Below are 144,179 nucleotides of genomic sequence, written 5' to 3'. Positions count from 1 at the left end.
GGTAATTTTGATAAATGTAAAATTTGAGAACCTACTATCCAAAGAACTTGCTTTCCTCATCTTCTATCCAAAATACATAGCACAAAGTAGATAATAAGCAAACGTTTACTGAGCTGAAACTTTAGCTTCCAAATCTTTAATTTAATAGAAACAATCGTCTTCTGGGTGACTTCTCCAGTTAAGATTCTCAAATGTTTAAAAAATAATAATAAAAAGAAGAAAACAGAGACTGGAAGACAGCTATTGACCTAGGCTAATTTATTTTGGCAATGAAACTAGTAAAAAATATGTATATAAAGTTGTGAAGAATGTTTCCAAATAATCTTTTTAAAATGTTTACAGAATAGGTCCAAGAAACATGGAGCCAATACGAGTTTAGTACCAATTTATTTTTCCCCTCAAAATAATTATCTCAAACCACAAATTTAAGTTATGTGAGGGTCATGAAGTTACTGGCAGGAAATATTCTCTCAGTGAAACTTAGGAGAATTGTGTTGTCGTAGTTTGTGAGTTTCTCTTTATACAAGAAATTATGTGCTGGGCTATGAATCTGGAGCATTGTGGAAATTAACAGATGCTGTCTCTCTGGCCCTTTATCTCCAAAATAGCATCCTCTTTTATCAAGAATGATACTCTTAAATGGAAGAAATCAATCCTCATCTGCCTGGAATCACCATTGCCTAATTAACTGATTTCGTGCTCTTTTAAATGAGCCTAAAAAAATTGGAAGCAATCAAAAGTAGAGCCTGGCAGTAAATACTCTCAATCCAATCTCCGGGATTACAGCTATCAAATAACACTAAATAAGAGAATTATTTGGCCCAACAGTAACCTGGTGTTCTTGAACATTCCTCTGGCACTTTCACTATTTAAGATTAGTCCACATACAGATCACTTTAAGCAACTCATTACTGATAACATTCTCATCAATACTTTTAATAAAAAGAGAAAATCAGAGTAGGAGGAAAAAGATCTTTCATACATAGGATGAGCCTCCTCCCTAGAATTCACTATACCTGAGTCCTAGTCAGTCCACCAACACTTCTCCTTTTTGAAAAGAGCTGCTCCTTATTCCATGAAAGTTAAAAATCAATGCAGAAGAGTCTAAAGTTGAAGGAAATTTTCTGAGCTGACAAGAGGGATGTACAGAACCTTCATGTTCTCTTCCTCTGTCCTTTTGCTTATCGACTAAAACAAAATTGTGTAAACTTCAGCCATAGAGAAGTAGTGCAGGAATTCTGAAAAGGGAAGAGTTACAGCCTAATAAGTCTTTGTTCAAAGCATGCAAATCCTTAGAAGTGATTTAAGAAACAAAGTTTTACTCCCTGCATTTGAAACAACAAGATTCCAGAAACTTCTGCATTACCTACTGCTACGGTCTGTTTGCATACCCCAAAATCCATGTTGGAATCCTAATGCCCAATGTGATTATATTGGGAGTGGGGACTTCGGGAGGTGCTTAGGTCCCAAGGGTCTGGCCCTGATGAATGGGATCACCACCTTTATTAAAGAAATGATAGAGCTCCTTAGCACTTTCAATCAGGTGTGGACACAGTGAGAAGCCATCAGCTCTGAACAAACAAAATCCTCACCAGAACATGACCATACAGGCACTCTGACTTGGACTTCCTAACTTTCTAGAACTATATGAAATAAATTTCGTTGTTTACTAGCCTCCCAGTCTGTGGCATTTTTTTACAGCAGCCCAGATGGGCTAAGGCACCTACTATGTACCTGCTACATATAGAGAAAAACTTACAGGTCTCTGCGTATCTGTCCAAATTGCTAAAATCACTGAATATCCTACTGTGAGATCAAGGTCTATGTCGGGGAACCCAACAGAGAGACATAAAAGGTGTTTGGAAGAGCCGAAAAACCAAAGATGGGTCCTTGAGACAACCCAGAAATTAGTAACTGAAGGAATCTGTGACCCCCTTTAGGTCTAGAGGGACTAGAAGAGGAGGAGATGAGGGGACCAATCCTAAAAGCCAAGCTATGCAGTAAGAGTTGGTCTCACGAGTTGACTCCCCATAATTAGCTGGAACAATGGTGGAGGGCCATCCTACAAAACCCTGTAACCATGATGAGACACAAACACTGCCAGAGAGAAGTCTCCCCGACCCAAGCAAATGAGGGGGATGGAAATGCGCGGCCATCTTGTCCTCCAATCTCCCGCCAATATCTTCCATTGGCCCAAAGTAGGCAGAATGTGTCTGCAAGGGGAAAAAAAAAAAGATGGAGTGGGTAAAGTAGAGTTGGGAAAATGGATCGGAGAACATTTTCTGAACAGCTCCTTATTGATAACACTCCTATGGTAGAAGTCATCTCACTTTTCATCCTAGTTTTTGTTTTTAAGGCTTTGGGGGATGTTAAAATGCAATGGGATACATAGACCTGCAGTTTCACTTTTAAAGATTAATGAATGAATCAGCAATTCTTATATATGAAGTATTCCTGTCTTAGAAACAAAAACTGTTTTAAAGCTACTCCCAGAGTATGGTCATGGGAAAATACACCCCAGCATTTTTTAAAATTTATACAGCATCATAAATGTACCCATATGTTATAGCAATTATGCTTCTCTGAAATGAAAACCTTGCATTCCATAATAGCCTGGGAGAACGGGTTGCCTATGAAAGTATAAGGTACTGACTTCATAAAACTCACATGGAAACACATGGGATGAAGTGAGGTTGTACATATCTTGTAGAATGTAGAAAAGACTGATGACTTAGGTAAGAACAACTTCTAAAAAAAAGTAATAATTCTGATGATAATAACTAAAACACATTTAATGAAAATATATTGAATACTAAGTCAAACTTAGTAATCATCTCTTACAAATCTCTACCTACTGTAACCATTGACTATTTCTCCCCCAGATTCTGATTTATCTGAATTCAACCTGGATTACATGCCTCCCATTCCATAGGAAATTGTAAGCCTACAGGGTAAATTGAAAATAGATATCATGTGTTGAGTACTTGCTATCTGCAAAGTATTGTGCTAAACTTGTTAGATATTTCAATACAGATAGTCCTCCACAAAACCCTACAAGACGGGTACTGTCAATACCCCGATTTTACAGATGAAGATATCGAGGCATAGAGAGATTAAGTAATTTGCACAAAGTTATACAGCAGATTACCTAAACTGATTTTTAGTCTGGTGGAGTATGTCTTTGTCACTAAAATATACTGTTTCTCTTAGACAAAAGAAGAGCAAGACTTAATGTTGGAGATAAAGCAAATAGTAATAACAATGACCCAAAAATGAGAAAATAAATGCTACAAGAAAAGGTACAGAGTGTTGGGGTAGGCTCAGACAGGTCTGACCAGATTAGCTCGGTCCATCAAAAGTTCATTCAGCCCCGTACATTCCAGGATTAATGTCAGGTTCTAAGAATGTAAAGATAAAGACATGTGCCTGCCTAGAAGTACACAGAGGCTAGCAGAAAAAAGGGATCTGTGTATATACTAATGGCAATAAGATGCACTATACAAATTATGTACGAAGACAACACATGCAAGGTATAAAATAGGCGCTATCATTTTGAAATTGAGATTGCATATAAAGGTAATGATATATTGTAGATATTTTACTGATCAAGTCCTGAAAAAAATCTCCAAGAATTACAGATTCTAATTCATAACATGACTTCTAGATAGATGTTTTTATTTCTCTATTGCCCAACACTATGCATTCCTTTGCAAAAATTAGTCACTTTTGGATTGGAGAGATCTTCAGAGGTCATTGCCATTGTCCTACACCCTTAGCCCATCTCTGTCTTAACATACCAGACAGATAAGAAAATACTCCACTTTTGGAGGCAGCCAGAAGATGGGATTTCACAACCTCAGTAGCTCACTCCAAAGTTAAACAGTCCACTGGGTCAGCCAGTTTTCTCTCCCATGTTATCTTATGGGCCAGTGTTTTGTTCTTTCTAGAGAAAAAAGTTGAGGCTCTTGGACATCATATGTGTATTGGTTATAAATTGTGGAGATTGAAATATCCTCAGAAACCTCAAAGCTTCAACCAGAACCTTTGGTCCCCAGACATCCTTATCTCTCACTACCATCATCTTTACCTGGAGAACACAGACTAATAGCCTTAAATCCATGTATAAAAAAACAAAAAACAAAAAAAACCCATAATCACACTCCTGGGTATTTATCCCCCAAAATACAAAAACCACTAATTCAGGGGGATGGGGTAACTGGATGAGGGACATTAAGGAGGACACAGGGTGTAATGAACACTGGGTATTACATAAGACTGATGAATCACTGAAGCCTACCTCTGAAACTAATAATATAGTACATGTTAATTCATTGAATTTAAATTTAAGAAATAAAAAAAAAAGATGCTTCTGTGCCAAAAAAACAAGGAACTAAGATAAATAGAGACATAGCTATTTTTAAAAAGTAATTAATTCAAAGGGATGCATACACTCCTATGTTTATTGCAACATTATTTAAATAGCCAAATTATGGAAGCAGTCTAAGTGTCCATCAACAGAAGAATGGATAAAGATGATGTAGTATATGCATACAATGAAACACTATTCAGCCATAAAAAAGAATGAAATCTTGCCATTTGTAATATTGATAGGTCTAGAGGGTATAAGGCTAAGTGAAGTAAGTCAGTCAGAGAAAGATAAATACTATATGATTTCACTCATACATGGAATTTAAAAAACAAAACAAGTGACCAAAGGAAAAAAGAGAGACAAGGAAACCAAGAAACCGACTCTTAACTATGGAGAACAAACTGATAGTCGCCAGAGGGGAGGTGGGTGGGGGGTTGGGTCTAATAGGGTATGGGGATTAAAGAATGCACTTATTGTTGAATCACTGTATTGTGCACCTGAAACTAATATAGCACTGTATGTTAACTGTACTGGAATTAAACTTAAAAATTAAATTAAATTTAGATTAAAATTTAAAATAAAATGAAAACTTAATAAAAAAAAAAAAGCCTTGTACCTACAGAGTGTTGGGACTTACACCAGGCATTTTCACCTAGAGTATCCCACTTAATTCATTCAACCTAATGAGAAAAAAATATTATATATGTTCTTTAGAGGATGTCTTCCTATACCATAAGGGATATCTTTCTCCACAGAATAGGTATAATAATTTATTTTTATGAATAAAAGTAATAACATTATTTTTTACATAACAACTTTATTTTCCCCAATGACAGAAATGTCAGAGATTTGAGTGTCACTATGAAAAATTATACATTGTGACACTGGTGATAAGAAAAGAAACTTAATATTCTCTATTACCCAACTGAGAAATTCTTCCTGGAGCTCATTTTCCCAAGTAAATGCCTGCAAAAACACTTTCTTCTTCTTCCATCAGAGATCATCTATCTTTTTGCTGTTTGAGGCAAAAATAAACCCAGCACTCTATAGCTGGTTCTTGAATAGTCTTGTAGGATGTGCACCATAATTTATCTCTCAGTACTTTATATAATATTTTTAAAGTGTGTATTATTATGTTTAACACTTTAAAATAGAGTCAGACTTTTTCCAACAGAAAGTAAATCCAATTCAGTTAATTAATTTGAACATAAAGATGACTTTAAAAATTAAGATGTTGGCCAATATGCTCTAAAATTAAATGAGCTAAATTTGCAACTTCAATATTTGGGGGAATATATATTTAGGGCAATGTGAAAAGATTAAAATATCTTTCAAGTCCTAAAACCATAAAACTCCTAAAATAAAATATAGGCATTAATGTCTTGGACATCAGCCTTCTCAATATTTTCTAGATACGTCTCATCAGGCAAAGGAAACAAAAGTAAAGATAAAGTATTGGGACTACTTCAAAACAAAAGGCTTTTATACAATGAAGGAACCCATAAACAAAACAGAAAAGCAACCTACTGAATGGGAGAAGATCTTTACAAATCATGTATCTCATAAAGGGTTAATGTCTAAAATATATAAAGAACTTACACAACTCACCGAAAAGACAAATAGTCCAATTAACAAATGAACCCAAATAGGCATTTTTCCAGAGACACATCAATGGCCAAAAGACATGTGAAAAGATACTCCACCTCACTAAGCATGAGGAAAATGCAAATCAAAACCGCAATGAGGGGCACTTGGGTGGCTCAATTGTTGAGCATCTGCCTTCGGCTTGGGCCATGATCCACTGTCCTGGGATCGAGCCCGCATGGGTCTCCCTGCTCGGTGCCGAGCCTGCTTCTCCCTCTCCCACTCCCCTTGCTTGTGTTCCCTCTCTGGCATTTTCTCTCTGTCAAATAAATAAAATTTTTAAAAAACAAACAAACCAAAACCACAATGAGATAACCCCTTCCACCAATCAGAATGGCTAATATCAAAAAGACGAGAAATAACAAATGTTGGCAAGGATGTGGAGAAAAAGGACCCCTCCTGCACTGTTGGTAGAAAAGTAAGTGGGTACAGTCACTGTGAAAAACAGTATGGAGTTTCCTCAAAAAATTAAAAATAGAAATAACATAAGAGCCAGAATGCTACTACTGGGTATTTACCCAAAGAAAATGAAAGCACTGATTCAAAAAGATATATGCACCCCTGTGGTTATTGCAGCAGCATTTACAAGAGCCAAGATGCAGAAGCATTGATGGATGAATAGAGAAACATGATGTGATCATTTTATATACACATAAAATTTTGCCATTTGCAACAACATGGGTGGACCTGGATGGTATGATGCTAAATGAAATAAGTCCCTCAGAAAAAGACAAATACAATGTGATTTCACTCATGTAGAATCCAAAGAACAAACTGATGGTTGCCAGAGGGGAGGGCGACGGGAAGATGGACAAAACGGTGAAAGAGAGAGTAAGGTGTGGGCTTCCCGCCATGGGATGAGTAAGTCATGGGAGTAAAACGTACAGCACAGAATACAGCAGTGGTATTGTGATAGACTTGTATGGTGACAGAGGGTAGCTACGCCTGTGGGTGAGCATAGCCTAATGTAGAAACTTGTTGAATCACTATGTTGTACACCTGAAACTAATACAACATTGTGTGTCAATTACATTTCAATTAAAACGACACAATAAATAAATATCCTCACTTAAATTTAAAAAAAAAAAAGTTGTGACGCATCACACATACAACACACATGGGAATATTGCTCAGCCATTAAAAAGAATTAAGTCTTGCCATTTGTGACAAAATGGGAAGACCTAGAAGATATGCTAAACATAGACTGGATAATTCCACTTACATGTGGATTCTAAAAAATAAAACAAGAACAAAGAAAACAAAAATAGACTCATAAATACAGAGAACAAATGCGTGGTTGCCAGGGGTGGGGGGTGGGGAGAATGAGCTTAATAGGTGAAGGGGACGAAGAGGTACAAACTTCCAGTTATAAAATAAAGAAGGCATGGGGGTGATAAGTACAGCACAGGGAATATACTCAATAAATTGTAATAGCTTTGCGCCGTGACAGATGGTAACCACACGCAGCATGATGAGCATTTTGTAGGGTGTGTAACTGTCAGATCATCATGTTGTACACTTAAACCTAATATAATATAGCCACGTTAACTATCTTTCAATTTTAAAAAATGTTATATTGGCAAAGATGCATAAAATTAACATCCCACATGTCCAATCTTTTTAGTATATAGAATTAAACAAGGAGCTTCTAACTTAAAAAGCAGCATATATTACTGATAATTATTTGGTAAGTCTTGGTAGAGCCTTTTGGGGTAGGACTCCCGGAAACTGAGAAGGTAAATGATTCTAATGACAGGGTAACAAATCCTTTGGCAAGTCAAGTGATTTCTTATTCTTTGCTTTTAATTAGAGTTAAAAGAGATATAAACTAATAAATTATTAAATTTAATTTTTCATGACAGATTTAGGATGTATATTAGTTGTCTATCACTGGTGATAGATCACTTCCCCCAAACATGGTGGCTTGAGACAGCATACGTTAGCTCGAAGTTTCTATGGGTCTGGAGTCCAAGCATGGCCTTGCTGGATCCTCCAGCTGAGGGCATCTCAAGAGGTTGCATCAAGGTATCAGCAATGCTAATGTCATCTCAAGAATCAACAGGGCAGAATCTGCTTTCATGCCCATTTAGTGGGTGTTGGCAGGATTTACTTCTTTGGAGGCTGTTGGAATAAGGGCCTCTGTTCCTCACTGGCTCCCAGCCAGAGGCTGCTGTGGTCCTTTGCCATGTGAGCCTCTCTGGAGGACAGCTCTTAACACGGCAACTGGCTTCATCAGAGGGAACCAACGGGTGAGATAGTGGGAGAGTGCTAGAGGGAAGTCCTTTATGACCTAATCTCAGAGTGATCCACATTACTTTTGTCATTCCATTCATAAGAAGTAAGTCACTGTTGAGCCCGCACTCAAGAGGAAGGGACCACACAAGCTGTGAGTGCTAGGAGGTGGGAGTCCCTGGCGCTGTCTTAAAAGCTGCCTACCACAGATTGGCTTCTGTTGCTTTTAATAACCACAACAACAAAGGCCTAATTTAGTTTGCTGTGGAGTTTTGATGATATTAAGTTGGCGTCATGACCTCACTGAAATGAGGGAATACCAGATTCTAACAGAGCTACCCCTTTCCTGATGTTTCAGATGGAATTGTAAGCTTCAGGGACACTAATAAAAACAACAAAAAGGCAACATAAAATTTTTTTCTTAACCGAACTTGAATTGGAAACCCCTACACACACGCACACATACACACACACTCTAGTAAGTTTAAGCTTATGGTTTTGCCTCAAAATAATTCCAAATTCAAAACCCTAATATTACAAAGAGTTGGCCATGTAGGAAGAAAGAAAAACTGAAGAGATGAAAATACCCATGGGCATGTCCAGATTCATACAATAGTCCCCCTGGTCCATGGGGGACATGTTCCAAGACCCCCAGTGGGTACCCGAAACCATGGAGAGTACCAAACCCAATAAACACTGGGTTTTTTTCTTTCCATATATACCTATGATAAAGTTTAATTTCTAAATTAGGCACAGCAAGACATTAAGAGTAGCTAATGGTAACTAATGTAGTAAAGAGTAAAAAGTAAAGAGTAACTAATGGTACAATAAGAACAATATACTGTAATAAAAGTTATGGAAATGTGGTCTTTCTCAATGTCTATTCTACTGGACTTAGCCTTCTTGTAATGTGAGATGATAAAATGCACATGTGACCAGATAATTTGAGGCAAATGACATAGTTATTGTGACAAAACGTTAGGCCACCATTAATCTTCTAACCGTAAATCAAGGAAGAGCATCGGCTTCTGGACTGTGATAACTAAACAGATAACTGGAAACTAGGACAACAAAGCTGAAACCACAGTTCAGAAGCAAATGATCCTTCTGACAAATAGTCAGAAGGTCAATAGTAGCTTAATGTCAAATCACAATATTTATGTCATTTACCTCATGCTATTTGATCATGTAGGCATTCTCATCATCACAAGAAAAAGGGTGAGTACAATACAACCAGAGAGTTTGTTTGTTTGTTTTTGTTTTCTTTGTTAAAAGATTTTATTTATTTGACAGACAAAGATCACAAGTAGGCAGAGAGGCAGGCTAGGGGAAGCAGGCTCCCCGCATGATGCGGGGCTCGATCCCAGGACCCTGAGATGACTTGAGCTGAAGGCAGACTTTTAACCCACTGAGACACCCAGGCACCCCACAACCAGATAATCTGAAAGAGACCACATTTATATAACTTTTAGTACAGTATATTGTTTCAATTACTCTATTTTATTATTGTTAATCTCTTGCTGTGTCTATATTATAAATTAAACTTTGTCATAGGTACGTATAGGAAAAAACTATATATATATATATGGGGTTCAGTACTCTCCATGTGTTCAGGCATCTGCTGGAGGTCTTGGCTGACCTGTGGATAAGGGGGAACTGCTGTACATGCCTAAGACCAGAAAACAAAAGAGGAAATGAGACTGACAAATAAACAGAGTTTTAAGAGGACATCTGAAAGACAAAGTCCCGTGGGAACAGAAGCCAAACATGTAAATGTCATAATATAACTGCTCGCTGGCCTTGATGGAGACAAAACAGAATCTCCTTCCCGGCAACTTCGAATCATGTATGCGCCATTCTCCGTTTCATCGTAAGGAAATGGAACACCTCATTTATCCAGATGTCATTTATCCAACAAATCGAAGTCATTGAAATGCAACTAAACACAAGACAGAGAAATACAGGGACGCCTGGGTGGCTTTGTTGGTTAAGCAACTGCCTTTAGGTCAAGTCATGGTCCCAGAGTCCTGGGATGCTGAGATGCTGAGTCCCGCATCAGGCTGTCAGCTCCATGGGGAATCTGCTTCTCCCTCTGATCTCCCCTCTCATGCTCTCTCTCATTGTCTCTCTCTCAAATAAATAAATAAAATCTGAAAAAAGAAAACAGAAAGAAATACTACAGAACAGCCTCGGTAAATATACAAGGTCCATATACTCTACTAAGAAAGATTCTTGGGCTCATATTTTAAAATGCTTTACCTAAGTACACAGAAGAAAGAAAAGATGGTGGGGAGCGAGTAAAAGAGAGCACCTCTATGGTACTCCTAAGAAAGAACAGAGGGACACCTGGGTGGCTCATCGGGTAAGTCTCTGATCACAGGTCCTGGGATCAAGTCCCACCTCGGGCTCCTTGCTCAGTGGGGAGCCTAGTTCTCTCTCTGCCTCTGCTGCCACTCTGCTTGCTTATGCTCTCTCTCTCTGACAAATAAATAAAATTTTGAAAAAAAGAAAGAAAGAACAGAGATAGGAAATTAACAATCCATAACTTACAGGGAGATATTTATTGCAGAAAAAGCTCAGTCATCCCTGAGGTCATCACCCTAGTTCATAAGGCGTCATAATTGAGGTCCTCATTTAGCAAATATTTAATGAGAGTCTACCTTGTGTTAGTCGGGGGCACTGTGAACGCAGCAGAGAAGAAAACACGTTCCTACCTTGGAACTCGTCTTCTACCAAAGAGAGATATTACATAAAGAAAGAATATTTCAGAAAGTGCTAAATATGGGTATTATCAAGTGTGGGTATTTCCCTCCACTGTGGCTCTGATGAAATGGAAAAATAAGACAAAAATGAGAGACTGAGAATAGGTCAAATATCACCTTTATTATGGATAAAGACTAAGTTGAGGGATATGGCTGACAAGTTAGTAAGCCAGTAATTCTAAGCCCCCAAATTAGACAGGCTTTCCCCACCCAGCCATAGGCAAGTCTAGACAAGGGAAGACATCCTCTTATGGGGAAACTGCTTTGGCTGACTTAGGGCATGTAGAGCCAGAACAAAGCTGACTGCTTAGTCGGAATCTCTCTCCCAAGAGAGAAGTGGGGGAGCTGAACCCCACGCATGCACAGTGTATTCTTTCCAAATGTTCAAATTAGGTAAGTCATTTCTCCTTCCGTAGCTGTACGCTGAGCAGAGGATTGGAGAGGGACTATTAGCATCACACTAAGTTAACTCCCTCAACATGGAAGGAGACATCAGCATTAAAGAAAAAGCATTTCTACCTTTTTCTCCAACAGTTGCTCACATTTGTCTTTTCATCTCGGGCTTAACCCGAGATGAAGTCTATGGTCAACCAGTAAGTCTATCGTCAACCATGGGTTTTGCTCTCTTTCTCAGAGTATTGGTAAGAAATTTGCTAGAATAATTGCTGTTGCCTTCCTGAGGCCACACCTCCAATACTAGCCAGTTTTTTGGAGGATATTTTTGGGAGGTATAGAATTTTCTTCCAGAAAACCCTAAAATGGGTTAGAACAGCATAATTAAACCAACTCCAAGTCACTCTGTACTAAGGTTGGCTACTCACTCTCTATTCGATTTCTCCTACCCAGTTGTTGATAAACCACATTTTCCAAGAAAGCATATCAGAGATTTTTTAGTAAAAGTAAACAATTTAAGGCACTCTACAATAATACGCCAACACAGAGCTACCCCATAATTAGATATAAACTCTCTTTTTTGTTGTGTAATTTCAGAGAAAAATGGAAAGTTCAGAGATTAAATCCCTGTGATTTAATGTCCAAAAGTACGAAAATCCAATGGAATCAAATACTCTTGCCCATGTAAGTTAAAGGTCAACAAAATTCAGATCCAGATTTTTCCTCCAAAGTGTCTCACACTCAGCTTTGAAGGGGTTCTCGTTGCCTGGGTGAAGTTGGGGGTCCTTTAATCAGCCGCAATGTGCGCTGTCTCTTACGGGAAGAGAGCGGTTGCCTCAGGGCTGCTCAGCGCAATGCCAAGTCTTTGATGTCCTTCCCTTATTATAGAGTCCAAAAAGTTAATTGGACACATAAGTAGATCATGACACCAGGCAGCACCCACTAAACTAGAAAATAAACAAATCCCCTCATCCCCCAAAACTGTTATCTTAAGAAAAATTATGTTTCAGAAAACTAAATATTTAGTGTTGCAAAGACTCAATGTTATCTTTGAAAAATGAAGCTAGTGTTGCCCGAATGTTAGTCAGCTAAACCTGGGACCCAAAGCCCCAGATCTAGAGACCTACCTTAGCTCAGGAGAACTTAAGTTTGGCTCATTTTGGCCTTAAACATTTAGCATGAGGAGGAGAACAGAGGGATTCACTTGTGTGTTTTGTCTCTCTTCTAGGTATGTGGCACTGAGAAGTTACTGTCTTCTTACAAGGCTGAAAGTTTATGCTGGTGAGAGCACCAGACACCAGTTCTTTGTCAAAGACCCTTATATTCCCTTTGTACGTGTCTAATTTCCATTTCCCTCTGAACCCCCAATTCTGGCACCCCATTAGATAGAACCCAGGATCCCCGTGTTCACGGTCCCTTGAAATCGGATATTTTCTCGTCCTAAGCCACAATGGCTGTTTCTTCTACTTCTCATCAAGGGATTGTTAGACCTGGAAAAGGTGTCTCCTGGAGAATATCTCTCTCTCTCTCGGACAAAATTAACCAATCAAGAACCAACCTGAGACCATGGAGTGAGAGGGAACTCTTGACCTATGTATGGAAAGAACATATGCATCCAGACTTACCCTTCCACAAACCTTCCTGAATGGAATTTGGGGCCATGAATGTCCTGCTGCTTGCCGCACCAACCACGGAGGACAGACTCCCTCTGCAACCACCCCCCTCCCCCAGCCCACACAGTAATGCTCTGAGGGCCCATGGGACTTGGTTGCTTTGCTGTTTAAAGGAAATTAATTCCCTTCACCTACTTTCATAAAGGACCACCGCTTGGAAAACCACTTCGGTCTACTGTGGGGCCCTCACTCCGGCGCTGTGCTGAGCAGCTTACCCCGGGGCCCCACCGACGCGCTGAGGTCCTTGCGCTTGCCAAGGCCTGCACCTGGGGGTGGCCCGCACCCCCTGCACTTTTCTTGCCACTTTTGTGAGGGCTGTCCACACAGCCAGCCTGTGCCAAGGCCCAAGAGACGCCGGTGCCCTTGCTGAGGCCCCTTTAGCCCCCCTTTTCAGAGACCTACAGCCCACAGTCTTGATGCTATAGAAAGAGAATGGCTTCTGGAATTAGCGGTCTACCAGGGAATCATCCGCCCAAGGTAAAATATTTCATGGCTTAAGGCTGGAAGCCTCGTGCCTCAGCCAGAGCAGTTAAAAACTGCCCAAGTATAATCCCCTAAAAATAGCGGAAACCATTATACCCTAGCCACACAATAAAATCCCAATCAAAGGCTGTATGCCCTCTGGGGTGCCTGGGTGGCTCAGGCCCTTAAGTGTTGGTTAAGCATCCAGCTCTTGGATTTGGCTCAGGTTATGATCTCATGGGTGGGTGGTGGGGGTAGTGATGCTGCGACTGAACCCCCGCATGGGGCTCGGTGCTCAGCAGGGAGTCAGCTTGAGGATTCGGCCCTCTGCGCCTCCCCAACTCATGCGTGCGCCCTGCGCGCATGTGTGCCCTCTCTCGCAAACAAATCTTTGAAAAACAAAAAAAGCCCGCTTACTCTTACCACACCAGAAACCTCAACTGTTCACATATTACTGGGCTTCCCCCAGTTTCCAATCCTTTCTTTATTTCTCAGCGCATCCAACATGAGGGTCTCCAGGGTTCCGGTAGAGATCTCTCCTTTTCCCTCAATTCCGAACAGATTAACATATATGATGACAAAGCAGACAGAGTCCGAAATAGCACTTTGGTCACTGAAAGGCTAGATATGAGGGTCTGGCTAAAGAGGCTAAAAATTCATCAAACCTCAGATTGAGCCAAACTTACCCGCGTGGTCCCAGGCCGCACTAGAGGGAGCAGGTTCCCTCACTTGCTCTCGGAAAGGAACACACCGGGAGGAAAAAGAAATGAGAGCTGAGCCCCAAACCCCCAGCTTGGTCTGACCAAATCCGCCAATCAGTTCAGTCCTCCCACCTTCCCGGGGGGGCGGGAACGAGGACGACACGAGTTTTGCCCTAATCGTGCTCCCCCCGTATTAGAGGAGACGCCGGGGCAGAGGAAGTGGCTAAAACAAGGCACAGGCAAGCGGAACGAAGGAAGTAAGACCGTGCCGGCTTGGTACGGAATGGGAGCGAGGCGCGCCTGGGCGGCTCGGTCAGTTCAGCGTCTGCCTCTCGATTTCGGCTCAGGTCGTGATCGCAGGGTCCTAACTGGGTCCCGCATTTGCCTCAGTGCCGGGTAGGGAACATGCTTGCGAGTTTCCGTCTCCCTCTGCCCTGCCCCCAAGACGCACGCACGTGCGCGCGCGCGTGCTCTCTCTCTCTCTTAAAAAAAAAGAAAAAGTAGGGGCACCTGGGTGGCTCCGTGGGTTAAGCCTCTGCCTTCGGCTCAGGTCATGATCTCAGGGTCCTGGGATCGAGCCCCGCATTGGGCTTTTTGCTCAGCAGGGAACCTGCTTCCCCCTTTCTCTCTGCCTGCCTCTCTGCTTGTGATCTCTCTTTTTGTCAAATAAATAAATAAAAATCTTAAAAAAAAAAAAAAAAAAAAGGTAAGGCGAGTGGGATGATTAACATGATGCTTGAAGCAGAGACCTGGCCAAGCAGGGGAGCAAGCTATGTGGTATCTGGAAGAAGGCGGAGAATGGACGGTGCAAAGGTCCTGAGCGAGAAGTGTCTGTGACAGGTGAGAGCGGTGGTTCTCCAGCAGGAGCCATTTTTCCCCTAACCTTGGAGACCACTTGGTGATGTCTGCAGATTTTTTTTTTTTTTGGTCACAATGGAGGAATGTTACCGTCATCTACTGAGAGGCCGGGATGTTAGCAAACATCTTACAGTGGACAGGACAGCCCCTCCGGAGCGAGGCACTTGATAATAGGGCCAAGATGGAGAAACTCCATAGGAGAAGCACACAGAGGAAGCCAGTGGAAGAGACAGAAGACGAAGTCAGAGAGGAGGCAGAGGCCAAGGCCCCTCAGACCTTACAGATCACGGCAAGGGCTTTGGATCTGACTCTGCAACAATTATAAAGCCATTGCCGGTTTTTGACCAGAAAGGTGGCATAGTCTGATGACATTTTTAAAGGAACCTTAAAAAAATTTAGGGAACGGGTGCTAGAGAGGCAAGGGAGGCAACAGAGAGAGGTTATTGAACTCCAGCTAAGAGACAATGGTGGTGCTGGTGGAGGTGATGAGAACTGGTGGGCTCCTGAATATATTTTGAGGATAGAATGAAAAGAACTTTCTGATGGCTTAGCTATGTGGGGTGAGAGACACCAGAATGGAGAGAGAATGGAATGTCATTTGCTGAAATAAAGATGACCATAGGAGGAAGAGCTTGAGAAGGAAAAGTGAGGGGCTCCTTTGGAGAGGTCAGGCACGAGATGTTCATTAGGCATCGAGTGAAAGAGTCAACCATGTCATTGAATGTAAGAGGGAAGTTCAGACGGAGGTTCTGACTGGTGGTGTTTAAAGCTTTTAAGACCCAAGAGGTTAGGGAGCTCACCTGAGCCCCAAGAGGAGACAACAGAGAAACACTGAACATTTGAAATTTTAGGACTTGGGGAAGCAAGAAGGAACCCTCAGAAGAGACAGAGAAGCCACTAAACTAGGAGTCAGACTAAGAGAGTGGCATCTTGGAAACCAATGTTACTTATAATCATGACTTTAAGCTATTGATAAAAAGATGGACTATTATTCAGTATGCTTTTTTAAAGAGATAATGGTGCAGTTATTTAAAATACATATACATTTTAACAAGATACCCACCTGGGTGGCTCAGTCTGTTAAGTGTCTGCCTTCAGCTCAGGTCATGATCTTGGGGTCCTAAAACTGCGCCCCATATCAGGATCCCTGCTCTTGGGGAATCTGTATCTCCCTTCCCTGCCCCCAACTCATATACTGTCTCTTTCTCAAATGAGTAAATAAAATCTTAAAATAAAAGATATCCACTAAAATATAATTTAAGTAGGCTTTATAAGTTATCCCAGTTATATTGAAAATTCATAGATGGTGAATACTGGAATTTCCAAATAGTGTCCTGATGTAATATAGGCATCCAGTGCAAAACTCTCTTATTTTTATTTGGCTTTCAACTTAAACACTTTTTCTTTATAGCATGCTTTATTTCATTGATCTTTAAGATTCGTATTTTTAACATTTTGACAGCTGTAGAGTTAGGACGTGTCTCGCAATTGAGGTGTTGGATTGTGTTTCAATTAGCAGTGTTTTGTTTTGTTTTTTCTTTTGTCGTGTGTAAAAAATAAAGGTGCCTCATATAAGCAGAAGATCAAAAATTTGGTAAAATATTTAGATAATATCTTAGGAATGTAACTGAGGATCAGATCTCCATATTCTAAACTGTGGAATGAGGACAAGAAACCAAGTCAACTTTAGCTGACTCACTTTTTATTAAGCAGGCAACCATCACCCCCTACAGGCTCAGAAGATTCTGTCCACCCCGACTAGAATTTGCAGGCACGGAGAGAGGAGGGAGGTTGTTAGCAAACCTTCACGTTCTCAAGGTGCTGTGGCAGCCCAGAAGAAAGCTTAGGGCTCAGGTAGGAAATGAGACAGGTGACTAGTTTTATCAGGTGAAGAGTATCAGGGAACAGCTCTCCGGCGTACCCACACCCTTTTACAACTACACGTAGCCAGGTTTGGCATAAAACCCAAAAGCCAGACCTCAGTCTCAGCCTTCATCACCCCTCATCTGCTTCCTAACCGGCCAGCGCCCTCCCAGACTTTCACCACTTCTGGCCCCACATGCAATCCGTAAACAAATCCATCAACAAGTGTTTACCTTCAGAATATCTCCGGGATCCCACGGTTTCTTACTTTCATGCTACCCCTCTCTGTTGCAATAATCCTCCTACCTGTTTGCCACTTTCTGCCTTTGTTCCCCGCACAGTCTTTTCTCAGCACAGATCCAGAAGGATCCGTTCCATACGCAAGACTGTGTCACCCACCTGCCCTTGAAACCTCTACTAGCATCTTTTGTCTTCAGAGTAGAGCCAAGGCCCCCACCATGCTGGCCTCGGGGATCAGCAAGTCATAATCCACTTTATTTATTTTTTTTACAAAGATTTTATTTATTCATTGGACAGAGAGAGATCACAAGTAGGCAGAGAGGCAGGCAGAGAGAGAGGAGGAAGCAGGCTCCCTGCTGAGCAGAGAGCCCGATGTGGGGCTCGATCCCAGGACCCTGAGATCATGACCCGAGCCAAAGGCAGAGGCTTTAACCCACGGAGCCACTCAGGCGCGCCAGTCCACCTGCTTTTTAATGATAAGCCCCTGCTGTGTTTTGGACACAGCCATAACCTTTCATTCACATATTGTCTAGGGCTCCTTTCATGCTACAATAGCAGAGTCACGCACAGATTATTCATTTAATAATAATGTTATTAGTGCTATGCAATAATATATAACATTTGATTCATTACAATTTCAAGAGAAGTAGCACTTATGAGAAAATAAATCTAAGGAGAGAAAAGCCCTCGTTTCTCAGGGGCTGCCCCTCGTAGGGATGGTCACACTTCAGCGGTGGGGGCAGTGCCTGAGCGTAGGAAGTGTGAGCCGGAGCGTGGCCACATGATGTGGGACGCGGCTCTTCGGGCAAGGGGGAAAGGGGGAAATTGACAGGAAGACAGATTTATCTGAGAGACTGAGATCGGTTCTTAGCAGCTGTCATGAACGGCATGGAATTTGGAGAGACGATGGAACAAATGCCTGCAACTATTCTAGAATATTTCTTAGAAGCTTCTTTACGGGTTAGACCCTCCAAAATCTCTGGGCCTGCTTCTTTCAGAAAATAACACCCACATTCCTACATCATTCATCAAGGCTTCTGGAGTTGGATTTCTACTTCTTTTATTTAATTCCTTGTAAAGACAGAACCACGTGGTACATCCGTTTTTATTTATGTTGCATTTGCCAACATTCTTTGAGAGCTTCCTATGTGCCAGCAATTGCACTAAGAACTTCGCATGAATTATCCCATTAAATCCTCCCCCAAAATAAGCCATTTGGAGAATTTTCATTTCCTCATTTTCACAGATGAGGAAATTGAGGCTTGTGGAGGAACTGTTCAAGGTCACAGTTGGAAAGCTGTAGATCCTAGGGTTTGAGCCATCGGATTGGCTCTCTCACTGGAAGTTCCAAAAGTGTGAATGGGAGGAACTAGTTTCCTGAACAAGGACCTCCCAGCACGGGGTGAGGGATGAGGTGGAGGGGACTGAATGGTAAGCCAGGGGCGCTTAGCACATCCCAACCCGTCGCACAACTCACACCTCTATCTTGGGTGCTTCCTCTCCTCACAGCCCATGCCTTCCTTCCATCTTGCGGACTCAGACCATGCACAGAAGATACGACACCTCCTTTCTAGTAAAATCTTCAGTGGCTCACTGAAGACAAGAGTTTTATTTTATTCCTTTGTTTTCCTGTGACTAGGACAGTCTCTAGGAAAATGGTAGGTTTTATTAAATATGTGTTGGATTAATTCTAAGACCCAAAAGAATATTCTAATCTATCTGCTTCCAAGGGTCAAGGGGTGGTATTTAGAAAAATGAGCCCAAACTGCTTATCAGGGGCTAGAGATGCAGAAAACTACGGTTTAAATTACAGATCTTACGTGGGAGGAACACCCCCATTGAATGATAACCGACGTGGGAGGAACACCCCCATTGAATGATAACCGATCACAGACACTGTACCGAAATAGAATTTTCCGTTTTATCATTGGAGTCTGGAGAGCCTCGGGGGAAATGACCCAGGAAGAGTAATGATGATGAAGGGTGATGCCTCGGGTTAACAGGAAAGGAGAGAAGAGCTTTGTGAAGGAGAAAGCTTAGGAGAATTATTTGATCAATTCGCTATCTTACCTATGATTTTAGTTATTTCTTGCTCCATATAATTATCATTAGGTCTTTCAAAAACAGGGCAGAAAATCTATGCCAAACAAAACTGCAAGCCCTTGCTCCTCGTTCCCCTAAGGTCCAGTCCAACTCTACTAAACGTCAGTCTCTGGCATAAAACAGACCATCCGACCTTCCTCTCTTAGCCCCCACCAAGAAACCAAAGTGGCTCTCAGAGCAGAGCATTCCCATTGGCCCTGGTACTTTGTAGCTGTCTATTTGGGGAAAATAGCAACAATCTCCCCACACTCCACTTTCCTGGATTTCTTTTCCTTATTCTTCACGAGGAATGTAAGGTATGAGCGGGTAGATCCGCCAGACCCTGCCAATCTGTGAGTATAAAGACATTATAAGCTGCGTATTACCCCAAACTGGTTTGCCAAGAAGTCTGACTTGATTGTTGGGAATAACAATGTTACTGTCGGGCAGCCTGTGCTACACATGTGCGTCTCATTCTTCCTCCAGAGACCCCTGTGCTCATACAGACGCTTTCTCACCAGTAGCATCGAGTGCATTGTGATTGCCTTTCGGTTAAATTAAAAGTCACGTTATCCCACCCCAAGACAGTCACATAAATAATGCCTTATGAGAAAGAAAGTCTGCAAGGAATATATTCTGGATTCGGGTACTGGGGTATTTGGCAAAAGCTTGGACTTGCGGTGAAGCTGGGAATGAAATATGAACACTATTTGGCTTTTGGCTACGGGAAGCATAGGAAATTGATCCCAGAATCTCCAGCTATTACAAGCATACCTGAGACGGTAGAAAAGCCCAGACTAGTAGGACTGGTAAAGCTGGAGTTGGGGTTAGTGCCCAAATGATCAGTTTCACTAATACCATTGTCTGGCTGCCTATCAAGGAAGGCACCTACCCAAATTACTTCAAAGGCCAAGATAACAGAAGTCATAGAAAACATGCAATATGTCCCATTTGAGAGCATAATAGATCTAGGGTGTTTTTTTTTTTTCCTGAAATTATTAAAATGTGTCTTTTTCCTTTTCTTTCTAACTCTAAATTTTCTTGAGGCTCAGTCCAAGCAAACATTTTCTGAGGTTTCAGGGAAACATTTTTTCACTTAACCTAGACCATTTTACACATAGGAAAAGAGGTAAAATTCAAAACACTGGGTCTCATCTTTGCTTTATTTGGTTTCATGGCTGCCTAGGGAATAATAAAAGCCATGCTGCGAGTGTTTATTTCCTGCACTGCCAAATCACAGTGCCATGGTGTTAAGTGAACGGTGGGATCCATCTTAATTAATGGTTAAAAGACAAAGTCAAATAAAAAATACTCAGTAATAGAATAATATGCTCAACATTCAACTCCATAAACTGCACAAAAAATATAAGGTGTGATTCTGAAGGGTAGGCTGTCTTATTAAAAGATTGGGTTATTCACTTTTTATATACATACAGATTTCATTTAATCTTGACTTACAATCCTTTCTTCTATTTACCAATATGCTATAAAATGATTTATGCAGTCATATGCTGTTTTTAACACCAAGATGTGTTATTTAGCATAAAAAGCTGAGTTCTGGAATGCCTTGTATTCTTGGTTCAGAATTACTTTTGTTTGTCTGTTTGTTTTTCAGATCTCTACACTAAGTTCAATTTCTTAAGTGTATCTTGCCTTAGCCAGTATGTGGGCCATTTTTCTTCATTCTAATCCTATCAGAATGTATTAGAATGGAAATCATCATTCTTACTACTATTGACACTTGTGTTAGGGTTTTTAAGAGAAACAAAACTGATAGAATACATATATATACACACATATATGTGTATGTTTGTGTGTATATATAAACATGTATATATTACATGTGTAATATATCACATATGTTATACATAATATATGACATATATATTACACATGTAATCTCTTACATATGTATGCCTTATTACATGAAGACACTTATTGTAAGGAAGTGACTCACATGATTATGGAGGCTAAGAAGTCCCAGGACCCGCAGACAGCTACAGACGCATGAGAACTGAAGACGTTACTTCCAGTCTGAAAGCTGGCAGGCTTGAGACCCAAGAAGAGCTTGTTTTTCAGTTTAAGTTCAAAAATAGGAAACAAGACTAATGTTCCAGCTCAACAGTCAGGCACGAGGAGCTCCATATTGTTCTTGGGAAGATCAATCTCTTTGTTCTCTTCAGGACTTCCGATGGGACCACCCACTCGCAGGAAGCAGTCTGCTTTACTCATTCTTGGATTCAGCTGTTCATCTCATCAAAAACACCCTCCTAGACACACCCAGAGTGATGCTGGACCAAGTATCTGGGCACCCGGAGGCTCCATTGAGTTGACAACAGAATTGACTATGACAACATTTGAACACATCCTTTGATTTGGTTCTTCTTCCCAAGAACCAAATTCTGGTTTTCCTGCTCATGAAGGAACATGGCCACACAGGGATAACAACCTAGGATGGTCTCCCTGATCCTTAATCTCCAGAAACCGTGTGAAAACACTTTCTACTGTTTTCCAGAATTCCCAATATCAGTTCTGCTGAGGATTTTTTTCTTAAGATTTTATTTATTTATGTCAGAGAGAGTGAGAGAGGGAACACAAGCAGGGGGGGGGGGCGGGCGCAGGGTGGGCAGGCAGAGGGAGAAGCAGTCTCCTCGCTGAGCAAAGAGCCCGACTTGGAACTCAGTCCCAGGACCCCAGGATCATGACCCGAGCAGAAGGCAGACGCTTAACTGACTGAGCCACCCAAGTGCCCTGAGTTCTGCTGAGCTTTTGTCTTTTCTACAAAATATGAAATGTTTCCTCACCTACCTGTCTATGCCACAATGGCACAGGTACCTGGGGGTTTAGCCCACACAGGCTTCCCCAATATGAATGGGAATTACCTGCTCCTTTTCCCAACCAGATGGAAAAAACTCTGAACAATCCAACCCATTCTGGCCCTCCTAATCATTACAATTTTATGCACACATTCTATCTTTGAGGTCTGTTTTCATTTTTCTTTTTTTCTTAAGCAGGCCTCCAAGTAGTGGGGATCCTGAGGCAGGGCTCAATCCCAGGACCCTGGGATCATGATCTGACCCAAAGGCAGTCGCTTAACCAACTGAGCTACTCAGGTATCTCCGTTTTCATTTTCCAAGGCAAAGATGATGTCTGTTCTTTAATTTGACCCCAAATGAAAGATTCCCTTATAGTGCTGATGCCTAACACAATCAGTCTGATTCAGAGATGAACGGTATTGTATTCTTTTCCAATTGCTTTTCTTGCATTGGGTGAAATGTCTTATATATATCCCAAATAAAGACAAATGGTAATCTATAAGTTACCATTTTGAGAAAGAAAAGGAGTTGGAAAGAATCATTGACAGCCAAAAATCTAAAGTTCTTAACATAAGTTAACATGAAAAAAATGATTTGTTACTTATTTCTATATATTAATGGTACTAAAAAACCATTCTGCCCTCATTGGAACTAAATGATGTAAGTTGTATTAGCAACGTATATCTGAATGGCAGTATGTCACAGTGTGCTGAAATTGACCAACTGAGGGAAGGTATCATCGTCAGCTCCTCTGTGCTGTGGAACTACCTTTCATCTCTCAGGATCAAAGTTATTTCTACCACTCACATCATATGTCCTTGTATCAGCAACTCTTCCAAGGGCTTTACATGCATCAGTTCATTTATCTTCAGAACGATTCCATGAAACAAATACTATTTTTATTCCTCTTGTATAAGGTGAGACAAAAGAAGCACAGAGAGTTAAAGATTTCAGGGAAGGTCCCATAAGTGTTTGCTCTAAAAGATAGGACTAGGGGCACCTGGGTGGCTCAGTAGTTTAAAGCCTCTGCCTTCGCCTCAGGTCATGATCCCAGTGTCCTGGGATCAAGCCCCGCATAGGCCTCGCTGCTCAGCATGGAGCCTGCTACTCTTCCTCTCTCTCTCTCTCTCCCTCTCTCTCTCTGCCTACTTGTGACTCTGTCAAATAAGTAAATAAAGTCTTAAAAAAATAAATAGAATTAATTAATTAATTAATTAATTAATGAAAGATGGGACTAAAACCCAGACATATGGTTGCAGAGTCTGCGATCCTAGCCATGATGACATTACCTTCTACCTCAGGTATCAGACCTCAAGTCCAACATGCAAGCCATGTTAGGCTACCAACCTTGATTTATGTATCAGCAAAGTTTCATTTCTTTCTGAATTTTTTGCTAAAGAATAAGTAGAAATATAAAATAAATGTTTTCTTTCTATATCCCAGCATTTCATCCTTCTTCAAGGTCTGTACCCATTTTGGAGCCTTCTGGCTAAGATACCAGGCTCACTTTCACAACGGTTCCTTTCTTGGAAACTCTGAAGCTTTTTAGTACTCTCTGTTGGGTTGTTTATTTGTTTTGGTGGAGGGTTGTATGGTGGAGGATTTCTTTTTCTTTTCTTTTCTTTTCTTTTTTTTTTTTACTATCCATGTAACGAATAACTTTTGCAGCATGTATGCATCTCCTTTAAGACAAGTCAAGTTAGGGGCACCTGGGTGACTCAGTCCTTAAGCATCTGCCTTTAGCTCAGGTCATGATCCCAGGGTCCTGGGATCGAGCCCCGATTCGGGCTCCCCACTCAGTGGAAAGCCTGCTTCGCCCTCTCCTACTCCCCCTGCTTATTTTCCCTCTCTCACTGTCTCTCTCTCTCTCAAATAAATAAATAAAATCTTTTAAAAAAAAAGGGGGGGGGCTCCTGGGTGGCTCAGTGGGTTAAGCCTCTGCCTTCAGCTCAGGTCATGATCTCAGGATCCTGAGATTGAGCCCCACATTGGGCTCTCTGTTCAGTGGGGAGCCTGCTTCCTCCCAACCCTCTGCCTGCCTCTCTGCCTACTTGTGATGTCTGTGTGCCAAATAAATAAATAAATAAATAAAGTCTTTAAAAAAATGATGCAGAAAAAAAATTAAAAATTAAAAAAAATAAAAGCCAAGTTAGAGGAGTGTGAGAGGAGAAGTAAAACTAAGGAATGCTCCCTCATGACATGCATTTTGCTTCTTCTGGTACATTAAATTAATAAGCATTTAGCCAATGGAAACAAGCCTCTATAAATTAAGCAGAATTTACATTGTATCTCATCCCCTGCTCCTGTATTTAATAACCAATTATTCAATTCCTTTCATTCTTAAATAAACTGTTGCTGATCTTAAGATTTTTCATTTTTTTCTAGATAAACTTTTGGTGAGATTTTCCTACAAACTCCTTGATTTACTCTTGAGACGCCCCCCATATCTCAAATGGATGTAAATAACTTCAGGGTCTCTGATCATGTCACAGTGATTTGATTTCCTTAAGAATTGCTTACTGCACCACACCAACTTTCTGCTACACACACACACACACACACACACACACACTTCTGATCTTATGTTAGCCAATGACACTTTTCTCTTTGCAATAAAGACTCAGACACAGCTAATTAACTTCTGCCATCTGACTAGAACCAAGATAACGCCAACTTGTAGCATAATGAACTGCGGGTAGACATCTACCCCCATGCACACAAAGAAGCAGATGATTCCAGTTAATAAAAGAGAATAAAGTAGAATGGTGAGCAGATCAGAGACCAGAGACTGAAGAGAAAGAGTGTTGCCTGGGTGAGAGACTTATCTTTTCAGCTCCTGCTCCAGTAGGCCCTACATGCAGATGTTCTTAGGTTCTATGAGATAGCGAAATATTTTCCAATACATTCTTTTTCTTGATGTTCATTGTTTGAACTATCTCAAATTGGCTTTATTCATTAAAAACACATGTTATACTGTGTTTCTCATCCTCCCTTATGAACTACTTATGGCAGTTCGTGGCCTCACAAGGCCACTTCTGTATCAGCTAAGAAAAATACACAATTTGATAAAATTTCACCCAGTATAGGCTGACATGCTATAATTACCCCAATCCAATCCATTTAGCACAATCACAGTGACTAACAATTTACAAAAGATGACACTCATTCTCAAAGCTGGCAGGATATGCAGCAGCCTAAGAAGGAAAGAATATTTGACAGATAAAAATCAGAGTGACTGATTGTGATGAAGATGGAGACTGGCAGGTATGTTCAGAATCATTCACTGCTTCATCAGTAATTCAGGACCATGTCCCATAATCAATGAGAATGCAGCATAGGCTGATTATATAGTAACCCCCAAATCCCAGTGGCTTATAGTTCATGTTACCTGCCTATGGTGAGCTTATAGGGACTTTTCCACACAGAGTCCTCAAAATTCTAGGCTAAAGGAAATTTCTATCTCCACCATCTGGAATGCGCAAATGGCCACAGTCCCCACAGCAGAGGAAAAGTATTTGGTGAGTCAGACTCCAGTTTTTCTATACTTCTGCATGAAACCAACACATGCACTTTTGCCCATGGTCAATTGGCCAGAACTGGTCACATGGCCTGCCTTACACAGGGGGCTGGTAAATGTTAGGGAGCAGATGGAAGATTTGGTAAGCATCTCTATCTCTCATATAAATCATGAACAGATTTGAATTTTCTTATTTTAATTGCTTTATTGAGAATATTTCTTAATTTCTTGAAGCTATTATCAGTCAGCATTTTTATCAAAGTAATTGTACTTAACTCAGATAAGACATTGGTGACAAAGGGCCAAAACAATTTTGTGAGATGTTACACATCAATGGGAAGATAATGTCTAGAGTATCTAGAAGCTCAACCGACTATGTTCACACACATGGAAAACCCTGTTGTGATATAGGACTGGACAAGGAGTCAGGAGATCTGAGTTTTTGCCCTGGCCTATTGCTAAACATTTATCACTTTCTCATTGGTCTATCTGAATCTTGTGCTTTTTGGCAAGAAAGCACAAATGACAAAAGGTAGGCATGGCCTGGATCAGTGGCCTCTGACCACAAACCAACAGATTAAAGCTAGCCTAACATAAACTCAACTCATATGACACAATGGGAAAATGAATAATGTAAATTTTTCATGAACTAAATTTACTTAATAGGAGGGATAGAAAGGAATATACTATATACTGAGAATAGATAGTTCTCAAATTGTTGCTGTTAAATAGCCTATCTTCTATGAAATGAGAATGATAGCATAAATTTTCCTTTTGTATTTTTTTTTTAAGAGAGTGAGTGAGGATTGGGAGGGGCAGAGAGAGAATTCTAAGTAGGCTCCACACACAGCATGGAGCCCATCTCTAGCACTATACCCCGAGATCATGACCTGAGCCAAAATCAAGAGCTGGACACTTAACCCACTGAGCCACCCAAGCTCCCTGGTCCTTTTATTTTCTTAAACAGCAAATTAAAAGTCTTTAGTCCTATTACAGCCATCAAATTTTTAAATAATACAGTATATGAATCTCTGGTTTTGGCCATGAAGAAATAACAGGAACTGGATTTACCCTCCCACATTAAATAAGTAGAAAACCAGATGAAATACATCAACAACTACTTTCAGACATTAGACAACAGAAAGTACAGGGCTGTGATCTCTGAAAATATAAAAATGAATGAGATGCACCCTAGCTTCCTGCCTGGAAAATTTCAATGCCTCAAAATATGGAGTGGAGGGGCGCCTGGGTGGCTCAGTGGGTTAAGCCGCTGCCTTCGGCTCAGGTCATGATCTCAGGGTCCTGGGATCGAGTCCTGCATCGGGCTTTCTGCTCAGCAGGTAGCCTGCTTCCCTCTCTCTCTCTCTGCCTGCCTCTCCATCTACTTGTGATTTCTCTCTGTCAAATAAAAAATATATATATATATGGAGTGGAAAAACAAACAGAAAACTGAGTCATCTCACTGAGTTAAGGAAATAGATATCAGAATATGGGAAGGTGAAATCATCAAGAATCAGGGCAGAATACCTTAGAGGTGAGAGTTCCTCTTAAATCTTTTGCTCAATTTTGATCTGTGCTTGCAAGGGTCATATTCCATAAGGTGGTAATCTTAAGAACCACCAAACAGCAGTGTGTCCAACAATTCAGAATTAACTCAGCACTAAGAATTTCTGTCCCACAAGCCAGATTGAAAAGATCTCAATATAGGAGACAGTTGGTAGAGTCCTGAAAAGTATACGTTCATAACCTTAGTCTAAAGAGTACTCCAAACAAAGCTTAAAAGCAAACCTCAACAGGGTTCAAACAAATTCCAAGTAACTTACCTGTCTGCCAGAACAAAGCCCAAAAATATTTAAAAGAATATAACAAAACCCAGCAACAAACAACATGATTCACAATTTCTGGCATCAAAACAAAAATTACCAGGCACAAAAAGAAACAGGAAAATATGACCTATAAGTAAGAAAAACACTAACCAATAGAAACAAATCCGGAAATAACACAGTTAATGGAATCAGGAGACAGGGGCATTAGAGCCAGAATGTGGTCATTCCACAATCCCAAGCTGCCATGCACTTGGCCTTAAAGTTTCCTAGTGAGTAAAATCAACAAGTGCATAAATATAAGTAATATCAGCATAAAACTAACTGCAACAGATATAGAATAAAAAATGGCAATAGGGAAAATGCCGAATTTTGCTAGACCCATCACAGAGGAGGAAACTGTGATCATTTGATTTTGTTATTTTGCCCAAAATTTTTTGAGCACTTAATAATTGCTCTGCTAATGAGGAAATATTAGCTCCTAAGATATGCTTTATTTATAATTATATTATAAGTAATAGCTTTCCTTATTATTAGATAAATGTTAAACATCAAAACAAATACTACTCCTCATAGAACATTTAATGCCAATTCTATGATAAATATAGACCCATTCATTCTATGAGCATTTACCTAGCACATACGTTAAGGTACTATCTACATGGACTAGAGAGATATGATGATGTATGGATCCTTTTTATTGAAATTTACTTATTTGAGAGAGAGAGCGTGTGCACATAAGAGCATGCATTAGCAGGGGAAGAGGAAAAGGGAGAAAGAATCCTGAAGCCGACTTCTCACTGAGCACAAAGCCCACCTACGGGGGTGGGGCTCAACCCCAGGACCCCGAGATCATGACCTGAGCTGAAATCAACAGGTGGCTGCTTAACCAACTGAGCTACTCAGATTCCCCTGATGAGATATGGTTTTTACCCAAAATAAAATTAAAGTTCATCATGTGCCAACTCTGATAAGTTTGCTGGAACCTATAATCACTCTGAAACTTACACATTGTTCTCATAACTTAAGATTTCACATCAGAAGACTAACACATTGTCTCTAAACTTAAGATTTCACATCAAGTTCTGGGAGTTTATTTTCAATTCAGTTCACTTAGGAAAGTATTTCTGTCACTATCTCTTTTCTTAGCTTGCTATTGAAATCATGCCACATAGATTTCAACTCCACTCAATTATTTTAGCTCTAAATTGACTTTATATAAGGAAAAGTTAAAAAAAAAAACTAGCAAAAAGAGAAAAAAAAAATAGTACATCAATTGTAGCCAGGCACTGGGCCAATAGTTGGCATTATAAAGATGAAAAGATGGAGTTTCCCCTGAAGGGATCACAGTTTGACAGAGGGGATAAAAATGGTTGCAGAGAGCTATAATATAGCATCCTGTATGCCATACCAGAAGAGAGTATGATGTTCCACAGGAAAAAATAAATGTGCAATTAACTTGGTCAGAGAGCTACAAACTACCAAAAATAAAATCCACTTGTTTTCAGATTATATAATTTTATTGTTTATGCTATTTCAAAATAGTTACATGGTGCCTAGCATACAGCTGGTACTCAAGAAATGCTTGTTGATGAAAATGTAACCAGAAGGATTTTTCTGTTTTTCATTCTTCAGTTTGACTTAAAAAACAAACAGCTTTTATAATTATCACTTAATGAATAACCCTCCAGACTCCTGTGCTTATTTCTATGGATTTATGAACAGGTGTGTGAATAATGTGTACATGTGTGCATAAAGTAAAGCTCAAGAGCTTGATGTGTTAAAGTTGTGAGCTGCTTCAAAGTCTCACAGTTATGATGACCTGGAAAAATCTTCCTTCTTAGCTGAATCTTTCAGTGGACTATTTTGATCATATGATGTAAAGTAGAAGGCAGAACTAGAGTTTCTAGGTTTGGCCAAGTTATACTCCCTAGTATGCTGAATCTGAGAATATCAGAGAAAAGATGCTTGAATTCACATTAGGAGTTAGAAAGTATCCTGTACGAAAGAGATTGGAACTGATTCCCCATCTCTTAGAATTAAATGTAAGTAGAACATCTCTTCAGGATTAAGGAGGTCCCAGTTTAGACCAGCTCTCTACAAAGTATACCAAGGGCTGTGAAGAAGTCACAGGGAGGCGAGATTTGAGCGCGTCAAATAGCCAAAATTTGAACCCATCCTCCCTATGGCATCAATCACTCTACCACTCTAGGTTGGGTGGACTTTAAGGAAGTTGGTCATACAATTTATTACCCAAATCAAGATATTTTTGAGAGTGAGAAGGAATGCTATTAATAATTTTTGCTTTGTTAAAAATACTGGGGAGGGTATGTGCTTTGGTGAGTGCTGTGAAGTGTGTAAACCTGGCGATTCACAGACCTGTACCCCCGGGGATAAAAATATATGTTTATAAAAAATTAAAAATTAAAAAAAAAATAGCTGTGCGTATCAGTTAAAGAGTTTTGACATTGGGAACCCAATACAACGTGGGTATGTATCACCTTGACTGTTTATAGCACTGACCATGGGTGAGAGGAAGTTTTCCTCCCAACATCTGGAAGAATCACTGAAACCTTTTTTTTTTTTTCCTGTTTGCCCTGGGCATGCATTTTATTTATTTATTTTTATTCTTATTATTTTTTTTGGCCCTGAAAAGCTTAAATTAACTGAAGCTCTAATTTAAGCCACTGGGATTACAGAACAAGTTAGCAACCCTTGAGCTACGCCACTCAGGGTATATAGTAATATTTCTTTACATGAACATTTAACATTTCTTGCTCTTTTGTCTATGTTCCAGTTAGCAGACTCACTGAAGCTGAACGAGAGGCCTGCATGGGTACAAATAGAAGAGGAAGGCAGAGTCAAGCTCAGTGACATCACGTCACCAAATCAGAAAGGGTAGGACCTCAACACAAGAAGAGACAGCAGCAGTAGGTGACAAATGTATTTGGAATGTTGTGTTTCAGATACCTCATGCTCGGTGGCTGACTTAAAAGCCAAGGTAGGCTTTCAGAGCTAATTTCCTATAGAAGTCATTAAGACTTCTGGCCCACACTTATCCTGAAGGTCTCATACTTATCCCGAAGGTCTCTGCACTTATACTCCTCAAAGAGCATTTCCCAAATCTTTCAGTATAAACTAAGTGCCCCACTAGAGTGTTGGCACATAGGGAGAGGTTAAACCAGAGAATAGATTAAATTGCTTAAAAAAGATATGTAAAGTAGGACATGAGAGATAGAAACCCTGGAATACAGCAGCATTTGAAGACATAGAGAGAAGTTACAGATTGGTGGCTAAAACTGTAATAGCTAACATTTTCAAGTGACGGCTATGTGCCATGGATTCTATTGTTTCTGCACATAACATATTGTTACTACTCATGAAATGTGAGGTAAAATACGAAGTCAATGTGAAAAATGTGAGGGAAAACACCACCTGCTGCTTATTCAGTTGTTAATAAGACAGACACTTAGGCTGTCCTGGAGCTCGTACTACCTGGACAGGAAGATACTAAATCACTAGTTAAACAACTGTAACTGGGGGAGAAGTCTGACAGGGAGAGAGTGAGCCCTACGAACACTGAAACAAGGGAGCCTGGCCTGCCTCATAGGTATGGGAAGGACTCAAGTCCAAGTCAGTTTGGTGAGGAAAGGGAACGCCTAGAGTTTCCTTCGAGGCACACAAAGTTGGTGGGTACCTGTGACCACGCATAGTGGATAGATAACTGTGCAACTCAGAGGACAGGCCTAACGAGAAAAATGAGTCGAGGAGTCATCAGGGGAGAGATAAGAACTGAACCGTGGATGTGGATGAAATCACCCGGGGAAAGAATAAAACATGAGAAGAGGCTTCAAGAAATTCCAGCCACTTAAATATGAAATAAAAGAGGATGAGCCAGAAAATGTGACTCAAAGTGGAGGAGGGGAAGAGAGATTAAAAAAGAGAGAGAGAGAGAGAGAGAGAGTACAGTGTCCAGGAAACCAAGAGAAGCAAATATTGTGGAGTTCAAGAAGATGAGAATGAACAATGCCCGGGATTTCTGGACACAGTTTTGCAAAGTGTCCTGAACAAGTCACTGCAGGGAAGCCTGGGTCTGAAGACTTCAGGGCCCTGAACCAGGGTAAAGAGCTTAGCATGTACTCGTCTCTATTTTACTGGCACCTGCCCTGTGAGGAGGACACTGTTACTACCATTATCGTACAAATGGTGAAACGGAGGTTTGGAAAGGTTGAGAATCTCGTGCAAAGTCTCACAGTAAGTAGTAGATGCAGAATGCAAACCTTGGTCTGGAAGGTCCCAGAGACTGCACTGTACAGTAGTGCCATGAAATCCAAGAATGTTAAGGAGTTGGTTAATCTTCTAAGTGATGCAGGGAGGAAAACTGAATGACAATAAAGATTCATTTGGTTTTGTACATAAGAATTCAATGGAGGGCACCTGGGTGGCTCAGTCAGTTCAGTGTCTGACTCTTGATTTCAGCTCAGGTCATGATCTCTGGGTCATGAGATCGGGTCCTGCATCTGGTTCCACCCCAGGCATGGAGCCTGCTGAAGAATTTCTCTCTCTGGTCCCTGGGTGGCTCAGTCGGTTAAGTGTCTGCCTTTGGTTCAGATCGTGATCCCAGTGTCCTGGGATCAAGTCCCACATCAGGCTCCCTGCTCAGCAAGGAGCTTGCTTTTCCTTCTGCTGTTCCCCCTTGCTTGTGCTCTCTCTCTCTCTCTCTTTCTGTCACTCTCTCTCTCTCTCTGTCTCTCTTTTTCTCTGTCAAATAAAGAAATAATACCTTTCAAAAAAAACCTCTGTCAATCTGCCCCACCCTCTCCCTCTCTCTCTCTCTTTCTGTGTGTTCTAAAAACAAACAAACAAACAAACGATGTTAAGCGGTTACTCTCAGGGTGAAACAGCTCCTTCTTTGAAAATAAGAGGAAAGACAGGAAGTAGGCTCATGACTTGAGGCAAAGTAAGACACAGTTGGCTTAATTTTCCTTCTGAAGTAGGAGATTAGATTGTCTTCTGAGACTGAAGGGTACCAGGGTCTGGCTTGAGAGATTCGGGATATTGGTTAAAGGGGAAACATGTTACTAGTGGTGAGGGCTGATGCGTTATTTAAATCAGATGGCGTTTGGGATTCCTCAGGCCGTTAAGGGACCGACTCTTGACCCCCACTCAGGTCACCATCTCAGGGCTGTGGGATCAAGCCCTGTGTTGGGCTCCTCTACTCAGTACAGAGTCTGCTTGAATTCTCTCTCGGCTTCCCTCCACGGTGCTAGCTCTCCTTCTAAAATAAATAAATAAATCTTTAAAAAAAAGAAAGAAAAGAAAACCAGATGGGTCTTGAGGGAACCAACAAATACTCCCCCTTTGTCCACATACATTTGCAAATAACTGAGAGAGTGACACATAAAAGTCAAATAAACTGACATCAGAAGGTTCCCTTTATTGCTTTGGGAGGTGAGCTACCTTACCTGAGCAGAGTTAAAAATAATAATGATAATAAGTGAGGGGGGAGAACCTGCCCCTCAAAACGAACGACCTGCAAGTGTGGTGCCCTCCCTGCAGGGGGGCAAAGAACAAGACCCCAGAGCAGGGGTGTGGGCTGCGGGTGCCCAGCCTCTTGTCCCAGATTCACCAAAGGACAGAACAAAGGGACAATAAGAGACCAAACGTGTTACCTAAATGAACATCCCTCTGCCTGGAAAAAAGAAACCTGGGGAGAAAGTATGTCCGTGAACAAAGCGCTCACTGTAGCCCTCTGGCCTTCCTGAGGGAGAGAGGCCATACCCGAAAGCCTGAGCCTCCCAAGGTGAAGGAAAATCTGTCCTCGCAAAGCCTCTGCGGGGGCTTCATGCTGCGGACAGAGCCCGGAGGCTTTGTTTAGCCAGCTTTTGGATCCGTCTGAGTACCCAAAAGTAGGTCTGGGCTTCAGTCTGCCGTCAGGGCTGCAGAAGGTGGGATGGCTCTGAATGGGAGACTAGGACGAATTTTTGATTTGGGGAGAGTCAGCCGGAGATGGAGTGGAGAAGAGAAAGCGCAGAACCGAGAGGTCCGGAGAGGCAGAGGCAGAGGCAGAGGCAGAGGCAGAGGCAGGCATCCGGAGCCAGAGAGGAAGTCAGGGAAACCATACTCCATACCTCCCAGCCCTGGCACCAAAAAAAACCTATTTTTGGGGGGGGGGGTGTCCAAAATTTTGGGACCAGTCTTGACTTTCCACCAACATGGGATGCAAGATTCCAGAAAGGGAGTTGCATCGGTTTCAGTTAAGTGTGACAGGTAAAATAATCCCAGAAAGCTGGGGTCTTTGGAGAGGGTCCAAGCCCGGGACCCTGCAGCCCTTCCTACTGCTGACCTCGCGTGTGCAGTGGGTTGGCGGGAAGAGCGCGTTATCAGGGATGGTACAAAGTTCTGGAACAAGGGGAGGCTGCAAGATCACTGGGGGGGGGGGGGTGTGGCACAAAGTTTGGTAACTAACAAATTGTTCTTACATTTGGACCTTGAACATCCTTGGGGACCTTGCAAAGCTTGTTCTCCCAGGGGCTGTCAGAAACGGAGTAACCCTGGAGGCCACTGAGCTGGGAGGTGTGCGACTGCCCCTTCCCATCTGTTCCTCCAGGCTCGCAGCCGGTTTCACTTAATTCACACATAACGACTTCCTAATTACTGATTTAAGTGCCTCGCCGGAGAGGTTTCCTTAGAAACTGCTTCAGAAACAGTTTAATGTTACAAAAATCTAAACTTAGCACAGAAAATTGAGTGGAAGATTAAAAGAAAATAAGTTGGTGTCATTATTAGAATAAATGGTGTAATTGGACCTATCAACGGTCGTCGGCGTCACCTCTGAGCCCTGCCTCACGTGGCTGGGATTTTTCCTCACATGGATTCAAAAGGCTTTTCATGGGATAATAAAGATTTCTAAGATTTTTTTTTCCTCCTCTCCCATTTGGAAATATTTGTATTTAAAAAAAAAAAAAAAAAAAGTCTCCTGCCCAAAGCAGAAACTCAGAGCCCTCCTACATCCATTTAACGTCTTTCGGGAACATTCCAGGCAACCATCACTGTGCTGGGACGAGAAAACCACTGGGTCTCAAGGGCACTTTAGCTGCAAATCTTGAACTTCTTCCTTCCTTCTAAAACAGTTCAGGTATTCAGAACTCTGTGGCAAGAGCACGTTAGTGCAGTAGAAGGTTCAAGAATTTTCTTTCAAATTTCAGTCCCACCACTAGTTCTGTTCTGTGACCTTGAGTAAGCCACAAATGCTCACTGGTCTTAAAGTTCTTAGTCTCATTAATAAAAAGGATGAAAGCGGTACCTACTTGAGGGGTTTGAGGATTAAATGAGATAACGCATTGTGTATGTCAATCACAGCATGGACATGATCTTCTTTTCCGATTATTCAAACTAAAGCAGGTATTAAACTCCTGCTGCTGCATACACACCAGGCACCCTACCAGGTGCTAGGAAGACAGTGACAAAGATGAGGCAGACGGCTCTCTCTCTGAGCTCACAGTCATGTCCCCTTCTCCATAACCATTATCAAACCGCTTGGTATCTTGGTAAGAACGAGGCTCTTTAATGGAACACTTAAAAATTTCAGGTCGTAATAATAATCCCACAGATGCCTATTAAATGTGTTCATGTTCTAGAAGCTTTCAGAATACACATTTGAATAACGTTATGGTTATTTAAAGGGGTATACTGAAGACAGAATCAAAATTAAAATATAAGTAATGAGAGGCATTGATTGGGCTTAACTGAGAACTGAGGGTTTGCTCTAAATGTTGGAACTCTGCATCTTCATATTTGAAAAAATAAAAGTAACTGTTATCTTGTGAACTTTTTTCCTGTTTAGTTTATGAATATTTTCAAAAATACATACCTCATTTGCTCTGAAGCTCTGTCCAGAGAGAGAATTCAAAGTACAGAGTACTTCTGGGTAGCCGTAGGAAGAGAGAATTTTGAGACCTGTTCTTTCATCCCTCAGCCTCAGCCCACCCATCATTAAACATTTAACTGGAAAACTTTCAAAACTGACAAAACGTGCTGTACCATCCCTGAAATAAAAACAATAAAACTGCTCTCATATGAAGGCAATGTGCCCTACCGACCAAGGGTTTCACTATCATACAATTAAGAATAGTAACTCGTTTCTCCTCATTGCAGACAGAAAATCACTAGCAGCACAAGCACCAGCTTCAGATTTATTTAAAGATAACACACGAATGAAGTATCTAAAAGAGTTTGGCTCCTTTAATGATTAACACATTTTATGACATTCCTTCGAAGGAAGGAGAAATACTACCCAGCATCTTATTGCCTTCTGTAGTTCCTGCACATAAAATATCCCTTTCCCTGACACAGAATTTCTTTCTGTTTCTCTTTTTCCCCCTGCTTCTTTGCCAACTGCATTTTTATGCATGTTCCCAATCACATTTATCTTACAGCGCTTTGGGGAGTGCTGCTGCATGAGTAGGCAAAGAAAAGAATCCCTAAGATGGATACAATTTGAGTATGTGAAGGAAGAACTTTTTTTAATTTCTAATTTTTTTAATTAACAAATAATGTATTATTAGCCCCAGTGGTTCAGGTCCATGAATCACCAGGTTTACACACTTCACAGCACTCACCATAGCACATACCTTCCCCAGTGTCCATAACCCCACCCCCCTCTTCCTACCCCACTCCCCCCAGCAACCCTCAGTTTTATGAGATTAAGAGTCCCTTATGGTTTGTCTCCCTCCCAATCCCATCTTGTTTCATTTTATTCTTTTTCTACTTCCAAACCCCCCACATTGCCTCTCAACTTCCTCATATCAGGGAGATCATATGATAATTTTCTTTCTCTGATTGACTTATTTCGCTCAGCATTATACCCTCTAGTTCCATCCACATTGTTGCAAAGGGCAAGATTTCATTTCTTTTGATGGCTGCATAGTATTCCATTGTATATACACACACACACACACATATATGTGTATATATATATACACATACATACATACATACCACTTCTTCTTTATCCATTCATCTGTTGATGGACATCTAGGTCCTTTCCATAGTTTGGCTATTGTGGACATTGCTGCTATAAACATTCGGGTGCACGTGCCTGAAGGGAGAACTTTTGAGAGAAGAAAAGAGCATTCAGGACTGATACATGTAGAACTATATGTACAGTGGCTACAATGAGGATACATATACACAGAATGTAAGAATTTATGTCCACAGTGAAAAGTAAGCTCAAGTTCTTGTTGTTTGATATAAATTTTTAACAAAGAAAAATCATTCCATTTTAAACATCAAAAGAATGAATGCTTAATAAGCTAAAAGCCTGTGTGTGAAACAAAATCACAAGGTTTAAAGGAAACGGCTCGGATATTCACAAATCTTCCCACCTGTCTCTTTCTAGTCCCATCCATACTATTAATGTTGCATTAAATACCATATATTTTGTTATAATGTGATCCTTATGCTCCTAAGAAACCTTAGTTATCTAAAATAATGCTGTAAAAACAATAGTTTCAATGAGGGGAAAAGAGATTGGGAGCTAGAGACTTCCAGAGTCTTAACAACGAATTTCGTTTTCCTGCAGGACTTTTCATAATAAAGCTGACTTTGTAATGGCTCTAAGCTATAGATATAGCTCTAAATGGAACTTCCAATTCTTGATAATTACTAACTCGAGAGAGAGACTGTGCCTTTATAATGCTCCATTGATTAACACGGTATTTCTCAGATTTTTATATTTGTTTTGCCTATTGTTATTAAGAACAAATCTCAAAGCCAGTTAAGTGAGCTGCTGCAAGTGAAGGGGTTTTTTGTTTGTTTGTTTGTTTACCCCTACCTACTTCATTTTCATTATGATTTATTACATTATGGCCACATATCCATACATTCTATGTAATATAAGTCATAGTCCTTTATTAACCATTACTTTTAATTTGGGAAAACCAGCATGTTTTTCCTTTCAAAATGATTTTCGGCAAAAGAAAGTATAATAACCACCGAGTCACCAATGAAGTCTCTAATTTCTCCATAATGCCCACAGAAATTTAAGGATGTACCTGCACACATGGGCATTTTAAGTGCAGCTCTGCTTTGAACTAGGAGACAGATCATGATATCCATTCTCTCAACAGTAACCATCCTCACTAGAAATCTGGAGAGGTGTTAAGATAATTGTAATTTATTTAATAATTTAGCCGAGATGTTATGGAATTATGGATGTGTCCATTAGTTTAAGCTTCAACTCTAAGGCAAGCAATTACTCTATAAAATTCAGACTATAGCCGCATCCCTATGGGTAACGCTCAGGCTTGATCCTTAAATGCCCTGCTCTTAGCCCTTGGGTTAGGAGGAATTCAGTTACCTAAGTCCTGCCTCTGTACTGACGGATGTGTGCCTTGAGCAAACTGTTCTGTAATGAGGCAGCTAAAGCTTCTAAAAGGACACAGAGCTGGGACTGCATCGGGCTTCCGGAGAAAAGAATATAAACTGCTTTATACCTATTTTATTTGCTTTTCTTTTATAAGATTTATTTATTTGGAAGGGGGAGAGGAGAGAGGGAGAAAGAGAGGGAGTTTTAAGCAGACTCTACACTGAACCCAGAGCCTGATGCGGGGCTCAATCCCACAACCCTGAGATTGTGACCTGAGCTGAAACCAAGAGCCCGACACTTAGATGATGGCACCATCCAGGTGCCATATTTTGTATCTATTTTCTAAAGAGCACTTATCTAAGAAGTACCTGGGTGTGCGGCATTTTTGTTCTGGAAACTGCTTTCATTCTAACGTAGTAGTCAGGTTATATAGCGTCTTCTTAACTTAGACCAGGTCCCAATAAAAAGTGGCTATAGATAGCCTAAAAGTTTGTGTCTTGGCTTCCAAGCAAAAATTTCTATGTGATATTGAATAAAATTGTATTAAAGTAAGAAATAATATTTATTCCCTTGATTTAGGTGAGGGTGATTTAGGAGAAAAGGATGAGTAAGGTTAGAAAAAGTAGATGATCTATAATTACTTTGTTGCCATCATCACTGGACTAAAAATTTTTGAAAACTTGCCCAGAGTAATCTTCTGGTTTTTTTTTAAATTTGAATAATGTTGATTTCTCAGGAATAACAATTTATCCCATGTCTTAAGCAATGAAATGGTGAGCAAAGTAGCATAGAAAAAACAACTTGAGGAGATACATGACCAATTCAGTAGGTAAAAGAATGATCTGTTTTTGATTCTGAATCACCAACAAATATCTTACTTTCTAAATAATCAATAAGTTAATGTTCATAAGAGATGAACAAGTGATGCAATTGAGTGAAAAAAAAAAAACTGGGTGTAATATTGAAGGACTATGGTAGGCTGGAAAGAACATGCCTTTTCTAAAGTAAAAACAGCTGCTCAGCTCTTACCACTGGAGGCCAAGTTGACACATAAGCCAGTTTGTCCACTTTTTGAAGAAAATCCAAAAATCCATATTTAATGTGAAATTTCCTACTAATACTATGTGGCCTAGGATTCACTCAGCTGGTCTGGGTTGACTACACGCCACACACTACACAGAAAGGTGTGGCGTTCGTCAGGCTCCTAGAAGGCACCCTGGAAACCCTTAGAATACCCTGCCTGATAAGGGTGTTTTGTTTACCTAAAGGCCTTAGACCATGTCTGAGAGTCTATGCCAACCAAGTGATTTATGGCTTCTGTGATATCAGCCTGACCCCTAGACAGAATGGACCCCTATGTGACCAACCAAGAAAAACACTGGATACCAAGTTTCAGGTGAATGTCCCTGATTGGCAGTACCCCATGCATGCCGTCACACATCATTGCTGAGAGAATTAAGCACTATCCCCATGACTACTGGGATAGGACACCTGGAAACTTTTGCTGGGAGTCTCCTAACATTGCCTTATGTACCTTTCCCCATTGTTAATTCTAATCTTTATCCTCTTGATGTAATAAACTGTAACCATGAGTATAATAACAGTTTTTCTTTGTTCTATAAGTCCTTCTAGCAATCATGGAACCCAAGGATGGTTTTAGGGACCCTGAAATACAAATACCAATTTCTAAAATACCAAACAGAGCAACTATGTGAGCCCTATTTGGGTACAGACTATTAGTCTGCAATTTCTGATTCTAGTTCTAACCCCTACCAAGTTAGAAATAACCAAATCTAGGTGGTAGAGGAACACCAGTGTCTGAGAAGACAAAGGGGGCATATAGGTATGCATTAGTTGCCTGCAGGAGAAAGTTCAGGAAAAAAAAATCTGAAGAATTTAAATTGAACCAAACTCACTGAAAATCAACATTTTGTCTTCTTTGGGTAGGGGCTCGAAGTATATCAGGGTTTCTGTAGCCATTTACTTATTTAGAGATGGATGTTCTATATTCAACCCTGAAATTTGCCTCTAAGTCTGCTTTTGTAAGTTGATTCATAAAAACAAATGATTCGTAAAACCAATGTTACTATTATGTTACTGTTACTTAAATACTTCTACTGGGCCTTAAAAGAATATCAATCCCAGTGATTCTAAGATCTCACAATACAGCACAATAAGCTAAAGCTAGAATTAATCATATATTAATAGTGAGAAATCAGTTTAACTCAGCTTAACAAATATTCATTTAATAGTCAATCTTATTTGAGACCAATGCGAGGTTCCAGAGACACTACAATATATAAAACAGTCCTTGTACAAATGAAGCTAGGGGAGCAGGAGGCAAGACAATGCTCCTGTGGAGAAAGAAATGCTACCTATAGAACACAAACTAGGGAAAGAACCAAGATGCCCTTCAATGGACGAATGGATAAGGAAGATGTGGTCCATATACACTATGGAGTATTATGCCTCCATCAGAAAGGACGAATACCCAACTTTTGTAGCAACATGGACGGGACTGGAAGAGATTATGCTGAGTGAAATAAGTCAGGCAGAGAGAGTCAACTATCATATGGCTTCACTTATTTGTGGAGCATAACACTATATTCAAATATTTAAGATCTTCTCCTCTTGCCTTGAACCTCTGGCAAGGGTAAATTCCTTTTTCTAGAAGAATCTCAAAGATAACTGTGAGCATACCATTCTCATCCCAAAAGTAACCTCAAATCAAAGATAGTTAACAGGTGATGGTGTCTTTCTCAAAAGTTGGTGATGTTTTGAGTTGTCTCCTTGGCCACTTCCTACAGTTGGAATAGCACTCTTGTTCATCAGACTGCTATCTTCACAGATCACTCTGACCAAGTACTTTCTCCTTGCATTTACTTGCTTTGGAAGCATGAAAAACGTGTACTCTCTACTTCAGAGTTTGATGTCTAATTTTTTTCAGTCTTTAAAAAATACTGAAATTCTCCTTCATCACCTTTTCTTCTTTTTTTTTTTTTTTTGGAGATAAAGTATCAGTCAAAATATATAAATCGGTTATAACCTTGGCCCAAACCAAGGAGGCAGCACATAAGCAAGGAATCATGTTGAAAGAATACAAATGAGTTGTTAAGAGGGCCTGAGAAACTTTGTTGTTGCTGCTTTGGGAATTCGGCTATATGGTGTCATTATAAGCAAATATGTCATGCATGTCATTTCATAATGAAACACTTCTTTTTTTTTTAAGGCATATTTCACATCTGGATAGCACTAGAATTCTCAAGGTACAGAGAAGAGAATAATTAAATTAGCAAGAAAACATCATTCTGTGGGGGGAAATCTATTTCAAGGGGAGATACAGCACTACACAAACTATTTTTATTCTATGATATAACATTGCTAACCTATGTAAATTTCTTTTGTCACTCAGAGAAATATAACCTTCATTATTCATTACATTTACCACTAAATTTGAGTAAATGTTTCATTTCTCTATTGTTTGGTAAGATGAATGTACCTTGCCCCTTCCTTTTGCCTCAAAGACAATCACCGAATAAGCAAATACAAAAAAAGATACAAACATTTTATATAGAACAATCTACTAAGAGCGTGTTCATTTATTTCTTGCAAAATGCCATGATTTACTGAAAAGTTGCTGAAGGAAATAGCGACAAATAAAAATGGGAGAATTAACAAAGGGAAACAGTAAACAGATAAAGGAAGCAGAGACTTAGGAAGAAACACAGATGAAGTAAAGACTGGGACATCATGAATCCATGATCTCTAAAGAACACACACAGAGGTAGTTCTTCAGTGAAAGACAGAGGTATCATTTAGGAGGAGCTATTTCTTTATAACACTATGCCCAACATTGACTCAAAGAGGAGAAATTTTTGTCCAAGCAATTTAACTTAAAAATTCACAGTCATTTTAGCTGCCCAAACAGCATGCTTTCCTTATCCAAATGAAACTTGGATTTTTCTAATTCTGTCATTTTCCACAAAACAAAATGTATTATTTTATCTTTTATTAGTGCATACTTCTGTGTATTGGTAAAAGAGTAATTATACAGCAAAAATGTCCTATTTCTTTTCTTCCTAGCATGTGACTGTTAATTGTACATGTCAACTTGGCTAGATCACAGGGCCTAGAAATTGGTCAAACATCCTCCTGGATGTTTCCATGAAGGAATTTTTTGGATAAAATTGACACTTGAATTGGTGGACTTCAGGTAAAGCAGATTACCCTCTGGATGGGACCTCGCCAGTCATTTGAAGGTCTTAAAAGCAGAAAGACAGTGGCCATCACCAGCAGCATCGAGTCCCAACCAAGAGGGAACTCTGTCCTCAGACTGGCTGGACTCAAAGCACAGTCTGTAACCTCTTGGCCTCCTCTGACGATTTTGGACTTATAAAGCCTCCACACTCAAGTGAACCAATTCCTTAAAATGAACACATCTTGTTGGTTCTGTTTCTATGGAATATGACTAATATGTAGTAGAATGTATATTCCTTACTATCTAAATGTATTCAGGGGCGCCTGGGTGGCTCAGTGGGTAAAAGCCTCTGCCTTCGGCTCAGGTCATGATCTCAGGGTCCTGGGATGGAGCCCCGTATTGGGCTCTGTGCTCAGCAGGAAGCCTGCTTTCCCCTCTTTTTCTGCCTGCCTCTCTGCCTACTTGTGATCTCTGTCAAATAAATAAGTAAGATCTTTAAAAAAATTAAACAAAAAATAAATGTATTCAGTTACCGAATTCAGAAAAGAAAATTCAGGTGGAGAAGGGAACTTACATTTAAACCAAGATAAATCTTAGAAATCATCTAATACTCTGGTGTTCATTTTTCAAAAGCTCTATAGCTATTTCTTGAAATGAAATGTGATACAGAAGCCACTCTATGAAGCAGATAAAAGAACTCTACCAATTAAAACAGGAGCAGGCATCCAAAAGCCACCCCACTGGCTCCTGACTTATTTCTAGAGCAAATATGGGGACCTCCAAGAAGGCCCCAGGGTTCTAAAGTGTGGAAACCACTCCTTTGAATTAGAAATGTTAAGGGTCGCCTGGCTGGCTTTGTGGGTAGAGCATGTGACTCTTGATCTCGAGGTCGTGAGTTCAAGCCCCATGTTGGGCATGGAGCCTACTTAAAAAGAAAGAAAGAAAGAAATGGAGAGCTGAATTATACAAATGTTAAAAGGTAGAGCCTGAGAGAGAAGAGCAGAGATTTGCCAAAGATGCAATACTAGCTCATGGAAGTCTGAAGAGTGAACTCTAATATAGCACAACATTCTTTCTGACGTTTTTCATTGCCTCTTGAGCTTTGGATAACTTTGAAGAAAGGTCTTTGAATTAAGGAGTCATGAGACTAGGTAAACCCAGAAATTGTATATTAGTTATTGAAGAAATATTATACTCCAGATTCCAGATAGAAATAATCATAAGCTTAATTTGCATTTGTGAACGTTGGGGAGGCTATAAACCCTTCCAGTGAGAACAAAGCTGAAGATGATGAGAATGATGGGATGAAAATTTAAATAAAAGTTACTTAAGGAGGCACGGACGGCATAGGGCACTGGGGGTGATGCATAAACAATGAATCTTGGAACACTGAAAAATAAAATTAAATTTAAAAAATAACATATTGTATACTTGCAATTTGTGAAGAGTACATCTAAAGTGTTCTCACCACAAAGGGGTGGGGGATAACCATGTGAGGTGGTAGATATGTTCATCAGCTCGATTGTGGTAATCATTTACGATGCATGCGTATGTCAGAACATCGCATTGTACAGTTTAAGTGCATACAATTTTTATTTACCATACCTCAATAAAGCTGGGATTAGAAAAATAGATACTTAAATATAAAAGGCAACAGTAATAAAGCACGAGAAAAATCTATTAGCCAGGCAATCCTCTGTAAAAAAGCATATATAACATTTTTCTTTGTTAACTATAGGTTTGCAGTGAAAACACTTTGTATTAACTGAGTTAAAGGGCACTTTGTATTTGAGTTAACACACTTAATGTTACTAAGGGTCACGCTAAGGGAGAACAGTCAACAAACTCAAGAATAGTGCTCTGGATGCATTTCCTAACGTTCTATAGATGCCTCTGGAGACTGTATGTCACTCTGTGGTCTACAAAGGACTTCCAAATACATTGCTTTCTTTAGTATTTATTTCATTATTTAGATATTTGCTGTTGAATTATTATAAACTATTAATTTTTCATATGTTTAAGTTATAAAATTGTGATTGATCAAAAGCATCAAGACAATGTCATAAAGGTTAAGTATCAGCTAATACTTTCACAAGCTGACATATTAGCTTTGTGCTGCTGCATTACAAATTATTGCAAAATCAGCAGTGTGAAACAATACCCATTTATTAGCTTGCAGTTCTGTATGTCAGATGTCTGGACACCTGGAATCTCTGCTTAGAATTTCACAGTTGGGGCGCCTGGGTGGCTCAGTGGGTTAAAGCCTCTGCCTTCGGCTCGGGTCATGATCCCAGGGGCCTGGCATCGAGCCCTGCATCAGGCTCTCTGCTCAGCGGGAAGCCTGCTTCCTCCTCTCTCTCTCTCCCTGCCTCTCTGCCTACTTGTGATTTCTGTCTGTCAAATAAATAAACAAAATCTTAAAAAAAAAAAAAGAATTTCACAGGCAGAAATTGAGTTGATGGCCATGGTGAGATCTTATCTGGAAGGTCTGTGGAGAATCTGCTTCCAGACTCATTCACATTGTTGGTAGGATAGAGTTTCTTGCCTGCGTAGGACTGAGGTCTTCATTTATTTGCTGGCTGTTGGCCAAAGGTTATTCTCAGTAAGTAGAAGCTGCCCTTCAGTTCTTGCATTGTGGCTCCATCCATCTTCAAAGCCATCAGTGTTGCAGCAAATCCTTCCCGAGCTTTCCATCTACCTGACTTCGTCTTCTGCCATCAGCTGGAGAAAACTCCGCTTTTAAAGTGCTCATGTGATCCGGGGGGCCTGGGTGGCTCGGTGCGACCCTTGATGTTGGTTGGGGTCATGACCTCAGGGTTGTGGGGCTGAGCGCCCCATCGGTCTCTGTGCTGTGTGTGTGGAACCTGCTTCGGACCCCTCTCTCCCTCAGGCCCTCCCTCCCTTAAAAAAGTGCTCATGTGATTACCTTGGGTCGACCTTGATGTCTCCCTTTTGATTAACTCAGAGCCAACTAATTAGTAACCTTAGTTATATTTGCAAAATGTTTTTGCCATGTAAGACAACAGAATCCCACACACAATATTCAGTCCTAGAGATTAAGACAAGAGATGTCTAAAGTCATCTTTAGATTTTAACCAACCAGAGTTGATATCTACAATTAAAACAACTGCTTTGCCACTCTTCCCCAATTAGAAAAAGTTCTTTAGAGTATTTTTAATTTCACTCTCCCAGTCCCCAACACCTGTCATCTCCCTCTCCCCCATGAGAATTTCATAATGCATTTGTGCTTCCCCACCCCCTTCTCTTAGGCTTTGTGGGCATATTTTAGTATTTATTTTAAAATCCAACGCAATGTATTCCCTGTGTTTCAGCCATCCTTAATCAAACATTATGTTACTTATGCTCAGATAGATTATATTCGTCCATTAAGATTTAATTCTTGTTTATCTTAGTCCCTGCAGTATCCTCGTTGTCAACAACCATGTTGGTAGGTATTAGGCACTTGGAAAATACCCGTCCACTGAGAGTGAATCCGTTCTATGGCAAGGCTCCTCGTTCATCATTTATTCCTGTCCTCTTCATCTTTCCTCTGGCCTGAGTCTTAATTTGAGTTCATTTATATCTCAGTTGGACTATCTCAAATATTTTTCTTAGAAGGGTTACTTGGACGACACTGTCTTATCACCAATCCTTGAATGTCTATGCAGGTGAATAATACGTTGGCTGGATGTAGCATTCTTGAGGTATGACTCTTTTTCTCTGATGTTATTCAATTGTCTTTTAGTTTCCTTTGTTTACAGTTGGGTAGTCTAGTGGCATTATGATTCTTTTATCTCAGTAGATAATTTAATCTTTCTTCCTGGGAGACTGTAAAAAGTTTTTTCTTTATCCATTAAAGTTTAAGAATTTGACCAGAAAATAATTGTGTATCTTTTCTGAATGGTTCAGCCTGGAGCCCTGTGAGTGCTTTAAATCCGCAGACTCCAGACAGCTCAGCCTTGAAAAATATTTCCCTACAATTTGACAGGATCTCCTCCATCTGTTCTCTTTTCCCCTTCTGAATACCTACTACCCATATGTTCAGTTTCCTGGATTTACCCTCCAATCTTTTATCTTTTCCGTCGTAATTTCCATCTAGCTGATTAGAAGCCAGGCCCTCGGGCAGCAGCTTTTAAAGTATGCAAATACCCCAGTCCTGTGGGACAGCAAGCCAGAGCCCCACTGGCCACCAGAGTCAGGCAGTGTACAGGTGTCCCCTGGTGGCAAGTTGCAAAAATCAGGGCACTGGACGAGCATGTAAGTTTGTTTGGGGGAATGCAGTAGGCAGTAGCTGGGCAGAGGAAGAGTGCCAGGATCATGTTCATCAGCCTCCATTCCCAGAGGGCACCTCTGTTGGCCTCTAGGTATGTGCCAGACCAGAAGCCTGCCCCCCGGACCAAAGCTCCAGGACAAGCAGCAGCAAGCAGGCCTTTTTGACGAAAGACAGGAGTGTGTGTCCGTCTGCTGTTTGTGCAGTGCGCCAAGAGTGGTAGCCTGCCAAGAACTGTCTCTCTGATTAATACTGCCCCATGGGACTCAGGATCATAAGCACTCCTGGCCTCAAGAGCCAGGTGACCAAAGGTTGTCCCCTGGGTGGCAGCTACAAAACCAGGAGCACCAGACACACGGAAAAGCTCCCCTCCAGGAAATACTGATGCTCTGGAGTAAGGCAGAGGGAGAGCACCGAGAGGGTGGCCACTGGCTGCAATGAGGCAGAGGGAGAACATATAAGTGGGGCCTGCAGGAAAGAAAGAGACAGAGAGAGAGAGAGAAAAAATACAGAAAAAAAGATAGCACCTGCTGGCTAGAGGGACGCAGAGGGAGAGTGTGAAGAAGGTACTCACCAGCCAGCAGGCCCCTACATGTGTGATGAGCTGTGATGAGTTAGATGCTTGCCCCTAGACCAAGGCTTTAAAAGTAGTCAATGAGCCTCATGCACACAAAGTCTGGGCAACTCTCTATCCACTGCTGCTGCACTGAGCTCCGAGGCTGGTGAGTCCAAGGGCTCAAATACTTTACGAGCTGTTTCTCAGAGCCTCATAGACTTGTGGGTCCCATGGACGTGAGCGCCGGTATTTTTCAAAGCTAGATGTTTTAGGGATTGTCTCTCAGGTCTTAAAAGTTGGGTGCTGGGGGTGCCTGGATGCCTCAGTGGGTTAAGCCTCTACCTTTGGCTCAGGTCAGGATCTCGGGGTCCTGGGATCGAGCCCTGCATCGGGCTCTCTGCTCAGCGGGGAGCCGGCTTCCTCCTCCCTCTTTCTCTGCCTACTTGGGATCTCTGTCTGTCAAACAAATAAATAAAATCCTTAAAAAAAAAAAAAAAAAGTTGGGTGCTTGATGTAGGGTTCAAGCCTGTCCTCTTCAGGAGGAAGCTCGCTGTTCGGAGTTCACTCCCAGTTGTGGGTCACTGCGCTGGGGACAGGGCTTATGGCAAGGCTGTGTCCAGCTTCCCCTACCTGCTTCGAAGAGAGACTTGTTTCGCTCACCAGATGCACGGGAGTTGCTCAGATAATTTTTAAGTTTTTATTTTTGTTTGTTTGTTATTCCCAGGAGACTTTGTTCTCTATGTAACTGCAGATTGGGCTTGTCCATGGAGGACGTGAACTCCTACATCGCCATCTTGAGCCGGGATGTCCTCTCCGGTGCTTCTGTTTCCTTTCTTCTGTGGCACGTTCTGATAGCCCCACTTGATCTTTCTCTCTTCCGTGGCTCTCAACTAGGTTGCTATCTTTCTTTGTCGCTTCTTTGGGATTTGGGCTTTATTGCTAAGAAAGCGTAAAGGGCAGTGAGACCTGTGGGCAGTGACAGGCAAAGGGTTCTCAGCATCTGGGGCGTGTGATGAAAAATCGGGGTACCAGTCCTGCAGAATTTCCCTGTCATCTCGCACTCTGACTGGCAGGGTAGATGCAAATTAGCCTTTCAGCTCTCTCTTGGTCTGTGAACATTTAGGGAGGGGGAGACTTAACATACACCCGAGACTGAGGTCGATGTTCCCCCCAAGATTTTCTGAGGTTAAGTGCCTTGTGCTTGCCATGGGCTTACACGGTGCTCTGTAATCCAAGCAAACCCTGTACCAATTCTCACCAAAAGGACCTACCAGTGCCTAAAGCCTCACCCCAAAGCCGACAGGTTCACCAGGGGAGTCAAATACTTTCAAACTGAAAGTGGAAGAAAGCAAGCGGTGTCACCCCATTCCTGGAATTACTCAAACTTACTTAATCACAGAAAACATTTTCACCAAAGGAGAACTGTTACCACCCTCATAACCAGGGTTTAGAAGGAGAAGTTTGCAGAACATACTTTGGGAAATGCAGGGAAACGTCCCCTTAGGGAGCATTTTAATGCAAACTCACTTGTTTGGTAAAAGAAGTTTTCATAATGCAGGTTTTGGTTATGACCAATGTTTCAAAAACAGTGCTTTTGATAAACCAGAAAAGAAAATCCCTGAAAAGGAAATAAAAGTAAAACAAATGCTCTGACTTTACATGATGTTATCTGCATATTTTGAAAACAGTTTCACTGTGCAGTGGGGATTTAGACGAAGGCATACACAAATTTAATATTCAAAAGAGGGGAAAACTGGCATCAGGGCATTCTCCGCTCGCCAAGCTGCAAGAATGTTATTGAAGATTCCTTACATAAATGTTCCTTGACCTCTGAGTGAACCAGCAGGTCTTAAACATTGCATTAGCCAAAGCAAATTCCCATAGCAAATAAAGCTTTCAGATGAATGCGTTAGATTTTCCCCTCTTCAGTCTGAAGAGGGATAACCGTCAAGCATCACCAGGAGCAGCAAGTTAACACGTTCAGGTTGATTCTCAAAGACCACTGGGAGCCTGATACACAGTAAACATTGTTCTGATTCTAACGGAGAGGTACGGATCAAGTAGCTGATGGAAAATTGACTCAAATCCTTAATATAAGACTGTTGCCTGAAACAATCACTGCTCAAAATGTCCAGTTCCCATATGCAATGGTCCTCTTGTAAGTGTGGACGGTAGTCTGTAGGGAATCGGATGACGTGGGTGTTTTAACATCCATTACAAAAATGGGATGTTTCAAATAATGTTTTATTCGAAAAAATGTTTTACATTACACTGACCATTGTGAGACTTCTTTTTTTAATTAATTAATTTCATTAATGCTTCAGTCACATGTTTAAAGGTACTTTGGCTACCCAGGTGGAACAATGGGTTAAGTATCCAACCCTTCATTTCAGCTCAGGTTTTGATCTCAGTGTCCTGAGTTCAAGCCCGGAAGCCTACTTGAAAATTAAAAAAAAGTACTTTGGCATTTTCCATATTGTCTCCCTACTGCTTCCCTCTTCTAGTCTAGCGTAGCAAGAATGCACAGTGCTTAAAACTTTCAAAATCATTTGTATGTCTGGTTTCCACTATTTATTTATGAAAACATAGGATCCATCTTATTTTTCTTATCTCTCTAGATTTCAGAATTCTGTTTATAAAAAAAACTTTAAGGCACATCAATTAGGCCCAACTTTCTCGGGGCAACTGGGTGGCTCTGTGGGTTAAAGCCTCTGCCTTCGGCTCAGGTCATGATCTCAGGGTCTTGGGATTGAGCCCCACATCGGGCTCTCTGCTCAACAGGGAGCCTGCTCCCCCCCCTCATCTCTCTGCCTGCCTCTCTGCCTACTTGTGATCTCTCTCTCTGTCAAATAAATAAATAAAATCTTAAAAAAAAAAAAAAAAAGGCCCAACTTTCTCAAGTGTTAAATGAAAAGTTAATGACAAGCATTTTCTGTGAAGTAACTGTGTCCTTAAGACAGATGGTAAAGTCCAAAAAAAATGAAGTAGTTCAAAAATGCTGGGACCATAGCAGAAAAGCTCATTTTGTTTCCTTAAGCCTTCTGCAGAAGAAAAGTTCGACTCTGAGGTGGTACGGAAGTGTGACCGTGGAGTACGCGGGCTCGTCCAGGAAACGGTTAACCAAAACCAATAGTCACTTACTCTGTGGCACTGGCTTTGCCACTGTTGATGGCTTAAGTGTTTGTTTGTTTGTTTGTTTGTTTGTTTATTCTCTTGTCATCTGTTGGATGCTTTTAACAGTTGCTAAGGATGAATCTGATGAAAAAACAAATACTCCAAACCCCAAATATTTTCTGGAGACTTCGACAAAGTAAATAACAAAACAAACAACTTTCCACATGATGGCTCTTCCTTCTGTGTCTTCTGACTTTTGCTGCTCCAAATGAGCAGAACTCAGCAAATGGGCCTCTGCCTTCAGTGGTCTCCACTGAGCTGTCACCCCCGTCCAGGAAAGGTGACCTCTGCAGCGTCTGCCTACTCCACATTCGCTTCTTCCAGGAGAGAAGTAATATGGTATAGTGTTTAAGGGCTTTTGAATCAGGTAGCCATCCGTGATTCCAAATCTTACAATTTTCTAGACCTCTTCTAAGCCTCAATGTCCCCCAGCAAAACAGCTCAGTAGTCCTACCTTGCAGGCTTACTGTGAGGATGAAACAGGATAAGGTCTGGAAAGGACAGTCTAGCATAGGGTCTGGCACGTTATAATCAGTAATGAATGTACCTAAAAATACACAGCCTCTGTCCTGAGCCTCTTCTCTCGCTTTTCTCCTTGAACTAGAGACAAGCAGAAAGGAAGTGTTGGACAAGGCATCGCAGTTGCATTTTCTGGTCATGAAGCCCTTCGTGCTCCTGCCATCTGTTCTACAGTTGAAGCAGACAAGACTTTTCATAATCACACCTTTCACATTCTCTCAGCCTGATCTCCTGCCTCTTCTCCACCCCACAATTAGCTTTCCTTCAACTGTCCACGCAAACACTCCAGGCAACTTCAAACTCTATGCAGATGCAGGTTGCTCTTCTTGCCCAGAAGGCACGTCTCAACTTGAGTCCACCAAAGTCCTACTCGTCCTTTAGCACAAACCATCTTCCTTTGTGAATTTGAGGTACATCCACATCAGCCTGTTGAGTTTCTCTCTCGTCTGTACTCCCACAGCACTTTGTTCTCAGCTCTCTAAGTTTTGGATCATCTTGGAATTTAGTGATGAATTACTAAGATTGTCTTTCCTAGAAGAGTGTGAATCTGTCCAGGACAGCACCCATCTCTTACACTAGCAGGATTTAGACCAGTGTCTTGCGCTTAACACTCAATTAGATGTTTTTAATTAAAGCAAATGGACACTCATCTTTTCAGTCCCCCCCACCATATATCCCAACCTTTCCCATTCACATCAAATCTCCCATAATCTCTATTTTGATGTTCCCTGCTCTGAAAACATACAAGACATATATACGTGTATCAAATATACACTTTATAGACCTTAAACTTACACAACTATTTGTCCATTGTATCTCCATAAAGCTGCAAAATGCTTATCAACAAATCATGACAGATGACCCCTGACACCATGCCTCTCAGTCTGGCTCCCCCCGGAGCAGACTCTGAAACAAGAATTTTTAATGCGAGCCACTTATTTGAGAGGTAATCCCCCAAAACACCAAGAGGAAAGTGGGGGAAGTGAGACAAGAAAGAGGAGGCAGCAAATAAAAGTGGGTCCCACGTGGGTTCCCAGGGTGGGATCCTGTGAGAAAACAACATAGAAGAGAATTGTCTCACCTGAGGGATAAACCCACCCAGCAACTCCGGGGAGACTCTTCCTGGAGAATGTCGAGTCCCTGGCCCGTCCCCTGGCAGAGAAACCACGCATGGCTTTGAAGAAAGTAGCAGGTAGATTTGGCCTGTCTTACTGAAGTGTGAGGCGTGTCTGAGAAACAAGGGCAGGGCACCCAGAGCAGCCTACCTCTTGGGGCACCGGTCCCCATTGGTAGCTTTGGTATAGCCCCATCCGCAGCAGGACCCCAATTCCAACCCAGATTCAGGGTGACAAGCACAGAATTTAAATAGCAAAAATTTTCTTCCCAGAGATAGCAAGCCAACATGAAAGAGCAAAAAGGATTTTTACAACAGCTGCTCCTTATTTATAGTTTGCTGCTAGGATTGTGAGCTAGAAAAATACATAAATGGATCATCTGGAGAAGAATGTTGCTTGCGGACAGAGGGGACCCCCTCACGGTCTCATGGCTCTCAAGGGAAGAATCCATTCCTTTGAAGATCTAGTCCAACATTTAAATGTCCTTGACTTCAAACTATAAAAATAGCTTAGTGGACATTTATGGTGCATCAGGGTGCAAAGATGAGCTCATTTAATCCTCACAACCACCTTCTTAGATAATTATTGCTATATATTTATTTTTCCTATCTGAAAATTGAAGCCAGTTAAGGAATCTGCCTGAAGTTACAGACTGCAAATAAGTGATTGGAGATGGGACTCAAACCTGTCTCTTTGAATTCAGTATTCATATTTTTAACTTATATTGATTAAGTTCATTATCCCATATGCTCAATAAAGAGAAAGATCCAGTTGGTCAGCATTTTCCATATAATTCTTCAAATATCCCTTCTTTAAGCTAAATTATATTCATTGCTTTAGCCATTCTTCATGTAACTTATTTTTCTGTCTTTTACTCACATATGTTTCTGTCTTCCCACCTCTTGATTTACTATATTCTTTAATAAAATATGTCAAACTGCTGGGTGTACAGACCTCATCTAATTCCTGGCAAGTCCATACATCACAAAACTATTATTGTAGATTATGCATAAGCACTTATGTTCAAATCTTGAATTATGCTAGCCACATAAAAGTATCATGAAATTACGCCTAGATTAAAATGTGGGACATAAAGCAATTCTGAAGCAGAGTAAATTCATTACAATCTTAAGAATAACTAAATGGTGCTTTGGGCGGTGAAAGTATTCTGATTCTGCTCATAAATTGGCTAACAAAGAAAATTCATTCTTCAACTACCACATTCAAGGAAAATTTGGTTTAAAATTGATTTATGTTTGCAAATGCATGATGCAATCTTTCAGCAAGAATCCTTTCCCAGACTCCTTAAACTGGCACAGTTTCTTTTTTTTCCCTCCATTTTACTTTATTTCTTTACAGTGTTTCAGCATTCATTGTTTATGTACCACACTCAGTGCTCCATGTAATACGTGCTCTCCATAATACTCACCACCAGGCTCACCCAACCCCTCCACCCCCATCCCCTCCAAAACCCTCGGTTTGTTTCTCAGAGTCCACAGTCTCTTACGGTTTGTCTCTCCCTCCAATTCCCCCAAATTTCCTTCTCCTCTCCATCTCCCCCATGTTCCCCATGTTATTCCTTATGCTCCACAAGTAAGTGAAACCATATGATACTTGACTCTCTCTGCTTGACTTATTTCACTCAGCATAATCTCTTCCAGTCCCGTCCATGTTCATACAAAAGTTGGGTATTCATCCTTTCTGATGGAGGCATAATATTCCATTGTATATATGGAGCATATCTTCTTTATTCATTCATCTTTTGAAGGGCATCTTGGTTCTTTCCACAGTTTGGCAACTGTGGCCCTTGCTGCTATGAACATTGGGGTACAGATGGCCCTTCATTTCACTACATCTGTATCTTTGGGCCAAATACCCAATAGGGTAATTGCAGGGTCATAGGGTAGCTCTATTTTTAATTCCTTAAGGAATCTCCACACTGTTTTCCAAAGTAGCTACACCAACTTGCATTCCACCAACAGTGCAAGAGGGTTCCCCTTTTCCACATCCTCTCCAACACATGTTGTTTACTGTCTTGTTAATTTTGGCCATTCTAACTGGTGTAAGGGGGTATCTCAATGTGGTTTTGATTTGAATCTCCCTGATGGCTAGTGATGATGAACATTTTTTCATGTGTCTGTTAGCCATTTGTATGTCTTCTTTGGAGAAGTGTCTGTTCATGTCTTTTGCCCATTTTTTGACACGATTATCTGTTTTGTGTGTGTTTAGTTTGAGGAGTTCTTTACAGATCTTGGATATCAGCCCTTAGTAGTGTCATTTGCGAATATATCCTCCCATTCTTTGATTTGCTGACTATTTTCTTTGCTGTGCAGAAGCTTTTGATCTTGATGAATTCCCAAAAGTTCATTTTTGCTTTTGCTTCCTTTGCCTTTGGAGACATATCTTGAAAGAAGTTGCTGTGGCTGATGTCAAAGAGGTTGCTGCCTATGTTCTCCTCTAGGATTTGGATAGATTCCTGCCTCACATTGAGGCCTTTTATCCATTTCTAGTTCATCTTTGTGTATGATGCCAGAACTGGAGAATTAACAACAAATTAAGCCAACCCCACACTCAAAAAGGAAAATAATCAAGATTAGAGCAGAGATTAATGAGTTAGAAACTAGAAATATAGTAGAACACATCAATGAAACTAGAAGCTAGTTTTTTGAAAGAATCAATAAGATCAATAAACCATTGGCCAAACTAATCTGAAAGAAAAGAGAGAGGACCCAAACTTATAAAATTATGAATGAAAAGGGAGAGATCATGACTAACACCAAAGAAATAGAAACAATCACCAGAAATTATTATCAACAGTTATATGCCAATAAGTTAAGCAACATAGACAAAAATGGATGCATTCCTGGAAACCTATAAACTTCCAAAACTGAATCAGGAAGAAATTGACAACCTGAATTGACCAATATCTAGTAACGAGATTGAAGCAGTGATCAAAAACCTCCCCCAAAACAAGAGCCCAGGACCTGATGGATTCCCTGGAGAATTATACCAAATATTCAAAGAAGAAATAATACCTATTCTCCTGAAGCTGTTTCAAAAAATTACTCAGTCGTGAGTACCAACACATGCTATAATGCGTATAAACCTCAAAAACATTGGGCTTAGTGACAGAAGCCAGGTTACATAATTGTAGAATTCTAAAAGGTCACATATTGTAGGACTCTATCTACATGAAATACCCAAAATAAATAAATCCCAAAGACAGAAAGTAGATTGGTGGTTGCCTGGGTTGGGTGGGTGGGAGGCATGGAAATGGGGAGGGACTACTTCGTGGGTATGAGGTCTTGTTCAGAGTGATAAAAATGTTTTGTAATTACTGTGAGGAAATGTTTCCACATTATGAATATAGTAAATGCCAATAAATTATACTCTAAAACGGTTAATTTTATGTTATGTAAATTTTAGTTCAATAAAAAGAATTAATCAACAGTAAATATAGTGGCCAATAAGCTTTTTACCAGCAGAGATAACTGGAGATTACTATGTTAAGGTGAGTTAATATCAGCTAAAGGCAAAAAAAAAAGAAACAAAACAAACAAAAAACCCAGGATTTAATTTGTCCATAAACTAATCCTTTCTTAAAGATTTTATTTGTTTTTTTTTAATTTAAATTCAATTTAGCTTACATTTAGTGTATTGTTAGTTTCAGGGGTAGAATTTACTCAGTCGTGAGTACCAACACATGCTATAATGCGTATAAACCTCAAAAACATTGCATACAACACCCAGTGCTCATTACATCAACTGTCTTCCTTAACGCCCATCACCCATTTATCCCTTTCCCCCACCCAGCTCCCCTCCAGCAACCCTGATTTTTTTTTCCTATAGTTAAGAGTCTCTTATGGTTTGCTTCCCTGTCTGTTTTTATCTGATTTTATTTTTCCTTCCCTTCCCCTATGTTCATTTGTTCTGACCTCATTAATTAGACAGCTTTCTATCTAATAGTTCTATATCTAAATTATCCTTAAACCAAGAAATGAAGTACTTTTGAGAACCTGCCCAAGCATTCCCGGTACTATACTATGTTTCATATAAATTTATATATTAACTTTCTGCTTTACATAATAAAAGTAGTCATGATAGTAACAAACCAATGAAAATCCACAACACAAATTATTGTCGTTATCTAACATCTACTGAGCCTTTAGTATTGCCAGGAATGGGCTAAGTGCTTGAGAAGCACCATTTCATTCACACTTCACATTTTAGTCACATTATTTCAGTACAATAGTAACATATGAGGTACTTTATTACCCTACCTTTTCCAGATGATGGCACTGAGACTCAGAGGTCAGATAATTTGACCAAGGTCAAAATCCAGTAAAAAGCAAAGACAAGGTTTAATTGAGCAGTCTATCTGCAGTGATAGGCATGGTTATGCCCCTGCTATGCTGCTATACACAGCACGTTGGCGGATTTGCTAAGCTCTGTTTCCCTGATGACTGGCAATTCAAGCATTAACAAAACTAAGTGAGTAACGAGGCCAAAAGGTGAGGACCAGATCACATTTGGTGGTAATCCAGAGTCCTAGAAAAGACCAGACTTGGTATGTTGACTACTTGATACACCCCCAGGCAAGGTTTATAGTTTCTTAATTGAACTATAATGGACACACAGTGCTATATTAGTTTCAGGTATACAACGTAATGATTCAGCAAGCATACACCTTATGTTATGCTCACCATACGCACAGCTACATCTGTTACCGTACAATGCTATCACAACACCATTGACTCTACCCCTCCAACGCTGTACCTTTTGTTCCCACGACGTACTCATTCCATAACTGGAAGCCTGAACCTTCCAGTCCTTTCACTCATTTTGTCCATCCTCCTATCCTTCTCCCCTCCAGCAACCATCAGTTTGTTCTCTGAATTTATGGGTCTGCTCTGCTTTGTCTCTTTAAGTGAAATAACATGGTATTTGTCTTCCTCTGCCTTATTCCACTCTGCATAATACCCTCTAGATCCACCCCTGGTATCACAATTGGCAAGATTTCATTCCTTTATATGGCTGAGTAATATTCTCCGTTGTGGATATACCCACATCTTCTTTATGCATTGACCTATCGATGGACACTTAAGTTGTTTCCGTATCTTGGCTATTGCAGTTGTAAATTGTAAATTTATTGTAATGCTACAATAAAAATGGGAATGCATATATCTTCTCAAATTAGTGTTTTGTTTTCTTTGGGTAAATACCCAGTAGTAGAATTAGTGGATCTTATGGTATTTCTATTTATAATGTTTTGAGGGACTTCCATACTATTTTCCACAGTGACTGCATCAATTTACATTCCTACCAATACTACATGAGGTTTTTCTTTACTTCACACCCTTGCCAACACTTACCTTTTGTCTTTTTTATTCCAGCCATTCTGACAGGAGTAAGGTGGTATCTCATCGTGGTTTTGATTTGTATTTCCCTGATGATTAATGACATCGAGCACCTTCTCAGGTGTCTGTTCACCATCTGTATATCTTCTTTGGAAAAATACCTGTTCAGGTCCTCTTCCCATGTTTTTAAATTGAAGTATAGTTGAGCTTTGCCATTTTTTAATTGGAGTTTTTTATGTGTGTTAAGTTGTGTAAGTTCTTTATATAAGTTATTTATCTCCTCATCATATATATCATTTGCAAATATCTTCTCCCAAACTAGGAAACCTATTAAAAAATAGTTCTTTTATAAATATTCTTTTTAATTCTTTTTTTTTAAATTTTATTTATTTATTTGACAGAGAGAAATCACAAGTAGATAGAGAGGCAGGCAGAGAGAGAGAGGGAAGCAGGCTCTCTGCTGAGCAGAGAGCCCGATGCGGGACTCGATCCCAGGACTCTGAGATCATGACCTGAGCCGAAGGCAGCGGCTTAACCCACTGAGCCACCCAGGCGCCCTATAAATATTCTTTTATTTAATAATTCATCCAGTGAATCACTAACATATTGGAGTATAATACCTATAAATAGGTTCTTCAATTTTAGACTCATAAAAGTGTATCTATTACAATAGGTTCGATTTTACAATAAAGCAGCAGCAAGGTGAGCCTGTAAAGTTGTGTCACTCTGGACAACTCTTTTAATCTACTTTGCCCAAGAGGTACAGTTTAGTCAAGAGACAAATCGTTTTACATATTCTATCCGGTAGATTTAATGGCAAAGTTCTACTAGATTCATATCAGCAGTTCTATATGATATACACTATTTTTTTTTAAAGCTTTATTTATTTGACATAGAGAGACACAGCAAGAGAGGGAACACAAGCTGGGGGAGTGAGAGAGGGAGAAGCAGGCTTCCTGCTGAACAAGTGATGCAGGATCCTGGGATCATGACCTGAGCCTAAGGCTGATGCTTAAGGTGCACCTTATTAAGGGGCCCTGGTATATGCTATTTTTAAATTTGGGTGCAAAATTAAACTTCCAGTTATTTATTCCTTAAGAGAAATAAATCACTGTTATGATCAAGTAATAGTTTATTGACACTTTTTAAAAAGATTTTATTTTAATGAGTGGGGGAGGGAGAGAGAGATGGAGCTTGCAGCAAGAGGGGCAGAAGGAGAGGGAGAGAATCTCAAGCTGACTCCCCCTGAGTGCGGAGACCAATGGGGGCTTCAGTCAGTGAGACCCTGAGATCATAGCCTGATCAAAAATCAAGAGCTGGATGCTTAACTGACTTAGCCATCCAGGTGCCCCAGTTTATTGAAACTCTAAATTGCCAGACATGTGCAGCCATTTTTAGGACTTGCTATAAAAAACAATAACATAGAAACATTATCCCTCAATTCATGAGAATTAGAGCACACCAACCCCACTTGGAATATATCTGTGACTATTTAAATGCGTATTTGTCATGTATATCACATATAATGTTAAAGATGCAGAATAAAGTGTACTGAACATCCCAGATGTGTCATGGTGCAAGTGAGAGGAAAATACTGATTTCTCAGAATGCTTGGAAAGTAAGAGTTCTGATTAATTAAACATTCTGGTTTATAAGAAATATTTCTACATTTCTGTAGTGTTTGAGAGACTCCTTAGGCAGTGTTTGTGTTGCCTATGGTATTTGTGAACACAGCAAAGTGACAATCTCTAAGAGTTAAGTATTTTTCTAATTTCTAAAAATTATTAATATTCTCACCTTGATTTGCACAAAGTGGACACTTAAAACAATATATCAATGGTCACAAAGAAATATAGATATCCCATGCTTATGGATCGAAAGAATAAATTGTTAAAATACCTATATTACCTAAAGCAATCTACAGATTTAATGCAATCTCTATCAAAATACCAATAGCATTTTTCACAGAACTAGAAGAAATGATCCTAAAATTTATATGAAACTACAAAAGACCCTGAATAGCCAAAGCAATTTTGAAAGAGAAAAACGAAACTGGAAGTGTCACAGTTTCAGACTTCAAGTTATATTACACTGTGATAGTGATCAAAACAATATGATACTGGCACAAAAACAGACACATAGATCAATAGAACAGAATAGAAAACCCAGAAATAAACCTACAATTATATGATTAATTAATCTTCAACATAGGAGGAAATAAAATGCAATGGGAAGGAGACAGTCTTTTATGCAAAAGAATAAAACTGACCAGTTTCTTCCATCAAACACAAAAATAAACTCAAAATGGATTAAAGACCTAAATATGAGACATGAAACCCATACAAATCCTAGAAGAGAGCACAGGCAGAAATTTCTCTGACATCAGCCATAGCAACATCTTTCTAGATATGTCCTGAGGCAAGGGAAATAAAAGCAAAAGTGAACGATTGGGACTACATCAAAAAAAAAAAAAAAAAAAAAAAAAAAAGGTTTCTTCACAGCAAAGGAAACCACCAACAAAACTAAAAGATAACATTTTGAATGGGAGAAGATATTTGCAAATGACGTATCTTTTTTTAAAATTTATTTATTTATTTTCAGCATAATAGTATTCATTGTTTTTGCACCACACCCAGTGCCCCATGCAAATGACATGTCTAATAAAGCATGAGTATTCAAAATATATAAAGAATGTATATAACTCAAAAATCTAAGTAATCCAGTTTAAAAACAGGCAGAAGACATGAACCGCCATTTCTCCAAAGAGGACATATGGCCAACAGACACGTGAAAAATACTCAGCATCACTCAAAATGCAAATCAAAACTACCTTATAAATAAAACTACCTTCCATCTGTCAGAATGGCCCACATCAAAAACACAAAAAATAACAAGTGTTGACAAGGATGTGGAGGAAGAGGAGCTCTTGTGTCCTGCTGGTGGGAATGTAAACTGGTGCAGCCACTGTGGGAAACAGGATGGAAGTTCCTCAAAAGGTTAAAAATCAAACTAGCCTGCAATCCAGCAATTGCACTACTGGCTATTTACCCCCAAAATACAAAAATACTAATTCTGAGGGATAAATACACTCTTCTGTTTACTGCAGCATTAGTTACAATAGCCAAGATGTGGAAGCAGTCCAAGTGTCCAGTGATAGGCGAATGGCTAAAGAAGATGTGGTTATATATGCAACAGAATATTATTCAGTCATAAAAAGAATGAAATCTTGCCATTTGCAGCAACATGGGTGGGACTAGAGAGTATAATGCTCAGCGATATGAGTCAGTCAGAGAAAGACAAATACCATATGATCTCACTCATATGTGGAATTTAAGAAACAAAACAAACCAGCAAAGGAAAAAAAAAGAGAGAGAGAGAGACAGATACACAAACCAAGAAACAGCCTCTTAGCTCTAGAGAACAAACTGATGGTCCCCAGAGAGGAGGTGGATGGGGGGATGGGTGAGCTAGGTGACGGGGACGCAGGAGGGCACTTCATCCCCACGACACATAGGGAAGCATCCTGTATTGAACGGAATAGTTGAGTCACTACACTGTACACCTGAAACTAAATAACACTGTATGTTAACTATACTGGGATCAAAAATGAAAAACTTAGTAGATAAGGAAATCATATTTAAACATTTTAAAAAATTAAAAATTAAAAAAAAAACAACAACAATACGTCAACTCACTGGCAATGCCCTTGAATGGAGAAAGAAGACCACAAAAGGTGTTGCTACAAGAATATTCCCTGAAGTTCACTGACTTCTTCACATCCCCATTGTCTGTTCTTGCTCGGGGAAGGACTCTATGAAATTCTAAGTTCCTGCTTTGCTCACAGGCCCCTTCTAAGAACAGCAGCCCAAAAGACACTTGACTAACAGTTGCTATGATTCACACCAGGGATGCTGAGTGAAACCTGGTGTTTTTGGCCCCAGAGAGGAGTGCCCAAGTTAAACATTAAGTTAGCACACAGTCTGATGTGGAGGAGGCCATATCTCTAAAGTGGCTTGCATGAACCCTGCCAGGCCAGGAATTTCATTGTGGTTAATGACAAATAGACCACGATGTATTACTTTTCTCTCAAGAAGTAGTACTAATTCTAGTTGGGGAAAATCTGGGGACCCAAAGTGACTATATTTGTGAAGTTGTGTCCTTGCAACTAAGTCCCACTACCTAGAATCACAACACACTAGCACGAGAAGAGTAATAAAACATATATACAGATTACTGCTGACCAATCAGTTTTTAGTGATTAACCAATGTAAACATAATCGACCCAGATTTTATTATATAGACAAAAGTGTAGCAGTGGAAAGAATATGGGCTTTAGAATAAAAATCATGCTTATAGCCAGATACCTTGACTTTACCATTTAATAGGACATCAGATAATGTGAGACAATTTATGAGGACCCTTTATGAGTCTCAGTCTCCCTTCTCGAAAATGGGCATGATATTTTATACTTCACATTTTCTTATAAGGAAAGGAACTAGTACAAGGGTCTGTCACACAGACAGAACTCAAAAAATACTTGTTCCCTTTCCAATCCTCCCACTGATTCACTATTTTAACTTTTAGATCTATTTGTCCCCCAAAACCCAGTTAATAAACTTTCTCACTGCCAAATTAAAACAAAAACAAAAACAAACAAATAAACAAAACAGATAGAGTTAAAAGAAGAATCCTGAAGTAGACAAAAATGTTGGGAATTGAGGAAGGGAGATAAGAGACCTTGAAATGGTAACAATTATTGTTTTTTGAATATTAATATTGAACTTGTTCATTTTATAAGTAATACTTAAGATTGGGTGACACTTTCCAAGTCTAACAAAGGGAATTCAGAGATAGAAAAAAATAGTCTCTTATGTTCATTTCCATAAGAAACCAAGGAAATCAGAGCACTCAAGACACAACCAAAGAGTAGGACATCTTAAAAACTTTATTTCCCCCTCGACTGCATCAAACGTTTTATAACCTCACCTTTGGTGTCAGCTAAAAGTCCATGTTTTGTCTGAACAGGCCCATCTGATTCCCCCATTGTAAATCCAGCTCGTGCTCTCAGAACAGGGTTCTTCCTCCCGTAGGCCCTCACCTTCCATTTAATACCCTCTGCTACCTTCTTCCAAATTCCCTACAACAAATTTTAGCTCACACACAAGGAAAGCAAGCAGCGTTTCAAAATGGGCCAGAGGCAGCATTCTTAAAAATAACTCTGAGGAACAACACTCACTTATCCAATAAAAACAAGAGCAGAATTCAGAATAGTTATACTGTGGGATTTGTACATTTATCTGCTCTTTGAAAAGGTAAAATAAACATGAAACATTCCATAAAGCCCTAACCAAAAGTCACCTGCCATCACCACCACTCTCCTTTCCAATAAACACTTGCTGGCAGAAGCAGGAGAGAAACTGAAGTTTCTTGCCTCTTGAAGTGACAAGTACATTCTTTCCTCACTTGCTAAACTGCTTTTCTCCCTCTGGAGCTCCAGCTGTTCCCCAAACGCAGACATTGTGCCCTTCACTGAGGGAACTGAGCCTCATGGAGCCTCTGGCTCTGACCCTCAGCCAAAGCTGCATCTCCCTGAAATCTCTTGGGGACACTAACAGCCAAGACTTGGAAGACTGCGCCTGCTTAAATTGAGTTGGGTTCTTGGCAGGGAGAGAAAGGAGGGGAGATGAATGGGAAACACTGTGCGTCGGTGCAAGGACTCCGACAATGGCGTTTGGACAATGCCTGATGCTCTGGTGCTTCCAAGTGATGGCTGACGATTCTCATAGTGGTTTGCAGACTTTGGCTGTGGGCTTTGTTTTCACTGTGGTTCACAGCCTGGGATCCCCAAGTTCTGCTATGGAAAATAAAAAAACTTTACGAAATAAGTATAGCTATTATGACTACATTTTCTTTCAGTGATACGAATGAGAAGATCCATTGGACCATGGGAATCTTGAGGGGGCAGATTTTTAAACCCATTCATTTCTATAAATAAGCTCCACAAAGTACAATATGAATTAATTCTTCCTCAGAGATAATAAGGAGCGAATTGTTTATGTTTCTCTCGATTAATAATGTTCCACTCTTGGCCATAATATAATAGAGGTGGGAGAATTGGGATACAAAGGCACATTTGTTCTAATCCAAATTGCAGGAAATCAACAATCAGAAGAAAAGGCAAATACCTGCAATTTTTAGAAATTCTGGGTTTTTAAAAATGTTAAAGCTACCCTATGTCCAGAATACCCTAACTTGGTAGGTAACCAAGAATGAATTTTGTGTAACTCCACACATAGCTGTTAACCACTGTCTGCAGTGATTCTTGAAAGCACAACACACTAACCTGCATTACTCAAGAGCTTTCAGCCAAAGACTAATCAGCTAAATTAGTTAGAGCTCACATTTGGTGATGTATGAAAGGGATCTGAAAACATAGAGTCGATTTCTCACCCTTGTAACAGTATGACTTCTTAAGAGACAATGCTAGGAATTCTAGCTCTGTTAGTTCCACCATCCCAAGGACATTTCTGTCATCTTCATGGTCCAAGATGATCTTCACTGTAGCCACTGAGAAGTGGGAAAGGCGAATAAAGTTGGGAGTGGGGTGGGCAAGTCCACCACTTCTCTTCAAGAGCTTGACTCAGAATTGGCACATATCATTTTCACCTACATCCCCTTAACCATAATTTGGTCACATGATTATTGTCTGAAATATTTTGGGCATCCATGTGACAGTTAAATATCAAGAGCTCTATTCACTTAATACAGGAATCAGCAAACTCTACCCAAGGGCCAAATCTGGCCCACAGCCTGGATTTAAGTGACCTACAAGCTAAGAATGATTTTTCATTTTTAAGTGGTTGAAAAAAAATCAAAAGAAGAATAATACTTCATGATGTGAAACTTATGTGAAATTCAAATTTCAGTGTCCATAAATAAGCTTTTATTAGAACACAGCCCTACTCGTTCATTTAAGTATTGTCTACAGCTGCATTCATGCTACAAGGGCAGAGTTCAATAGTTGTGACAAAGACCACATGGCCCACAAGGTCTAAAATATTTACCGTCTTCCCTGTATTAGAAGAGCTTTCTGACCATCACTTTATAAGAAAGAAAAATAAAACAAAAATAGGAATTGATGGATAACTAGCTAACCTGGCCATAACAAAGTGGTGAAAATGGGATTGAGGAGGGTGGGTTTTAAAAGGGGGCTGTAAAAGAGCCCCATTTCCTTAAAAGTTCTTCAAATTGTTGAATTGGTTATCAATTTTTATTTTAAATATTATCCTAAAACTCCTAACTCCTACAATATCTTAGTTTCATGTATTGCTTAGTTTCTGTGGGTGAGGAGTTCAAAAGTCACTCATCTGGGTGGCACTGGCTCACAGCCTCTCATGAGGTTGTAGTTAGGACATTGGCTGATCAGTTTCATCTGATGACCCGACTGTGGCTGAAGGTGCTACTTGCAGATTGCTCACTCAAATGGCTGTTTGTGGGAAGCCTCAGTTCCTCACCACATGGGCTTCTAGCCTAGCTGCTAGCTTCTTCCACAGTGAATTATCTGAGGGCAAGAAAGATAGAAATAGAGAGAAAGAGAAAGAGAAAAAATAAGCAGGAAGTCATAGTGTCTTTTATATCTAGCCTTTGAAGTCTCACACTGTCACTTCCATTATATTCTTTTCATTGGAAGAGATTCACTAAGTCCACCCCAGCCCATACTCAGTGGACAAGGAATTATCTTCCATCAACTGAAGAGAAATATCAAAGAATTTGTAGTCATTTTAAAACCACCACAAGAATATCTGAGAGGAAGGAGTGAATAATCTGTCTTCAGATAAGGCTAGGGACATGAGGCTAGTGATTATGAAATATGTATGTTATTTGACTGGGAAAAAGGAATATTAAGGCTTATATTGAGATGGTTTTAGCTCTTTTGCTTATGCCAATCAACTGATAGTAGTTGCCTAGAGTACTATGTTGAGTAGTTGCCTAGAGTACATGTCGCCTAGAATACTCTGATCAAGTTCACATGTTTTCTATCAGTGGAGTAAAACTCAGAATTATAAGCAATGAGAATATGGAGAATGTGAGGCATGTTCAAGTCTCCAGAAAGCTTTTCAAATCATGGCTCTTACACAGCTTCCTCAGGGTATTTCTCTAGAATACTGGTATCCCATGAGATTCCTTACCTCTCTCCATCAATCCTTCCTTCCATCAACAAGAATTTACTGAACATGTTTGTGTTGCACATAGGTACTCTGGTTACCAGAGCTAAAAAAAAGGAACAAAATAAATGTCTCACCTTCCATAGTAAACTAGGTATTTCAGTCTTCTGTAAAAAGTTTTCATTTTTCTTCCCTTTTCCAAAAGTCGTATGTTTTATTTCTGATTACTATCTAATTGAACTAAATAGCCTAAATCAATACCATAGAATAGTAATTATTTTTCATGTTTCTGGTCCCTATATTGCAGGGTTTCCCAGAGTATGTGTCACAGAAGTATTTCCACTGGTCATTATTAATAGGCATTACTTGGATAGAAGAGTTTCATGGCACATAAGATTGGAAAATGACAGATTACACAAAGTTAAGCAGATAAGCAGATTCCTCTACTGAAGGCAACTTTAATAGATCCATGAATCACCAGGAAAAAGATGGTAACACTCTGTATTTCCAAAAGTTCCTTGAGTTTAAAATCCTGTGTGTTTGTTTCATTTTGTTTTTACAGAATGCTTATTCAGGTGGCCTGACAAATGCTGGAGATCTAAAGCCACGTTTCCTTATCTCCCTTTCAGCCACATCAGTTCCCTTACATTTCTCTAAGAACTTAGAGTTCAGTGAGGCACATAAATGTCCATCATTACAGTAATACACAAATCCTAATTGGAAAAGAAATAGTGACAATTATTCTCATAGAGTGATTCTTTAATATCTAAGTGTTTCAAAGCCATACAAGTGTTGGCAAGTGGAAAACACATAACTTAAAATGGAATGTTTGCACATATATGCATTTATGTAAAGATGTCCCTCTCTGTGTGGGGAGGGGGTGTGGGTGTGCATTTTGGAGCCAAATGGCTTTTTAAATTACCTGGAAATATATATTTATTAAGTGCACACAATGTGTCAGGAACTTACAAGCATTTAATACAATGATGAGCTAGACAGAATGCTTTACAATTGTCAAGTCAAGTCATTGATGTAAGTAATAGCTCAGAGTATTTGAGGACAAAAACCATTAAGCACATTATTGCCCATAATGAATAGTTTGTAAATAAAGTACAAGATACAAGAAGAGGCTGTATCAAGGGGTCTGCCTCATTTAGCTTTTGGGAGTATTGTATGTAACAGAAATCTGATGACAGTGGCTTAACCAAATAGCCTCGCATAATCTGCCTCACATAAAAAGAAGGACAGAGACAAGCAGCCCAGTGGCGCCATGGTGCCCTCAGTGCCCCAGGGTCCTTCTTCCTTGCACTCCTCATTCTCCTTATGCAGCCTAATCCCTCATCCTCCGGTTGGCTGTTACCTTCAACCTCACTATCTGCTTTCCAGGCAAGAACAAGGAAAGAAGAGTCAAGAAGTAGAATCTAGGAGATTTCATCAATTATTCATCAGCCAAAATGTCATGTCAGTACCCCAAATTGTGAGCAAGTCTGGGGAAGTATTTTAGCTGGGTCCATGGAACTCACTGAGAACAATTCCGTTTCTGTTAAACATGAAAAAAAGAATGAATGTTTGGTAAGTCCACTCACTGTATCCTTTTCAGACTCTTCCACAGTGTGTAAGGGTCAAAGAAGGAAGAAGCTAATAATAATGTTTTTAAAATAGATACACTCGTTTCCTTCTCAACCATCGCCATTTATCATCCTTCTAACCTCCAAATAACTTTACACTAGCAAGTTACTTTTGTCATAAACACAAACTTGCATGGAATTCTTACTACTTCCTTTGAATACCGATGAAATAAATGTGAAAATAATTTCCATTAGATGTTTGAAATTTTCAACTTTACTATGTTAAGAAATGGTGGCTTACTTCTGTTTTTCTTTGAACTGTTTTGGCCAGCAAAAATAATTGTTCACATTGGCAGAAGTAAAACATTTGCCAGCATGAAAAATCACTATTTAGAATAATATTTAGCATACCATAACATATATTTTCTTAGTTTAAAACCTTAATTTTTTATAGCTGTGGCCTCAATACTTCAGAATTTTAACTTTTTTTTAACTTTGCAGAATATAAAAGTGCATGTGTGAGCTTATAATGCCAAGAAAAGTTTTCTTAACATTATTGCATTTCTAGTTGGAATTCTGGCTTCATTTTGCAGAGACCATGCCGAATGCCTTCTTATCCAGAACACAGAAATACATTATTATAGTCACTAATCTCCCTACTAATGCCTTAAATTTCTCTTTAACTCTCTTTGACACCCAAACAGCACTTTTCATTCCTTTCTTTCTTTTTTAGAATACTAACCCCATGGTACCAAGTTTCTAATATTCATCTTCTACAAATGGCTGGTGGAGCAGGTACTAGGTAATTCTCATTTTTAATAAATTCTTACATCTAATGAACTCAAGATGGTTCCTAGAAAATGTATTCCCCCAAATGCAATGAATCAAAATACCATCTATGAAGAATATCATTCAATTTACCCAAAAAAGTACATGTTTCCCGGATGCCTGGGTGGCTCAGCTGGTTGGGCAGCTGCCTTCAGCTTGGGTCATGATCCTGGAGTCCCAGGATCAGGTCATATAGAGGGCTCCCTGCTCAGTGGGGAGTCTGCTTCTCCCTCTGACCATCTCTCCTCTCATACTCCCTCTCTCCCTCTCTCATTCTCACTCTCAAATAAATAAATAAAATCTTAAAAAAAAAAAAAAGTACATGTTTCCCAATATCCCACCATAGGAAAGTAGTTTAACATACATACTATGATGAACTGGTATCCTGACACATAAAATGATAACGATAAAGGCTATATATAAAATGCAGGAAAACATTTATAATTTAATATTAAGCAGGTTACAACTCAAGAAAAATGAAGGCATTAGACAAAAACTAGAGGGCAATGTGCAATGATGAAAATAATTATGGGGCACCTGGGTGGCTCAGTTAGTTAAACAACTAACTGCCTTCGGCTCCAGAATGTTCTGCGTCGGGCTCCCTGCTCAGCAGGGAGTCTGCTTCTCCCTCTGACCCTCCCCCTTCTCATGCTCTCTTTCTTTCATTCTCTCTCTCTCTCCCTCAAATAAATAAATTAATTAAATCTTTTTTTTTTAAAGAAAATAATTATGGTAGAATGTTTATAGTATATTTTTTCAAAGTTCCTTTATTTTTCCCATATAGTCTGATTATTCTTCAATGTCCATGTATTACCTTCATAATTATAAAAGGAGGGGTAAAACAACTTTTTTTGATGACAATATAATAGGAGAGTATTTGAAGACAATTTGAACATCCCCCTAAGTGCTCACTGCTGAGGACCTGGATGTCTTAGATGACTAAACAGTCTGCTTAGAAATAATCCCTCCTTTGTTTTTTTATCATTGTGGTTTATCTGTCAGATAATCCCATAGCCCTATGCACATTTGGCCACCCACAATGCAAGAATAACCTTTTTGCCTTTGGCTGGTAGCACACATGTATTCCTAATCCTTTCTTAAACCTCTAGGTGAACCTTGAGTTCTCACGGGACTCATTATTTCCTGCCGAGGGTCCTACTCCATAAAGGGCCATTCCCTCTGTGGAGCTCTTTCCTCATTGTTTCTCACAAACAGTTAAGTGTGAAACATGACCCCCATGGCTCACTGCCCCTCTGGTTACTTCTGTCTATCCTTTGGCCTGAGTTTTAAGGTAAGATTACCACCAAGTTTTTTCCAACCTTTTGTAGCAAGATTGAGAGGGAAGGGGTGAGTTTTACTGGACACTAGTGGAAGGTTCCTATAACTCCCACATACAGAGGGAATGTGGGAAAGCCAAAGCAAGCAGAGCAATTTAAAACCAGCTGGAATACAGCCGGGAAAGAAGTTAACACCCTAGGCTTTCCATGAACTTTTCTACCATGAGTCCAAAGCCAGAGGATCCTTCATGATCAGAAAATTATTGAAAACCCAGTTTCAAAACTCACTGGAAAAATGATATAAGAAATGCCTAACAGGGAAGGTTTTACTTAGATTACTTGATTAATTAATGACCACATTTCAGCAACTTAAGGTTACCTTGTGGATGTAAATGTATGAGTAATACCCAAAACCACAAACCCAGGAGCAATAAAAGGGCTTAGGTTGAAAGTTCTACTGTCCGAATTATCCTGATTTTCCTCTGGGCTACCAGGGAGATGGAAATAAAGAAACCAACAGGAAAATTCATAAATCTGTGACTCTGGAAGGACACAATCACATTCTATTGAGAAGGCACTTTCCCTGGGTCTAGTAGGAACTGTTTTCTATAAAGTGTTGGGATATGAGTCCAGAATAGAAAGGTTCTTTTCAACTTGTGTCTGGACTTGTCTACCTCCCCTGCTGGCTCACCCACACATTACCACCGCCTTTACCCCTGGTGAGCTCCATATGCCAAGCCACCTCTGGAAAGGAATTAGGCTTCTGATGGACCTGTCCAGCCTCCAAACAGTTCTCCAACCAGCAATGAATACCCAAAGTCTCAGTTGAACCCTCAATTTTTATTGACTCAGGATGGAAGAAAACAGAATATACAAACTTATCAACATTCTCTGGATATGAGTTAGCAATTTCTTTCCTCCAGAATTCTTTCTCCTTGCTATTTGTTGAATTGTGTCCCCCAAAATTCATATGTTGAAGGTCTAACTCCCAGTACCTTAGAATGTGACCATATTTGGAAATAGGGTTGTTGCAGGTGTAATTGGTTAAGATAAGATCATGCTGGATTAGGGTGGGCTGCTTATCCAGTAAGACTGGTGCCCTTATAAGAAGGGGAGGGGTGCCTGGGTGGCTCAGTCAATTAAGTGGCTGCCTTGAGCTTAGGTCATGATCTCAGGGTCCTGGGATCAAGACCCACATTGGGCTCCCTGCTCAGTAGGGAGCCTGCTTGTCCCCCTTCCTCTTCCTCTGCCCCTCCCATAGCTTGACTTCACTCTCTTTCTCTCTCAAATAAATAAAGAAAGAAATCTTTAAAAAAATAAAAAGGGGAAATTTGGAACCAACCCTCAGAGAAGGAAGAGGTGAAGACACATAGGGAGAACACAGCCATCTGATAATAGAGATTGGAGGGATTCCCCCAAAGCCAAGGAGTGCCAAGGATTGCTTACACACAGCAGAAGGTGGAAGAAGCAAGGAAGGACGCTCCACGACAGATCTGGGAGAGACACTCTCTCAGACTTGACACCTTCAGACTTCTCCAGAACTAGGACACCTTCAGACTTCTCCAGAACTATGAGACAATGAACTTCTGCTGTTGAAGCTACTCAGTTTATGGTACTTTGTTATAGTAGCTCTGGGAAATGAATACAGTGATCCATCACCAAAATCTGTTAATGATCAGCTGATTTATTAAAGAATTGGAACATTCTTACTTTGAGAAACATTTGTTACTCACTTGAGTCACTCACTTTCTCACTTTCTGGGAGGAATTCCAACAAGTAATTTACCTAAACTTCCCAAATAACTACTAACTACCTTTTATTTTATTTGGAGCCTTCTTATTTACAGAGCTAAAGTTCTACAAAAACCAGGATAAAATAACCCTAAATATTGGAAATTAAATGGTTAATTCCCCCCTCCACTCTGTTAGGCGTATCGAACCATCTAAATGTTCCAACAATAATGCAGAAAGTCTTATCATTCTTTAAATGAATAAGGGTCAGTTTAGTATCTCACCTAAGTGAAAAACAAAACTAGGATGAGAACTCATTCAATAACCAGTCATGTTCTTTCACCAAAACTGTACTGTCCTGCCTTATTCATTTACTATGTCTCCATTTTGGAAGCCTGGAAGTGATAAGTGAGCATAAAGGGAAACTGTAAGCCAGAATATACTAAGACAGTGAAGACGTAGTGGCTAGCTCTAGAAGCAGACCAGAAGTTCTAAATTAAACTGTTCTTTATCTTTGATAAATTAAGAATGAGAAGCAACTATCTTATAATAAGTTCTCCCTGCTGGTAGACATTATTACTCAAAATGTGGTAGGAATAACTAGAGGAAAATTTGGTGACCAAAAAAAATGGAGGGGTGTTGCTTTAAATCAGTGTTAAATTAAGGTATGTGCATTTTAAGGGAAAAAAGAGGCATTAGCCAAGAACCTAAAAGCAAAGAATAGCATCTGTCAGGAGATTAAAAAAAAAAAAAATGCAGGGACATGAGGGACACCACTGAAGCCCTGAAAACACCTGAGTGAGGCTGACTCAAGTTTCTCAGCTTGCCAAAAACACTAGGGGTCATAGAAGCCGTTCTTATCCCACAACAGCCTCCATTTAATAGTCATGGGTGAACCCATTACACACGATTACTGTGGCCTCATGATTCTTGTTTCCTTGTGAAAGTGTGTTTCCTGCTCTGAATCACCCTGTAATTTGCTCCACAGGGTTTCCCATCTGTTTAGATCAAGTGTGAAGAAGAACTGTCTGAATCACATACTTAATTTGGTAAAACGACAATCATATGGCAATGTAACAAGGTCATGCCACAAACTTTACATCCACATATGGAGGGGGAAACACAGCATCTTCTTATTTTTAAACTACTCTAATCTCCCATGCCAATTAAAGACAGCTCTTCCTGCTTAACTATTTCTTTCAGGTCAAATCTCTTTGGGGTAAATTATTCATTTTTGTAGCCAACCTTCTTTCCCTCTTTTTGCTCTCTAATATGTTATCTGTGGGTATGAGGGAAATCATGTGATTTAACATGTGATTTAACACATGATTTTAATCACGTGATAAATCGTGTGATTTATCAGAGGAAAGGGTGCTTACATGCCCCACCTGTAGGTCTTTATGCCTTTCCCTGGTATCTGGGTTTATGAAATAGTTGGGTATGGTTTGGCCTCTGGGAATTCTATGATGACATCTCCTGAAATGTGGCTCATCACTCCTACTCCTATAGACCATCATGCAGACACCCACTGCTGAAGTCAGTAGACACAGTCAGTAGACACAGTTCTCGAAAAGTCCCCACACATTGCTGCCTCCTTGTCCTAAGCCCGTGTCTCCAGTCCTCTCACTGCCCCCACACCATCCACAGTATGGAATCAGGCACAAGACCTCAGGGTCATTCCTCTAGACACCATCCTCCATCTGTATTTATTTCCTTCTCTCACCATGTTAAATGTGGCTCAGGCCAAAGGCAAGGTTTGGCATAAAAAATATTTTTTATATAAAAATAAATATAAAATATATATAAAATATAAAAAATATATGATATAAATAATATATATAAATATATTTTATTTATATATAAAATATATTTTTGTTTATATATAAGTATATAAGTTATATATAATATATATAATATAAAAATAAATACAAAATATATTTACAAATAAAAATCTGCACAAACAGCCGAGTCACTTTGATTCCCCCATACCTATCCAGATGGTTGTATAGCTTTCCCTCAGAACTCAAACCCAAAGGAAACAATCAAGCTTACAGACATTTCACCAACCTGCTGCCCTACTTTCTCATCTCTTCAAATATTTCATGCTTTCATCGGGCCTAACACAACCATGATTTCCTATTTTAACATTACTTATCTGTATCTTCAGAGATATGTGCAAAAAATTCTCTGGGAAAAACACCCAAGAATCTTCCAGCCCATAGGGCATAACAGCAATGAACATACCACTCCACACATCCATGGGAGAACGTTCAAGTATCCATTGTTACGTATGCTGACCTGCACTTTGTATGTGCAGTTCTAATGTTGACTGCTCTGATAGCTTTAATACAGCATCTCACTGTTGCTTTAACATCTCTGATGACAACATCTGAAGTTGCTCTTGATGACTCTGTAGCCATTCAGAGTTCCCTCTTTATATCGCCTTTTCATATCCTTAACCCGTTTTTTAATCAGGTTTGTTTTTTTGTGGTTACTTTTCTGTAAATATTTTTATTTATAGATTTAGAATTTTTAGTCTTCACAATGATGTCATCAGTTTATGCAGAAGTGCCTCTTACACAGTGTAAAACAGGGATCTAAATTTCTTCTTCCCGTGTGACGCTAAAATAGTCTGTTCTTTCATCTTTTTTTCATATGCCACTCTATCTGTCAGCTGTATAAATTCCCCTTATACACAGTTCAGTTTTAGAGTCTATATTCCATTTCACTGATCTATTTGTTCCATAACCAATAATTTTAAAAAATTTTTAAACCACATAATTGTCAAGTGTCTTAATATGCAATATAGTAAATACCCTTTCTTCTCTCTTCTTTTTCAAATGTAGCTTAGCTATTCATAGATTTTTATTTTCCCAAATTTTATAAAGAGTTTTTCAAGTTCTTCAAACAATATAAAAGGAATTTTGACTTGAACTGTAGCTTGTAGCTTTGTTTGAGGATAATTGACATTTGTACCACATTAAATCAGTCTGTCCATTTATTCAAAACTTCTTTTATGTTTTTAATGGAGGCTTAAATATTTCCCCACAAAGATATTGGCTTTTTAAAACTTTTTAAAAATTTTTAAAGATTTTATTTATTTATTTGACAGACAGAGATCACAAGGAGGCAGAGAAGGAGGAAGAGAGAGGGGGGGAGTCAGTCTCCCTGCTGAGCAGAGAGCCCAATGTGGGGCTCAATCCTAGGACCCCGGGATCATGACCTGAGCTGAAGGCAGAAGCTTTAACCCACTGAGCCACCCAGGTACCCCTTGGCTTTCTTTTTTAAGTTAGTTTCTAGATATTTATTCATTTGTGGTGATATTATAAATAGCATCATATTTCAATTATATTTTCTAGTTGATGATGACATAGGAAAATACTATTGATTTTTATAAAGAGGTTGTATACCTAAAACTTTCCTGAACTCTTTTCAGTTCTAATAGATTTATCTTAATTCTGTTGGAATTTCTATGCATCTGATCATTTCACCACCAAAATGACACTCTGTGACACTCACATTCAGTGCTATGCTGGCCGGCATGTCACAAGCATGGAGGAAACTGCATCGCCTCCCTCTTTCCTAAGCCCAGAAACTCAAAGACATTCACAACTGATAGTGAAACATCTTCAAAGTAATACAGAAAAGAGCCAGCAGGCACAATATGAAAAATTCTCTACAACTCTTTTTTTTTTTTAATTCTCTTGCTCAGCTTAAGTTTGATCTTTATTGTTTTCAGATTTTGAGTTATTTGAATTTTATATATTCTATTTCTGTAACTTTAGTGGTTACCTTTATAATTTCCACATGCATGATTTGACTTAAAATCTGAAAAAATTTCTCTCCCTTCTTCCTGGGTAATAAAAGGTCTGCAGAACTTTTCACTCTACTCACATTCCTCCTGTTCCACACATTATTGTTGTTAGCATTTTAACTCCACATATGTTCTGTCTTTAATCAGTACTGTCTTCATTGTTTTACAGAGTTAGTGATTAGTTAGGTACTGCCATGTTTACTAATTTCTTTCGATCACATTTCCTCTTGCTTCTCCTATTTTCCTTCTGTACATTCACAAGTCTTTACTCCCAAAGTGTGTTCTTTAAAACTTTTTTAAAGTTTATAGGTTTAATTGTTAATTTTTTTAAAGATTTTGATTTATTTGAGAGACAGAGCATAAGCCAGGAGAAAGGCAGAGAGAGAAGCAGGCTCCATGCTGAGCAGGGAGCTTGATTCAGGGCTCGATCCTAGGACCCTGAGATCTTGACCTGAGCTGAAGGCAGACGCCTAACCACTGAGCCACCCAGGCACCCCACCTAAAGTGTGTTCTTAAGTAATTTTTCCATGAGAATGTTTAACTGGTAAATTCTTTCAATATTACTTTTCAATGTCTTCATTTTACCTTTGCCCTTAAATCATAGTTGGGTATACTAGATTGACAACTATGTTTTCTTTATTTTTTTTACATTTCATTTATTTATTTATTTTTATTTATTTTCAGTATAACCGTATTCATTATTTTTGTACCACACCCAGTGAGGGCACGAATTGCATGGAGAACTATGTTTTCTTTAAAGATAGTTCCCTTCTTTCTTCATTCTTCTACTGTTGCTACTGAGAAGTTTGTTGCCAATCTAATCTAATTACTTACCCTTGTAGTTAATGTTTTTTCTTCTCTTGTTAGTATTTTAAGCTTTCTCTTTATTTTCTGTAGCTGGAGCACTGCAGTTTGATTCTGATGTGTAAAGTACAGACTTATTCATTTACTTATTTTGTCTTCCTTGGAGCTTATTTACCACAAAATTCAACTCTGAGATGATTATTAACCTGCTCTACAGAAGTCCAATTTAGACACAAATGTATTGGAAGTTAGCCTAATGGAAATTCTAGTCTGAAAATTTGTCCATTTAGATGTCATTAGCTTTCCCCAACACAAAATCATACAAATTGAGTTACACACTGTTGACACATCTTTGGCTTTTATCAACGTTCAACATTAGCCACATATATAATGTTTCTGTAGAGTCTACAAATCATAGTTGAAAACATTATGTTATAAAACTAAGATGTGAGCAGTTACACATTTCTCTACCTCCACCCCCAACGATTAATCATTCTCTCCTTCCATCCTGGCTCTGAGAAACAGAAGTATCTTTTTTCCCTTCCCAAGTCTCACCCACCCTTTCTTCCACTATCTCTTACAGTTGGCTCAGTGCTCATACCTTCACTCCAAGGCCATTGAAGTCTCTTTCGCTCTGCCCACTCCTTCCTTACAGGTAAAGAAAATTCAAGTTTCACACTTCCTAAAAAATAAAAAAAATTTCTTTATCCTTCCCCATCCCTCAAGATAATTATGTCTCTTTGCCATCCTCACAGCCGAACTTCTCAAATGAGGGAAAGCTGGTCTCTCCTATACCACCCCTCCCTGACAAGACATCAATTTCATCCCAGCTCTGCTGAGATCTGGCTGCTTCTCCCATCACTCATTGAAACCACTGTAGGCAAGATTACTATTGACTTCCTAATCTCCAAAACCAGAGGAGTCTTTTCAAGGCAAATCCTATTTGGGTGCTCTAAGGCTTTGGACTTTTTTTTTTTTTTAAGATTTTATTTATTTACTTATTTGAGAAAGAGAGAGAGTGGAGGGGGAGGGACAAAAGAAGAGGAAGTGAGAGAACCCCAAGCAACTGAGCCACCCAAGCACCCCCACTTTAGACATTTTTGCCTAATTTGTCATCGACTTTATCACTCTCTCAGAATTTTTCTCTGGCTTTTCAGATTCCCTAGATCACTTTTCATACTGTATTACTATTTCTCTACTTCCCTTTAAGTGAGGGAGATCTATGGCGGTATACCTGGTCCTCTTCTCAAACCACTTCCATGGCTTCAGCCTGTACTTATAAACTAAAGGCCTTGAATCACAATTCCAGACTTCAAGCTCTATTACAAAGCTGTCATCATCAAGACAGTATGGTACTGGCACAAAAACAGGCACAAACAGATCATTGGAAGAGAATAGAGAGCCCAGAAATAGACCCTCAATTCTATGGTCTTCAAATCTTGACAAAGCGGGAAAGAATGTGCAATGGATAAAAGATAGTCTCTTCAACAAGTGGTGTTGGGAAAATTGGACGGCACATGCAGAAGAATGAAAATGGACCATTTCCTTACACCACACACAAAATAGACTCAAAATAGATGAAAGACCTCAATGTGAGACAGGAATCCATCAAAATCCTGAGGAGAACACAGGCAGCAACCTCTTCGACCTCAACCACAGCAACTTCTTCCTAGAAACATTGCCAATGGCAAGGGAAGCAAGGGCAAAAATGAACTATTGAGACTTCATCAAGATCAAAAGCTTTTGCACAGCACAGGAAACAGTCAACAAAACCAAAATATAACTGACAGAATGGGAGAAGATATTCACAAATGACATATTAGATAAAGAGCTAGTATCCAAACTCTATAAAGAACTTATCAAACTCAACACCCAAAGAATAAATAATCTAGTCAAGAAATGGGCAGAAGACATAACAGACATTTCTCCAAAGAAGACAGCCAGATGGCCAACAGACACAAGAAAAATTGTTCAACAACACTTGGCATCAGGGAGATACCACCTCACACCTGTCAGAATGGCTAAAATCAACAAGTCAGGAAAGGACAGATGTTGGCAGGGATGTGGAGAAAATGGAACCTCCTACACTGTTGACAGCAATGCAAGCTGGTGCAGCCACTCTGGAAAACAGTATGGAAGTTCCTCAAAAGGTTGAAAATAGAGCTACCTCATGACCCAGCAATTGCACTACTGGGTATTTACCCTAAAGATACAAACGTAGTGATCCAAAGGGGCATGTGAACCACAATCTTTATAGCGGCAATGTCCACAATAACCAAACTATGGAAAGAACCTAGATGTCCATCAACAGATGAATGGATAAAGAAGATGTGGTGTATATATACAATGGAATACTATGCAGCCATCAAAAGAAACAAAATTTTGCCATTTGCAATGACATGGATAGAACTAGAGGGTAGTATGCTGAGCAAAATAAGTCAATCAGAGAAAGATAATTATCATATGATCTCTCTAATATGAGGGAATTTGAGAGGCAGGGCGGCGTCTTATGGGAGTTAGGGAAGGAAAAACTGAAACGAGATGGGATCGGGAGGGAGACAAACCATGAGACTCTTAATCTTGTGAAACAAACTGAGGGTCGCTGGTGGGTAGGGGGGCAGGGAGAGGGTGGCTGGGTTATGGACATTGGGGAGGGTATGTGCTGTGGTGAGTGCTGTGAATTGTGTAAGCCTGATGAATCACACACCTATGGCCCTGGGGCAAATAATACAGTATACGTTAATAAAAAAAACAAAAGAAAAAATATTGAAGGCTTTGAAATATCTGTCTATAATCCTTGTCTCTCTTGAGTATCATACCTAATTTCCAACAGCTTCCTTAACATTTTCACTTGGATGCCCAACAATACATTAAATGCACTGTGTCAAAATAGAAGTCCTTTTCTTTTTCTTTCAAACTTTCTCCTATATTCCCTATTTAAGTGTCATTGTCATTCACTGCCCAAATTTAAAACAGTCTTTAATCCAGTATTGTCCAATAGAACTTGATGGAAGTGTTCTATGTCTGTGCTGTCCAATATGGTGTCCAAGATACTCATGATTATAGAGCATTTGAAATGTGGCTAGTATGGCTGAGGAAATGAATTTTTGCTCCATTTAGAGTTAGTTTAAATAGCCACATATGGCTATCCTACTGGAAAGCACAGCTCCAGTTCTTCCTCTCACCTAAATTATTTTTGTCATCAGTTCTTAGAGTTTCTATCTCCTAAATTTTTCTTGAAAACATCTTTCTCAAAGCAATTCTGCTTTCCTATCTTCACTGTTACCATTTGAAAACACCAATATCTTTATGTCCTTTCTCCATCTGAAATGTTTTCATTAACCTCACATTTTATATTTTACATAAGATGATATCTGCACTTCTAGCCATAGCCTACGAAGCTTTCTGTGATTTGATTTACCTTCCCTCTGGCCACTCTCACCACCACCACTCTCCCAGCATCCTCTATAATAAGCAAACTCAACTCTTTACTCTTTTCCTATGTGCCCTCCAAGCTCTTGCACACTCTGTACTTCTGCTTGTATATATCTTCTCTCTCTCTGTTCCATGAATTTCTACTCAAACTAAGGAGACCAGATCAAATGTCACCTCCTCAGTAACACTGTTCTTGACCATCCATGGACGTATAGCTACCACTTTCAATTAATGTTAATAACTATCATAGCAATTAATACTTTTTCTTTTTTTTTTAAGGATTTTATTCATTTATTTGACAGAGAGAGAGAGAGAGAGAGAGAGAGAGAGAAGGAACACAAGCAAGAGGAGTGGGAGAGGAAGCAGCAGCCTCCCACTGAGCAAAGAGCCCGATGTGGGGCTCGATCCCAAGACTCTGGGATCATGACCTGAGCTGAAGGCCAACGCTTAACGACTGAGGCACCCAGGTGTCCCAATTAGTACTTTTTCAACATTCACTGGTACATCTGTTTCATTCTACTCCAAAGCAAGGACAGTGTCCTGTAGAACATTTTGACTCCTGCATGTAAATGAAAGAATGATCATAAAATTCCAAACAATTTATTCTATAATTAAAGGCCAGAAATATATCACCTGAAAAATTTGAGTGCTTTCTTTTTTTAAATATCTAAAATTATAAGCCTATATATTTTTTCTAATTGTCTCTATAAGCCATTGATTCTTATATATGTGAAAACAGAGCTTTCTTTATTTTCCATAGCTGAATTTAGGCCATCATATCACACCTCTAGATATAGCACTTACTATCACACTAAGCCCCAACCTTCCCATCTGGAAAAATGGGAGACAGTGGGAATAAAGGAAAGGAAAGGTCGGGAGGAAACATGCAGTAAACCCTCACGTGGAGGTGCACTTTCCCAGGCTTCCTCGAGTGCTCCCAGGAATACACAGATGCCAATGATTTGGAGTTAAGATTTCACTAGATCTGAGAAGCATCTCACTCTGGAATTCCCTCTGTAAAGAAAAGCAAGTTGTAGATTAATTCCAGACAACCCTGGGTGTTACCAGGATCAGAGCTTGGTACAAGTCATGGTTGAAAACTAACCCAACTGGTGCCTGACTACATTTTTAGGTGGATGGTTCTGATTCTGAGTTTGGTCTAGAGACCATAATTATAAATTCATTCCTCTGCAATAACAGTCCATAACTGAGAGGGTTTTCCTGAGGATTCAACAAGATCTTAAGGTGATAATCCTTTTGAAGTGTCTCACCCATAATAAGGGTTCAATATAGGATAGGTATGATTATTACTTATAGGATTCAATAATTTGGCAACATCTGAAACTATTATAATTTTGGGGGCCAAATCATAAATTTCTTGTAGTCATGTGCTGAGAAGTCAGATTGGAATGTTATTAATGGCTGATATATGTATTATGCACAGCATTTACCAAGTGTCTATTTTTTTATTTGATTATCTGTTTGATGTCTATCTCCTCCACTAGAGTGTAATCTCCATGAAAGCAGAGGCCTTGTCAATTTTTGGATTCCTAGCACTTAAAGAGCTTGGCACATGTGAAGCACTTAATAAATATTGCTGAAATAATTTGCTCACTTATTTGAAAAACATTCTAGGTACTGTGGTAGAAACCACGGATACAAAGATGTTTCAAAGTAAGTCTTCGGCCATCAGTGAACTCCGGTCTAGTTGATAAGTCAAACCAATGATGACAATAGAGCAAAGTAAGCATTATAGGAACAGCATCAAGTGCTGCAGGAAAATACCAGAAAAATATAAGCTAAATAGTGACGAGTGTAGGGAAAATTAGGAGGAGATTTCCAGAGTTGATAATAAAGATGATCTCAAAATAGGCAAGGAAAAAAGAAAGCAGTAAGGGGACAGCAAGAAACACAGAAATGAGAAAGTTAGAGGAATGGCAAGTTTTTCTGTTTAATTAGAGAAGTACCTCCAAGATAAAGAATGGTAAGAAACAAGGTAGGGAGAAATCAGAACATGTTTCGTGAAGCGTGTTCAGGATTTCGAATCTCATTATGAAGGCAATCTGGAGACACTGCAGGATCAACAGAGAAAGATGATGACCTGAGAAACGAGCGGGGCGGACTAGATCTCTAAGGTGTCTCCCAGTTTTAGCAGTCTCTGATTCAGAAATGTTGAAAGCTGAATTTAATACTCAAATACAGTAACCCTATGTATCAGCTGAGCTAAACTACTGTAACAAACAGGTGCAAAGTATAATGTCAGGAGAGGGTCATTACACACTCAGGGAGCAGCCCAAGGCAGGAAATTCTCTTGCCTTTGGAGGAAAGAAACGGTCTGTCTGTCTGCTCCTCACGCATACATTCTAGGCTAATACACCTCTACCATGTTCAACACATGACTTCTAAGATCACTGTGGTCTTCAGGTCACCATTTCACCCTTTTTGAATGGGTTATGCTGTGAAAAACACCCTGGAGGAGGCTTTATGGGTCAGATCTGGAAGTGGCACAGATCACTTCCATTTACTAGGACCCACTGGCTAGAACCAAATCACACGGCCACATCTGATCGCAGAGAAGGCTGGGCATTGTCATTTAGCTGTTTGCTAAGGCAGTTTCCACCACACTAGTTTAGTTTGGGACTTACAGTATATTTGTGTTCTCTTTCATCCAGACAGTTTTGTATTTTATTTTCCATTTTAATTATCTGTATTTCATTATGTCTCAAATTTATTTTAAATGAATGTAGAGTACAAATGATAAATAAAACAATAATCATAAATTTGGTTAATGTTGACAAAAGTGTATAGTATTTTGCAGTTCACAGTGGGCTTTCACACTCTTTTGTTGGTTTGTTTGTTTTTAAAGCAACCCTTGGTGGTTTGTTTGTTTTTAAAGCAACCCTTGGATGCAACAGAATCTGTTGTTACTACCATTTTTAAAATACATGACTCAGGGAGGTAAATGACTTATCTTAGATTGCCCAATTACACTCATCCTAACAGACTTTTAATGTGGAAAATATTTACTTCCTTGAAATCCATGTAAAAGTATTTTTAAAATCTTTTTTAAGAACTATTTTTCTTGATTCAAAAATTAAAAAATCTAGAGCTCTTGTTGAGGTCCATTTTTAAACACTTGGATTCATAGAACTCAGCAAAGTTCACCTCAACCACAAATACAGAGTACACACAGAAACACAACCACTGAGAATGATACTGTAAACAGACTCCATCTGAGCTAGTATCTTCCTGCTCAGGGGGAAAAAAAAATCTGCAAAAGAGGCAGGGAGAAAGGCACTTGAAGCCTAGATTCTGGCACTCCATTTGTTAAAGGAGTTCAGATGGTGTGTTAGTTTCCTAGGGCTGCTGTAACAAAGTATCTCAAAATGAATAGCTCAAATACCAGAAATATATTGTCTCACAATCCTGGAGGCCAGAAGTTTGAGATCAAGGTGTCATGAAGGCCATGCTCCCTCTGAAGGTGCAAGAAAAGGATCTGTTCTGGGCCTCTTTCCTCTCTTCTGAGAGCTTTCTGGGTTGTGGCAGCGTAATTCCGATCTTCACAGAACTGTGAGATAATACATTTCTCCTTTGCTTACCTTTGGCTTGGATTTAGTCAAGGAGACAAAGGCCTACATGTTAGGGAGTGAACAGCCTGCAAGGGAACGAAGAGAGCTTTCCTAGGCCTGAAGAGCTGGAAAACACAGCCGTAGAAAGAAGCCAACAAAAAATTCCAAATGCTCAGGCCACGTAAGGTTTGCCCTCCAGAACATTTTTACCAGCATTTGGCATGCTGCCCCCCCCCAATCCTCCCCTGGAAATTGAACAATGTGTCAGCCCCCCACATCTATGTATGTTTCCCACTTGTCTCCACTGAGCAACATTCTTCCCATGAGGTCATGTTCAAGGGCCTATTCTTATTCCAAATGACTTTTCAATCCTTTTGGCCCGGATGCTTTTGTGTATTTCAACCATGAACCCATAAAAACCAAACCAAACCCAAGGTATGGTACAGAGACCTCAGCTGTTCTACAGAAAAATGCTGTTGCAGTTCTTTCTCAGTCCAACCCAACTTTTCCACCCAACCCTTCTCTAGCACCCCAGAGGAAAAAGGAGGAGAGGAGAGAAAGTAAAATGTTTTCACTGTTCACCAGTGCACTGGGAAGGTATTGCTTCCTTGAAAACCCAAGCCCTGGTACCTGGCACCGTGAACCCTCTGCTACTTCGCTTTTCTGACTGCAAGGTCACACTTGCCAAGCCAATATCTGTGGATTGCCTGGCTTTACAGTTAGAGGAGGTGGAGAGTATGTGTTTAGAAAAATCTTCAGAGAAGAACATCATCTTCAGAGAGAACATCTGATAGGATTTGCCCCTCAAACTCCCACACACCTTTCTCTTCCTTACTACTCCAGGGCTCTTGCCCCTAAAATTAGCTTAAGAGATGGAATCACTTCTAGTTCAGATGGAGGCTAGTTTGGAAGCTTTAGGGATTGAATTGTGACAACTTCGTAACAATCTGCTTTTTTCTGCAAATTGCTGAGGCAATGACGTTCCTTGGCTAATTCAAAAATCAGGTGATGCCCAAATAAACTGCAGCACATTCTTGTCTAGGGTTCTCGTCCAAGAGCCAAAGCAAGGTGCTGCCAGAAACTTCAGGTCAAGTCTCCTGCTTAAATTCAGTCCCACCATGAGATTGGCATTGCAGGGCTGTTTCTTCTAGAAGATGTTGAGAGGTGGGACAAAAGTTTGGAGGTTTATAGGGTAAAAGGCAGAGGAAGAAGATAAGAAGAGAGGGTAGCTGTTACTGGATGTGCTGCTTCTATCACTGTCATAACAAAGACAAAACTGGGCAGCAGTTTTATAGGGTATCACACCCAGATGTGAACAGACTGTGTTCAGTATTAACATATAAGAGGATCGTCTCTGTGATCTTTATTTCAACTCTCCCCCTATTTCTTCCCATTACGTTAAATGGTATCACTGGCTTCCACCTCCAGTCTATCTTAAGTCCTGTCAATAAGAGCTACTAAGTAACTCTCTCAGACACATCTGTTTTCCTTCATAACCATTGCCATCAGCATAGCTCCAGCCATCAGCATCTTCTTTCACTTGGATTAATGACAATGGTCCCTTCTTACTCCTTCCCTTCCCTACTCCCACACTTTTGTTTCTTTATAATCTATTTTATAATCAAGAAGTTCTCAAATGCAAACATAAATATATCACTTGACTGCTTAAAAACCATACACAAAAATAGACTCAAAATGGATGAAAGACCTCAATGTGAGACAGAAATCCATTAAAATCCTAGCGGAGTACACAGGCAGCAACCTCTCTGACCTCAGCTGCAGCAACTCCTTGCTAGACAATTCTCCAAAGGCAAGGGAAACAAAAGCAAAAATGAACTATTGGGACTCCATCAAGATTAAAACCTTCTGCACAGCAAAGGAAAGAGTTGACAAAACCAAAGGACAGCCAACTGAATGGGAGAAGATATTTGTAAATGACATATTAAAGATCTAGTCTCCAAAATCTTTAAGAAATTCTATCTAACTCAAGACACAAAGAATAAATAATCCAATCAAGAAATGGGCAGAAGACATGAACTGAGATTTCTCCAAAGAAGACATACAAATGGCCAACAGACACATGAAAAAGTGTTCAACATCACTGGGCATCAGGGAAATACAAATCAAAACCACAATGAGATACTACCTCATACCAGTCAGAATGGCTAAAATTAACAAGTCAGGAAACGACAGATGTCAGTGAGGATGCAGAGAAAGGGAAATCTACCTATACTTTTGGGAACGCAAGCTGGTACAGCCACTCCGGAGGTTCCTCTAAAAGTTGAGAATAGAGCTACCCTATGACCCAGCAATTACACTACTAGGTATTCACCCTAAAGAAACATATATAGTGAAAAGAAGGGGGCACCTGCACCCTAATATTCATAGATTCAATGTCCAGAATAGCCAAACTATGAAAAGAGCCCATATGACCATCAACAGACGGATGGATCAAGAAGATGGATCAAGGTGTATATATACTATGGAATATTGCACACCTATCAAAAAATGAAATCTTGCCATCTGCAATGACATGGATGAACTAGAAGGTATTGTGTGAAGCAAAATAAGTCCATCAGAGAAAGACAGTTATCATGTGATCTCACTGATATGTGGGATTTAAGAAACAAGGCAGAGGATCATAGGGGAAGAGAGGGAAAAAAATGAAACAAAACAAAACCAGAGAGGGAGAGAAACTGTAAGACATTTTTTTTTTAACTTTATTTTTTTCAGTATTCCAAGATTCATTGTTTATGCATCACACCCAGTGCTCCATGCAATACATGTCTTCCTTAATACCCACCACCAGGCTCACCCAACCCCCGCAATGCCCTCCCCTCCAAAACCCTCATAAGAAACAAACTGAAGGTTGCTGGAGGGTATGAAAGTGGAGGGACGGGGTAACCGGGTGATGGACAGTGGGGAGGGTATGTGTTGTAATAAGCACTGGGTATTACATAGGACTGATGATTCACAGACTTGTACCCCTGCCTACTTGTGATCTCTGTCTGTCAGATAAATAAATAAATCTTTTAAAATAAATAAATAAATTAGCCCCACTTAAGGAAGTAAGAACTGCCTAGCCCCAGTAGGATTATCCCAAGCCCAAACCACTCTGTCAATGCTTCACAAATGTATTGTTTCTTTGCCTCAAAGGTATCAGAGCTTCCTGCTCTGGTCATTTCTTCTTGTCCTGAGTCTCTTGTGAAGGCCTCTATATACATGTAAAATGTTAATAAATAAGTATGCTTTTATCATATTGATCTGTTTTTATCAGTTTACTTTGCAGACCAACCCCGGTATTCTAAGAGGACTGGGAAAAAAGTTTTCCTTCCCTACACCACTTTATCTCACAGCTACCAAAAGAAAATGGCTTTCATCACTAGAAATATCTAAGATCTAGTTCAGTACTCTGATCATTCGACTCCTTACATGCAAATAGAACTATATTAAATTTCACTTCCTTCTTAGACAGGCCCAGTGTTCTAAGTCAGGACCACTTCAATCCACACACCTTCCTATAAGCCATTACTATGAGGTGAACCAGGCCACAATCTCTCCAGACCCTGGGCCTGGGGCACGACCCAGGTCAGTTACTAAAATCTGCACTCTGCTCATGTATGTTGGAGCTGATACTTGGACTAATTGAGTCACAAAGTCAGCCAAACAGAACACGGAAATGCTCTAACTGCTTAGAATCTACAGATAATTGTTTCCTTTCATAACTAAGCTGTCTCCTATCTGATTTTGCATTTTGTAGGCAACATACCAGATAAAAACGTGAATTTACTCATGACTAGAGACTACTAACTATAACTAGTGACCATAAAAATGAGACTACTAATAACACTATTATAAATATTATAAAAATGTCCAAAAGCAACGAAGCATAAGAACAGAGGAAAACAGGGGAAGATCATGTTCCTATTATGGTCAAAAAACTTGCAGTGAGGGGCACCTGGGTGGCTCAGTCGGTTAAGCATTGACTCTTGATTTCAGTTCAGGTCGTGATCTTATGGTCCTGGGATCAAGCCAGTGTCTTTGAGTCCCCACTCAGCAGGGAGTCTGCGTGTCTCTCTCTCCCTCTGCCCCTACCTCCACTCATTCTCCTTCTCCTTCTCTAAAGTAAATAGATGTTTAATAAAGAAAATAAAACTTGCAATGAGTCCTCATTCCTTTAGAACAAAAGCCAAGATCTTTACAATGGCCTACACCCACCTAATCCCTCCATCTGGCTAACTTTACCACTCTGAGCTCATCTCCTCTGGCTTTCTGCTCTGCATATTCATCTCCTCACTGTCCTCAAGTATGCCAAGCATGCCCCTGCCCCAGGCCCTTTGCAATGAGTGCTCTTGCTGTCTGGAAGTCTCTCCCTCAAGGTATCCAGCGGGCCGTTTCCTCATTGTCTTCAAGTCTTTGCTCTATGGTCACCTTTTCAAAAAAGGAGGCATACCACCAACATAAGTGAAATAGGTCATCTACCTAATACCCTTATTGTTTATTGTCTATCTCCCTCTGCTGGAACCAAGATAAGGATGAGGAATTTTTCCAGCTGGCTCATAAGCAAACAGTACAGGTTCCTAAGCAAATAGTATAGGACCGATACAGAGGAAATGCTGAATGATTATTTGTTGAATGCTGACAAAGAAGTAGTAACTTAACTATACAATAAGACAAAGTGACTCTTTATGGGAAAAGTCAAGAAACACTGATAGGATTTAATAACTTTTAAAAGTGACAGAAATGTTAACTACATCTGATTATTATTTCAACAGGAAAAAAGTGCTTTTCCAAACTGATATTTTAGAAAACTTCAGGAAGAGACAGTCTCTATCCGAAAGGATTACCTACATTGGCTACTGGATATGTTGAATTTAATCTGATTTAAAATTGTATTATAGATTACTTTAATACCTCAATATGTATCACAATTATAATTATAATCTTATCTTTAAAAAAATAATGACAATTCTTCCGTAATGTTGCATTTTGCTTGTATGGTTTTTACTCAGTGAGTCACAAGCTGCAGGGTTAATGAAAAAACCTTGCGCAGTGCCTGACATTTCCTCCTCTTTACACCCAGCTTTAGGGACAGTCTCCTTTCTGCCACAGATAAAAAAAATCAAAGCATTTGGTAGAGAAGGAGGAATAGAAGTGTGAAGGAAGCTGATTTTTGCAAAGCTGAAAAGATACATTTCAACCTCTGAGAACCAACTGAACCACCCCATTCCAAATATGCTTTTGAGTATGATAGTTAAATGTTGAGCTCCCCCTGTGCCTGAGAGAAGCCATCCAACAATTTCTAGAAAAGCAGACTGGCGTTTGGAAGCCTTCAGTAATGCAGAACAACTCCTGATTATGCTTCCCCACAGAAAGAATTCTCAAGATACTACTTTACAGAAAGGAGTTCTCCCCTGTGCTTGGAAAGAACAAAGACAACATTTAGCAGATTTCAGGTGCAGCACCTAAAGAAGAGAAAGGGCTGCCCAAATCCAAGAAAGGCTACACAAGAGTGGTTTTTAAGGCACATGTGTGTATAAGCTTGCTTCATGAAAGAACTATGTCTGTCTTCTTCATCCCTGATTCTCATGATGCACACATGCTAGGCTTTTAGTAGTTGCTGAATGAATGAATGGTTCAAAAAAACAAAAAGAACCAATCACTGCTGGGGCACCTGGGTGGCTCAGTGCGTTAAAACTCTGCCTTCAGCTCAAGTCATGATCTCAGGGTCCTGGAGGTCATGATCTGAGGGTCCTGGGATCAAGTCCCACATCAGGCTCTCTGCTTAGCAGAGAGCCTGCTTCCCCCTCTCTCCTTGCCTGCCTCTCTGCCTACCTGTGATCTTTCTCTCAAATAAATATATAAAATCTTAAAAAAAAAAAAAAAGAACCAGTCACTGCTTTCTAGGTTTAATTTAGTGTGGGACAATAGCTAATTGCTGAGTAACTTTTCTTATCATTCTAAGCACGTAACATTTACTTTCTCAAAAAATAATTAAACCCCATAAATGTTTCTTACATTTTTTATTGCTTACTTTTGCATTTCTGCAAAACTTCACTTACCTTTTTAATTAATTCAACAAATATTTGTTCATCCTTAGCCAAACTTCTACTTCAGAGAAAATGAGAGAATAAATGCCTTGGAAACAGACATGTAGATCTAAATACTTACTCCACCGATCTCTAGCTCAGTGTCCTTGAACAAGCTGCCTACTTCTCCCAGCCTCAGAAACTATGTATGTAATCCAGAACCATACCCGTTTCAATAGATTCTTCAAGGGCTTACGGACTTATCTGATAAGTGGTGTTGTCTTCCCTGCTTCCATTTTCTTTAAAAGGTGGGAAATTTAATGGCTGATGACCAAATCCGATTCAACCTCTCAGAAATTAGAAAAGGTCAGCCTGCGAGAACCCTTCTGATGGCACAGACTAGCTGTATGTCATCTAGATCTCACTTCGTTTTCCTCTGAGAATGCAGAAAGACTGCATTTCTCAGACTTCCTTGTAGTCGGTGGTTTGTGTGGCCATTAGAATATAGTAGAAGTGACATTCAGCCTTAGCCTCTATAAAAATCTTCCAGTCCTGGCCCCTATCTGCATGCAGAAGGTCCAAGAGAAGACTCCAAGGCTCTATGTGATGTTAGAGGTGTGGGACAGAGGTACAGGGTCCTAAATTATCCTTCCACCTTCACTGAACTGTAGTGAAGTATGATCTATAAACAGTTCAGTTTGGGAGTTGTTCTGTTTTGATTTTACAGCAATTAACCTACCTTGGGAATAATTCACCACACAAATTACCACTCAATTCTAGAACTGAAAACCTGGAAACAGATTACTAGTTATTAGTTCTTTCACTAGATTTCTGGAGAGATAAGCTAGGTCCTAACTTTCTGGTATTCCACTCAGCACTTAACACAATACCCTAAATAAATATATTTATAATATAAATTTTATATTTTTATTTACAAATATATAAAATACATTTACATTTATGAAACACCACATATTTTAAATGAACTCCATCCTCCATACCCTATTTTAATTTAAAATATAAACCTTATTTTCTGAAATTATTCCCCTTCAGGACACAACCAAGATTTGATGACAATTCAAATGGTAATCAGAATGTGATCCCTGTTTTCCCAAGTCACTTGTAGGAGAAGGGCTATCATGGGGAGGAGGAAGTTATAGAGACAATCAAGTGTGTAGATAAGAATCCTAGCTGTGCATTCAATGAAATCCCTATCAAAATATCATTGACATTTTTCACACAGCCAGAACAAACAAGCCAAAAATTTGTATGGAACCAGGAAAGACCCCGAATAGCCAGGGAATGTTGAAAAAGAAAATCAAAGCTAGGGGCATCACGATGCCTGATTTCAAGCTACATTACAAAACTGTGATCATCAAGATAGCATGGTAGTGGCACAAAAACAGACATATAGATCAATGGAACAGAATAGAGAGCCCAGAAATGGACCCTCAACTCTACGGTCAACTATCTTTAACAAAACAGGAAGAACATCCAATGGAAAAAAGACAGTAAATGGTCTTCAATAAATGGTGCTGGGAAAATTGGACAGCCACATGCAGAAGAATGAAATGGGACCACTCTCTTACACCATAAACAAAAATAGACTCAAATGGACGAAAGACCTAAATGTGAGATGGCAGTCCATCAAACTCCTAGAGAAAAACACAGGCAACAACCTCTTCAGCCTCAGTCACAGCAACTTCTTGCAAGACCCGTATCTATGGCAAGGAAAACAAAAGCAAAAATGAACTATTGGGACTTTGTCAAGATAAAAAGCTGCTGCATAGCAAAGGAAACAGTTGACAAAACTAAAAGGCAGCCTATGGAACGGGAGAAGATATTTACAAATCGCATATCAGATCAAGGGCTGGTATCCAAAATCTAGAAAAATTTATCAAACTCAACACCCAAAAAACAAAAAATCTGGTCAAGAAATGGGCTGAAGATATGAACAGACATTTCTCCAAAGAAGACATACAAATAGTCAACAGACACATGGAAAAATGCTCCACATCACTTGTCGTCAGGGAAATACAAATCAAAACCACAATGAGATACTACTTTATACCTGTTAAAATAGCTAAAATTAATGAGACAGGAAAAAAGAAGTGTTGGTGATGATGTGTAGAAAGGGGAACCCTCTTACACTGTTGATGGGAAAGCAAGCTGGTGTACCCACTCTGGAAAACAGTATGGAGTTTCCTCAAGAAGTTAATAGAGCTAACCTATGATCCAGCATTTGTACTACTGGATGTTTACCCCAAAGACACAGATGTAGTGAAAGGAAGGGGCATCTGCACCCCAAAGTTCGTAGCAGCAATGTCCACCATAGCCAAACTATGGAAGATCTGAGATGTCCTTCAACAGATGAATGGATTAAAGAAGATGTGGTTCATATATACAGTGAACTATTACTCAACCATCAGAAAGGATGAATACCTACCATTTACATCAACATGGATGGAACCAGAGGGTATTAAGCAAAGTAAAATAAGTCAATCAGAGAAAGACAACTACATGGTGTCACTCATATGTGAGATATAAGAAAGAGCACAGAGGATCTTAGAGAAAGGAGGGAAAAAGGAAAGGGAAGAAATCAGAGAAGAAACAAACAATGAGAGACTCTTGACTCTGGGAAACAAACTGAAGGTTGCGGAAGGGAAGCGTGTGGGGGTTGGGGTAACTGGGTGATGGATATTAAGGAGGGCATGTGATGGGATGAGCACTGGGTGTTATACACAACCGATGAATCACTGAACACTACATCTGAAACTAATGATGTACTGGCTAATTGAATTTAAATTAAAAAAAAAAAAAAAGAATTCTAGTGGTGTTCGAGCATTGAGCTCTGGATTATTCTTTCAAATTCTTAATGCTTCTCGGTCTCACTGAGACTCCAGGGATCATTTTCTCCTTGGATTATAGCCTCCAACCACTTCTGTTTTTGCTACTGTCACTTGCATTCTTTTCTCCTGGCAGCCATGCTTCTACCATTGTTGGCTCACTTTTTAAACTAATTCTCGTATCTCACCTTTGATAAATTTCTCTTTCCAGCACACAAGCACCCATCCCCAAATGTAAAAGTATTTGTCTGGCAACTAAAAAGCAAAATTGCTATTTCAATTTTTACAGTCCCCTTCCTGGTGGAATGTGGGACACATTCACCCAGAGCTCTGTTGGAGAATAGTTATAAGTGATATTCTCAAAAATATCTCTCCCCTATAACAAACTGGAGCCTAAGCTTTAGGACCAATTGTTAGCTATCTCCAGCTAGGTTGCCTACCTATTTTCACCAGAAACCAACAATCAGTAATTGTCATTCTTAATTGCTGAAGGTGCATTAATCCCAGTGGCCTGGGTGCCCGTTAATCTCAAATTATTCTCCACTATTTTTTATTGTAAACGTTGGTAGGTATAATGTATATTCAAAAAAGTACTCACAGCAAAGTGTCCAGTCCAGTGAATCCATTCACTGTTGTTAGTTAGTTGGCTAGTTTGTTAGTTAGCTTTTTCCAAGTCTTAGAGAAGGAGCCCTGGCAGTCCCTGATGTCCTAACATCTTTGGTGTGAACATGAAGATTCTCCCCCACTCCTCTACTGCTGCTCACATATACTCATATCCTCATGCTTTTGCTAGGTAAATAATGAATTAGAGTCAGCATTGGTAATCTAAGTCATGAAGGAGGTTTGAAGACTTGATATTTAGTTTATACCCTTGCACACACTAATTTTTATCAAGTAGCACTTCCTATTTGCATGAAAGCATCTCAGGAATAGAATAATAATAAGCCCATGCACCACACTGCAAAGGAGACATTTGTATGGTTCACTAGCCGCGTTTATAATGGACTCAAGACAACGCCAGAAATGGGGTGGGATGGGGGAGGAGCTGGTTTCACATCAGACCAAGAATTCCTTTCATGTCCTCATTCATAATTCACCACATGCTGTGTCCTCTTTCACTACTGTCCTTAGACATTAAGAGACAGAAATACTGGATTTATAGCGGAATATAAATTTCTATGCAGCCAAATCTTTCCTGCTTTCTCAATACCAAAAAATGTAAATTATTCCAAAAGGTGGCATTCCAATGTCTGTCTCTGTCCAATGTCCCTGAGGAAGACAACTGTACTCATATTTAATTCACAGGAAAGTGGATGGTAAATAGACAAAAGAAAAAGTATTCTTAGAATTATTCTTTCTTTCTGTGAAACACAACAAATCATTTCTTTTTTAGCCTTCCTATTTTGCATTTAATTAAAATATCAGCCTTTTATTTTCCAAAACTATTCTTGAACATGGTCTATTCCAGCTGCAACTCTACAACTGTCCATCTATCTTCACATAAAACTTTCATTTTATTTTAAAGAATGCTTTGGAAATCCTTTTTTGCCCCATTTCATTACTGAACAATAGTTTATTCTTCATTTTACCTTCTCGCCCCAGTGAGGATACCCCAAAAATAAAAAGAACAAAAGGTGATGAGTCTGAGATAGGTTATTTAGATCATTAGGTCTTTTTTTCCTAGAATATTTTCTACCCTGCACCATTTTTTTCCTTTAAATGTTACATTAACAGACATTTCTCCAAAGAAGACACACAAATGGCCAACAGGTACATAAAAAAAATGCTCAACATCACTCGGCATCAGGGAAATACAAATCAAAACCACAGTGAGACGCCACCTCACACCAGTCAAAATGGCTAAAATTAACAACCCAGGAAACACATGTTGGCAAAGTTGCAGAGAAAGGGGAACCCTCTTACACTGTTGGTGGGAATGCAGGCTGGTGCAGTCACTCTGGACAACAGTATGGCGTTTTCTCAAAAAGTTAAAAATATTACTATCCTACAACCCAGCAATTGCACTACTAGGTATTTCTCCAAAGGATACAAAAATAATGATTCGAAGGGACATATGCATCCCAGTGTTTACAGCAGCAATGTCCACAATAACCAAACTATGGAAAGAGCTCAGACATCTATCGACAGATGAATAGATAAAGAAGATGTAGTATATATACACAATGGAATACTATGCAGCCATCAAAAGGAATGAAATCTTGCCACTTGCAATGACATGGATAGAACTAGAGGGTGTTACGCTGAGAGAAATAGGTCAGACAAAGACAAATGCCATATGATTTCAATCATACATGGAATTTAAGAACAAAACAGATTAACATAGGGGAAGGGAAGGAAAAATAAAATAAGATAAAAACAGAAAGGAAGGCAAACCATCAGAGATTCCAACCTGTAGGGAAGAAACTGAGGGTCCTGGAGGGGACGTGGATAGGGGATGGGATAAATGGGTGATGGGAATTAAGGAGGGCAACTGATATAATGAGCAGTGGGTGTTAATATACTATTGACGAATCACTAAATTCTATCCCTAAAACTAATAATACACTATATGCTAACTAAATTGAATTTAAATTAAAAAAAAAATTAAGGGGCATCTGGGTGGCTCAGTTGGTTGAGCATCTGACTCTCAATTTGGGTTTGGGTCATGATCTTGGGATTGTGGGATCCAGCCCTCTACTTTACCTCTCCCTCTGCTTCTCCCCCTACTCATGCACTCGTTTTTTTCTCTCTCTGGTAAATAAATAAAATATTTTTTAAAAATTTAAAAAATGTTTCATTGGTTTTTTTTTTGTTTGTTCCCATTTAGATAACTACACTTTTAAAAAAAAATCATAGGATCCGATTTTTCACATATACAACTCCCTGCATCCCAGCACACCGTTACCATAGTTGCTTGGTGGAGAACAGGTGTGCTGGGATTTCTTACCACATTCACACTGCTGCTGTAGCGCCTGAGAGTATGGGAGATGTGAGAGTTTGGGACTCTAAATGACTGCCCTCCCCCAACACAAACATGAATATGTTGAAATTATTTAGACATCATTAACATGGTTTGTTTTATTTTTTAAGAAAAAAAAATTTTTTTTTATTTGACAGAGACACAGAAACTGAAAGACCCAAGTGGGGCAGAGGGAGAGGGAGAAGCAGCCTTCCTGCTGAGGAGGGAGCCCAATGTGGGGCTCGATCCCAGGATCCCGGGATCATGACCTGAGCTGAAGCCAGATGCTTAACGACTGAGCCACCGAGGTGCCCCCAGTAACATGTTTATTTCATTGCTCTTGAATCAAGTTAAGTGAAGCCTCATCTCCCACTTTTTTTTTTTATTATGTTCAGTTCGCCAGCATATAGGATGTTTTAATGAAATGCAACTTTTCATGAAAAAACAGAACTATCTTCTGACACAAGTAATCCTATTTCACTGTTATTTAAGTCAAACAATAAAACATGCCCAAAGGGTGTAGACTGATTTAGTAAAGGGCCAGGTCACAGGAAAAGACAGTAGTATGCCCTGTGGGCAAGCAAGATATATGAATCTATAAGCAAGCTGGAAATCTGAGTCAGCACTCTCAAAACATGCTGCTGAATTTAATTCCCATCTGCCATACATATGTCTTTAAAATATTATTATTTAAAAGTTTTACAAAGCACGGATTCTTTAGGGCAGTGAAACTATTCTGTAAGAAACTGTAATAGTAGATACATGTCATTGTACATTTTACACAGAATGTACAGCACCAAGAGTGGATCCTAATGCAGACTATAAAACTTTGGATGACAGTGACGTTCAGTGCAGGTTCGTCAACTGCGAGAAACGTACCACTCTAACGTGGGATACCCAGACTGGGGCAGGCTGTGCATATGTGAGGGCAGGGAGTACACTTAAAAAAAAGAAGAAGAAAAAAAGCTTTCTATCTGGATTTTTTTTTTAATTTAACATTACATCAAATGGAATAACTAACTACATAATATGGATATGTCTTCTTGCTGCTCAAATTCTCCTCTAGGTGGGTAAAAGATCACATTATGGTGGCTTCCAACATTCCTACAACTTTGGACAAATCACTGCTTCTGAAGGTCTTGTTTTAAGGAGATTTGTAGTCTTTTCTCACACATTTCCTACACCTATACTTCTCCTTCTCATTGCATACAGCTTGCCTCCGCTGACCGCCACAATGCCTAACAGAGATGAAATCAGCTTTTCTAAAACCTGCCTTTATTTTTAGCAAACTTTTTTTGAGTCTGTATAAAAGCAAGAGTTGCAGAATTAGGTATTACCGGGCCGCTTCTCTCCAGTCTTCTCACACCACCCACTACCCAATCAACTCTACAAGCTCCTGTCAGAGATATCTTTTTAAAAAGCCCAAACCCACTCAATGATTTTTTTTTTTTTTTTTGACTGAAAACCTTGGCTGGCTCCCAGGTTCAAGCCGGCATGCCCTAAGGACGCTTCTCAATCTGACCTGCGCTTACCTTTCTCTCTGTGCTTCCCAGCTGACACAGCACTCTCCCACTTCCCAAGGCCGCCTTGCTATTGCTGCCTCTTCCACTTTCCTCTCTCCTGCCTGAGAGAAAAGTGTTCATACACCCCTGCATTTCGTCTTTTCTTCTCAGTGAAACACTCTTTAGCACCCCCTCCCTGAGGCAACAGCAACGAATACAATCCCCTCCTCTGGTTTTATCACCAGCATGAAACCCTGGTGTGTTATTATTCATGTAGCTGTCTTGCAACTGGACTGTAAGGAGCCTGAGGCCAACTGACCTACTTGAGTGGCTGGCACTGAAATAGGTATCCTAAGAAGTCAAGAATTTTTTTATAGATACACTTATATGATCAATACCTATGAGTAGTTCACGTGACCAAAGAGAGGAGCCAGAATTCTCTAATCTCACCTATGAAAGGAAGCAATAAGGGCTTTTCCTTATTTATGTTTGGTTGGTTAGAGAGTGTACATTTTACTTGTATTATAATTTTTCAAGGGATATAATTTAACCTCTTCTAATCAATTTAGTTTAGAAGAGCAATTTTCCCCTTAGTCATGAAAATGGCTACATAAATTTGATTGATGATTATCCACAAAGATTCAACCAGCTATTCAGTCACTCAAATATATTTTGTATCTTCCATGAGGAACTAATGAAGTTCCTCTTTTTATCCATAAGTTTTATCTGGCAGACAGAGAACAAGACTATTAATATCCATCTTAAAGTACAAAATGTCTCTGAAAATTCAAAAGCTCGTGAAAATCTTGACATCAGCCAAATCTAACTCTCCTGAGTTCCACAAGAATCAGCCCCTGCAGTACTCACTAAATAATGCTTTCCTTCAGCAGCCTAAAGCCAAAAGCTGTCTAATGGATTTCAGGAAAGAGTAGTGGTTTCAGAAAATGAGAAAATATGATGATCTAGTGTTGAATGCTACCCATCTCTGCTGCCGCCATCACCACTCACTACTTTCCCTCTCATCTACAATCACACACACACACACACACACACACACACACACACACACACACACATCTTCACATCTCCCCTTTTGAGCAAGACTGCTGACAGAGGCACAATTACTCTTACAGTAGTTTTTCAGGTATACTTACATAGCATGGAACCCAGGTTAAATGAAGTCAGTCAGGTTCCAAAGATTTTCCTGACTTCTAGAAACCTTAGTTTCTTGGGTACCCAGATGGAAAAGTTATTGGGTTGAAACATATGTCTGAGTTTGATGAGAAATTCATTGGGCTGGAAGTCATTGGACTTGAATTCTCATGTTGATTCTACCAGGGTGATCTTAGAGCAAATTTCTACATTTCTAAATCTTAGTTCTCTCACCTACCATAGGACATAATTATCCAGTCTGTATTTTTTGTTTTGGGGTTTACTAACTCCCCAAGGTATATGGATATGTGCTACATACTACACAAAGGTGAAGGACAGATAGGGATCATTATACTTAATGGTAAGTAATTTTAAAACTATCTTTATTAGAGAACAAATAAAAATATAATTTGATATCAACCTAAAGTTGCAGAAATATTTAAAGATAAAATAGTGAACTTCAAAGACATTATATATTATGTTCTTTCTGAGTGGAACTTTCTCTGTGCCTCAGACATCTGCTGAATTGGCTCTTTTTCTGCTGCAATAGAAGTCCTCTAGTGAAAAATGATGGCAAAATACTGATACTCTCCAAAATCCTTCCTATATCTTTTCATCCTATGATTCTTCTGTATTAAATGGCAAACAGCCAATTTTCCAGTTTGGTTTAAACCCTAGTTATAGCTCACTATTAAAACATAATTCTTTGCATGGAGGGAAGTTAAAATCCCTGATTGAGGTATATCACAATCCTAAGTCAAAAGTCCTTTCTTTGTGGTAGGGAGAGGAAAGAATAGAGGTACGATGAAAGGAGATTCCTGCAATTGTGCACAGCCACAGGGGAGGAAAGAAAGCAGGCATGAAAAGTAAAGAAAATATGTAGAACCAGCCTGGAAATGTGGCTGGTGGTAAATGGATCTGTCTCAGAGAGAAGGGGCAGAGATGGCATGCTCCCTTAGGGAATGGTAAGAAAATTAGACTTTAGTAAATACAATCTAGGCAGCTTGATTACTTTGGTTCTGGATGTCTATGGGAAGGAAAGAAAGGCCTTGAAAGTTTTAATAAATACTTCGAGATCTTCTTCAAATTATACCATCCCCTCTCTCCATATTTTATGTGCACAGATTAATATAATCATAAATCTTGGTATAATAATATCCAGTCTTCATGGTGATATGATACTTTTGACTACAAGGGCCTCTAAAATGGCCCTTGAAACCAAGGATGCATATTCATGTTATGTTCAGATATTTTATCTTGACAATCTCTTTCAGCCAAGAAGAAAATGCCCCCACTGCCATTCATTAGGACTTATACAAAATGGGAACTGATCAGAAGAAACAGTCTAAATCAAGCTCCACAAAATGAAAAATAAAATGCACTCTTGGGAAGACATATTCATGGGAAAATATTTTCTGTCACTTTAGCTTCTGCTAAGGTTGTAATAACGGGGTTTGTACCAAAATACTAAACAAAGAAACAAGGAATCTTTACCGGTAGAACTACAAGTTAGCTGTACGTGCGTCTGGCAACATGGTCATTTGAATATATTAAGAACAGTGTGTGGCGATAATAATACACTGAATAGATTATCCATGATTTATGAAAAGAAATCAGTATCTGCTACCAAATTTATAGGGCCAGCATATTCTGTGTATCTTATTGCTTCACCTGTTTATTAAAATAAGGATGAGAAAAGTAAAAATGGAAGATGACAATTTTCTTTACAGTAGAGACGGATGTTGTAAAATACCTGGTAAAATAGAGCAGATAAATTCATGAGCAAACTAGAAATTTCTATTCTGTGCATAGTTCTCATGCACCTGGAGAAGAAAACATTTCAAAGTCTTGGCGGTAGTGTTTTCTGTGGAGAACAATAAAGTTCTTAAACCTTCACTGGGCTCTCCAAACAATTCAGGGAATTGTCTTTGATCTTCAAAGCCCCAATATCATTTGGGTTCAGGTCGCCATAGAAACTGCCTTTATGTACCACCATGCCTATTTCAGCAGGCCAAAGAACTGCTGCCAATAGGCCTTAGGTGTGAATACCAAGGGCTGGAAGCAACGTATTTTCCATGGAGAAATTCCATCTTTGGAATTCATATTTTCAGTTGGTTTCACCAAGTTCAGGAATACTGCCCTTCAGGCCATAGAATAAAGCCCAATTACCTGGTACTTATGGGAATATTTACTGGTAAAATAAACATCAAGTCACAACATTATTAAGATGAAATAAGTATCTTGGCTTAAATTCTCAAAATTCTTTGACTTCCTTTTGAATAGTTCCAAGCATGCCAACGTGTGTTGAAACTATAATTAAGTCCTCCCACTTCTCTGTAAAAAATTCAAGTCTGCCTAAATAATAAAGGTTCCTTTGCAAATGCAAGGGGTTTTAGAACAAATGGCATTGAGTTATTCTAAAAATAAAGTTCTCAGAACTAGAGTATTGATCTGTACTGCACATCTAGAGAGCTAAAGTAGGAACACAGAAATTCCCATCAAGTTCACGGGTTCATGGAGATGCCCAGGGAAGGATCATCCCCCTTCTCCAACCCATTCAGAGTTTCCAATTCAGTTGGAGAATAGCTGACTATTTTTAGGGAACAGATTTTACTATGACCAAGTCTTAACTCAAGTGTTGCCTCCTCAGAGGTCTTCCTCTGCATTATAGGTAAAGTAGTGTTCACAGCAGAGTGGCTCTGCTTTCTCATAGCAGAACTGGTAGAAGAAAGAATCAGAAAACTTGAAAGTATTAAGATTATACAGAAAGGAAGATGAATGAAGAAAATGAACAGAGCCTCTGACAACTGTGGGAAACTGTCAAGCTACCTACATATGTAAAATAGGAATCAAAGAGAAAAGAATAGAGCAGAGGGGGCAGAAAAAAATGTGAAGAAATAGTGGCTAATAATTTCTCAAATTTGATTTTTTAAAAAAAGTCGATCTAATGTTCAACTACTATTTGACAAGGGAGCCAAGAATAATCAATGAGGAAAGGATAGACTCTTCCATAAATGGTTTTGGGAAAACTGAACAACCACAAGCAGAAAAATGAAATTGGACTCCTGTCTTACAGCATGCAAAAAACTAACTTGAAATGAATTAAAGACATAAATGTAAGACCTGAAACTAAAACTCTTAGGGAAAAAAAGGGGGGGGGGAATCTCCTTGACATAAGTCTTGGATATGACAATGACTTCTTGGATATGACACCAAAAGCACAATCAACAAAGGCAAAAACAAACAAGTGGGACCACATCAAACTAAAAAGCTTCTACAAAGAGACCATCAGCAAAGTGAAAGGACAGCCTATGGGATGGGAGAGACTTTGCAAACCACATGTCAGCTAAGAGGCTGACAAAATACACAAATAAAGCATACAAATCAATAGCAAAAAGACAATCTGATTAGAAAATGGATGGAGGGACTAAAAAGACATTTATCCCAATCAAAACACACAAACGGCCAACAAGTACAAAAAAATTATCACAACTATAATGAGATATCACCAAATGAGATGTTAGAATGGCTATCCTTAAGAAAATAAAAGGTAACAGGTATGGTGAGGATGTGAAGAAAAGAGAATCCTTGTGTACAGCTGATGGAAATGTAAACTGGTACCCCCACTATGGAAAACAGTGTGGAGGTGCCTCAAAATTAAAATTAAAAATTAAAAATAGAACCGTCATATGAGGGGCGCCTGGGTGGCTCAGTGGGTTAGGCCGCTGCCTTCGGCTCAGGTCATGATCTCGGGGTCCTGGGATCGAGTCCCGCATCGGGCTCTCTGCTCAGCAGGGAGCCTGCTTCCCTCTCTCTCTCTCTCTCTCTCTGCCTGCCTCTCCCATCTACTTGTGATTTCTCTCTGTCAAATAAATAAATAAAATCTTTAAAAAAAAAAAAAAAAAAGAACTGTCATATGATCCAGCAATCCTAACTCTGGGTATATGTCCAAAGGAAATGGAAACAGAATCTTGAAGAGATATCTGCATTTCCATGTTTACTGCAGCATTATTGACAATAGCCAGGATATGGAAACAACCTAAGTGAACACTGATAAATGAATGGATAAAAAAGATGTATTAAATATATAATTAAATATATTTGTATGTGTATTGTTTAAATTTTATTTATTTATTTATTTGACAGACAGAGATCACAAGTAGGCAGGGCAGCAGGCAGAGAGAGAGGGGAAGCAGGCTCCCTGCTGAGCAGAGAGCCTGATGCAGGGCTCAATCCCAGGACCCTGAGACCATGACCTGAGCCAAAGGCAGAGGCTTAACCTACTGAGCCACCCAGTCACAAGATTTGTATGTGTATTTATACATTAAATAGATTCAGTATATTTCTATAATATATTAATATTATTTATTAAATATAAGAAATATGTTTAATGATATGTAAATATTATATTTATACATAACAAAATATTATTCAGCCATGAAAAAGAAGGAAATCCTTTAATTTTCAACAATGTGGATGTTCCATCAGGACATCTGCTAAGTCACGGAAAGAAAAATACTGTATGATGTACACAGAATCTAAAAAAGCTGAGCTTCTAGAAACAGAGAGTAGAAAGGCAGTTAACAGAGGCTGGGAGGTAGGGGAAGTAGGGAGGTGCTGGTCAACGGGTACAAACTTCTAGTTAGAACATGAATAAGTTCTGGGGATAATGCACAGCATTGTGATTGCTAAAAATTCTATGATGTACACTTGAAAGCTACTGAAACAGTACATCTTAAATATTCTTACCCCAAAAAAGAAATGGTAATTATGTGACATGATGGAGGTGTTAGCTAACACTATGATGGTAATCATATCGCAATATATAAATACATCAAATCAACACATTTTGCACCTTAAAGTTACACAATGTTATATGTCAATTACAGCTCAATAAAGTTGGGGAAAATTAATTTACATATTCAAGAACTCCAAGTAGGATACACTCAAAGATCAAGCATTTTTTTTTTAACTGCTGAATTTGCAGAGCTTAAAATAGTGCCTAACACATAGGAGGCTCTCAAGAAATAAAACAAATACTTGTTGAATCAGTAAATGAATTAATTTCCATTTCACAAATGAAAATCCCAGGGGCACCTGGGTGGCTCAGTTGGTTAAGTGTCTGGCTTCGGCTCAGGTCAAGATCCCAGGGTCCTGCGATCAAGCCCATGTGAGGCCCCCTGCTCACTGAGGAGCCTGCTCCTCCCTCTCCTCCCAACTCATGTACTCTCTCTCGCTATCTCATTCTCTCTGTCAAATAAATAAATAAAAATCTTTAAAAAAATGAAAAACCTGAAGTCCAGAGGAGCACAGTAATTTTTCCAAAGTCAGCTAATCAACGATGAAGTCTGGTTTTAATCCCAGGCGGTCTGCCAACAAAACCCTCAATCTCATGCTAGTCTACATCATGTACCAGCCCTCATGGTATTGAAATATCCAGAATATGCATCTTTTTGAAATCCATGTTGAATAATTAAACATCTTCTTTTGCCTCCCTTTGCTTCCACCTGAATGTAATTTGTTCACAGATAATGAACTAAGAACAAATGAGTAGAGCCCAGTGTCAGTCTCAGATTGCCCCAGTCCTGCCTCTGTTGTCTCATGCCTAAATCATAGGAAGAGGATGGGCTTCACAATGAAAAGGAATTTTCCTGAAAATAGATAGTTACGGTGCATTAGACTGTGCTGATAAATCTCAAAATCTCAATGAAATAAAAGGTTGAGAGGGGAAATATACATAATCAAATAACAAACAAGAAAAGATCAATAAGCTTTGAAGAAATTGAAAGCTATCATCTAATTATTTCCAGTAAAAGATTTTAGGACCAGACAATTTTTTTTAAGTTTGTTTATTTATTTATTTGACAGAGAGAGAGAGAGATCACAAGTAGGCAGAGAGGTAAGCAGAGAGAGGGGAAGCAGGCTCCCCGCTGAGCTGAGAACCTGAGGTGGGACTCGATCCCAGGACCCCAAGATCATGACCTGAGCCAAAGGCAGAGGCTTAACCCACTGAGCCACCCAGGCACCCCAGACCCAGATACTTTTTACTGGTAAGTAATCCAGTTCATTTTATTAAGCTAGTATGACCAAAATAGCAAAGGTGACCAAAGAGAGTCCAAAATACAAGTTATAAATCAACCTTGCTTATATGGATTAGAAAAGCACAAAATAAGAACAAAGTAAATTAATTGATCAGCAGACTGAAGCAAACATCTAACATAATTGAATAAGATTGATTTAAAGAGTCTGATAATTGCTTAATATTAGAAAATCTATAAATCTTTCCTTAAACCTACAACTCAAAGAACAAAAACCATACAATCATCAAAAGATACTAACAAGGAATCTGAATACCTGTAACCCATTCTTAAGGGGAAAAAATTTCAACTTAAAAACTAGAACTAGGGCTTCTGGGTGGCTCAGTTGGCTAAGCATCTGTCTTCAGCTTAGGTTATGATCCTAGGTTCTGGGATTGAGTCCCACATCAGGCTCCCTGCTCAGCCAGGAATCTGCTTCTCCCTCTCCCTCTGGCCCTACCCCACCACCCCAACTCATGTTCACTCTCTCTGTCTCTTGCTCTTGCAAAAATAAATTAAAAATCTTTTTAAAAGCCCTAGAACCAGAAGGAAATTATTTAATGTACAAATAAATATTGTTAAATAATAACCTTATATTAAACATATATCTGAATCATTTCTATAAATAACAAATAAGCAAAGATATCTATCCGGTATCACCCTTGATCTAGTAGAGCTATGCAAATACCATCTCCTTAGAGAGGACCACGTTACCCAATACCATCTCGATCATTCTATGCTTTGCCCTGCTTTTTTTGTTTGTCACACCTATCACCACCTGACATTGCACTATATAGCTATTCCTGCTTTAGTCCATCATCTGTCTCCTCTATGAGGTTGGGAACCCCATGACAGCAGTGACTGCCTGTCTTGTAACACGATTGCATTCCCTCGCCAGCACCTAGAATAAGGAGTGCCTAGCCCAGTGAAGGACCCCGTAAAAAGTTATCAAATGGAGTAGGAAAAATCCTAACTGGATAACATTACAAAGTTATTCTAAGTTTAGTCTAGAACTATAAATAGACAAGATTCAGAATAATTTTTAATGCAGTAATAAAGGAGTCTTGTTTTACCAAATATTAACATTTATTTTAAAATCATAGTAATTAAGTCAATGTTGGTACTGGTAAAGAGACAAACCAACAATCAAACAAGACTGACAAACCCCAAATAACCGTAGTTCATAAAAGAATGTAATGTGTCACAAAGGTAACATCATAAACAAGAGAAAAAATTAATTATTCAACAAAGAATATGAGGCATATTAGGTCAACCTTTGAGGGGAAAAAAAAAAGAGGCTAGTCTATAAAATCTATAAAACTTCATGTTTTTAACATGGCTTTAAAATAAAACAATTAGGGACGCCTGGGTGGCTCAGTTGGTTAAGCAGCTGCCTTCAGCTCAGGTCATGATCTCAGCGTCCTGGGATTGAGTCCCACATTGGGCTCCTTGCTTGGCAGGGAGCCTGCTCTTCCCTCTGCCTCTGCCTGCCACTCTGTCTGCCTGTGCTCACTCTCACTCCTCTCTCTCTGACAAATAAATGAATAAAATCTTTAAAAAAATAAAATAAAATAAAATAAAACAATTAAATGGAAAAATATATGTGAATATTTTGCTGATATTTGATTGTGAATGATACTTGCCAGGATATCACCAAAAATATGACAAAAAATGGACATATAAAAATTTTAAGTTTACATCTTTCAAAATGCTATAGCCAATATGAAAAGACAACCCGATGGTGAAAGAACTCTTGGCACAATTATGACAAAAGGCCATTATGCTCACCATATAAAGCAAGTTCATAAATTATTATAAAAAGCATTAAAGCTAATAGAAATATAAAATCCAACAATGCATATTAAAATGTACATTCTTGGTGGTAACCAAAAATGTAAATTAAAACAATGCTTCTTTCAAAATGCCAAAAGAATAAATTCTAAACATCATTGTTAATAAAGATATAGTGGGATAGCTCTCATACATTGCTGAGAAAGGAAAATTGGTGAAAACTAATGGAAAAAAAATTTCCTGTTTAATAAAAGCCAGTAATTCTACTAATAGAAGCCATTCCTAAAGAAATAAGTATGGGCTGAGATTTATATCTGAAGTTTCTCATCACGAGATTTTATATAACAGCAAAAATTTACAAACAAAAAACAAGCACCCCAATAATATGGTGAAATCATTTATGGGACATTCACACAATGGGTGATTATATAGGTTTTGAAATTGTTTTCAAAGAATATTTAATAATATCTGTTAGTATTTATTATATATAAAGTCAAGTTAGGAAGAGGAGGAGGAGAAAATAATTCAAAATTTTATATATATACATATAGTTATTACAGGATATTATAGCTAAATCAGGGCTCCGATTTGTAGATTAAAGGAATTGTGTTTCTCTCTCAACACAGCAATTGAATTTAGAGGTCTAAATATATGGTGAGCATAATGGCCTTTTGTCATAATTGTGCCAGAAACTCTCCTGAATTTAGAGGTCTGTTTGATGGAGTTGAATAGAATGATATGCTTTTATAAATGTGTATGAAGTAAAAAGTGCCTCCTGGTAAAGAATGAAATGAATCCCAAAGCCACACTCTTGAGAGTCAAAGATACAAAAACATGTCTTTAGAACTACGACGGGAGAGGATGGTTATATTCAAGCCAGATGTCAACAAGATAAGCTGCTGCCCACAAGGAAACCCACATAAGAAGGGTGAGGCCACAGATCACCAGAACTGAGACCTAGGGCCAAAGTCATTGAAGGGAATGTGGGTTTCAGGACCAGTGTGCACCTAATGTTGGAACCTGTTCCAACACAGACTCTCACCACCACTTCCCACCCCTCTCAGGCCCTTTGAGGACACCAGGTGGGAAATTATCCAGCCCTTAGTATTGTCCCTGACATGGAGTTAGTACTCAACAAACATTTTTCTTGAATGAAAGAAAAAAAATGAGTCAATGAATCAATAAGTGAATTGAAAATTGTCTACCTTAAAGCAGGCATTGTTGTTGTGGGCACCTCAATGAAGTATGATGCTGAGAAGTATCCTCTTTCACACCTCAAAGTGTGGATCCATAGGTATTTCCACCAGGAGCAAGTATGGCATGAGGAACACCAAGACAGTGAGGAAATGTCTGGGGGCAGTTGAGTTCCTGGCACTGGGTTTAGGGGGATGCAGCCTATGGCCCTCAGGGCTGTATTCATTCTCAGATGACAGCGACAGGTGATGAATGGGTAGACAGAATGGAGGGTGTAAGTGAGCTGGGTGAGTTTCAGGACACTTGGGAAAAAAACACACAGTGAAAAGAGTGAACTTTGCACTCCTCTGCCTAGTGTTGGTGCCCAAGCCATGTTATTTGGATGTTTCATAGAAAGCTTTATTTTGTGGACAAAGACTTTTGTGAAATAAATTCTTTAAATTATAGAGTAATATACATATTTTGTAAAAAAAAAAAAAAATCTAATGTAAAAAGAGAAGAATATACACATATACGTATACTTATACCTCAACAAAGAGAAAAACATTTCTGTATTTAAAACTTGTCAAGGTCTTGGGTTGTGTAAATTGGAAAAAAAAATGGCTTTTTATTTTAAAAAGGCTGAGCAAAGGGCTACAAACACTAAGCTATTTTCCTGCACAAGGAGCTGGGGAGGAGGCCAGTTTGATGGGCAGGACTGTGACTGCACTGCAGAGACTCCAGATGCTTTCAGTGGCAGCAGCAATGGCATCACTGTGGGGAAGGCCGGGGTGGACAGTGGGCACCAAATCCTGGGAGCAAGTGACTGACAGATGCACCCACAGAGGGAACCCCAGGCCGACTCAGAACTGGTTTGGAAGAATTCAGGGAAGCTAGATATGCTTTTATAAATGTGTATGAAGTAAAAAGTGTTCTCACACAGTGGGTAAGGATGGAGCCTGATGTATGTTTTACCCTTATCATGGAGACCCTAGTTTCAGTCCTATACCATGGTGGCCTGGGGAGAATTTTCAATTGTTTCTCCTTTAGGAGTTCTTAACCCTACAGAGGAGGGAACGCTATGGAGACGCTGATGGTGTTAGACAATACAGGATCATGTAGGGAATTAGAAACTGATCCCTAAATGCTGTAAGAGGTTAGGAGAAGTTCTCTAGAATCAAATAGCCAGAAAATCTTTTATTAAGGAAAGGGGAATTTAAATTTGGCTGTAAATGATGGGCTGGAACAAAAGAAAATGAGAAAATTAGAGGTGAGAGGCAGAGAGCATTCCTGTGGCATGTTTATCCTATATCATTTCACGGAGGCTCTAGAAAGGTTATCTCAAGAAGCAATGGTCAAGGTAACTAATACTTCATATATAATATATGGTCTAATCTCATAAAAAGACTATTTATTTTTCATGGAATATTATTGAAGCTCCGAAAGTCAATATATTAAAGGTAAATTATCTGTCCCGAAAGGATGGACATTCTGAGGAAGAAAGGAGGACAGAGAGAAAAGATGTAATTACAGAAAACCTGTGGGGCTGTGATTTCACTGGAGACAGACACCAAGATCTGACAGTATTGAACACCCCCTGGTGGTCATATTAGTGAAGACTGGTTACTTCAGAATGTTCACCCATTTTTCTATATGGGAAAGGATTTCAAAAGATGAGATGGCATTCATTGACTTCTCTTTCCCCTTCATTAATTTGCATACAAATGTAGTTCATCTCAATTTAGTTCCCCTTTAGTTCCCCTCAATTTAGGTCCCCAGCACCGTTGGGTAATTCTAAAAAGGCCCTCTTTTGACCAGAGCTGTAGTAAAATGAAGAACGAGGGAGAATTTATAGATACATAAACAATAATATCATTAATTCCAGATGGGAAGAAGGTACTGTTCTGTATGTTCTGTGTTTCTAAAGAAAAGACCAAACACAAGGAAACTCAATGGTGTGGAACATTTTGGCATTTAATGCTATTCACCCGGATCTCAGTTGTTGCTGTGAGACAGGCAAAGGTAAATAACTATGCAAAAACACCTAGCAAAATCCCTGTCACAGAGCAAGTACTCAGTAAACATTATTCCTTTCCCTTGAATTCACATTGATGTATTTTTTAAAATATTTTATTTATTTCTTTGTCAGAGAGAGAGAGAGAGAGCAAGAGAGCAAGCACAAGCAAGGAGAACAGTAGGTAGATGGAGAAGCAGGCTCCCTGTGGAGCAAGGAGCCTGATGTGGGACTCGATCCTGGGAACCTGGGATCATGACCTGAGCCAAAGGCAGACGCTTAATGACTGAGCCACCCAGGCATCCCACACAGATGTATTTCTAAACAGGACTCAGAACCAAAATGGACCACACACACACATACACACACACAAATGGTATCTATGTGAGGTGATGGATATGTTCATTATCTTGATTGTGATCATTGTTTCAGATTGTGTACTCATATCAAATCAACGTGTTGTCCATTTTAAGAATATGCACTTCTATTTTTCAATTATACCTCTATAAAGCCGGGGAAGGAAAAAATGGAAAAGAAGGAAACAGGACAAGGGGAAAAAAGGAAACAAGTTAGGTTTCACAGGAAATAAAAATGCCATTGTTTCACAGAATTGAAAATTTTGTTATGGGATCTATTTTCTGCCTGACAAATACAACCTCTTCTTAGCTTTTGTATATGTCCTTCACTCAGCAACAGAAGAAAAAAGAGAAAAAAGGGGACAAGCCATCCGAGCTTCTATCTATTGAATTAATAAGAAATTGAATTAATAAGAAAAACTCAGACTCTGTTAATTACAGACTTTCCTGATCTTGTTTGTTTTAATTATTCTAAACCTAAAACATGATTAGACAATCTGTGCTTAAAAGGTTACTGATCACAAAACCAAAGATTTGAAAACTCTTTTCCTTGCTGATCTCTAAAGGTCCTTCCAGCTCTGCTTTCTAGAGTGACACACGGACATTCACCTTAGTTCCACTGCAACACTGATAGAAACTCCAATCACACATGATGTCAACACCTGAGTGAGCAAATCCACCTCGCCAAGCGGCAGTGAAGAGGGCTACAACCCAAAGGGAGAGGAAAAGACTTGCTATGCATCATCATTACAAAGAAAGACAGTAAAATGCTAACAGAATGCCTTCTGTGTGTACTCATTAGATATATTTTATGTGCAATATTTACATGCAAGTGTCATTTTATCACCCCTAAAAACATAAATGGCTAGTCATAAATTTTAAAAATTCCAATTCCTTTCTGGGTTTCACCCCTTTTTTATGTCAACCTTGTGAACTCTCTTTCTAAGAAGGGAAAAGACAAAGGATATTGGAAAAATGAGGACTGACTAACCACATAGGGTTCCTGAGCTCACTCGTTGGTCTCTAATACTGTCTCTCTACAGAGCTTGGAAATTGGAACACACACACACACACACACACACACACACACACACTCCATCTCTCTCCTCTAAAGTGTTCTTCCTCTGCTTGACACACAAAGCTACTGACTCCAAATACAGGTCACAGGCACCACCTAGAGGCATTAATCAAAAGTCTCTCATTCCAGTGAACTCTGATACAAATCAGTTCAAAAAATGCAGGTGAGTTTACTCCCAGTCATAGACTTGAAAAACAATAAAGTAAAGTGCTCTCCTATCTAACTGCCGTCGGGGGGAGGGACTAGGACCAAATGAAGAGGAGATGTGCAGATACACACATGCTGCCAAATCATTAGAATTACTGCATCACCATCTCATTCATTAACATCCCTGTGTTTTCACTTGCTGCCTATTCCACAAGAGAATGCATGACATAAAGTCCACAATTCTACCTTTGGGTATCAAGGAGATCAAGAAACTGAAGCCACAAGCCTTAACAAACAACATGCCCTTTTAGTAAAGATACGTCTGCAATAAACGACACTAGATTCTGCCGACTACCATTGTGAGCAGGACCGAGGAGGGCATTTCCAGAACGCTCAGCCTTCAGGTGTTGGCTTTATCTCGTCAACAATAACCACATAGCTGGGTGGTGTTTTAACTTAACCACCTGCACATCTTATCTATGTAGCATTAACTGGAGTAAATCAATAGGTGTCCCATCTCAAAGGCCCATCTCTAACCAAAGTATCACAAGTTCAGGGGGAGCTGAAAGTAATGCGGAGCTCTGAGCTTCCGACACACAGTCAAGTTTGCAGCTCAGAAATATGTTTGACAAACACCTCGGCATTCTAGGATACTAGCAAATGAAAGCTGAGTCAGCTCAGATGGGCAAAAATTATGTTGGCAAGGGACAGTGGAGTCCCAGGGTCTAGTCCCATCTTTATCACAATGTAGCTGTTGGATCTAAGGCTATTCATTTACCTTGTTTTTCTGATATATAAAATAAAAAGGATGTTTATTATGAATTCTAAAGCTCCATAAGCATAAAAAATTGTTCATTATAATTTAAAAGTCCTAGGGATAAAAAAGCTTATACAAAATACCTACCCTTAGTTGGCATCGTTACTTTGTTCCTACAAACTGCTGGTGGGTAGTATTGGGCTACCTGCCTAGGACACCTGCAAGGTGAGAAATGAGATTCCGCTGGCAATGAAGAAAAACTTCTGCAGTACTTTTCTAAGAATTGTCTGCAGTCCACCTACCACTACTGCAGTAGCTATCTTGTGTCTGCTATATATATATATACATATATATACCAACCAAAATTTGAAGAATAAAAGTCTCAACACTAGACATTTTTTTTGTTATTACAGTAAGTTTATCATTAGTGTCTAAGTGGTATCATTTTTAGTTCAATATTTAATTAATCACTTTAATTATTGTATCAATTCACTAAAACTACAACTGTTTAAAAAAGAATTAGGATCTTATTTAATGATCCAGAACAATTATTTAGGTTCCTGCTTTACCCAAATAGATGCGTTTCTGAAAAGAAGAGTATAGCAACACTTTTCATGATGACAAAAGTAATACATTTCACCCAATAAATTTTAACTTTATGAAATAGCCTATATAAATCCAACCAAATCTTAACATTTTGAAAATATCACTTGACGTTTTGTGGTTTTACCTTTCCATAGGCAAAGAATTTGCCTTTAAAGAATCTCCGCACGTATTGCTCTATAACGTGCTTTTCCCCCATTAATTATGTCATGAATATTTCTATGACTTTATCTTCTCCATCAGCCTTGTTAGTGGCTGCACAGTAGTATTACATTAGGGAGATAGAAAAAAACTGAGTCAACTTCCTTTTTGTAAACTTAAGATTATTTCTAATTTCACAACACAGAAACGAATATTCTTACTGGTAAGCCTCTGATACATCTTTGATATCTGAGTATAATTCAAGGTTTAAAAACTAGGCAACAATTTCAGCCTTTTCAAAATTCAGATGTCTTTGTCTCAAACCGACTGTTTTAAGTCAATTCCCGAATATCTGAAGGAGCCTGGTGGTGACAGTTTTCTAATTTTGACTTACACCAACTCAGATGCTGTCTTAGTCCATTCCCCTGCTGCAACAGAATACATGGACTGGGTAGCTTATAAACAACAGAAATTTATTTCTCACAGTTCTGCAGGCTGGGAAATCCAAGATTAGATGAGGCGTCAGAAGATTCCATGTCTGGTGAGAGCCCACTTCCGGTTCCCACACAGCTGTCTTACCGTGTCCACACATAAACCAAAGCTGGGTCTTGAGTGGCCAGCTACACCCAAGGGGCACAAGGAACACTCCCCATGTAAGACTTCTTATTGACATCGTCTACCTCAGAGCTTATCTTTTCCTCACAATTACTGGAAGGTTCTACAATAATGGAAGCTAGCAGAGAAAGTTAAGTCAGAGACAAGAACACAACAAAGAATCACCAAATAGTGAAAGAAAATCACACCCTGAAATATAAGCATCAACCTAAATATGCTGAACTCCTGAGGGGGGAAAAATACACCAGATGGAGAAAGATTTTCTTATTTTTTTAAATATTTTTAAAGATTATTTATTTATTTATTTGACAGAGATCACAAGCAGGCAGAGAGGCAGGCAGAGAGAGAGGAGGAAGCAGGCTCCCCGCTGAGCAGAGAGCCCGATGTGGGGCTCGATCCTAAGACCCTAGGATCATGACCTGAATCAAAGGCAGAGGCTTTAACCCACTGAGCCACCCAGGCACCCCGAGAGAGATTTTTTTAAAGTATAATTAAAGTCTTTAGAAGCATTAATAAAAAAGATACCATATCCATGTAGCAAAATAGGCTGCTATAAAAATTGATCAGAATCATTAAAATTTAAACTACTGTAACTGAAATAAAACACAGTAGATGAACTGAGTAGATGCACCTGAAGAACAGACACAGCTGAAGATCACATTAGTGAACCGGAGCACAGATGCAGAGGTCAGAGTGATGAAAAGTGGGAGGGCATGAAGAATGAGAGAACGGGGAAGCTCGTATGAATGACATAAATAAAAGGACCACGAGTGGGAGAAGACAGATGGAAGGATGACCGGGAATACTGAGAAGCGCAGAATTAAGGGGTGTTGGATGATGAGGAGCACCATAAAGTTAAGCAAAGGGGTCAGGTCCCTGCTGCAGGAATAACTAATGATAAATGATAATGCGGAGCAAAAAAGACGTTCACGTTTTATAGTACCAGGAGAGAAAGAGGGGGAAAAATAATGGATATGAAGTTTGTAAATTGGCACCAGGAAGTTGTAGAAACTAACATACTCCACCTTGGTTGGTTGGTTGGTTGGTTGGTTGGTTTTAATATAGTGAGATGAGTTTTGGGGGCAGCCTGGTATCACAGTTGGTTGAGCATCCAACTGCTGGTTTCAGCTCAGGTCATGATCAAGCTCCGCATGGACTCCGGGCTCAGTGCGGAGTCTGCTTCGTGTTCTTTCTCCCTTCCCCCTTCCACCTCTGCCCTCCCGGCTCATGCTTATTCAAGCTCTCTCTCTCTCTCAAATGAATAAATAAAATTTAAAAAAAAAAAAAAGACCAAAATAATTCCATAGTGAGATGAGTTTTCTCCCACCCCACCCCTACTTCCTGGAAGCCGAAAGCTTCTATATGTAGGTGATAGAATGGTGGCTGTCCGGTGGGCAGAGGACAGTCTCTTAACATAAGATATAAGAGGAAAAGGGAGATGTTGACAGGAAACAAACATCTATAATATAAAGTGTCAGATGTTTTTTTAAAATTTGTATCCAACTTTCAGGCCAGACTAGCACTTTTACCTGCCTCTTCTATCTTCTGCCCAGCACAGAAATCTTGTGGACAAGAAAGGACACCTATTTCAGGAGCACCCACAGCACAGTAGGCTGGGATCGGGAAGAAAGAGAAGTAGTTAATGGGGATGAACGACTATGGGGATACCTCAAGAAGGAGAGTCCAGAAGAGAGACCCTGTAGGCACCCCCTAGAGTTCATAAGTGAAAGCTCACTTAAATGAGCAGAGAATGAAATGAGTAAAATAAAGAAAACCATTCCTAAATTCTTACCCCCTATGGATATTATATGGGTTACCAAATAGAGCAAACCTAAATTAAGAACAGAATGGTCTTCCTTTGCAACTCTGTTGTGTGTTTTTCCAGCTGAGAAAGAGGCAGGGCATGCTTTCTCTCATCAATTAACAGCAGATACCTGCATTTCTCCAGTGGGAATGGGAGTGTGTATGGGAACAAATGCCTTTCTTTTAAAGATTTCACCTTACTGTCACAGTCTTCCACCTCCAAGATAATAGGCACAGAAACCCAGTTACAGTTCACGGCTTCCCACGGGGGTATCTCCAGGGGCATTTGAGTGTCCAGTTGTACCTGAATCAAATCAAAAGAGAACTGAGCTAAGAGACAATCCACCATGGCAGCCAAAATATTAGCAAAATAGGACCAAAAGAAGTGGCTCCAGAATAATGTGGTTTTGGGGTTTAGAACCCTCAGATGGAGGGAGAGAGAGAAATAGTATACCATTTTGTGATCTGGTGACTGGAACCAGTGAGTGAGTATATAAATTGAGATGACTGGAGCCATGCCTTCTGCAAAACCAATATTGAGCTTCCTTGCTATATATGGAAAGTGGTATATAGATCCTCATTTTCAGACTAATTTGTTTTTGAAATCTGGATCACTTCTAGAAATAGAAGATCCATCCACAGAACTTGACCAGGGAATAGAAATGCAGAGATTACATCAGAATCAGTGGGATGAGCTGTGATGGTCAGGGGAGAGATAAGGTTGCTTACGTTGTATGCTATTACATAAAGAAAGCTAATGGTATTTGTCAGGAGCACAAAGTGTTTCTCAGATGGCCTAAATCTGACTTATGGGCTGTGGTAAGAATAAAATGTATCAGAACTATAAACAGAAGAAGAAAAACTCTGAAACATGGGCAGCTTCTGCCTTCAAAGTCATATGTAGGTGAAAGGCCACAAATGTATTGGCCTTGATGCACGATAGACTAGTGGCCTTCATCCGAGACTAAAGAATATTGAGAAATTTCATACCAACTGATCACTAGCAGCAGAGGCCAAAGAGAGTGCTAATTGGATCATGTGACTATAAATAGATAGAAACACACACACACACACACACACACACACGTATGTACACATGAATCCCACAGAGCAGCTAAGAAGCATGATGGATTCATTCCTTCCTCAAACTCCATGCACATGCTTCGGGTTGGACTTACTCCAACCCTGGCTCTGGGAGTGCACATAGCCCATATCTGAGTAGTGTACTATCCGTACAGTCCTACACCAAAGTTTGACCAGTTGGTTCAGGGATGGTCAATCATCAAAAGCTGTATTTGTTTCCTATTTTATAGTTCTGAAGATCATTATCTATAATGGGTCCTCAGGTCTGTGTTCTTCTGGAGTTTCTAGGAGGCAGTGTGTTTGCTTGCCTTTCTCTGCATTCCTTGATTCATGGCCCCCTTCTTCTATCTTTAGAGCTAGTAGCAGACCTCCTGCCTCCCTCCTGTGACTAGGTCAGGCCCATCTGGATGTTCTAGGATGTTCACCCATCTTATGAGCCAAAACTTAATTGCACCTTCAAAGTTCCCTTTGCCATATAAGGTAGCGTATTCACAGGTTCTAGAAATTGGGACGTGAACATCTTTGGGAAGCCATTATTCCACCTACTTTGCAAGCCTATTAAAGTCTTCCCTGGCACATTTTCTTAAAGTGCAAAAAGCACTAACTGAAGAGATACCATGAGCCTAGAGCTACTAGTGGCCATATTTTCCACTTGAGACTCAAGAATCAGGCCAACCCAAGGGAAAGCAAAGTTGGAAGAAAAGGAAAATGGTCCTGAAGATATTGTTTAACCTCCCAGGACCACCCATGCCTGAAACCAGCATTACCTATAGACTATAGCTACGTGAATATTCCCTTTTTGCAAAAGTTAGATTGAATTAGGCTGCTATCCATTATAATACAAAGAGGCCTTGTGATCAAACTAAGTAATGGAGAAGCAAGTGATTGATTAGAATTTATCCAGCATCATTTATCAACCACTGAATTGGATATAAAATGTGTTAAAGAAAAATTACATTAGCAATATGAAGCCCCTCCACTTTTTAAGGAGTATCCTACAAAAAATTGCTTCATTAGAGAAAATTACTGACTTAAAAAAACATACTAATGATGTATTAATGTCAGAGTATCTGGATTTTGGGATCCTACAAAATTAAGATATATATAGAAATATGGCATGGGACAGATTGGCTAAAATAAATTAGATTAGTATTTCATGTTGGGAATTCAAAATGCTCTAACTGCTGAGCCAAGTGCTCAGTGATAGTGGTAGGGATGTTAGTGATGGTATTTGTGGTGACTGGTAGTAGCGGCATTTCTAAATTTAAGAAATGGGTCTTTTGGGACGCCTGGGTGGCTCAGTTGGTTAAGCAGCTGCCTTTGGCTCAGGTCATGGTCCCAGCGTCCTGGGATCGAGTCCCACATCGGGCTCCTTGCTCCGCAGGGAGCCTGCTTCTCCCTCTGACTCTGCCTTCCACTCTGCCTATGCTCGCTCTCGCTCGCTCGCTCTCTGACAAATAAATAAATAAAATCTTTAAAAAAAAAAAAAAAAAAAGAAATGGGTCTTTTCCCAGAGGACTCATCCTATTGTTATGAGAGACACTGGGACCCTCAACCATTACCATATAACAATTCTTTCTTCCCATGGAAATAAAAAGAATTGGTAGATTGTGGATACTATTTCTTGTTCTTCAACAATATACTGCAAGGATGTGTATGTCCCTGCCAGAGGTACACATGCTATGAAGAAAGTGAATATATAATGTTTGTAAAAATATTATGAAATAGCCTTCTTTTCAACTGCAAAACATCCTTGCTTTCCTTTATCTTAAAGATAGTGTAAGAGACCCTGAAGAACTCAGAAGTTTCTACTGAGTCCTATAACTATTCTTCTCTACTCCCTCCTACCCAATGTCTTGGCACCTCACTGTTCTCCACTCCTCTTGATAAAATCCAAATTGCCCTGGGGTGCCTGGGTGGCTCAGTGGGTTGGGACCTCTGCCTTCAGCTCCGGTCCTGATTCCAGGGTCCAGGGATTAAGCTCTCTGCTTAGCAGGGAGCCTGCTTCTCCCACTCTCTCTGTCTGCCTCTCTGCCTGCTTGTGATCTCTGTCAAATAAATAAATAAAATCTTTAAAAAAAAAATCCAAATTTCCCAAAACATGGCTACTCCTATTAGGAGAACATCTTTGCCTAGTTCTTGGAACTACCGAATTGTCAAGTGCCCCTTCCTGTAAACCTCAATAAAAGTTTGCGCCCTGTCTCCTCCCCACAAGTTAGAATGTTCTTCTTAGGCCCAGCATTTTTGAGTCAAGATTTATTCTAATTGTGCTCTGGGTAGTTTCTGTCTACGCAGACGGAGAGGGGGAAAACCTTTTCTCTTCAGTATACAGAGTAAGATAAGAATGTTTTGATTTGGGGCGCCTGGGTGGCTCAGTGGTTAAGCCGCTGCCTTCGGCTCAGGTCATGATCTCAGGGTCCTGGGATCGAGTCCTGCATCGGGCTCTCTGCTCAGCAGGGAGCCTGCTTCCTCCTCTCTCTCTCTCTCTGCCTGCCTCTCTGCCTACTTGTCATTTCTCTCTGTCAAATAAATAAATAAATAAATAATCTTAAAAAAAAAAAAAAAGAATGTTTTGATTTAATATCTCCCCAGGTCCATTATTTCTTTCCAAAAGAAAGCAAGAAATTCTGAACACTTTCTTCCAGCAGCACACAAAGGACTGAACTGGTGGTGGCAGGTCTCACATCTGACCCTTCTGACCAACTGAACTGACACCATTTTAGACCTGTTTGAAGATTCCTGTCTTGGGAAGAGGAGAGTACGCATTTAACATCTGAATGTACCTACAAATAAAAGAATGACTCTAAAGACTAATCAATATAAGTCTTATGGAAAGAAAATAAAATAAAGGTCTAGCTCAGAAAAAAAGTGTTAACTCTACTTTAGGTGGAAGAAAAACACTAAATCTTGAAGTTCTATCTCTTTTTGCAGCTGAGCTAGAGAGAGGGCCTGGGAACATAAATTCCATGGACATAATGGTATATCTAAACAATTTCATTCTATTTGGTAAGTCTTTGGAAGAAGAAAAGGAGACTTTAAGCAGCAGACCACCTCCAAGAGGCAATTTGAAACTTTCCCAATTGTCAATTATGCTATTTCCCTGTGAAGTATGTGGGACAGTGTGACCTCAGCCAAAGACAAACACAGTCCCTTATAAGACCTCTGTTCAAACAGTGGCCCTGTCCCATTCACTTTAGAGAGCTAGAGATAATATATTTGGGAGTTACAGGTGGGTTTTTTTTTTTTCTTCTTCAAAAATTTGGATTTCTAATCTCTCTCTTTTGACTTGAGGTTACCTTTTCACGGGGTAGTCACCTTGTCTTCTCTCTCCTGATGGTCCCTGGTGGCCATGGGCAATGGAAGAAGAGTGGAGTCACTCTACCCTGGTCCTTCTAGGGGAGGAAGCCTGAAGGCAAGCATTCTGTGCGTAAGTGGGGGAGCAAATGGACACTGAGCTCATGCAGGAAAGCCTCCCCAGGCCAAAGAGAAGTGACCATTTTGCCTACAATGTGACTCCTGCAGCTAATACACTCATTCGAACATGTTACCCACCACAGTGGCATTCTGAGCTGATTTTAAATACCAAACCTATAGAATTTGTATCCATGGACCTTTTTCATAAAATCAGAGAGTAAAATCTGCATACATACTTTTGTTGGTGTCAGTCCCTACATGCAAGGAAGCCAAACTTCTAACAAAGGTTTTATAGGAGAAAATACCTTTGCTTTATTCTATGTGATTAAAGGAAAACTTGAGAGGTGGTTATAAGAAATGTCCTACTTAGCAGGGCTTTTTTTCAGGGGAGAGGGGTCTATTCCCTTTTATCCTCAGGGGAACCTAAATTCTAAGAATTTTAATAAAACTTCATCAACAATGTCAGCAACTCTGCATATAGAGCAAACATGAAAATGAAGTCCATGTGTGGGTTGCCATGCCTATAAGGTGTCGCGGCCAGCGTGACAAATCGACCAGGAAAGGTGTGGGTAAGAGAGGATGATGAAAAGAAATTAAGAGACAAAGAGATGGGGGCAGGAGGAGCACTGAGGATGATGTCCAACAGTACTGATTTTATTTCACATCTTACAATCATTTATAAGGCAGATCAGAAAAGGAGGAGTAATATATCAGTATCTAGTCAGATGACCGCAAGTTTCTTTAACAAGTTTACATTTACTACAAGCAAACTTCACGATGCCAGGTAGTCACGGCTAATTCACGGCTAGTCCACTTGTCTCATTAGCAAGACAATCAGTCAGGGAGTGGGTTATGGGAGGTATAGGAACAACAAGGACTAACTAAGAATTCATGACCCTGACCACATTATTCCCTTCTGTAGGGAGAGCGTGTGGGAAGTCACGTAGGCGAGCGCACGACACATAGCACAGACCCTTCCTCACTCAACTTTCCTGTCCTTGACCCCTTATCAAGATGTCCGGACTTTAAAGGAGACACAATCAGGGCCTGGTTTGATCCATGACTCCAACCATGCAGGAGCCTCCAACAATAAGGCCACTGGGAATTACCAGCTGCATGGCTGCCTCACCATTTTTGATCTTTGAGTGTGTGTCCTCCTTCCATTAAACAACGTTAGGGTAAATGACAAGGTATCAGAGATATTAAGCCAGGGGTGGGGCAGGAGAAATGAACATCTTATCCCTTGGGCACTGCGGTGTTGAGCACATCACTGAACTAGAGGCGACATCTGCCACTCGGGTGTAGCACCAGGTATGGCAAAACAGGTTATGGTATTTGTACATTCCAGACATAAAAACAACTGACCACTGTAAACTCATTGTATGTGTGGTAGAATGAAGCAATCTCCTTGAGATGGATGGCATCAGAGATCAAGGTCAGGATTATCTTGATAAGGCATTTTAATAACCTCCTGCCCAAAGAAGAGAACAAACCTTGCCTAAGGCACTGACATTAACATCCAACACAAAAACTGGAGGGATTACTTTGAATAAAAAAGCTGCCCTGCTCTCCCTACCACCATCACTGTAAGCAAAACAGGGGGCTAAAGACTGAAAAAGGGAGGAGACAGAGATGGAATGACTCCTGGTGATTATCCGCCACTGTGCTGTGGAAGCTAGAGAAGCATGCTCGTGTCCGCAGATCTGAATCAAGAAGTTCTCGGACCTGAGGAACATGATCTATAAATGTGACTAAGCATTTTGAGATGGGAGGATCATCCTGGGTTATCACGGTGGTCAAATGCAATCACAAGAGTCCTCCTAAGAGGGAGGCAGGCAGGGGAGCGGGAAAGCAGATGCAACAATAGAGTGGACACAGAGAGGCAGGTCAGGAACCTTCAGAAGCTGGAAAACCTAAGAAACCAGATTCCTGACTACCGTCTCCAGAAGGAACACAGCCCTCTGGAAGCCATTTCAGATCTCTAACCTCAAGAATTTGTCAGATAATAAATTTGTGTGGTTTTAAGTCACTAAGTTTATGGTAATGTGCCACAGCACCAATAAGAAAGTAATGAGTGGTTGCAATTTCAGATTTTGGAATTTTGGGCACGCTATGGGGGTAGAGACTGTGGGATCTCAGTCTCAGCTTCTTTTGCAAGATGGTGTTATTTTTGTCTTCTCTCTTCTGACGGAAACGTTCTCTGCCACCCTTGTCTTCTGTGCAACATCCTAGCTGTATAATGCCTGTGGGTTTGGGCTGCTGTGATAGCTGGTCCAGCATGAACCACTTACCCAACTGACTTGGTCTCTGCGTATTCATATTTTAAGAAGAGATTTGATGGTCCTACTTGTGCTCCACGAACAACCCAGATCCAGTTGTACTTGTCTTGCCAAGTACAAGTTGTCATCACCTGGTGAAAGCTACTCTATCTTCATGTCACAGTGGTAGATAATCCCGCACTCTCTAGAGGCAAGCGGTCACTCCCTTTCTATCTGCTCCCTTTTTCTAACAGTAGCCTCCTATTTGTTTATAGTGGTAGGGAGAGCAGGGCAGCTTTTTTATTTAGAATAATCCCCTCAATTTTTGAGTTGATGTTAATGTCAGTGCCTTAGGCAGGTATGTGGACACAAACAGCTCATAGTTCTGTGCTCTGAGCTCAAAGAAATCCCTCCCCTTGAGGGGCTTTCATCCCATCTTGTATGAAGACTAACTACAGGCAGGTTTCTGTTATCCTTGGAAGGAACAGAAATACTTATACAGATTAAGTCTCAGGTCCATCCCTGAGGATTTACCAGATTCTTATCCCCTAATCATTTAAATGTAGACATGTCTCCTAAACACATCTCAACCCATCCAAATGCCCTCAGTCCTAAACACATCTCAACCAATTCATACAACTAATCTGACCAGTGAGAATCCATTTTAAATAATCTATTGTCTGAGCAAAATGCCATTTCATCAATTAAAACCCTGTGACACTGTGATGGAATAAATACATATTTGGTCTCCATCCATGGTTCCTGGCACAGAGCTTCTAAAATCACTGTAACTTCTTAAGTGAAAAGTGATAGAAGCATCTTTTGTTATATTTGGCCTTCTATGCTCCTGAAACAGCTCTTAAAGGAGCTGAGTTTTGTCATTCATAATAAAAAGGCCCTTTTGACCACACCTAAATGTATACTAATGAGGCAAGTCTTGCCCCCTTCTTGGGGCACCTGGGGAGCTCAGTGGGTTAAGTCTCTGCCTTAGGCTTAGGGCATGGTCCCAGGGTTCTGGAATTGAACCCCTCTTCCCCTCCACTGGGCGCTCTTTTCATCAGGGAGCCTGCTTCTTCCTCTGCCTATTGCCCTGCCTACTTGTACTTGTACTCTCTGTCAAATAAATAAAATCTTTAAAAAAAAAAAAAAAAAAGCATCTCCTTGATAATCACAGAATGGGGGCTGGTTGCCATGGGAACCAACTGGGTGAGCAGCAACTCAGAACTTTCAGCCCGACCCCTTGACCTCTCAGGAGGGCAGGGCTGTAGATTCAATCACCAATGAATGGCCAATGATTTAATCAATGGTGCCGACATGACGGTGCCTCCTACTGAGAATGGGAGCGCTGTGCACCCTGCCTGATACTCTGCCATATCCATCTTTTCCTGAGTTTTATCCTCAGTGGATAATCATAAGGGCATCTCTTAGTTTTGTGAGCCATTTTACTTAGCATATTATCAAAGCCAAGGCAGAGTTGTGGGAACCCTCAGTTTGCAACCGAGTCAGACAGAAGTTGTGGGTAACCTGAAGATCCACTACCTGAGACTGGTGTCTGAGGAGGGGCAGTCGTCTGTGAGACTGACCCCTTAACCTGTGGGATCTGACGCTAACTCCAGGTTGTGGCAGAACTGAATTGAACTGTAGGTCCCCCAACTGGTATCCGCAGAGAACTGGAGAATTGCTTGTTGTGGGGAAAAAATATACATATTTGGTGGCTAGAAGTGTTCTGAGGGTAGTATATAGAAGAACTTTCCATTAGCTGGAGTTTTTCTTTTAAACCCATTCTGCTATGATGAACTGTCCCATTTTAAACTTTCTATATTTCTGACGATTACTTTCTATAAGTTGGGAATACCATGATGCCCGGTAATGTCAACATATATTGTATACTTTCAACACAGTGGCAGTGTCACTGCATAATAAACACAATGTTTGCCATCTAATTCAATAACATAATTCACACTGTACTGTGCCTTAAATGCAGGACATCTGAAGTCCACTTTTCTTATTCTGACTGAATATGAACTGGTAAAAAAATAACAAAAAGTCACAGTAGGGTAGGTAGGCAGAGCACTCTAAATGTGGAGTAAAAGCTGCATCACTGAAATAAGAGTGCGCTGAGCAGAGTAACAACCAGTCAGCTCTGTGGCAGAAGGGTGAAAGCCACAGAAATAGGTTAACAAATAAGCACAGCTGTGTTCCAATAAAACTCTATTTATAGGCACTGAGATACAAATTTTATATAATTTTTGTATATCACAAAACATTATTCTTTTGATTTTTTTCAAGTATTTAAAAACGTAAAAACTATTCTTAGTTTTCAAGCTATACAAGAAAGGGCAGTGAGGTGCATTTAGCCCCAGTGTCATAATTTGAGGACACCGATTTGGACTATCATATGAATATCATACCCCAGACACAGGTTGAAGAAGAGTAAAATTTTCATTCCTCGTGGTAGTTTTGTTCTGTAAAGCCACTGGGAACACCAAATTCATTACTACCTTACTAAAGCAGGAGGCAAAGGAGGCTTGGACAAGTTGACCAAAGTAACACCATTTTGGTTTTTAGGCTGACCTTTAACCTAAAAGTCAGCAGGTCATAAAAAGAGTCATGGGATTCAACTCATGAAAGACCACAAGACCCCACTCCCTCTGACAGCGAAAGTAATAAAAGCTGGACATTCTTAAAATTGCTCCCCATGGGTGATTCCATGACCTGAAGACAATGGAAAAACTGACCACCCAATGTAAGTGATAAACCCAAAGTTAAATAATAAGACCCTCCCTATCCAGTTAGCTAATTAAAAAACAAAAACAAAAACAAAAACCAACTTATAAAACCCTTCATTAGAAGCAAAGGTTGGGGGGATTCCTCTTCCTTGCCTATGGGGACAGACCACTACTTTGTCTGTGAAGCAGCCCCTTTCTTACTTCTATACTTAATAAATCCTTGTCCCTTTCTCCAAGTGGCTTGCTCTTGAATTTTATTTTGTGCAAAGCCAAGAACCCTCTTGGAGAGGGGCCTGAGGCCCTCTCGAGGCCCTGCCCATCTGGCATAGATACTATTGTTCCTAGGGGAAACACAGGGTTAGGTTCCTGCAAGCCTGTGTCTGTAACATTTTCATCAACCAAACAAGACAAATTTTCTCCTATGTGTGTGCTTCTGCTTAAAGACATCTTATTTAATATATTTTGCTGTTTCATTAATACTGAACTCCTGGCCAACAGCCCTGTGACTCATGCTTGAACAAAGCTTATTTAACATACATATTTTCTCCGCAACTTGTGTTTGGGGGCCATTTTAAACAGAGAAATAATCAATAAAAAGTATAACAATTAGAAAAATGTGGCAGTAAATAGACCACAAGAAAGATAATTATTTACAGTATGAGAACTGAAACAAAAAGGCAGACTGTCACCTTGTTTGATCTCAGCTGAGTGTGAGCACTGGACAGTGTGGGGGGTTTTTGTTGTTTTTTCAAGTAGACTCCATGCCCAATTTGGGGCTTGAACTTAGCACCCCGAGATCAAGGGTCACATGCCAGCCAGGTACCCCACCATTTGTATTTTTGCTGCTCTGAGCATGTATGTCTGCTAATGCCAGAAAAATCACCATGAGATTATCACAAATACATTTTAGTGAGCAGATAAACTCACAAATATGAATCTGTGAATAATGTGGACCAACTGTATTTTAAAGTAAAATAACACATTATCAGGTAGGTGAGAGTTAAGGGTGAGGAACAAGATAATTCATTTCAAAATCTATACTTGGTTGCAACTGTAATTTATAATGGGAACCGTAGTTTTTATTTGGACCCCAAATAGCCCATTTATATTTGAAAACTCAAGCACAACTAAAGCTTTTATAATAAAACTTTATGGGAATTTCTTACCTGTAGCAACACGTATAATAAATTTTAAACAGCATGGAATATGAAGCTGTTAATTCTTTCATAGATACAGGATTTATATTTTTAATACTCCTTACCCTCAGCAGCAACCTTCACTCAAAGAAGAGCCAGGAAGCCTGAGGTTATAATTAGAAGAAATTCCTCAAACGATTTGTGCTATGATTGGGACACGGCAGAAATGCAGCTGCAATGAAAAGACTATGGTTAGGTATATTTCATAATTCATAGTTTTAAGTTTCCCTGGAAAGCTACAATTTAGCCAGAAGACGAAAACCAGACCTAAATTAAATACAGTGCTGCCTTCCCAGCCAAGGCAAAACAAATGTAAATTGCCTTATCAGGGACACAAAGAGAAAGCAGCACACCTGTGCTGTTTTCTCAAAATGGAAAAGATAGAAATGGGCGCTTTCCAAGAGTCCTCTTTATCATGAAAATCTTGGCCCTCTGGAGTTAGCAGAGACTCTCCAAGATAGAAATTTCTTTTTGTTGCCTTAGATAGAATAACTCAGTAGCTATTTTCTTGGAGCACTTTTAGTTTTACTTCAGGTGCTTTTCCATTAACGCTTTTGGTCCCAAACACCCAGAACTCCTCATTTTAGTAAATGAAACCAGCAGTACAGGACTAGGTAATTAAAGGTAAGGGTACTTTGTAAAACTTACCAAAGTACAGGACGGTCAAGAAGGCAGTCAGTGGTAGAACACAAGGGGCCAGGCTTCTCTCTGCACCTATTCCTTTGGCATAGTTGTGTCAATATCGCCCTCATGTTCAAGTTAAAAGGAGCAAAGCAAAAAGTTACTGGGTTTTTTTTTTTTTTTTCTTTAAAGATTTTATTTGACGAAGATCACAATCAGGCAGAGAGGGAGGAAGGGAAGCAGGCTCCCTGCTGAGCAGAGAGCAAGATGCGGGGCTCCATCCCGGACCCCTGTAACCCCCATGGCCCCCATGGCCTTCATGGCCCTGGGATAAATGACCTGAGCTGAAGGCAGAGGCTTCAACTCACTGAGCCACCCAGGCGCCCCACAAAAGTTACTGTTCTAAAAGCTAGGCAAGGCCTCTGTATGAACACACTTTCTTGATTCAGCTGATTCTTGGGGATTTTGTCACCATTCGTCAGCTGGTAACTTTTTCTTTCTCTTTCTCTTGCGGCCAAGTCTTGTGGTTCCTACAGATGGGAGTCAATCCAATGCTCTTATGCATTGCTCCTGAGACTGTGGAAGGCCTTCGGTGAAACAGATACGAAGGCTAGACTTTCTGAGTGTGGGGGTGGAGACCTGTGAGGAAAGTGGACCCTCTGTGGGACCCATTTCCTTCTCAGGGGCAATCCCTGAAGCCATCTTAGAAGAAAAACTTGGGGAAAAAATGTATCTTCTGTATCTCCACTATGTGGCAGTATCATGAAATGATAAATATTTTTATCGTTCACATAAAAATATTTTTACTTAAAAATATTTTTAAAAACTCCAACAAATACATTCAACAATATCCACCCCTTGGTAGCATAAGCAGCATGAATGAAGGGCGTTGTTACAGCATTCAAAGAAAACTAAGATACCTCATAGATATCACATATTTTACCTAACAATAAATTCTAAAATAACACTGCAATATTAATAAGAGCAACACAATTACTGAATAAAGTTAAACATTTTCTAATAATTCCTTTGGCTTTTAGACTATATTCTACCAACGATCCTCTAGTCACTTTGTTCACCAAATCACTCCCTCTCTGTGGCCGCATTGTCCTCATTTGATGAGGTTTCAGTTTGCTTTGTTTGTTGGCGTTCCAGCAGTGTGAAAACTCTGACCAGGAGGTTTCTTTCGCGGCTGTCTGCTGCCAGCCGGGACAGGGAAGAGTCTCCTGTACTTTGAGATGATGTGAAATACTCAAAACAGCTCTATCTCTGGAATCTGGAAAACAATCTTATTTCACAATTACGTGATCTGCGTACATTTTTTAATGACTACGTAATTATAAATACATAATCCACATGCATACTTTCTGGCTGAATAAGCTAGTTCTTCACCTATTATTTAATTTCTATTTGTAGTAAAATTAATGTACTTCTATATATTGTCACTATTTTTAAAAATTTGCTAAGTATTATCCTGATCTTTCAAGCTTTTTAAATTTAATTTGCTTTTTCCTAGACATGACATTATAAATCTTGTAATATTAAGATCCCTACACTAACTTAATGTTACATATTATCATACCATGGCTTACAGGTCTAAAGAATTCCCCCAATTAGATTAAGAGTACAGTTGCTGTGATGAGCGCTGAGAAATGAACAGAATTGTTGCATTACTATATTGTATGCCTGAAACAAAAAAAATACTGTACATTAATTATACTGGAATTAAATTTTAAAAAAATATGTGGATACACAAACATCTTAAACAATAAAAGAATTATACAAACATAAAATAATTTTACCATCATGAAAATACAAAACATGACAATAAAATAAAATAAAGGATTCCCCCAACTAGCATGAGCTTGATCGCAGTACTAGTTTTTCACGTTCTTAAAAGATTATGAGATACCTGGTAACTCTGTATTTCATACGTTTAGCAAAGAATACATGCAAATTGTCTTTAAGGTTTGCTTGGAATGTTCATGAATGAAAATTCATATATATGAATACATTAAAAATATATATGAATGCATAAATTCCTATTTTACTTGTTGAAACACGTACATAAGTCCAAAATTTCAGAAGGTTTTATTATTGCACAAATTCAAAGGTCCCAAAGCTAAATCTTGATTTCCCAAAATTCAGTATTTAAAAACAATAATTAGAAAATACCAATTATTACAACTTTAAAATATATTCTTAAGATTCAAATAGAAAATTTTCTGTGGATTCCTATTACTTCCAGGTATTTCGTGTCCTGGTAGAATCCACTCACAGAAGAGGCGAGCATCAATGATGACCTATTGTAACTAGTCTCGTGTTTTATGTCATATTGGCACATTTAGCTTTAACACAGAAACCTAAATTCTTGCATGGACTCATTGGTCATACCTGAAATCTTAAATTTTGCGTTCTGTGGTAACTTCATTTATCATCCAGGAAAAAAACAAAGGACATTCTTTGTGTTTAGGATCTGAGTTACTACTGCTTTGGGGGCTTAATCTGGTATTAAAGCAATTTAAAAGGTGATTCTCACAAAAAAGATAGAGAGATTCCTGGAATCCTCAGAGGAGGAGCCTGTGAAGACACATGGGTTAATTAAGCATAGGTACAAAACTGAGAAATTACTAAAGTTTATTTGGGCCCTCATTTTTTTCCACTTTTCCCCAGAAACAATTTCCCCACTATGGTCTAGAACTGGCTGTATCTCTTCTGAGATGTGAGGGTTTGGTTTTTAGCTCTTGAGTGCTGCTGAAGGTACCTTAGAAAGGCTTGCTCTCTTCTCTGAGAGGTTTTGAAACCTCTCCGGGGTTATCCGTGAAGGTGGCAATCAAGGATTTTGCTTTTAAGTAAGCTTCATTTTCCCACCTATGACATCTGGCCAGAGAGGGCTGCTCAGGTGTTCTCTCACAAGGGTTCTAGGGAAAACTTGGGTTGTTTGGCTATGCCAGCTCCATCTCTTAACATACATTTGAGCTCTAGTATCATTACAGAGTATAAATTGATCCAGGAATGAGTCCCTTTTCCTAACTCTTGGGCTGAGACACAGATATAAAAAAGTGAATCTGGCCTAGAGACAAAAATAAGGCCCACATGGAGTTAAAAAAATAAATAAATAAAATAAAAAAGACTCCCTTTCAGAGAGGAGGAAGACAGACAAATAGACTATGGTCTCCATCTGAAATTAAAAAAAGGACTTCCTGAACTCTGCAGGGTCCAGGACTGAGCTCTGCCAGTCCCTCAGCAGCGGAGGAGAGAAGCATCCAAGGGATCTTTACAGTGTGTGTGTCCTCTTGTTCCCATCCAATACCCACCTCCCCGGCCCTTAGGCTCTGGAAGTGCTCCTATGACAAAATGCTGGGGAAGTAAGATCAGAGACCACGGACCTGGGAGTTTTCAGAAACATGACTTGCTATTTACTAAAAAATCTGCCTGGAGAAAGAAGTGAGAGCAGTATTTACCAGCTTGAAGTCAGGTGACTAATTCACCTCAGTTCTAATGTACCAGTTCTCTTTATTCACGAGTATTCACAGATCCCAGCCACCTTCAACCCAACCAGAAATTATTGTGAGATCTGGGAAGAAGGATCTTGTATTTTCAAATAAATTTGCATCTATTTTCAAAGCAATTCGAAAGGCCTGAAAACAGGAGAGCAATAGGAAACAAAGTAAATCATCCCTTGGAAAAAGATGTTGAAAGTACATTCAGAAATCGCGGGGAATCCAAGTAAACAAGGTAAGAAAGAGCACACTCATGAAAAGGAGATGTACCGGAAAAGGAAGTCACAGCAGTCCTTTATTTCTTACTTTCAGAAAGTGACACACTTATTTTCAGAAAGTCAGAGGAAGATGGGGGAAGAGAGCTGATTTCCTCCAACTCACTGTGAGAAAAATACATGACTCATGACTCAGTACCCAATGATACACATGGCGAGACTCAACTTGTTCCAGAGATAGCCACAATTTTTCTCAAATTATCTTTTCTTTTTGCTATAATACAACCAGCACAGACATTTCTGCCTCTGCTTCCCGATTGTACATGTTCCAAAAGGTCAATTCTTGTTATCTGAGGTAGTTATATTCTATAAAATTACCACAAACACTGAATTCATCAACACTAAACCACTGCTCCCAGAGAATTTACAGAGTTACATTCCTATGAGCCTCTTGTCAAATTTTCAACAACCCATCAATACAAAATATTGTTGATTCATTAATGGTAAACTCATGGCCAAACAGCATCATAATTTGTGCCTGAATGAAGTTTATTTCATGTAGGTATTACTTTCTCCTTAAGGAACATCACAGGATTCTTGTGCCTAGGAAAACTAGACAGCACTTCAGATGACAACAGTTGGAGGCCATTTTAAATAGTGAAATCACCAACAAAAAGCACAAGAATGAGAAAAAAACATGGCACTAGACCATGAAAAGGACACTTGGTTATTATACAGTCGGAGAGCTGAAACAAGAAGACACAGTGTTGCCCCATTTGACCTATCTGGGAATATGTACTTTGAATGGTGTTGCCCCATTTGACCTATCTGGGAATATGTACTTTGAATGACTCAGATTTTTTGCCGCTCTATGTTTATTCAAGAATAACATCAAAAGCACTATATTGATTTGGGGCTTACGCAAAAATTTTAGTGTGTAGGCAAACCAGCAAATACAAAGTTTGTGAATAATGAGGAATGATTGTACATAAGTTTCAATTCCTTCACTGTGATTAGAAAGATAGTTACTTCAATAGGGCAGTCATGACTAGGACTGGGAAGTCAGGAAACGAGAACCAGGTCCCAACTGCAATCTCTAAATTTTTGGTGAGGCGACAACCAAAACAGCTAAAATTTAACAGACATTATTAAATGACTTTAAAACATTAAAAGACATTAAAAATGACTGATTAGGGTGCCTGGGTGGCTCAGTGGGTTAAGTCTCTGCCTTAGGCCCAGGTCATGATCTCAGGGTCCTGGGTTCGAGCCCGGCATCAGGCTCTTTGCTTGGCAGGAAGCCTGCTTCCCCCTCTTTCTCTGCCTGCCTCTGCCTACTTGTGATTTCTCTCTCTGTCAAATAAATAAAAATTAAAAATATTTTCAAAAAAGAGAGACTGGTTAATTCTGCTTTGGTTTTTGCTTTATTGTTAAACATGAGATGGGATACAGGGCCTCTCAAAATGAGGTTCATATTCTAACTCAATAACAACTTATAATTTATAATATTTTCAGATGCCTGTCAAATTTATTCACAAATATCCCAACTGCAGTAGTTTTATCATCCTTTCAGATCAAACAAGCAAAAAACTGGATCCACAATTTATATTACCTATTAATTTTTCCATCTACCATAGTCTAAGCCCATTAGAAATCTCAAACCCTCCAAATAAAGCTTATAAAATCACCTCCGTGACAGATGGCTGACTTTCAGGTTTTCTTCCTTGGACTAAACAAACTTAACATTTAAGATTTTCTACTCTGGGCTCTAGCAGTACTTAGTGCTATACTCTAGTCCACTCTTCTTAAGATATAGAAAAAGGAATGTACCCTTCTTACATTCTTTCAGAGCAGGGCTGAAAGGCAACATCACCTACCATATTAGGTACTTTCTTATAAGGACTCCTCTATTGCATGAATCTCAAGTCCATTATTTTTAGGAGTCACACATTAACTCTTCATCATTGTGTGTTCCATTAGAGTAAGAGTAAGATTTCTCAACCAGGAATTACCAGAAAGCCTCAGGGCGGGAGAAGAGAGGCTCATCAATGAAGGCCTCATGTTCTGAGTCCCAGGAGTTTTCTGAAAAGAAAACCATAGCCTTAGCAGATAAGCAAATGGGTCTATGATCCTCCACACCTCCAAAATCTTAAGAATCACCTCACTGTATTCTCTTTATAAAAGCTTTAATGTATGAGATTAGTTAGTGTAATTGGACATCATTCGGTATCTAATCCGGTCTTCCAAAGTTCTGGCCCCTCTAGCAAGTTATAATTTTATAAGGTACTTTGATTCTACTTTTGTATTTTTAGGATACAACCAAACATACATTTCTAGCATTTAAAGGATTTTTGGTATTGTCAAATATATTTGGATTATATCTTAACCCACAGTACTTCACACAATTCACGGTTTTAAATAAAGACAAATTAAATCACATCTGAATTTGTAAACGTAAATATACTGTGATAGTGACACTTGCAATTTTTTCAAAATTAATGGAAAGCACGTCATTTTCTTGAAATGAACTTGGCGTAAAAGGCAGCCAAGAGGTCCTTATAAGGGGTGTCTGAATCGGACTTGGTCAACGGTATCCGGCAAAGGCGACGAAACCTGGGAGAGCGCAGCAGCAAGTTCTGTGAAAGGCCCAGGAGGCTGGAGCAGAGCCAGTACAGCACGATCGACTAGAAAAAGAAAGCGCGTGAATGTCAGCACCTCTCAACTCGCCAAGGGCACCGATGTCCACACACTGGCAGGCAGGACAGGGGAAAATGACAATGTGGGGAAGCAGCCGTGGGCCAGGACGGCACGGGACTGTGGCAGCTACCGGATACCTGTGATGATTCTGATAGGTAGAAAGAAGGCTGAAAGGGCGAAAAAGTGAAAAGAAAGCAGCAGGAGAGCTTTTCACAATAGGAAAGCCGAGGACAGACAGCAGCGCTCGGGCAGAGGCTCGAGAGAGATCTCCCCTCTCCTCTTCGGCAAGAAAGCACCCTTTTCCCACACCAAGAGTCCTGACAAGCTGCTATACTGGAGGTAGGGCACTGGGGGCACAGCCATTTGGGCTCCCTAGACCCCACTGTTCTCCACACAGTGGTTTATCACCCCCAAATTTCCCAGTAATCGGTTTCTTAGTCGGGAAGGCATTCCCTTTGCCTTTTTCAGAGACAAACAGTCTCAACATTATCTTCAACTTCTTTTGTATTCCCATTCAGAGTGATTTATTTAGGTTACTGAGGACATTCTGGAGCCTCTCAAGATCCTCCCATACCTGCATGTGTTGCCAACTTTTCTCTGGCATCAGAATGGGATCAGGCCCCAGAGGCAGGAGCCTGGGGTGGGTGAGTCCAGGTCCTGGAGCTGAACTGCCTGAATGGGGATCCCATTTATTTGACTGGAGGGAAGTGATTTTCCTTCTGCTTCAGTCTCCTCATCTATAAAATGGTGATTGAACTATCCCCGCCTCAGAAGGCTGCTGTGAGGAAAAAGGGAGGTAACTCACACACACAGGTCAGAACAGAAGGTGGCCCATATTAAAGACTTGCATTTGTTCCAAAGCAAATTTTTGGGGGCAGAAGGTACCACAGCCTCAAAGCAGATTAGCATATCAGTTACAGGCAGGAGCCAAACCCTCTGGATGTGCCTGAGATACCTGCATGATATTAAGCATCAGGTAATGGATGAGTTGACCTTGAATGAGCTTCTTACCCTCCCTGTGTCTCAGTGTCCTAAACACTAAAGTGGAGATTGTAATAGCACCGACTTCAGTGCCCACTGGATGAATTAAATGAGCTATTACATGTAAACCTTTTAAAATAGTGCCTGACACAAAGTCAATATTGAATGAGGGGGCGCCTGGGTGGCTCAGTGGGTTAAGCCGCTGCCTTCGGCTCAGGTCATGATCTTAGGGTCCTGGGATCGAGGCCCGCATCGGGCTCTCTGCTCAGCGGGGAGCCTGCTTCCCTCTCTCTCTCTCTGCCTGCCTCTCTGTCTACTTGTGATCTCTGTCAAATAAATAAAATCTTTAAAAAAAAAAAAAATTGAATGAGGATTAACCAATATCATCCTCATCATCTGACTTATCCCGTATGCAAAAAGTACTCTGAAACCAACTATGGTAAACTACAAACTGCCTACTAAGAATCCTTCTTCTTTCTTAGTAATAAAATTCTCATTTTAAGCTGGGTATACTGCTATCAAAAAAAAAAAACAAACAGCCTAATTCCCAGTATCTTCTGCAACCGGCTGTGGCCCAAATAACTAGGATGTGAGCACGAGTGTTTGGTGTGACATCTGGCAAGGCTCCTTAAAGGGGCTAATGGCACTTGAAGCTCCCTTTCACCATTCCAGCAAGATGAGCTCCAGCAGCCATCGTGACCAGCTGCGGTCTCGAGGACAGGAAGGCCCGGCTGTGGATGGTGGAGCGGAATGAAAGGGGCAGTCCGCTTCCTCACGTGTCTTCATGCAGCTGCTACATCAGTTCTACACTAAACTGAACTGCCAAACTCTGAATTTCCTGTATTTGGGGGAATAAACTTTGACGTATTTCAGACACTGCTTTTGAGATCTCTGGTACTCACTTTAAACCCAATCCCTCACTGAAAATTCACTGCTCCTATTTTATCTGCTCAGGCAGTTTCCTCAGTTACCACTGGTATGATTTCTCCCCAGACATGCGGTGAACCTGTACTGTTCCTTCTTCACAGGGTATTTTACAGCAATATTACTGTTACATGGAAAGTACTATAATAAGCACTTGATGCTATTTTATTAGTTCTCACAGACATTACGAGGTCTCCTTTAGAAATGCGGAAACTTACTTATTTTACACAGGATTAGTGGCAGTATTATGTTCAAGGGACAGTTTCAAAAATATATTTTTGATGCTGAAAATGCACTGTTGCAGATTCCCAAGACAACGAAGTACTTTGATATATGCTGACAGAGCACTAACTATCCCCGACGAATGAATTCTACTTCATGGTCTATGTCTGGCCCTGAGAAAAGATAGATATAATACCCAAGACAGCTTTTGCCCTCTTTGCACTAAGTATCATTGGGAAATAAGCAAAAGGCTAAAAGTATGAAATAACTGCAAACCTCAGTATTTTTTTTTCTAATTCTACCAAAGTATAATGACATACAAATGGGGGCAGGTGTACTTACCTCACTGCATTGTTATGAGGTTAAACAAGATTACATACGAACCCGTATGGACTTGGCACAAAGTTTTGTTTCTTTATCAAGAGCTAAATTCCTTGGCCCAGTCTATGCAGACAGAAAGAATTCAATATTTCAACTAACCAAACAGAACAAATACTATGTTTACAGTGCCGTGCAAGATGAAAAAAAGAAAGGAAGAAAGAAAAAGGAGACAAGAGTTAACTCACATTCACACAAAGGAAGATTATCTAAGCCCAAGAAATACCAAGTGTCACTTGGTAATAGTAACTACTACAGAAACTCGGAGACCAGGAAGGGATTTAGCAGTCAAAGGCAGCTCAACAGAAGACACAGAGACCTAGCCAGTCTACGTTAAGCACAGAGAGGACTGAGCACATGCTACACACAGTGTGGCTGCTTACTCACCGAAGGTACCGTTGCAGCAACTGGAATCATCAACAACGATACCGCACGAACGAAGTACGTAACATATGTCTGAAAACGAGACATTCCTATTTTTTGCAGAGCAAAAATCTGAGAGGGTAGAATAATAAATACACACAACAATTATTAAGCATATTAAATTAGACAAGCTTTAAAATACAATTTGATTTTTGCCTGGCCTCCACCTATATCTTAATAGAAGCAAAAAAAAACCTAAAACACTGATAAATGTATATAGCCGACCAACTATGTTTCTGGAAAACTTAATAATTAGGCAGATTAAAGGGAGCTTTAATCAATAACAGTAAAGAAGATTCAGCTATATTAAACAGTATCATAGCATAATTTTTACAAATCGATGTTTATGAAAAATTGTAAGACTGAAAATCCTTTCAAGATAGGTGCTATGTATGAACCGCTACCCTTGTTTTAGTATTTAAACACAGTGCCTGGCATAAAGAAGGATCACAATAGGTATCTCAAAGGTTTGTGATATGGCTGTATGGAATGAAGGTTAGAACCAGGTTAGGAAAAGCAGTTATGACTCATAAATAACTTATTTAAGAGACAGAACAATGAAATGATTATAAGAGCACAGACTCCAGATCCATACGACCCAGATTTGCATGGCAGCTCTACATTTAACAGTTATGTGGCTTTGTATAAGTTACTTAAGCCTTCTGTGCCTCGCTTTCTCCATCTTAAAATGGGGATAATATTAATACCTGCATCACAGAATTATTCTAATTAAATGAGTTAATTCATGTAAACTGTTTACAATAGTGCCTGGCACATGATGTATATTATGTAAGAATAAGTTGTTTTGGTTTTCTGAAGATTTTATTTACTCGTTTATCAAAGACAGAGAGTGAGCACTCACATAAGTAGGGGGAGTGGCGGACAGAGGGAGAAGCAGACTACCTGACAAGCAAGAAGCCTGGTGCGGGACTGGATCCCAGGACCCCAGGATCATGACCTGAGCCAAAGGCAGATGCTTTCCCTTTTTCTCCCCCACCCCTTCCCCGCAAAGGCAGATGCTTAACCGACTAAGCCACTCAGGCGTCCCAAGAATAAGTTTTTTAAAACTTTTGTACACTGGGTTGTTAGCTGGCAAAAGGAAAGGCTTGAGGATTGACATTGATTCACTGTGACCTTGTGTTTATCATCTTCTTCATTCTAATAAATATTCACTAAGTACCAACCACATTCAATTGTGCTAGGTGACCCTAGGGAAACATACTAGGACTACACATGGAGTCTTTCCTCAAAAAACCCTAGCCCAAAACATTAGAGTATCCTCTTCATTCTTCTCATTTGAAAGAAAAAAAAGAGGTTTGGGGCACTTAAGTATCTCAGATAGCTAGAGTCCGTCTTCGGCTTAGATCATGGTCTCAGGGTTCTGGGACTGAGCCCCATATCAGGCTCCCTGCTCAGTGGGGAGTCTGCTTCTCCTTCTCCCTCTGCCACTCCCCCTGCTGGTGCTCTCTCTCTAATAAAACAAACAAACCAAAAAAACCCCTTAACATAAATAAATAAATAAATGAATGAATGAATAAGGAATTCTAGCTCAGATTTCCCAGAGACCAGTGATGGATCTTTGAGACGAAGTTCTAGGGATCATTTTTAAGGTTTCTTCCAGTTCAAAGTTTTTGTTCAACTCCATTAAGAACAGGTCCTTATACAATTAAAGGCTTGCTTCCACTAAACTGCTGAGTAACACAGCACAGGATAATGGCAAGACATAGTTGACAGATCATATTTTATATGTATGTGTTTTTCTATTTCATCACTTAAAGAAGTACTGATTTTTCTAGAGTTATACAGCTAAAAAAAAAAAAAGACAATCAGACACTATGTTTCCAACTTGCAAATTTACATTTTAAACAAATACACAAAATACCAACTACTGTGAGAATAAAACCATACTGATTAACCATTTTAATTACTGTCTTTACCAAAAACAAGTCAAAAAACTATGTGTATTATATTCATATAATTGTAAAGAGACTTTAGAAGTGTTCTAACTAAACTCTTCCATTTCAATTATGAGCATTCTGCTCCCAAAGAGGTTAAGGAACTGGCCTAACACTTGCCAATGGCTGATCTATGACCAGAAACCAAGGCCTCTCAATTCTAGCTCAGAGCCAGAATATCACTACCAACTCAAACATTTATATTTGATCTTGGGACAGCATCAAAAATCCCAACAATTTAAATGGCACACAAATCTCATTTAAAACCACTGACCTCCACTATTAATAAATTGATGATACCAACAGAAATAGGCAGAATCCAAGTAGAATCCAATGCAGTGAGATCAGGAAACCACAGGATTCCATCAGCAGCTAACTGTTCCTGAACAGAAAAACCTGCTAAGACAGTTTTATAAATAAAACATAGAAAGAAATATACAACACATAAGTAGTCTAATTCAAATAAGATATCCTTCATACTAAAGACTTGCATTGGTTTCATTCACTTTTATTCCACGACATAAATTAGCCCTTCCTGCACTGAGAAAGTAGCAGCTCTCTGTCGCAAACAGCTGTAGGAGCACAAAGATACATAGCAGTACTCTTTTCTAACTTATATTTATATAATTGTCCACAGGCTACTTTCTTTCAAATCTGTTCAGGTATTTTCTGGTTAGAAATGCCTTTAAGAAATGCTTTAGTTTATAGTTTTGTTTTTTTGTTTTTAAACAGATTTTATTTATTTATTTGACAGAAAGAGAGACAGCGAGAGAGGAAACATAAGCAGGGAGAGTGGGACAGGGAGGAGCAGGCTTCCTGCCAAGCAGGGAGGCCTATGTGGGGCTCGATCCAGGGCCCTGGGATCAAGACCTGAGCCAAAGGCAGATACTTAACGACTGAGCCACCCAGATGCCCCCAGTTTATAGTTTCTTAATAAATGTTTACATTTATAACTGTTAATGCTTTTCTGGTCCCTTAATTTTATAAATGGAAAAAATTCTTGGCCAGGAAACTGAATCATGGAATTGTAACACTAATTTTATTAGGACTTCCATGAAGAACTATAGTTGACCATTAAACAGTTCAGGGCTGGGCCCTCCGACAGCTGAAACTCTCTGTATGGGGCACATGGCTGGCTCAGTGGCAGAGCAGGTGACTCTCGATCTCAGGATTCTGAGTCTGAGCCCCACACTGGGTGCAAGACTACTTAAAAATAAAACTGTAAAAAAAAAAAAAAAAAAAAAAAATCTGTGTATAACTTTTGACTCTCCAAGAACTACAGAAAGCCTATTATTGTCTGGAAGACTTACCAATAGCATTTATATGCTTTAAATATCATATACTGTATTCTTACAATAAAACTAAAGAAAAGAAAATGTTATTAAGAAAATTATTATGAGAAATACTTGGGAGGCTCAGTCGGTTAAGTGTTTGACTCTCGATTTCAGCTCAGGTCATGATCTCAGGGTTGTGAGATCCGGCCCTGTGTGGGGCTCTGCGCTCAGTGGGGAGTCTGCGTAAGATTCTCTCTCCCTCTGCCCCATTCCCTGCTCTCTCTCTAATTTAAAAAAAATTCATGATGAAAAGAAAATATATTTACAGTGCAGGACTGTAAAAAAATATCTATAAGTGGACCTGCCCGATTCAAACCTGTATTGTTCAAGGGTCAACTGTATTACTGTTGTCCTTCCTAGATTCACGTTTTCTCAACATGGCTAGTTTGCTTACAGTTAATATTTTAAAATACCCTTATAAGAAAGACGGTAAAAATATTCTAATTATGAAACACACAGTTTTTTTCCCCCCTTTTTTCCCCTTTAGCGTACAATGACAACGTTAGAGCACGTATTTGGGGGAAACAGACTGCTGTAATAACTACCTTCTGAATGTGTGGCCCCGGTGCTAAAATTCCGCAGAGCAACAGACATGAAGATCCACATTGGAAACTGAATCCAGACCAATACGGTGGCTTTGAACGGGTGGCAGTTATCCCGAACATACAGTTCTGAAACAAGCCTCCGCATATTCTTTAGATAAGTGAGCCTGGTTTGAGAGAAGAGGGGAAAGAGGGAAAGGAGAAAATATTCACACCCGCAGCACAATATTCACACCCGCAGCACAATATTCACACCCACAGCACAAACACACCCAGGTCAGAGTTATTAGCTAAAGTTTTGTGTGGGATTTTTAGTGGTCATACACTATACTAAGGGATTGCCTAACAAGAGGCAAAAAAGCCTTTTAATGAAAGTTCTCTAGCAAGGTACACAAATTACATAATACTTTGATAAATTTGACATCATCGAATTAGAAGCTTTGCCTCTGGTGGTCTTTGGCCAATTAGGTTTTAACACGTGAAATTTTACTACTGGCGTGGTCTGACCAGTCTGTATGACAAATTCTAAAGGTGAAAGCACATTTAACTCAAATCCCTCCATTGCAGCCAAGCTCAATTACTTGATCCCTGAATATACCTTTTGTAGCAATGTGATTTTGTAATATATATGCTCTTGACCTATCAAAATGCTTTCCATTCAGCCAACTCTTTTAAGAAGATTTTTAAAATCTGTTTCTCTGTTAACCTTATTCGTTATTCCTGTTTTTAAATCCCCCTTTCTGTAGTCTCCTCGAAGATCAAGTGTTGGGTCTTCACCTCTCAGTCTCCTGTAGCATGTTTTGTACAATGCAGACATCCAAGGGGCGTGAAGCCAATCCACTAGAATTATAGTGTATTGCTGCACTAAGATAGTACACGGACATTCCAGGCTTTATAATCTAGACTCTGCCGACTCTTCCAACTTTATCTCTTGCTACTCTTCTACAGAAACCTGCATATTCTGGTGCCTACATGCACAGGCTATCCAATAAATCAAACTTCTACATCAGCACGTTTTGGAAGTCATTATGTCATCTGTGTAGACAGTCCACCTGGCTAACTCTGTTTTAGCCTTCAAGACTCAGTTCCATCGAAAATGCAAGAAACTCTCGGATGTGTCTTCCTAGACAGTCATCTATCTGTGCAAAGATGTGTCTGGAAAATCATCCTGCCAATGCTACCTAAACAAGGTACCAGTCTTGCCAGGCTGCGTTTATGATTCAGATGAGCAGCTTGCTAATCTGGTCTTCTGGCCTGAAGTTATCACTGTTAGATTTCTCTGGTCAGTAAAACTTCAAAACTGTTAAGTTTGTCAACTATTTTATCAAATTAAGATATTAAACTAACATAATGATTTTTTTTAAATGTCAGATCTTTTTAACACTAACTAGAGGAGCAATTTCACACTGAAGTGAGCTGGCAAATTCATACACGTATAGGTAAAAATATACAGATAACCGTATATACATTACATATATATACAATGTAATGCCCTTATTTTTCTCATTGCTGTGAACTGGTGAACTTGGTCACAGCCTAGTAAGGATTATAATTTGACTAAGTACTAACTTGGGCTGGTGAAAGCAGGACTTACAAGTTCCCAGGGGATAACGACAGGCACAGGATTGCAGCATGCACAGCCAAGCACCTTCTAAGCGCTTTCTAAGAGCCCAGGTAGACAACTACACAGGGTAACCACAGCAGATAGACAGCACCTTGGCTATCTAATTTCTTCTACCAGAGCATTCACACTTTCTACCTCCCCCTTTTTGTGGGCTGCTATAGCATTCTTTCCAAAATGGTCAAGTGTGTAAATAATCTGTATCATTTGCCGACTGAAATCCCAACAGACTAGCATAATATATCCATCCGTGAAGCCTTCCCCGACTTTCCACTATGACTGAACTCCTTGTTCACAACCCTTTCCATAATTTAATCATTATTTGATTACAGGTCTTCCTCAGGAGGCTGGAGTTCCTCATAAAGGAACTTGCTCTGTTTCTCCATTTCTTGCTTTCACTATACAAAACTCATACCACATAAACTTCTTAAAATATTAAGGAGTGAAAGGACTACTTTGCTGCTAAAGCTACAGAACACCCAAACCTAGAATTAATATAATCACTTACGCAGCATGTATATATATACATGTATAGACACACACACACACACACAAACACACACACACACACACACATATATGGTCTATATTCATAGAATTAGCTTACCTGGCAACTCTTTTGGACCACCGCAACTGATTTGCACGAACCGCAACTTCTTGGTTAAGATGCCTTGCAATGCTTTTTATTTCTGGCTGTAAATTTTCCACCTAGCTAAAGAAAAAGTAGAATTCGTTATGAGCACATAAAGGATCTTTATTCATAACTACTCAGATTTTACTCTCTATTCTTTTCACTGAAAAATGTGGTTTACTGATTATTTCAAGAAAATTAAGCCTAAGGATAAGGTGTCAAATTTGCTAAAGATATCCTCAGTTACAACCAAATTCAAAGTCCAGCTTATACTCTTAGCTATGTGATCCTGGGCAAGTTGCTTAAGCCCTAAAACTGTTTCCTCATATATAAAATGTTTAACAGCACCTACCTCAGAGTTATTATAAGGATTAGATAAGAACTGAACCCTATACTTTAATGTTTCATATTGGACTTCTGAGTAATGATACTGAAAAAAAAAAAAGTCGTCAATTAAGTCTTGACTATGCCCTGTGACAGCCAGTCACAAAAAGTTTGCCTTAATTTATGCTCTGTGTTGTTTCTGTAAAAGACCCCACTGCCTTAATGGTGCTGATGATTCCTTTTGCTTATGGGTTCCACCTCCATCCGCAATAATTTGAAAACATGAAAACCATGATTCTTGAAGTCTTACATTTGAATAATACTTTGCTTTCAGAGCACTTCCAGCCACATGATCTGACTTGATTTCATAACATGGTGAAGTAGACCACGAAGCTACTACTATCCCGATTCCACAGGCGAGAGAGAAGCCCTGGAACCCAAGGGGCTGCACTAACCAGAGCCGCAGGTGGAACAGCCCGAATAAGGATACCACGTTTGCGAAAGGCGGGCTCAGCAGATTTTTCTAAGAAAGAAGAATCGGAATCCTCGGGGACAAGGATGCCGCAGACATACAGGCTGTTACGATCTTTAAGCCGGCAACTGTACAGGTTTCTCCATACAATTCTGCTACCGCTGCCTTTATTCGTCTCCTTCTCCAACAGCAAGCTTAGTAACAGGGCTTTGAGCACGGACCCAGCAGGGTAAACGAAATGACAGGCACATGTGTCACCATCTCTTAACTCACAGACCCAATGCTAGTCAGATGTCTTAGCTAAAAAAGTGGTCGCGATCAGGTACACTAAGCGAGTCCAGAAGCGGATTCTAAGCCCCGGCGGACACACAGCAGCCCTCGCCGCGCAGGCGGACGCGCAGGGAGCAGGTGCCCTCACCTTGGCCAGGATGTAGTGTTGGTAGGCGGCCAGGGGTAGCGTGACGGCGCCGCGGAGGGCCGCCGTGGTGAGACCGATGCAGGCCCACCAGGGCAGACCCGTGGCGGAGTGCACGCCGAGCAGCACCTGCTCCGTGCCCTGCACCGGCGCCGACGCGGCTAGCGCCTCGTACCAGCTGCCGGGGACCGCAGAGACGGACGCCGCCGCCGCCCACACCGGCGGAGCAGAGCGCTGAACGCCGCCCGCTGAGGCCCGCCCCAGCGGCGGGGGCCGGGCCCCCAGCGGCAGTACGGACAGCGGCCGCAGCCACCTACCGCCCGGCCGGAACAGCATGACCGCGCCCGGGCTGAGCCGAAACACCGGCCTCCCGGACCAGCGTCGGAGTCTCGGCCGCCGGGGAAGCCACGCGCACGCGCCGGCCACGCCGGGCGAAAACTCGGTGCGCGCCCTCCCTCAGGCCCGATTGACCTTCCCGGTCCAGGCAGTGACGTCTGGCGTCGCCCTCGAGATGACGCGTCGGCAGGCAGGTCCCGCCTTTTCCACGCGGCACGGGGCGGGCCTGAGTGCGCAGGCCCAGAACTTTCCCGCTGCCGGCTTGGGGCTCCCCCGAGGCCGGACCGAGTGCAGAGCTAGGGGCGGGGCTTGCTGCCTCGGGCCCGGCGGGGCGGTCGCTGGAAGCGCTTGCCTCTGACGTCGGCCTGCCGCGGGCGTTTGCATTCCTTTTCACTTAAAACTAGTCGTTTGCTTTGTAGTGGATTCAATTTGGTCGGTGGTTTTCGTGACCTAGAGGGCAGCACCCGCCCCGCCGACCTCTTTACGTGCGAGAGCCGAGGTGGATCACGCGGCCCGAGTCGGCGCGTCGCAGGCTGCGGAGCGGCCGGCGCTTCTGGCCGACCCGAGTTTGATGCGCGTCCATTATGCACTGGTCAAAGTTCAGTATGTGGAAGAGGGATTTAACTGGCTCATCTGTTCAGCTAACATTGTCAACCCCAACTGCAAACCGAGTGTCAGTTTTTATCTCCCATTATAAGTGGCAAAACTCAAGGATAGCAACCGTCGCCTTCCTTGAGGCGTGTTATCACTGGCAGGGAGACGGGCCTTCACTGGAGCTTCGGTGCATCTTACATAAAGGTTCGCGAGCCTGAACTGTAGCATTAACCGTCTTCGACTTAAAAAGAATATGCCTCGTCTATACGGACTAATTTTGACTTTTGTGTTCCCGGCAGCAGTATACAAACTGGAATGGAGTGAGAGTTTCATCACAGAAGGGTCACCCCTAAACCTAGAGCCCAAATTGCGTTGTGTGGAATAAAACGTTGGTCAAAACAAGCCTCCGACAAATGTTGGGTAATGTTAAGTTGCAGCTATGGTTCTTATTTAAGTATGCACCTACATGAATGTTGAAATACGTTTACATACAAATTCCAATTTATGCTATACAGAGCCTTTTTAAAAGAAAAAGGTACCAATGTATCTCCCTATCCATTTAAGTTTTAAAAAAGCAACCCCGGCGTCTGTGTGGCTCACAGCGGATCTGGTGGAGGTCCTAAACCGAGACCCCGCTTGGGCTCCGTGCTCAGCGGGGAGTCGGCTTGAGGATTCTTTCCTTCTCTCTTTGCTCCTCCCTCCCACTCATATTCTCTCTCTCTCTAGTAAATGAGTCTTTTAAAAATATTTTTAAAAATAACCAAAAAATAAAAAAAGAAGCAACTGGTAGCTAGTGACTACTAGTTCAATTTGGGAACAATTTTTTTTTTTAAGATTTTATTTATTTATTTGACAGAGAGGGAGAGATCACAAGTAGGCAGAGAAGCAGTCAGAGAGAGGAGGAAGCAGGCTCCCTGCTGAGCAGAGAGCCCAATGCCGGGCTTGATCCCAGGACTCTGGGATCAAGACCTGAGCAGAAGGTAGAGGCTTAACCCACTGAGCAACCCAGGCACCCTTGTGGGAACAGTTTAAATGGAAATATCTTCGCCTAAAGATTGTGGAAGTAAAGGAGCAAATTCTATGCTGCTGCAGTTCTCTCTGCCCAGAGAACTGATATCATTGGAAATTGGCCCTTCCACAGTCACAGTTAAGCCTAGAGATTCTAACCGTTTAATATTCAGGAGAAACAGAGTTGATTAAGGTTTGCCTTTTCCAGAGTCACATTATATTCTCATTCTAAAGTGTTTCATTGCTTGAGTTTCAATATTATGACCTCAATAAAATTTATATTTAACTTCTGCTAATTTCGTACTTATTAACATAATAGAGATGATCATAACTTATCTATTTGGTAAAGAATGCTGGGGGAAGTATTTGTCAGTTATATAGCTCAATATAAAGGGAGTGTTAGCGCTAACGTGTATGTACGGATTATCCAAAATTCTTGAGTTGCAGAGTACAGGATGATGAGACCATACATTGAACAAACTAACTGGTATCTTGTCAAATCTAACACTGCAAATGAACTTGTGCTGTATACTAGGACATTTTTTTAAAGTTCAGCATTTATAATTAGCCATTCTTGTCTTTACTATGTCACACAACTAATTTTTTTTTAACTTTAAGCATCTCAAAAATAGATACAGTTTCATTTTTTCCTGCAGTTTCTGAAATTCTTACCCATCAGTGCTGAACAGAGTGGGTTCAAAAATTCAAAATTGGAGTACAGGCTATTTACACATATAAACTATATAAATGTACACTTAAATTTCTCATTTTCCAAATATGCCCTCTGAAATGCTTGACAAAAGAACTTTTAAAAGATAATTTTCATGAGTAATTGTTAAAAGGACCTCTCAGAATTCGATTTAGGTTGAATTTCTTTTTCTTTCCTACTCATTTAATGCATTGCTTTTTAAAACCAAAGTTAATGTAAAATTAGCTTTTCATTTCTATTGAAAAATATTCTCTCATCTTTCTTAACATAGTTCTTACTTAGCATGCACACTTTCGAAACTGTGAATAAATTTAAAGATAGAAGTCTAGGGGCGCCTGGGTGGCAGTGGGTTAAAGCCTCTGCCTTCCACT

General features: G+C 39.9%; 1 protein-coding gene and 1 long non-coding RNA gene across 4 annotated transcripts; both read right to left on the bottom strand.

The window, feature by feature from the left end:
• Positions 1-61,919: 61,919 nt before the first annotated feature.
• Positions 61,920-110,818, bottom strand: LOC309863218. The gene is made up of 5 exons (XR_014310932.1): positions 110,795-110,818; positions 110,212-110,282; positions 75,781-75,861; positions 65,183-65,264; positions 61,920-64,554 (listed from the first exon to the last, which is right to left on the bottom strand). It is a non-coding gene; the product is annotated as an uncharacterized lncRNA (long non-coding RNA).
• Positions 110,819-128,297: 17,479 nt separating this feature from the next.
• Positions 128,298-142,488, bottom strand: COX18 (cytochrome c oxidase assembly factor COX18). 3 transcript variants are annotated; one of them, XM_082727724.1, is made up of 7 exons: positions 141,165-142,488; positions 139,927-140,027; positions 137,702-137,865; positions 136,097-136,218; positions 133,832-133,939; positions 129,070-130,926; positions 128,298-129,026 (listed from the first exon to the last, which is right to left on the bottom strand). In XM_082727724.1, the coding sequence occupies exons 1-6, from the start codon at positions 141,495-141,497 to the stop codon at positions 130,753-130,755; spliced, it is 1,002 nt and encodes a 333-aa protein (XP_082583850.1). In that variant the 5' UTR covers positions 141,498-142,488; the 3' UTR covers positions 128,298-129,026; positions 129,070-130,752. The 3 variants fall into 3 exon arrangements, with proteins under 3 accessions (XP_082583850.1, XP_082583851.1, XP_082583849.1); XM_082727725.1 differs by having other exon boundaries at positions 139,927-140,031; positions 141,165-141,664; XM_082727723.1 differs by having other exon boundaries at positions 136,097-136,221; positions 141,165-141,663.
• Between the last annotated feature and the right edge of the window lie 1,691 nt (positions 142,489-144,179).

The sequence above is a fragment of the Mustela nivalis genome, assembly GCF_964662115.1.
Source record: "Mustela nivalis genome assembly, chromosome: 4".
NCBI classification, from domain to species: Eukaryota; Metazoa; Chordata; class Mammalia; order Carnivora; family Mustelidae; genus Mustela; species Mustela nivalis.
This window is presented reverse-complemented; position numbering and strand designations above follow the sequence as displayed.

What these genes read in the sequence shown, in the direction of transcription:
- COX18 (XM_082727723.1), bottom strand. Translation starts at nt 141,497, where the DNA reads ATGCTGTTCCGGCCGGGCGGTAGGTGGCTGCGGCCGCTGTCCGTACTG. An exon ending in CGGGGCCACACATTCAGAAG is followed by an intron (nt 136,222 to 137,701) that starts GTAGTTATTACA and finishes AAACTGTCTTAG; the next exon opens with CAGGTTTTTCTGTTCAGGAA. An exon ending in TCAATTTATTAATAGTGGAG is followed by an intron (nt 133,940 to 136,096) that starts GTCAGTGGTTTT and finishes CTACCCTCTCAG; the next exon opens with ATTTTTGCTCTGCAAAAAAT.